Source organism: Anolis sagrei, chromosome 3, assembly GCF_037176765.1.
Source record: "Anolis sagrei isolate rAnoSag1 chromosome 3, rAnoSag1.mat, whole genome shotgun sequence".
Classification (NCBI taxonomy): Eukaryota; Metazoa; Chordata; class Lepidosauria; order Squamata; family Dactyloidae; genus Anolis; species Anolis sagrei.
In genome coordinates this window covers 154,961,596-155,105,202 of record NC_090023.1, presented here as the reverse complement: position 1 = coordinate 155,105,202, position 143,607 = coordinate 154,961,596, and the positions used below count along the sequence as shown (strand labels likewise).

Genomic DNA, 143,607 nt, shown 5'->3' with positions numbered 1-143,607 from the left:
TATTGTTGATGGGGTTCCGAATGCTCTTTGATTGTAGGTGAACTATAAATCCCAGCAACTACAACTCCCAAATATCGAGGTCTATTTTCCCCAAACTTCACCAGTGTTCACATTTGGGCATATTGAGTATTCGTGCCAAGTTTGGTCCAGATCCATCATTGTTGGAGTCTAGAGTGCTTTCTGGATATAGGCGAACTTCAACTCCCAAACTCAAGGTCAATGCCCACCAAACCCTTCCAGTATTTTCTGTTGGTCATGGGAATTCTGTGTACCAACTTTGGTTCAATTCCAAAGTTGATGGGGTTCAAAATGCTCTTTGATTGTAGGTGAACTATAAATCCCAGCAACTACAACTCCCAAATACTGAGGTCTATTTTCCACAAGTGCCACCAGTGTTCACATTTGGGCATATTGAGTATTCATGCCAAGTTTGGTCCAGATCCATCATTGTTCGAGTCCACACAACTCCCTGGATGTAGGAGAACTACAACTCCCAAATTCAAGGTCATTGCCTACCAGATCCTTCTAGTATTTTCTGTTGGTCATGGGAGTTCTGTGTGGCAAGTTTGGTTCAATTCCATCGCTGGTGGAGTCCAGAATGCTCTTTGATTGTAGGTGAACTATAAATTCCAGCAACTACAGCTCCCAAATGATAAAAATCAATCCCCCCAACCCCACCAGTATTCAAATTTGGGCATATCAGGTATTTGTGGCAAATAGGGTCCAGTGAATGAAACTACATCTGGCATATCAGATATTTACATTACAATTCATAGCAAAAATACAGTTATGAAGTAGCAATGAAAATAATGTTATGGTTGGGGGTCACCACAACATGAGGAACTGTATCAAGGAGTCGCGGCATTAAGAAGGTTGAGAAACACTGCTCTACAACATGCTTGTTCCATCATGACACACCTCCTCTTTTTGGTGTTTTTTGGCATTTTGTTTAATGCATACTCATAGTAATAAACAGACATACTGATATACAACCAGAAAATGAAGAAACTCAGAGAAGAAGTGAAGAGAAAGGACAGGAAAGAAGGGAAAGTATATTACTAAATTGGTTTGCTGATTCTCAACAATGGTGGCCCTTCAAGTGCAATTGATTATCCCACTGAGTGATTGCCTTGACTAATGTGAATGGATGAAAATCTTGACACCTATTAAAGTTATATTTTTTGAACTATCAGGACTTTTGGCATTTATATTGAAATATCTATTTATTTCTAAATCTTATTAATTAATTCCACTGAAAGAGAAAATCCATACACTATGAAACCACCCATCACTTTGCACTCACTTTCAAAATAACTGAATTTTGTTTCACATGCATGGATTTCACCACATGTAAGAAAAAGGGATATACAAATCTTTTCTGAAATTATAAGCATTCAGAAGTCTTGAAAATCCTGATCTTCTGGACTCCACATGCCAAGTCTGTGCCAAAAAATTCAATCAATTACGTAATAGGCATTCAATTCTACCATGCTTACACTACTATTTTAAAGATGGCTTTGTGTTAACTTGCTTATCGCAGCTGTCATAAATACCATTATTGTGTAATAACTGTTGACAAATACCTGGAGAGCCTTGATAAAACTACAATCCCAGATGCCACAACCATTACTTTGGTTTAGGTGATATAATTTGTAATTTTTAATGGACGAATGTGTTTAAAATTCACAGACAACAAGACGGTACTGGTTACATTTTTTGTCATTCCAGCCTCCATCGGTGTGCATCTCAACACAGTTTTCTTTCCCCTTCCCATTTGGTTCATACTGACGCCAATTTGTATAATTCACAGGGGTTTCATCGAAATACACAAATTCTCCTGGAATGGGGCTTTCCTTGATTCCCAGGTAGGCATATTGATTTATATTTTTCACAATATCCAAAACAGCATTATTCTCCATTTCATTCATGGGTACTGCAACAAATCCTCCAGAATGGCTGCATATTTGAAGTGTGGATTCAAAATCAACTAATTGTTCATTTGTAGCAAATATTTTGCTCCCAACTTTATGTATTATTCCTTTCAAAGACAGAGCTGTAAAAGAAAAGACAAATCATGATGATCTATTATTTAGTTGTACAGTTCACATTAATACATGGAAATAATTTGCATTTACAGGCTTCAGGTAATGTATATAACTGTAACCAGAGATCTGAGAATCTACTATTTCGATAGGTTTGGTATCTCTTATCTGAAATGTTTTGGAAATGTTTTGGAAGTGTTTGTTTGGACTTTGTCTGAACAGCTGGATCAGGACAGTTTTGGTGCAATTCACTGTCCAGATGGACACCTCCACTATATACTGATTGTTCATTGCCATGTTGCTGCATTTTCTCCCTATCATTCATAGAGCTCCATGCAAGCACTTGGTCATTACCTCCTACATCTGCTGATGTTGGAATGGGGCATCTGTGTGGCCAACAAGGAGGAGGGTATTGATTTAGCTCCTCCTTGATGATCATGTGGGTGTATGTGGGCCTATTACAGGAAAAACCAGCTGATCCCCCAACCCATCTAAAACACTGACATGTGCCTTTCCTCTCAAGAACAGAGAAGCATCCCGAGCTCTGAAGATCACCTGGGAAGGAATCCCACTGGAGCATTGCAGCGCACCCAAATACCTGGGAGTCACTCTGGACCGTGCTCTTACCTACAAGAAGCACTGCCTGAACATCAAGCAAAAAGTGGGTGCTAGAAAAAATATCATATGAAAGCTGACTGGCACAACCTGGGGATCACAACCAGACACAGTGAAGACATCCGCCCTTGCGCTGTGCTACTCTGCTGCTGAGTATGCATGCCCAGTGTGGAGCACATCTCACCACACTAAAACAGGGGATGTGACTCTTAATGAGACATGCCGCATTATCACGGGGAGCCTGCGCCCTACACCACTGGAGAAATTACACTGCACCACCTGACATCCGTCTGGAAGTAGCAGCCAATAGTGAAAGGACCAAGGCAGAGACATCTCCAGCTCATCCTCTGTTTGGGTATCAGCCAGCATGTCAACGACTTAAATCTAGAAATAGTTTTCTAAGATCTACAGAGACACTCGCTGGAACACCTCAGCAAGCGAGAGTCCAAAAGTGGCAGGCTCAAACCCAGAACCTCAACCAATGGCTGATACGAAAATGAGAGACTCCCCACTTGGCACACAGAGGACTGGGCGACTTGGAAGGCGCTGAACAGACTGCGCTCTGGCACCACAAGATGCAGAGCCAAACTTCAGAAATGGGGCTACAAAGTGGAATCCTCGATATGCGAATGTGGAGAGGAGCAAACCACTGACCACCTGCTGCAATGCAACCTGAGCCCTGCCACATGCACCAGGGAGGACCTTCTTGCGGCAACACCAGAGGTACTCCAAGTGGCCAGATACTGGTCAAAGGACATTTAACCAACTACCAAACTCACAAATGTTGTATTTTATCTGTTTGTTTGCTTTGTTCTGTTAGAAATGTAATATAATTGACTGCTTAATCTGACACGACAAATAAATAAATAAATATGCGGGTGTATCATTTTTATATCAGAAGACATGACATATGAGGGCCAAATGCTTGGCCCTGTGGCTGGCAAGGAGCAGTGCAGGAAAATAGAGACAAGAGAATGGGAGGGGCTAGATTGTGTAGGCAGTGGCTCAGGATTCAGCAGACATATGCTGAATCTGGGGAAGCTCTGGTATAGAAATATTGCAGAGTAACTTATCTGGTGTACATAGAATCTTTGGTCAAAGGCAAGAGTGGGTGGATCATGCTCAGGCTCTCTCTACAGAGCGGCCTTGAGTGGCAGTGTTTGTTGGGCTCCTTGTTGGCAATGAGCTCAAGAAAGCAGATCTGACAAGGAGCTCAGTGAGAGGAAAGCAGGGAAAGGAAGAAAGAGGAAGGCTACCATTTATTTGGAGCAGAGCTTTCCAAACTCTTAAAAGGGATGCAGAGCAGCTCTTTTGCAACACCTCTACCCAATAACAAGAGACAAGAGGGGGCAGGGGGAGGCTCAGGCTTACTCTGCATCCTTTGGGGAGTTTGAAAGACTCTATTCCAAAGAGAATGCAGTCTTCCTCTCCTTCTCCCCCTCCTTCTCCTTCTCCTTCTCCCCCCTCTCCTTTTGTCTTTGCCCCATCCCTGAGAAGAGCCCTCCCAAGAATGAGATAGGGGATAAGATGGAAGAGAGGAAGGCTCTCTTCCAAACTTTCCAAAAGGATGGTGCTCTTGGGCTGTGGGTTCATGGAATCAGGTCGGTGGAGGGCAAGAGGAACCACATAGGTGGATGAGTGAGTGTGCAAGAAAATTGGGGGCTCCTTATGGGTTTTGAGGGTGATGTGGGGCACCAGGAATCCCACAGATTGGGTCGTTGTTGGCAGCTGCCATCATGTCCCACCAGCTGACTGGAGAAGTTGGGGATGGTGCAAAGTGCCCAATAGGCACATTACATTTGCCAGCAAATCTCCCCCCCCCCCCCAGGCGTTTGAAAATTGAGGTGAGCATTACAATCAGTGACACACTAGACTTGAGTAAATACGGTATTGTCTCTAGCCAAACTTACTCAAGAGGGGTAAGTACAGTTTCATATGAAGTTTGTATATATTATTTCAAAAGGATTAGAAAGGATAAAGAGCAAAGGAATTCACAAAGTGTTTACCTCCTTCAAGTCTCAAGATTCTTTGATTCAAACTGCGAAGGATTTCCTGCACTTCCGGATCAAGAAAAGCAGGCCGGCCTGCATATTAATAGAAAAAGAGAGTTAATATATTTGGTGTAAATACCATAGGGACAAAGTACAAAGCAAATTCAGCAAAGAATAATTCACATCAGTTTATCAATGATCACTTAATAATCTTTTAGTCCAATTTATCAATGATAATTGGAAATTCATCAATGACCATTTATGGATTCCCAGAACTACATTGCAGCCTAACTTCAAGAGGCTGTTTCAAGAGCTTAATAAACATAAAGCAATTTTTGACATTTCTTAATGTTTTAAGCCAGAAGAAATACCCATGGGACTACCACTTTTTTAATATATTGGAGAGTTTTATATATTGGAGAGTGTATGTGTAGGACTCCACCAATTTCATTTATAACCTGTGATCTCAATGAAGTCTAATCTTCTTTTAAAGGCATTTAAAAGTGTGTATGTAGCAAGAATATTTTGTTAATTGCTGTAAAGTCAGTTGGACTTTTTCACACAATGCAGGGAAACATTTTGTGCATCCCACTGCCAGTCCACCTTTTCTATGCAAGGTGGACTGGCAGTGGTATATGATGGGCAAAACACGTCAATAGCTCACAATTCTACAATATTCCCATCACCTACCTTGTATGATGAATCAATTCCAGTTCTGTGACAGCATGTCAACAGTAAAGTCAATTCACTCTCTCATTCCCTATTCCCTATCAGTGTGCTTTATGTTTATTTAATATTTTACAGACATATTTTCCCTTTCATTATTAATTGCTGAACATGCAGAATTGTTCTAAGTAAATTTCGGAGCACCAGAAGTACAGGAAGGCAAGGATACTATGGTACATAGAAGAGACATTGTAGGGCCACAGACTGGCAAATTGGTGCATTTGTGCAAATGAAGAAAGGTGTAATATCACAGGTGATCTTCCTGATACATATCTATCACATGGCTAATGTGGAATGGTGGCTTTATGTGATCAAGTCCTCAAACCTATGGTGTTCCTATGAAGATGATCCCTCCAAGTCACCCTATCACCATCAGCCTTGTTGGAGTCCCGGTAACTCAGTGCTGTGGCTTTCTTGATTGAGTCTGTCAATTGAAAAAACAGTCTCTCTCTTTTCCTACTACTCAGGCATGTAGACGGGGGGGGGGGGGGGGGGGGGAAGCTTGGGGGCTTCAGCCCCCCCCCCCCAAATTCTCATGGTGGTTCACGAAAAGGCCTTACTGGTGCATTATTTAAACTGTTATGTTTGTTCATATCATGATCTGATTACCCTACTCAATATATCCCATATGCATGGGGGTATTGGGGTAACGATACAAAAGGTTTGCTAGGGTAGACCCTCTTTCACTCGGACTCAGCCCCCCCGAAACAAACTCAGCCCCTCCCCCGAATTGAAATCCTGGCTACGGACCTGCTACTGCCTTTGCATTGCTAAGCATCTTTTGGCTGCATCTACATTGTAGAATTAATGCAGTTTAACACCACTTTAAATGCCATGGCTAAATGCTATGAAATCACGGGAATTGCAGTTTTAGCAGGTCTTGAGCCTTCTGAACCAAAGAGAGCTCGCGTCTTACCAAACTACAAATCCCATCATTTAATAACAATGAGTTTGGTAGTTAATATGGTGTCAAACCATATTAATTCTACAGTGAAGATGCAGTTATTGACTTTTATAATGAGTCATGGGTGAAATCCTCACGCAATAGACATTTGCATGACTTGTTTACAGGACACAGTGATCTTGCTTGTCATGGAGTGAAAGAGTTACATTATTGTATATGAAATATTTAGATATATCAGGTGGAAGACAGCTTTTAGCCAGCTCTGAACTCTTACCATACAGCTGAACACTTCAGAGATAAGGGCCTTTTTCACACTATGTAATTATAGCACTACAATTCGAATGTAGCTGCTATGGCAACATTCTGTAAAATCTCTTTGCCCTGAATCCTGCATTGGCCACATCGTCCCCTCACCTATCCTACCCGGGGGGGGGGGGGGGTATGGGGTGTCGTTACCTGGCTTCCCCCATGTTCATCCTGTTCTTTCCTATGAGAAGATGGGAAGACTCCCATATTCTCTGGACAGCATCCTACGATGCTTGCAGGACGCTAGAAGCACGGAGCCCTGCCGGAAGGAGCTCTATGTCATCTGATGGCTCCGTGCTTCTCATGTCCTCCAAGAGTCCTAGGACACGAAAAAAGATAATCTGATGAGGTCCTATGATGGTGGATAAATTATTCTCTCTGATGGAGTCCATTATTTCATACATATTTTCAGTAAACTGTCTTGTGCTCCACTTTTGGAGATCTACCCGAAGTGCCTTGAATGAGTTGGGTCTTTGCTTAATACAGACCTCATCAGGATTTTCAGAATTCCCCTTTCCAACTTCTCTTGACAGGAACAGTTATCTCAGCAGACAAATGTCATTGGTCCTCCCCCACTCCAATATCCTTTACATATTTTCTCACTAGTAGTTTATTATATAATGCAAACAAGCAGTTGTACAACAGCCTCCATGTTTTACCTTCTGGTCCAGGCTCTCCCTTCTCTCCTGGTTCACCTTTCAATCCTTGTGGGCCAGGAAGTCCATCTCTTCCAGGAGCACCTGTCAGGCCATTAGGGGGGCCCATAGGACCTAAAAGGGGGAAAAACCACAATAGAATTGTAATAAAAATATTCTCCTGAGTAATGATCATAGGAAAAAACTGAGAGGATAAAAATAATCTCAAGAAGGCAGATTACTTTGGAAATTTTAATAGCTGAAATATTCTGCATTGATCTTCTTGGGATAATGAAATGTGAGAGTATTCTACTGGTAGAAATCTCCCCTGAAAATATCAATAGATGATAATGTAGCTTAAAACATAAGCACAACCTACTAAATTGTTGGATACTATTTAATTTGCTGGATACGAAAAACTAACAATATTGTTTATAAGATTTCTCCTAGGCCTGGGTAACAACGGAAAAATTTGTTTCTAAAATCGATTTGTATTTGGGGTTTTTTTTTGTTTCGATATTTAAAATAATTACAAAATTTTCCTTTTAAAAAGTTTGATATTTACGAAATTTCGTAAATGGTAAAAAATTAACGAATCGATTTCCGAAACAATAACGAATCGATTCGTTAATGGCGGACGCGACTGCGAAATATGCTAAAAAACCTCCAAAACCTTCTGAAGCTTCCCTCTCCCTCTGTTGTTGACTGTTGGTGTGATATTATAATTTTTTTTCACTAATTAAACCATAAAACTGGCCCAGACATGCGGAAATAATAACGAAACGACCTCAAAACAATAACGAAACGAATACAATATCGAAATACGAAGCATTTACAAAACATTTTTGAAAATTCGTTTTTTTAATAATTGCTCCAGAATGGTTCGTTATCATTTTGTAATTGAAAAAATTAACGAATTATTAACGAATTACGAATTAACGAAACGAAACCGCCCAGCCCTAATTTCTCCATTAAACAAGCTCTGTAAATCATGTGTGACTAACAAGCATGAACAAAGTTCATTATCTATGAACAGACAGGTTATGAACAAGATAGGTTCTGTAGGTTTGTTCATAAGTTGAATTTGTAAGTAAGTCAGAACAAGTACATTTTAAATGTAACTCCAGCTATAAATAGATAGATAGCTAGATAGAGAGCTTTGGATCGCATGGGGAAGGGTTAATACCCCTCTGACATTTGTTTTGCTGTCTGTGCCCTTGTCCAGAAAATTTCACTTCATATTCTGTTCCTGTGACAATTGAACTTCAAAAAATTTGAGTGGTTGCAGAAAAAAATAACCCTTTCCCTATGATAACTTTTACAGGTGAATTTCCCTTCCAAGGGGTAGGAACTTTCTGTTGTCTCGGGGCAGGAAGCAATATTAAATCTTTCTAATGAGAATAGAGATAGCAGTAAAAATCTCAGAGTGACTCTAATCCTACACCATACTAACCAAAACTAAAATTTGCATTCCGTAACATAATTATTTGTACCTGTTCATGTAAATCCTGAAAAATTTTCAAATACTACAAAAGGACTTCTGGGTCCACCTAGCACCACCACCCATATTTGTAATCAAGAGTCGTATATAAATCAGATGTTTGTAACTCCAGGAATGCCCGTACTGTGCCATTTTAACCATTGTCATTAGGCAGTGAATCCTGGTGATATGTCAATGGATTGCAACATGTCTGGTGGATTACTTTCCTTTCAGTTTGTTTTGTAGTAATCAATATATTACAGGCGAGATATGGGATGCAGAAATAGTCTTTTTGTCACTGCAATAATGTACAAATGAAGGCTCAGATTGGGACAGATATGAGTTTGGGGCAGTCTGCGTGGAAGTGTTATCAATTAAATCTACAACTTTAAATCATGGCCCATAGTTTTTTTTTTAAATAGACAATGCAGATGTCACAAAATACAAAGTTATATTCTCCCCCTTAATTTTTGTAATCCAATTGATCCATAATCAGGTGTCTAGCAGAACATTTAGAGGCAATTTCTAGCACAAACATAAATATTTTATTCCTCTCCCCCTAGAGTAGTGGTTCTCAACCTGTGGGTCCTAGTGTTTTGGCCTACAACTCCCAGTAATTCCAGCCAGTTTACCAGCTGTTAGAATTTCCGGGAGTTGAAGGTCAAAATATCTGGGGGCTACAGGTTGAGAACCGCTGCCCTTAAGACTAGGCTTTTTATTTCATTTTTATTTGTATGGGACACAAAAATAGGGTGCCTAGATTTCTTTTTCCAATTAAATGCCCCTCTTGGTGAGAAGGGAGAGTACAAAGCTTTTACAATTGAACGGTAACATTTTTGGAACGCTGTATCTTATAAAATGGAAGAAGACGTATCTATTCAAAGAAGATATCTAACTTGACCGGTTTTCTTCAGCATTATCAAACATGAATGTTTATCAATCAAACTTCCCACCCAGCTTGCTTCATCATCCCTCCCATCCATGCTGGCTGGAAAGGTCCACGTGGATTGAGAATACTTTTCTAGGAAGTCCTAACTAAACTTTCTCCTGAAAGACATCTTGCCTTTTTTTTTGCAATAGTTTGGATGGGTCCAACTTTAATTTCTTACATTTATATTTTACCCATATACTCTTTCCTGTAGTACTCAAGGAGATTAACCACAATATTATTTATTTATATACATATTTATTTTATAATAATTAATAAACATTCAAACAGGTTACAGTAAAATTAAAACAAATAGATAAAATGAAACAAGATCTTGCATTTTAAACAAATATGGATTCCAAAGACCTATCTGAATAGCAACGTGGAAGTACAGTGTGAGGCTCCATCTATACTGCCATATAATGCAGTTCAGTGCAGCTATATGGCAGTTTAACAGCACTCTGAAATTGCATTATATGGCAGTGTAAATGGGGCCTGAGTGCTAAATTCATTTTGAAATACAAGATTTTGTACATTAAATATTTACCTGGTGGTCCTGGATCACCTTTCATGCCATCCCGTCCATCTCTTCCAGGCACCCCGTTAGCCCCTGGAGTCCCTGGGATTCCTGGAAGTCCAGCACATTTGTCTTCTCCAAGACATGGAGAGCAAAGGGCTATGAACACTGCCACATAAAACAACTGGCGCAACAGCTTCATTTCTGACCAGCTGAAAAAGAATAAATATTTAAGTTGACCAGCATGATTCCTTCATGAGTAATACCCACTGAAATATATCAAAACCGACTAGTTCTTATTTTGGAAAAACAATTGGCTGCACTGACTGAGTTATGCTCAACTGTAACAAGAGCAAAACAGAAATAATAATTTCTAGAACTCAGCAGTGCAAACCGAAACAGTGACAATGCAAGGTGTTCTAAGGAAATATAATAATAGCAGTTCCAGCTGGTAAAGCCGATAGCGAAATGCAAATTGAAGTCATGCTAGTATTTCTGAGATTAGCTTACTCTTCCATTCTGCAATGGCCTGAAAGTAGCATTTCAAATAATTGAATTTATACAGTTTTGGGACATGAGTAGTTTCATAATTAAGTGGAAATTTGATACACACTTCTGAAATGAGATGTAAGTTTGATAAGAGTGGGTTTGAATGAATCTTTGTTTCACTTACGCATTTCTCAGGAAGTACTTCAAATGCTATGAAGGACCCTATGATGATGGTATCTGCCTATTAAAGGAGAAACACAATCATATTTGGAGGGCAAAAGAGTTCTTTCACAAAATGTAATTCTTAGGCTTACCAGAAATCTTCATCAAGTTGGCAGTTATTCATGGTAGGGTACGTGCTGCACTCGCAAGGAACGAGAAAACAAGGCATCACCTGCATATGAGGATTGTCTTGTATCATTTTGTAGACAACCATGAATTCATGGTCAAAATATGAGCACATATTTGAAGAGAATCAGGAGCAAGTGCTAGGATTAAGAAAAAAAATAGCTAGGGAACATATCTACCAACTGTAATGTTGATGGCTTGCAGCTTGTATGTCAGAGTTGCATGTCAAAACTTTTGCCATATAAAGTTCTGAATGTATTTTGGAGATAAGAGTCAGGACCTTGAATGGGCCCCTTACATTTAGACTAAAACCTGGATATGATTCACCTCTCCACTTACTTGGAAAAGGCCGTGCATTTGAACATAATAGTGACCTCATCATCTAGTGGATGGAGCCCAACACTAGAAATCACATGACATTGTATAATATCCGATGGAGGCCCCAGCCGAAACTGGCTTTGAAAGCATAACCGAATGATTTCCCCCTAACATGGGATGTTTCCCGTGTTTTGTTAGCTTTAATGGAGTCAGCATAGGGCATGTCCGTGAGTGTGACGCTTTCCCCATGTGATAGGGAAAGTGTTGTGGAAAGGGAGCTGTGTGTGGGGTGACAGGAGGCTTTGCCTGGGCTTTCTGATGAAGTCTTAGGATGGTAGAGTCATGAGGTAGCAGATTAAACTGTGACCCATATACATTTACAATTGATGCAATAGATACTATCTATAGATTATAACTTATTAATGCATTTCCCTGTGAAATATTTCTGCAATTAATAGTTTATAAAAACCTACCTTCATTGTGATTTATTTCAGGATGCAAAAAGAATGTTTGTCAATGGTGACGTTTTGGGGAGTAATTGTAAATGATTTAGCCACATGCAGTCTGAAAGGGTGCCATTATTTTTTCGACTCTATCTGCTATCATATTTTCCCGTCATACTGAAAAATAAAGTTATAGTTATTTTGAATTTCTTATTCCAAATGTGACCAGAGTGGCATGCAAAACTTAAGACCTGGCTTTTTACACAGGCGTTTGGTGAATAGGAAACTACGAAATGAGACTTTAACGGCTTGGATAACGGACTATGGATTTTGGAAAACGATTTTGGATGTGAGATCATGACTCGGCATTTTATATGGTTTTTAATCTGCTTGATTGATTGATTGATGTGTATTTTAATTGCTTATATGTTTAGTTTGTTTTATATTTTGAGGATATGTGTTTTATTGTTTATCTGTGTGGCATTAAATTTTTGCCAGATTTGTAAACTGCCTTGAGTCCCCTCTGGGATTGAGAAAGGCGGGGTAGGAATGAAGTATATAAATAATAATAAATGCATGGTTATCCCAAGAAAGAACACTTTTCATCACTTTCCAGTCACAAATGAATCAAGCTGATAACTTCAGCTTAAGTAGTTATGACGAAGGCTATGAAAATACATAAGATTTGGTTTTGTGCTGACCACTCCTGTATTTGCACATAGTTTTCTGAGTCACTTGACGTAATCATGTGCCTCAAGGGCCAATTAGCACCTGCACATTTCTCACATAGTGGGGAGATTCAAAGTTCAAGGGTATTGTCAGATTCCAGGGAAGTGATACCTTTGGCTTTGTGTTGAATGAACAGAACAAAGTGTTCACCTGTGCAGAGAGCTCCTTCAGGTGTCTTCCTGTTGGTTCAGACAGAGAAAGAACATGAGATTAACCTTTAGTTGTTGAAGCTCACATTCTCTTGACACAGAAGATTACGTGAAAGTGACTCTTCCAGAAATCCATGAGAACAACAACAGTCTAATTTATTTTATGGTAATCCCCACTTCAGTAAGGAGCAGGTCCTTACCTGGGGCTCTATTTTGAGCCCATGGTGTGGGAGAATAAAAGGTGGGAACAGAGTGGTCTACATTTAGGGGCATCTCTGTCTCTACACAGGCCTCCCTGAGTCCCCCTTGTAGGGAGAAGGGCGGGATAGAAGTGTACGAAATAATAAATGTATATATTTTATACACTGCCAACAGGTCAGCCAGCTGTAGGCCATAGTACTGGACTAGGGATGAGATACATAAATACATAAATAAATGACCACTCTGATTTTTACTTTTACATGAGAGAACATCTATGAAGCTTTAGTTCCTCCCATGCAACTGTATGACAGAAGCTGAAAATCACATTAAAGGGCCTAGAGATTCCTAGAGGAAATCTCTAGGTTTCACTGGAGCCCCCGGTGGCGCAGTGGGTTAAACCCCTGTGCAGGCAGGACTAAAGACCGACAGGTCGCAGATTCAAATCCGAGGAGAGGCGGATGAGCTCCCTCTATTGACTCCAGCTCCTCATGCGAAGACATGAGAGAAGGATGGTAAAAAGGATGATAAAAACATCAAATCATCCTGGCATCCCCTGGGCAACGTCCTTGCAGATGGCCAATTCTCTCACACCAGAAGTGACTTGCAGTTTCTCAAGTTGCTCCTGACACGACCAAAAAACTGGAAGGCTGAAAGATTTATAGAGAGAAAATTTAATTGAATTTGCTGATAAACAAATCTGCAAAAGTCAAACCTGAAAATGTGGAGGTCTGGTTGTATAAAATGTTGCATATCATATAATAGTGAGAGCCTCTGTAAACACAAGATCTTGGAATACCGAGCTGAGAGAATTGCAAACTGAAAAATAGAGGATGAGCAAACTCAGACTACCTGTTGAAGAGCTAGAGAAGATATGATTAAGATCATCAAAAAGAAAATGATATAAATACATGCTATACCTAACCACTTAGAGAGGCATGCAGGTTAGAATTTACACAGTATAAAGATGCTAAAACTCATACATACCACTTTGGAAATACGCTTTAGAAATCTTATGAGTGAACCTGGGCAGGTCAAGTTTAGTTTAGGGCTGTTAGTCTGTCTTACTCCTATATCGCAGGATCCACAGCGGCTGATGAGAAAGTATTTCACTATTATTCTCATTCCATTATTTTATTCAAGCAGGAGAATGCTTCCTCAAACACCAGGGAGGTCATCCAACACGAGGATCATTTTATAACTATCAATGCTCTAACAGCGGTTATCAACAAAATTTGTAGCCATGCTTTACTTCAAGCAAAACACGTCTTTTCCTTATGTCGGTCTTCCTGTTAATCAACTAGTCCTCCCCAAAATGGGTAAATGCATCAAATTTTGATGTTTTTTATGTAGTGTGAAGTCATTTTATATCAATAATAAGCATGGTATTTTTGTTCTGTCAGGGTGTTGTCAAACATGGCACCCACACCCCAATGATTTAAAGACACCCATGGCACAGTAGATGAAATCATTTCCTTTCTCCCACTTTCCATGAAGTCTCCATAGTATCCCATGATGGATCACCGGCAGCAAAAACCCCCAGAAGCCAATTCCCCATTTTATATACTCTCATTTATTTTATTAGTAGTCCGTACACATGATTTGTATTAGCCCATATGTGAACTGGGTCTGCGGCCACATACCTCTTTCAAAAGCGATCAACCTTCTGATACAATGTATACTTCTCCCTGCTACTATGTATCTCCCTCTTAGAACCACTTATTCCCTTACCCCAGGGGTCCTCAAACTAAGGCCCGGGGGCTGGATGCGGCCCTCGCTCAGGGTCAACCTAAGTCTGAAATGACTTAAAAGCACATAACAACAACAACAATCCTATCTCATCAGCCAAAAGCAGGCCCACATTTCCCACTGAGATACTAATAAGTTTATATTTGTTAACATTGTTCCTCTTTTTAATTATTATATTGTTTTTAAGTGTTTATTACACTACAAATAAGATATGTGCAGCATGCACAGGAATTCATGTTTTATTTTTCAAATCATAATCCGGCCCTCCAACAGTTTGAGGGACTGTGACCTGGCCCTCTGCTTAAAAAGTTTGTGGACCCCTGCCTTACCCAATCCCTCCCCATATCACAGGCAATCAAAAGTATATTAACCAAATATGATTTCTGCCTGAGCAAGCCACAGGGGTCTTCAACCCACATTGACTTCCCGGAGGAATTTCCTGGATCTTTGGGATGGGTTATTCCATGAACAAAGAAGGCCATCAAATGTTAATTAATCATAAGTACATCTGTTGATCCGTACACGTGCATGAGTTGGACTCGACTCAGAAAAAAGGACAATGTATAACCTCTTCAATAGAATATAACTAACATGATTTACCTTACTTCCCCTCTCTATCTCTTTTATGAAATATGTTTTATATAATAAGGAAAATCAAGAAAAGGACAAGCTGTATTTCTGCCTGGTTTCCAAGAAGCCAGATTTGGCTGTCCCCAGGAATGTCAAGTTGTTCCTCAATTGGAGAGCACAGCCTGGACAGGAACTATCTGGCCATTATGCTCAGTCCCCTTCCATACAGCTGAACAAAATCCCACATTATCTGCTTTGAACTTAAACATATGGCAGTGTGGACTGAGATATCCCAGTTCAAAGCAGATATTGTGGGATTTTCTGCTTTGATATTCTGGGTTATATGACTGTGTGGAAGGGTCCTCAGGTGCCCAGCTATCGCTGGGCAAGGCTCAAATCAAGGAGACACTCATTGCCCAAGATACATTTTTGGATTTTTCCTTTATTCCACCATTTCTGGGGCTGGACCAGGAAATCATGTCATTTGGACTCTGGTATCCTAGACTCTTCATCTCCATAATCCCATTATTGTTATACCTAGATGACCATTGTCCTAGGATCAAGGACTTAAGCTCTCCAAATATGGACTGGATTTCCTGGAGAACTCCCTCCACCTAGGGTAACTCCTTCAGATGGCTGATTGCGAATCCTGGGCTTCCTTGCCCAGCAAGGAGGAGATCCCTGGCCACATCATCAAGGCTCCTATCAACGAGGGGACAAGCTGATCTAGTTCCTCCTCCTGACCAATCAGGAGCAGAGGCACACCCAACCAGCTCCTGCATTCAGCCAATCACAAACTGGGGCAAGAAAGTTAAACTCAGACAATGTTAGTGAATGAGGTGTTTACTGTATAAAAATGTTTACACACAACAGTATGGTTATGCTTGTAGTTTTGGTATGAGCCTTACATGCGTCCTTTTATGTCCAGATCACAATTAAAAGCCTCTGTTTCTGTCTTCAGATCTGGTGAGTGTGTCATTCAGTCTGAAACTTTCAGCGTTAATGTAAGTATTCACCTGGCAGGACCCTCCTTAACCGCGGTCCATACTTTAAATTCGACACTCTAAGGGGCAATCAGTCATAGATCCGTAAAAAATTATATGGTAGTAGATTACTTTTTAACAAGACAAATGGCCATCCAAAAAGAGAAAATGTCTTTGGAAATACTGAGACTTTCTGGTTTGGTTTGGTTTGACATGAATGGTATACAAGGTCTTTCTTGCCTCCCTTGATCTCTATTGAACCTGGGTTTTAAAAAAAAGTTTCATGGTGGCAGCCATCTAAGTTAGTTCCAGGGCAACATCCACAGAAAGGTAGATTCCATTTTGGAAAACACTGAGGTAATTTCAAATGATCTGAAAAGTACTTGGTAATAAATGGGGATTTCCTGATATTACTTTGGGATAGGGAAATATCCCAGAAGTCTCCAAAATAAAACTTGTTTATACAGGGACCTGTAGCCCCAAATTTAAAGGCTTTCTGATGTACTGAATCCATTAATGTATATGCTTTTAACAGTTTTTAAGTTTATGCATGTATATGTTTTTGTTGATATTTAATGTGTTGTATTTTATATGTGGCACTGAAGTGGCCAATCTATGTCATTCTGAGTCCCCCTCGGGGTAAGAAGAGCAGGGTATAAATAGAGGAAATACATAAATAAATAAATAAATGGATAGTCCTTGAAAGTTCAGACTAAAACTGCCAATATGAGAGTACCAGCCACTCTGGGTGACTGGTTATATTTTTGCTTCCAAAAAGGTGGAGCAGGTTTGCAACATATTCAGTTTCACATGATAATGTAATTTGTCAAGGCTTGAATTCTACATATCTTGGATAGCTTCTGGAGTACCAATATTTTGGATTTCAGAATTCTGGATAAGAGATGCCTAACCTGTATTGTGAAGAAACTCCTGATCTACAACCACATGAACCCGACTGCATATTAAGATTACCCACAGAAGTTTTATTTGTACATCTACAAGCATAACAGAACTTTTCTAAAATCATGTATTATGTAGGATTTTATTTGATTTTACTTTTTTATACTAATATGGATAGTGTCTGGTAGACCTCTCAGGCTATTTCCTTGATTTTATCATGAGCCTTGTAGTTGAAGGAGCAAGCTTCCTAACTATCCAGAGACATAAGAAAAATCAGACTTGATCTCAGTTCTGTTCTGTGCTTTAGCCAAGAGATACACCAGCCATTCTTATATCCCACCGCTCATATTTACAAACTGATTAAACAAAACTTATACAAAAGTTCCATTAGCACCTTGTGTGCAGCCAGTGTATAGTTAATACAAAATTAAATGACCAGCTGGGATTCCTCATAAAGCCTTATGCTTGGGAAAAGAAAACAACATCCAACCTTTGTGTCATTTAAAGATATGTTCAAAGGAAGAGAAAGAGGAAAGGGAGAAGAAAGAACTGTGCTATCAGGCAGCAAAGTGTTCCACACACATCTGAGTCATGCTGATAGCATTCTTGGAAAAAACAGCACATCACCGAATGAATCAAGTGCCCTCTATTATTCCCACCCTGAGATTCTTTAGAAAGAGCAACCTGCCAGCAATTGACAATTAGCAATTTCACCAATTTTACCAGTTATGATTATATTTCTCTTCACAGAGTAATAGGATTTTAGCCTACAGAATGTTGTTACAGGATCCCCGGAGTTCAATATGTTCCCTCCTTGAAGTACATGCAAGATGTTCACTCTGGGCTCGTATACAATGGATACAAAAGCAATACATTTATATGGCTCCGAAAATTCTATCATCTTATTCTGTTCAAACACATGGTCCTTTCCACATTAGTGAGGTAGCAAAACAAACTGGTCCATACTCCAGGAAATAATGCCTGACCGCTCACTGGAGGGAAGGATATTAGAGGGAAAGGTGAAGTACTTTGGCCACATCATGAGAAGACAGGAAAGTTTGGAGAAGAGAATGATGCTTGGGAAAATGGAAGAAAAAAGGAAGCAGGATTGACCAAGGGCAAGATGGATGGATGGTATCCTTGAAGTGACTGGCTTGACCTTGAAGAAGCTGTGGGTGGCCAAAGCCGACAGGGAGCTTTGGCGTGGGCTGGGCCATGAGGTCACCTCTTTGATCATCTGGAGAGGCCCTGCTCACACTCCCATGTCCATCGCAGGAGCAATTGGTGGGGATGAGGGAGAGGGCCTTCTTGGTGGTGGCCTCTCAACTCTGGAATTCACTCCCTAAGGACATCAGACATGCCCCAACGTTGGCAGTGTTTAGGAGGAGCCTGAAAACGTGGTTGTTCCAATGTGCCTTCCCAGAATAAGGAGAATCTCTCAGCAATATGCCCTCATAATGCACTTTAATACTGACTGCGCACCCTCATCTTTCTCCAAAAACCCGATCCTAATTTGCCTTATCTTGTTCATGCCCAGCACTTTTTTAAATTTTAAATTTGAATTTTAAATTTGGCCTGGCCATTGGTTTTTAAATACTGTATGTTTTTGATATTGTTATCGTTTATTGCTAATTGTGTATTTTTTGTTTTTGAGTTTATTTCAACTGTTTTGTATTGATTTATTGTTATTGCTTTTGTTTATTGATGTGTTGTGGGCTTGGCCTCATGTAAGCCGCACCGAGTCCCTTGGGGAGATGGTAGCGGGGTACAAATAAAGTATTATTATTATTATTATTATTATTATTATTATTATTATGAGTGACTGAAAGAATAAACAACAACAAAAAATCTTCAAAACCAATAACTGATGATGTACCTAAATGGTGTTTTCCATATATAGACAGTCCCCAAGTTACCAACAAGATAGGTTCTGTAGGTTTGTTCTTAAGATGAATTTGTTTGAAAGTCAGAATAAGTACATTTTAAAAGTATAATTAATTTCATATAGTTAACACCCCCATGGTGCTTGCTTTGCTTCAAATTCCCCAAGGGACTATTAACACAAAAAATGTCACAGTTCTAGGAATAAGAAATTTTGAATATTTCACTATCTGAAATGCTAGAAATTTGAGGACTGAAGGACACTTTGTGAAGAATTTGTATTTGAGAGGGAAACTGTTCTGTCACGCGCTGGGCCTGTAAAGAATTTCCTTTAGAACAGGACGTGCAACCTTTGCCCAAGGAGAAGTTCTCAGAGGTTTTCCACCACAAATGATCTTTAGATGGCTTGTGAAGTATAGCAAAGTCTTTTATTAATGAACAATCAAACAGGAACTTCTCTTGTCTTCAATAAAGCTAAACAAATGCTTCCAGGCTTTATGCAACTGGTGACTTCCTAATCTTGCCCACGAAGGACAGGCAACTGTCTTCAATAACTTCTTCTTTACTTTAAAGGAAAATCCCCTTTTTAACTTCTCCCAGGCTGACTGTAATCTAACCCTTACTGATGTGGGCTCCGCTACTGGGTCGAACTGCGTCTCAAAGCACCGAGTGGACCTACCAGTAAAGGTTTAGATATTCTCCAGCTGGAGTTCTTTGGTCTTTAGGGCTATTTTCCTGGAAATCTTTGAAGACTCTTAAGACTGTTTCCCCCCGGAAAGTCTTAAGGGTTGAAGCTTTTGTACAGGGGAAGCTTGCACACATCCTGTACATTAGCTTTCCTTGCTGAGACTGACTAAAAAATGGCTCCCTTCCCTTCCCAATTGCCCTGAGCAAGGAGCGGAACCAAAACTTAACGATGATGGACAGGTGACTTGCCCTATGACTGCAACCAAAGGAAGCCACCTTCTGCAGAGTCCTTGAAACCTTGGACTGCAAGCAAACATTTAATACAAAGCAAATAAAGTTGGAGCTCCTGGTACAGCCGTACCAGCACAGAAACAGTCCTCATTTTATCCTGCTGTAGCTAAACCCATTTCTCCCTTTCAGGTGTTTACTTTTTGTGATCCTCTGTTGCAAAAAATCATTGCTAGTCTAGAATTTTAAAGTTATTTTAAATGTCAAATATTACACCAACTACTACTGGTTGGATTTAATTTTTAAAAGACAAAGGACCCAATATTTGTGAGTCAGCTTTGTATTTTTCAGCCAGAGTATAGAAAGACAAGAGCAAGAGCAAATTTAAATAGAATAAGTAGAGCCTGCAATAAAGGTTTACAGTAAGGAAGAAAGACTTCAATTACTACAAAAATTCTGGCAAGGGCTCTGTGAAACTTTTTTTTAAAAAAAAACAATCTAGGCTGCAGGATGTGAGAATGCAAGATAACAATTCAGATGATAACGGGTGTCTCCTGCACAATAGATTTCAGTCCAATTACTGCTCCTAGTTAGAGAGGCTGGAAAGCACATGAGTGATGTTAGAGACAGCAACTTTAGCATGCATGTATTCAGCAGTTATATTTTGTATCTCTCTCAAAGAATTAGGTACAGGTTGAGTCTCTCTCATTCAAAATTCTTGGAACCAAAGTGTCGTCCCCCACCCCGGGGTTTTGGAATAGCTGTATATCCATGTACATAGTAAATGAGGGATGGGAGAAAGAAGGGCTGGTCACATGTCCAGTGCTGCCAAGCCTCTTCCTCAAAGAGTCCCACTCTACCAGAAGCTTAATTTGGGGTAGGGGGAGAAGAGGGAGAAGTGTAGAGAAGTCTATATGCTCAATGCTCAAGGCTCCTGTGAAAAACAGATGTCCCAGAGCCATCCCATACACATAGAAATTCCAATCTCTGACAAGAAAGAAAGAAAAGACACAGAGAAGAAAGCTACTTGCTTTTAAAATATTTTCTGCATCCCTGCCCAGAGGTGGCCCTAGGTAATTTTCAGCGGTAAGCAAACAGTATTTTGGTGCCCCCCCCCCCCCAAACCAATCACTGATATATATTTTCTGTTCGTCGTGGGAGTTCTGTGTTCTATTTTGGTTCAATTCCATCATTGGTGGAGTTCAGAATGCTCTTTGATTGTAGGTGAACTATACATCCCAGTAACTACAACTTGCATATGTCAAGGTCTATTTTCCCCCAATAGTGCCTCAAGAGCGCCCCTGGGCAAAATCAACTATACTGCAAATGCTTACTTTGCATAATGGGTTGAGCCGCCCCGTCCCTGCCCCAAGGTTAGACTGCTACTGCAGCCAAAGGGAGGACTTGGGAGGTGCGTAAGAAACCCAACCCAGAGGTAGGGGGAAGAGAGAGGGAAGAGAGGCAACAGCTGTTGTCGAATGGGGCCCAACAAAGTGATTTTTTCCAATGCTTTTACCTGAAATATAACCTAAACCAAATATTAATTAGCACGAATCCTGCTTAATTTACAAGATCAGACAAGATTTTCCTTGGTGCACTATCCTTCATCCCACTTTAAACATTCATGTAGAATTCTTGGGCTTGTTGTTTAGTGAGGTCCAGGTCTTGTCTGGCTTAGAAGAATAAAAGCTCTTCCCTAAAACTACAAGCTTCAGAATCCTGCAGGAGGCAACCACAGGATTGAAAGCAGGCACTGACCTTAAGGATCTCATCACACAAGGCCTGGACTCTATCCCAGGATGCTTCCTGGATACAGACCGGAGGAGCCCATCACATAACACCAGGCTACTTCCATTGGAAGCATCCTAGGATGGAGCCCTGAGAACACAGGAGGTTTCCCGTGTACTCATTCAGTAAGTAAAAAATACAATATACTACTATAACACAGAAATGTTGGACCATTCTCACAACCACCATGTCAGACTACACAGAGAAGCCATTGAAATCCACAAGCATGTGGACAATTTTAACAGAAAGGAAGAAACCATGAAAATGAACAAAATCTGGCTACCAGTATTAAAAATTACAACAACAAAACAACAGAGAGTAAACAATCAGGCACATCAAATTACTCTCAACAAAAGATTCCCCTCAGGCACTTCCAAGCCATTATATGCTAATCAAGGTGGTCAGTTGAAACATTCACACCTAGCTCCAGCAGACAAAAGTCCTTTGTCCCACCCTGGTCATTCCACAGATATATAAACCCATTTTCCTACTTCCAACAGACCTCACTACCTCTGAGGCCACATAGCCCGGAAAAACCTACAACCCACAATATACAACTACTACTACTACTACTACTACTAATAATAATAATAATAATATGATATTATAATTAAATATTTTATATTAAATGTAACATTACTAATAATATTACAGTATAATGTTATAGTACAATGTAATATATAATATTAATATTGTGCTATGATAATAATATAATATATTGTATTTACTTTTTACTTGTAAGCCACTCTGAGTCCCCTTCGGGATGAGAAAGGTGGCACCCTCCTTCAGGAGGAGGGTGAAGACTTGGTTATGGGACCAGGCCTTTGGGCAACCAGGCAATTAAAGACCAGCAGGATTGACGAAATGGTATTCAAAGCAGATCTATGAGACAGCAAACACTGACAATGTAAGGGAGGAATTAGGTTTGTATTGATTTTATTGATTTTATTGAATTATGCATGAAGCTGTTGGTAATTGTGAATTTATTGTAATTTGTGATGATTGTTGTGATGCAGGCATCTAATCGTGCCTTTACTGTGTAAGCCGCCCTGGGTCCCCTTCGGGGTGAGAAGGGCGGGGTAAAAGAACCCCAAATAAATAAATAAATAAAATATAAATGTCGCAAATAAATAAATAAATAAATGAAAAACTGAGGATAGTGCAGGGGGAAGCAGGGCAGCGATGCTTCCTCCCATGGGATGGGGAGGAATGCTGCACCTTGGAGTGCCTTGTAAGCTGCCCCAAGTCCCCTTGGGAAGATGGTGGTGGGATAAATAAATATTATTATTATTATTATTATTATTATTATTATTATTATTATTACTCATTGCCATGGAATCCTGGGAATTGTAGTTTTATGAACTCTTTAGTCTCCTCTGAGCAAAAATGCTAGTACCTCACCAGACTACAGCTTCCAGGCTTCCATAGCATTGAACCATGGCAGTTAATGTGGTGTTAAACAATCCTAATTCTACAATGTACTATAACCTTGATTTTTAGGAGGGAGGGTAAAAGGAGTTTTAAGGGTGGATTCAGGTTAAGATAACAAGTGGAGCACTGTGTATTACATGAGTAATCCAGATACTCCAGTAACGCACACATCTGTAAACATCTCATTATGGGAGCAGTACATGGAAAGAAAGTTTTGCTGCTCCATAAGAGAAAGAACCAAAATCCAGAGTCAGGCAACAAAAGTGTCAAAAATAATGAGCAAACCTTCAAGGTTACCAGAAATTATACTCAGGTTGGCAGTTCCTCATGGTAGGACAGCTATCTCAGTCTGAAGGAATCATAAAACAAGGCATTGCCAACATGAGGACTGTCTTATTATCTCATTTTGTAGACAGCCATGAATTTATGGGCAAGATGCTAGAAAGAAGAAAAATAGCTAAGGAACAGGTCTCCCAGTTGTAGGGTTGGTGATTATTTTGATGACTAGGTTGTATGTCAGAGACACATGTCATAACTTTAAGGAAGTTCTGAGGCTGAAAGTATATGACTTGCTCACCTAGTGAGTTTCTGTAGCTGAGCAGGCATTAGCATCCTGGTCTCCTAAGTCACATGAATTCGTCACATGGTTGTCGCTTGCAGCACAGCTGTTTTATGGATCCCCACACTGCCCGTCACACAATTCACGGTCACTTCTGGCAGGGCTCCATACAATAACTGTGGCACAAGTGTTCTATGATGTTGTGTCCAGAACACGGGAGGCTTCCCATGTTCCATATGGAACAACAGGGTCAATGCAGGGAGAAACCACATGGTGATGCTTCCCCATGTGATGGGGAAGTATCACTGTGGGAGAGGCGGGGCACTGGGATTGCCCCACTGATTTGACATGGAGGCTGGCAAATCTCTCTGCAGAACCTCATCAATGGGATGAGATCCATAGTCGAATTCTCAAGCCACTATACTGGCTCTCCCTAGTTACATTTAAATTATGGACTTTACGAAGCTGTTCGAAAGCTGGAAGGTATGAGGTCATTCTTCATGCAAAGGGTTAGTCCTCATCCACTCGTGCTAGAGTGCAGGAGTGGCACATTATATCTCAAAGTGACATATAATAATAATAATACTTTATTTATACCCTGCTACCATCTCCCCAAGGGACTTGGTGCGGCTTACATGAGGCTGAGCCCATAATACATCAGTAATAAAAACAATAACAACAGTAATACAAACAATAAAATAAAACTCATAACAAAAAATAAGCAATAAACATTAACAGTAACACAATGATGTTTAAAAAACCTATGGCTGGGCCAAATGTAATAATTAAAATTTTAAAGATAACACTGAGCATGAATAGGTGAAATATGACTAGGATAGAGTTTTCAGAGAGGAATGGGGCATGCAGACAATTCTAGATCATTAATAAAGTGCATTTACGGACATATTGCTGGGAGATTCCTTATTCTGGGAAGGCACACGGGAACAACCATGTTTTCAGGCACCTCCTAAAGACTGCCAGAGTTGGGGCATGCCTGATGTCCTTGGGGAGTGAGTTCCAGAGTCGAGGGGCCACCACCGAGAAAGCCCTCTCCCTCGTCCCCACCAATCGCACCTGCGATGGAGGTGGGAGCGTGAGTAGGGCCTCTCCGGATGATCGAAGAGATCATGTGGGTTCGTACATAGAGATGCGGTCATGCAGGTAGGCGGGTCCCAAACCGTTTATCAAATGATATAACCATTTTGATCTATTTGGTTGCAAGAGTCTTGTACCCGCACAGAATGCATAGAGTTTAACTTAGTCTTTTAGCGCAACACCTAAGTCTTTACAGAAACCAAACTGTTGAGAATAAATACAAAGCTTCTGTAAAAGTTTAAACCCCATGATTGGAATTGTGAAGTCTCCAGGTGCTGAGCTATAATTTCTAATATTCCTAACCATTATTTCTGCAGGAAAGGGCTGATAAGGGATGAACATTTGGAAGGCCACAAAATTTCCAAACCATTTAATAAACATCCTGTGTATGAACACTGGATGCAGATCTTTCTGGATCCAGGCCAGGCCTCTATGGACCCAGCCTATATAAGGCTTTGTTTATAGGATTTTGAAAAGAGTCCCCTGGAATGCCTATAGTGGTATTCCTCCCACAAACTCTCTCAACTCCCTTTAATCATTGCTTAGGTAAAATGAAATTGCAATGCTGCTTCTACAGAATTCAGAAACAAATTAAATGTGGAATAGATTTTTTGAAACACCATGTCGCAATTGGATATACCTAGCAGCCTTATATTTTACAGGTGTTTGTCACAGCTCCATGTAAATATCCAATCAAAGCACCCAGTCAGACATTTGAAGTTGTCTTTTTATACTCTAGAAACACCAATTACTGAATATAAAGACATAATTTCTCATAAGAATTGCAGGGAGAAGTGTGAAGAGAGGCCAGAAAAATGCAATGCGTATCAGAAAATGTGCCATTTGCATTCAGTGAGTGCATGTTATTTTCCACTCCCAGAAATTATATTTCTTCTTGTATATGGTTCACGTTTTGTCCTGATCTGTGCTAAAAGTATGCTATTATCAGAAACTAGATGCTACACAAGATATGGTAAATCAGTAATGTATTAAATGTAGAAGCAGATTATGTTCTTATTCAAATTCTGTACAAGGCACAAAATGTAATAGTGATGTTTAAGAGAAACTTTTAGCAGGCCTTAAAGGCTTATTTGGGATTTTCCAGATATTTCTTGAGGCCCAAGATATTCCACGACTTCATTTCACATATATGGGCTGCCTGCTGAATTGTAATGGAATACCCTACTATATCTAAGAGCTGCAGGGGAGTTTAGCAGTTAAGAATAAGCTGTGGGGCAAACACAATTTTGGCCCCCAGATTAGAAGGAACGCATAGGAGAAAGAACAGTTAGGGGACTGCTTTCGTTGTGGTCGCTTTTGCTTTCTCAGCCACCTGATGCGATTGCTTCACTATGGACTTCTACACACAGAGCTTTTTTCGTCCTGTTCATCAGTTTGTTGATGGGGCCTGCTGAGTGTCATCAGATGATGATTCTGGCTTGCCCCCACCCACATTTCTCCTGATGTGGAGAAGTGTGACAAGATGCTCCCTGCTTCACAATGGAGGGGAAGGTGTTTTTTGGGTAGCTCCGATGGAGCTACCTGCACTTTCCTCTCCATTTCCTCAAATGATGCAGGTAGCTACACACAAAAAAACACACTTTCCTCTCAATTTCCCCAAATGATTGGGAAAATGGTGACTGGGCAACACACTTTGCTGCCTTTTCTACCATATGATGAGGACAGGGAGAGGGCACCATCATGCCTTGTCCTGTCCCCACCATATAATGCCTTCCCTTTTGCCAGTGACTGCCGGCAAAATAGTATGGCCCCATGGGCTATGTGAAGAGGCCCTTAGCCTAATGATGGAGAGATGTAGCTCTTGAATAGGCGAACCTGTGGAACCCGGTTTGCATATGGGTACTGAATTGTCTCCACCATGCATCATTTCTGAAAAGACCTCAGTTCTATCTATTATTATGCAGCAATTATCAATTCTCTGTCATCCCAGTTTATCACTTTTTTAAAAAATGCCAGAACCCTTCCCCTTTTGTCCTCAGCTTGCTTCAGTTACTAGAAATTGAGTTCAAAATGCAAATGTCATTTGCACTCATTTAACTCAGTAGATTGAAAGGAGAAGGTGATTAAAAGTCATTCTTCCTATGAGAAAATGAACATTCTCACAGAAATTTGAGCATGTGTAGTTATATTGTGATGACATGCACAGTGCAATACCTGAAAACCTCTAGAGACATGGAAATGCAGTTGGCAGACACTCAGTTGAATTGCAATCTTGTGCAGGATTCTGTTTACTTTTAAAAATGGTTTTATCATTATTGCTTTTTGTGAATGAGAAGACAATAATGCACATTATAAACCTCTAATACTTTTACAAGTAATTGGAATTAAATCCTGTATCCCTATGTCTAGACTTTTTATCTCTCAAGAAAATATGGGAGGGTGCTTAGTAGCATTTATGTTTATCTCATGGCTTTAGAATGAGTTGTTGTTAAACTATTCATTGGTTTATTTCTTTGTTTCCACTCCCCCCTCCAAAAGGACTCAAAGCAGCTTACAATTTAAAAGAACAATGCAATTTAAGACATCCAAAAAGTAAATACTTAAATATAATTAATGTAATTGCAGTATTAAAACACAGTTTTAAAAGACAATATCAAGTTCAAAGGAAAAAAAGGGTCATTAACAAAGTTAAAAGAACTATTTAAAACAGTTCAGTTTAAAACAATGCAGCATCTCCTGGTCAGGTTTTACAATGTAAAACTCAAACCCAGGATTACATCCTATTAGCAGTGCATGACTCAGGAATATATCTGAGTCATGCACTGCTAATAGGCTGCTATTGGAAATGCTGAGTCATGCTGAGTCATGTATATAGAACTTCATTTGGGGAATGTGTTCTGGCCTAGTCCAGGTGATTGTGAATGATGTAATCCTGGGTTTGAGTTAAGTCAATGAGTTGGGAACCAATCAGAGATTGCGATGTGTAATTGTATAGAATCGTATATAAGGAAGTCATGTACAGTGTATATTTCTCTCCTCGTGCTGTGATGCTGTTCGTCGAAGGCTCTATGTAATTTACTAAAAGAACCTGACTGCTAAGACAAGATATAACTGTGTGCTGTGGTGAGTTTGTAGTGTCATCTAGATTGGAGGGGAAAACAATAGTAAAACTGACAATGGCCGGGCATGTGCTCAAGTGCCTGTAAAGAGTTCCAGAGTGACTGCAGTTTGTGGGAGCAGTTGACTGAAAATATTGTGCAGGAAGAAGCTACTGGAAAGTGCTGAAGTTGTGCAACTGATCTGCTGCTGAATTGTGAGATAAAGCGTGAGATTTTTAAAAACTTTTCTGCTTCAAACTTCTGATAAAATGAAAAGCTTTTAGCATGCCCATAGAAGGACAACATGGAGGAAGTAGTTCTGGCTTCTTGAGTAGGAAGCTCAACATCTATGGCCAAAGAGATGATCCTCCCTTCTTTCCTAACTAACTAGTGATAGTAGTGGGACTGAGGGAAGGGCCTCTCCTAAAGACATGAGAGCCTGATATGCTTCATACAGAGATACAGTCCGCCCAATAGCCTGGACCTGAGCCATATAGAGCTGTATAGGTCATAACCAGCACTTTAACTGTGTCCAGAAACAAACTATTAGCCAGTGGAGCCAGTGGTTTTATAAGAAAATGTCTTAACAGTCTTCAAATAGCATGATTTACATAGTGCAAATGAATTAAATTTAAGGCATGTACACTCATATCCAGATCCGTCATCTCAAGACAGAGGCGCAGTTGGTGCACAAGCTTTAACTCTGCCAAAACACTCATGGCCAGTTCATAAATTGAGCCAGCACAGAAAACAAGGGTGAGATGATGATTACCCTGCCATTCTCTCTATGGGGACTCAAGGCCGCTAACAATCTCACAGCATGAGTAGAGCCACGTACCACTTCAGATAGGCCCACAGTTTTCATGAATGCCATGAGGTCCCAGGTTACTCCTGACATAGTGATCTTGGCATGCTATATCCTAGCATGACTACACATGGAGACTCGAACACCAATCTATAGGATTATGTCTGGTCCAGAGAATGGAATCACAATAGACCACAGCAACTCCACCTTCCTGCTATCCAATTCTCGCTTGGTGTTGCACAGATAATCCTGGCAGGTTTATGCTTGGTTCGTTTGGTGCAGGCTTTCAAAATCAATTGCTTCTGTATGTTTTTTGTAAAAAAGTGTTATTAAACAGTTGACTTCCACTGATTCTGAGCTATTGGATGTAATTATTAAAAGTCTTATGGTAATGTTGATTGCTGTGGAGTTAAAGTGCTGCATTGTAGTAACCTACACCAATTGGATGCATCTAAAGGATCTTTCTTCGGAGAATGTTGTTTTCTGGAATGGCAATCATTTTTGCTAGCTTATAATCAGATAACTTATATGGTTTTCACTTTAGGCACACATCCAGTGGGGAAAGAGATTGTCATTGCCTGTTTTTGTTGAGAGATGAGAAAATATAATGCATGTGCCTGGCAACTATTGTTTTAGTCAAAGAGATGTAGAGCTGAATGTGAATAAAGAATGCCAGGGCTGTGATTTTCAGTGTACAAGTCAAGCATAATCCTTTCTGCATGCATTTTAGCAAGTTAGGTGCTCTTGTCCCGCCTGTTACTTACACTGTTTGCTCTTGATTCCTACATCCATTCACAAACATTGGTTGGAAAATAAAGCACAAAAGATTAAGCATTTTTGTACAAGGAATGCTAATACAAAATCCCTTATTTGTAAATGAAAATATTATTGTCCTTCATGATTTATCGCACCTCTGTCAACTTCATTCATTCCTTTCAAAAGTAACACAGTAATGTCCACAGGCACATGCGTAAATGCTCTGAATATTTCAAACTTAGTTAGAGGCTTGGCTGAGAATTGTGTAAGACTTTTAATACACCTGTTTGTGCCTCTTTAATATGTGTAACTCAATGCCACACAACTGCATTCAGCTCCCCAAGATCTTTCTGACTTCTCTTTTGTGGAGAAACTTCTCTTTAATAATTAGACACAAGTCCTAGTACTTGAACTAAACAAAAAATATTTATTTAAAGATAACTCAGGTTCACACAAACTGGACGGTTACACAGTATTTTCTTGTTGGTGCCACAGTTAGCTCTTAGTCTTTATAGGAACATGAAATTGTTACTATTAACCTTTAAGAATTGCTTTTATTGGTGGCAGTGGTGTGATAATAAGATAAAATCCCTCCTGCCACATGACGGATCTGATTTCGCCTCAACCCCCTTAGTAAAAGCTATCAGAAATTGGAATTTTTAAATTTAATTTTAATTTTTTTTGTCGTGTCAGAAACTGCAAGTTGCTTCTGGTGTGAGAGAATTGGCCATCTGCAAGAAATTGGAATGATAGTAGGGCTTTGCACAATATTTTGGTGTCCCAAATTCCAGGGATTTGGGGGATTCAGCTGTCAAATGCATGGCACTGGCAGTGAGCAGCCTTGGCTGATATAGAACACAGCACATGGATCTTTTTGACTAATGGGGAGGAGTGGCATTCTTCTTGAGCGGTGTGTAGCAGCCTTGTAAATCAGGCAAGCTGTGGCTCCTCCTTTCCTTTCTTTCTCAGCAGTCTCCTCCATCCCTTCCTGAAGGCTCCCCTGCTCCAGCACCCGCTTGAGACAAATGATCACTTTCCTAGCAGCACTTTATGTGATGTGGGTACTGAAGGAGCCTGTGTTCCCTCCTAAGACATGATGGGAGTTGAGATTTCTCTCTGTATGTTTCACTTTTTTCTCAGCCAATCAGAGATCTGGTTGACTATGTCCATTCTCCTCCCCTTTTGTGGCATGTGTTTGAGGCTTCATTTCCCAGAACCCCGTCGTGTTTTTTTTATAAAAAAAAATGTTATGGTTAAAAACTTTTAAAATTTCCCAAAAATCAGTGCACTGGTGAAACATTTTGATAAGCTTGCAGTTATAAATATTGCCTATAAGTGAGACAGGTTTCATGTTTATAGGCCTAATGACAAAGAAATGAATCTCTAATGTTTTCCCATTGGTGCCAATGGACCGAATCTTGCTGGCATGCAAACAGAAACCCCTTCTGAATTTGGGGAGTACCCTGAAAAAGAATGGGGGGATGGGGAAGGAGCCAAAAACTGGGCACCAAAAATGGCACAGGGTTTTCCCAAATTGCACACCCTTAAGTGCGATAGAAATCTCAGATGGAATGCATAACCAGCAAGTACTAAACAGATTCCTTCCTTGTGCAGTGTTTCCTTACAAATCTAATAGCTGCACCCAGAACAGAATTTAAATATATATGGAACACTGTAGGTACTGTAGCAAACACATATTTATATGGTACTACAATGTGAAAACTATCAAATGGTTGCAATGGGATGGGGCAGGCCATTCATATGCAACAGGGTTGCAGTTATATCAGAATAAGATGATGTTCAGATTCATAAAATTCCAGCTTTCATTTTTGAAAAATTACATCTGCCTGGAGAGCACCCCCCCCCCCCCCTTTTTACAGAAGTGATAAACAATGATTAGGCATATTGAGGAAGCTAAATTGTTTTCCACAATTAAAACATATTAGAAAAATATTTACATTCAGTCAAACAGATCTTTGGTTCATTTTGCATTTGACAAGCCACATCTAGATATTATATCTGGAATTTTACTAATTGAACCTAGAGTATGACGGTAGTCATGTACTCTACTATAAGTTGAAGGTGGACTGATAGGAAAATCTGATGTATATATTCTTCCCTATCTCAGTTTAATACAAGTATTTTGTGGTTTTCTGCAATGTTTCAATATTCCAAAAATTTAACCAACAAAAAACAAAAGCTTTTGAAAAACAAACATATTCCTCTTTTCATATGATTTTAACACTGTAAAAATCATCTTCTTTCAAGTAGGGATGGGTAAATCTGTGAGTTTCATTTATTCGTGTATTCAGATTTTGCACATTTACATGTATCTGACTTTTCAATGAACTGAAATGGATTCTCACCAATCTTTAATTGAGACAGAAAATCTACCATTTGCACATTCTTCAGTAGTGCAATTTTGTGACTTTTGGTATTTTCCAACAAAAAATAAAGCTCAGCAAAACCCCATCTGTAGTCTTGATCTCAGAGTAAAAAGTTAATTTCATTTACTAGATGTTCCCAACAACTAGTTTGTGTGCCTCCAGAGTTAGAATTCTTTGTAAATAGATTAAACTTCACAAAATATTGGTGATTTATGTTCACAATTAAAATCATTCCATAACTGATTGTCTAGCACTATAACACAATCTTCATTATTATTGTAATCATTGGGCTCCCCTGACTTCCAGTTGGTATAACGTAGAGATGCTCCACTCAGATCTACAAATGTGCCCTCCGTTTGGATATCATTTATTCCAAGGAAAGCATACTTGTAATTCTTCTTCACCATTTCTGTCAAGGCTCTGTTTTCAGCCTCATTCTTTGGGCTGGCAAGTTTTCCACCTGCACTGGCACACAGATCCCTCCCCTTGAAGAAAGTGTCTTGCTGGCCAGTTGAAACAAAGATTTTCTCACCAACGCTCACTGCCCCCTGCCACAAAAGACCTACAATGTTGAAAAAGTATGAAAACAATTTTCAGAAAACACAGTCATCAGTCCACAATATTCAGTAATACGATTCTGTTAAACACCTTTTACAACTATATGTTCAAAAGACAAAAAGTTGCCAATAAGGCTTGTGCATTTTGGCTGAACCTCAATCCATTTTTGCTGGCCGGATACTGGTAGACACCAGTATCCATGTTTATGCACCTTCCCAAAACAGGCACACAGCCAGATAACTGTTTTCGGACTACAGTGGCAATGGGCAAGATTCCTAGGCTCCCCTTTCCATCATTTATAGGGCTAATGGAATGAAAATCAGCACATTTGGAGGACACATCTACCACTGTTAGCTCACCAAGTTTCATGAAATTTGGGTCATCTCCTGATTTTTAGAATTTTTTTCCTTTTTAGAAATAAAATCTCCTTTAAAAAGTTCCCCAAAAGGCCCCATCCTGTAACTTGAAGAGCAGCAGCAAGCAGAGAGAGCATAGATATATAGAGAGTAGAATTGTGCATTTGATGCAGAAATACCCTTGATTTGCATCTAGTTTGGATGTTTAGAAATTTTGAAACAAGTTCTGACATGCCCCCCCCCCCCCAATATTAAGAATTTGAATCAAAAGGAGCCTTCAATTCTTAAGTCACGGATATGTTCAGATGTAGCTGTGATGGAGCTAAAATTCACAGGGCAACCAATGAGAGGCGAAGCCAAACGTATTGGCATGCTTCTCCAGCCAATCAGGCCTGATGGAGGAGAGAGGGGAGGCAGAGGTGGAGATAGCTAAAAATGTTGTTTCTGTGGATGAATTTCTTTTTGTCATGTCAGGAGCGACTTGAAAAACTACAAGTCGCTTCTGGTGTGAGAGAATTGGCCATCTGCAAGGATGTTGGCCAGGGGATGCCCAGATGATTTGATGTTTTTATCATCCTTGTGGGAGGCTTCTCTAGTGCCCCCGCATGAGGAGATGGAGTTGATAGAGGGAGCTCATCCGTGTCTCCCCTGATTCGAACCTGTGACCTGTCGGTCTTCAGTCCTGCCGGCACAGGGGTTTAATGTGGATGAATGAAACATTATGAAATTTAATAGGCTAAGAGTGGAAAGTGTGTTCTATCATTGTAGCAAGTTTCACCCCAATAGCTTTAAACTGAGGGAGATAGGAGCATCTGAAATTTCCCCATTTATAGTAATTTCAGCCATATGCCAGCACAAAACTACTTTTCCCAGAATGCATTGGATTACATTAGAATCATTAGAATCATGTAGCATTAGAATCAATCTAAAATTGACAGTGCAACCAAGCCCTGCTGAGAGGCAAAGCCAAACCTGTTGACATGCCTCTCAGCCAATCAGAGAGGGAGGGAAAAGCGGAGATCGCTCTTGTAGGTTTTTTTAAAATGTTGTTTTTAAAAACCTCGAAAACTCCCAAAAATTCTGTGGACAAGTGAAAAGGGGAGGAGGAGCCATGATTGGATGCTATGTGATCCCATTACAGATGGGAGACTATGTCGGCTGGGTCCTTGCCGTTATGGTCTCCCAAAGAAGCTGAAGAAGCTGAAGGAAACAGCTAAAAATGCATCCACGGTCAAGCCTATTGCCAATGTGTTTAAAAAAATCATCTTGGATGGATTATGTTGTATACATTTTGTTCTCTTTTGCATTTCAAGTTGTAGTTCCTACTAGTCCTATCCTCCCCTCCACCGTAGTATTGCTCAGAAGAGCAGCATGCATACTGACTCAGTAAGAATATTACAATGTACATAATGGAATGACATAAAGCTAATACAAATTTTAGTGGATATCCATGAGAGCATAGTGTTTGAACTCCCATCCCTGCATCAAATATGTCAGTCCTTCTTTCTGTACTGTGGGTAATGTGCAGTTTCCTTGACATCAGTTTATCACAGAAAGAACTGGAATTGTAAGAAATTTGGACTTGAAGAATGTTCCCTTCGCATGCATTCACAATAGCAAGGTAGGTACACGTATGTAGTGAACAATCTCAAATGATAGATAGGTGGCTCAGTGGCCATTTTCAGCAGGTCTGAATCTTCCCCTGGGCCATCCAAAAATTTAAAAAACAAACATTTTTTTTCAAAAAAAGAAAGAAAGAAGGTTTAGCCACAAAATGCTCTCTAAGGTGCATATAGGAAGCTGAATGGGCATGTAACTGAACCTGTGGGCATTTTTTCATCACGTATATGTGTGTGGGGGTGTGTGTACTATTTCCTCTGAGGTTCTGCAAGTTTCCTAGTAGTTTGCAGAAGATCTATGCAATTGAACTCACAAGAAAAACAGCAATAGAAATCTGGGATTATGCTAAGAACATAATACAAGAGGTATTTCCACCATGATAACTTCAATATCAACCTATTACTCTCACACATGTGCATGCTTTCAAAATGAAACTAAAAACAAAGCACAAAAAAAGTCATGTTCCATCTTACGCTTTCTGGATTTTCTAAGGTCTTCCTGAAGAGTCCGGGTAATCTGTTCTAAAGCTGCAACTTGTCTTTGAATCGCATCAAGAGCTAAGTGATAAAAGGGAGATGGGAGAGGAATATAGATCAGCCTAAACATTTCTATTTAGTATAAATTACTATAGGTCATCCACACTGACACTGGTCCATTGCAATATGCTGGATCTGTAATATGCTGACTTAATTATTTATCTTTAGATGAAAATTATCTTTTATTTATCTTTAGATGACTTCAGAGCAAGTTACATGGGTTCCTTAAATAATGCTGACACTGACCATATTGAGGCATGGGGTACATCTGCCCTGAAAAATTAATGCAGTTTGACCCTAATTGTAGTTTGACCCTAATTGTATTTAATCTTAGGAGTTGTAATTTGGTGAGGCACCAGACCTTTTTGGAAGAGAAAGTTAAAGACCATGTAAAACTGCAGCTTCCATGATTTCATAGCACTGAAGTTAATTCTTCAGCGTAGATGCACCCATGCTTAGCTCCTACATCATGTGCCTTTATACCATATGGCCAGGGGCGGCTAAACCCAAAGTAAGCATTCGCAGTATAGTTGATTTTGCCCAGGGGCGCTCTTGGGGGAAAATAGACCTTGACATATGCGAGTTGTTGTTACTGGGATGTATAGTTCACCTAAAATCAAAGAGCATTCTGAACTCCACCAATGATGGAATTGAACCAAATATGGCACACAGAACTCCTATGATGAACAGAAAATATATATCAATGATTGGTTGGGGGGGGGGGGGCACCAAAATACTGTTTGCTTACCATTGAAAATTACCTAGGGCCACCTCTGCATATGGCACATTGGAAGAGAGTATCTCCTGGTTGGATTGCCTTCTGGCCAGATTAGGTCCCTTTGCGTATGATTACCTATATATTTTGTTGAAGCCAAGTGTGAATCTTTAGCCAGGTTCACAAGGAAATTGCTATGTGTATGAACTGCCCCTTCATATTAATGTCAACACTCATCCCTGTTTCAGAGGGGGCTCAAGTGCTACCTGAAATTTTGGAATTAGGATGAACTAACCATAATGAGGAACTCGTTGACACAAACATTTCCTCATGTGAACCCATTGAAAAACATTTGTGCCCTCCAAAGCATGGGGGGAGCATAAAATATATTACCTGGGCCTACTGTTTGAAAATAGCGCTATGGAAGAAGAATTATTCAAATAGTGTCAAATAGTCTCTCATTGCCAAAAGGGAGGAATGTCTTGTGTTCTGGATGGTTCTAAGCATTGATAGAGCACTAAGGTTTTGAAACAAGAGCAAACAAGCTGTTTAGGATGCTTTAGATTGAAAAAAAATGGGAAGACAGAAGGAGTGCTCAGTTTGTTGGGACAGGGTTATTTATGTTTGCTGTCACACCCAAATATAGCCATGAAAGAATATGTTTCTTACCAGCAGCATCTCCTTTTTGTCCTTTCTGGCCTGGGATCCCTTTAATTCCTGGGATTCCTGGAGTTCCTGGTAATCCAGGAGGCCCAGCTTTCCCAGGAGGACCCTGTGGTCCTCTCACTGAATCTCCTAATGCAAATAAAAGATCACTTTAATGTTAGTAGTTCCCAATGATAACATATAGCAACAGAGAAGCCATCAATTTAACTCTTTCTTATACTTCTTTTATGTGACTTACTCTTCCTCTGGTATGTTGCATATAGAATATTCAACAAGTAGGAAGCAAATGTGATTTTTCCAGTTTCATTGCAAACTTCTGTTGTTGCTTCTATAAAACAGTGCTTACAATTGTACTGTAACATGACCACTTTTGCAATACCTGGGTCTCCCTTCTCTCCTTTTATGCCATCTTTCCCATCTCTTCCAGGTAAACCATTGAGTCCTGGGTTGCCACATGCCATCATGGTGCATGAGTTTGGTTCACATCTGCTTGATTCAGAAACTGCAGACAATGTCAGTGAGGATCCCAGAACTAGGCATCCAAGAAGCTTGAGAACATACATTGCTAACACCTTAGAAAGAGAACAGGGTAAGAGGAGATTATTATCTATTACCAGTTTAAAAAATAGCTATGACCATTATAGAACTATTTACACAAGTTAGGGAGGATTGTATTTCACTTACAGAGTCTATTTGTCCACTATTTGTTGGTTACATCAATCCATTATATTAGTCAAATAAGCCCTGTTCCTCATTGACATTACAGGGAAAGCATTGTCCTTGACCTACTGCACAACAGAATGAATGTGAATAGGACAATTACCAAGATGTCCAAGTTTTAGATTTTTAAATACACTATATTTCTTGGTTTGTATACATACCAAATCTGAAAGCTTTTTGGAAATGAACTACTTCAAGTGAAGTTTCAGTGACTCATTCAGGTATTTTGTATTATATGTGTCCTGTCTGACTACTTTCTGGGCATTCTAGGACTAACAATAATGCACCCTTCTGTCTCATAGAAATGTGTATTGAGTCAAGAGTATTGATTTCACATCTAGCATCTTTAAGGCATTCCCATAGTTTCTTTCAAACCCAAGAAGCTAGAAATTTAAGAGTTCATCACATTTCACATAAGCCATAAGTCATCACATTCTTTGATGTCCAAGAACGAAGACTTCTGGTAGCATGGAGGTGTGAAGACAACTCATGAACTTGCTACTCAGAGACTGTGTGCAAGGTAAATTATTCAGCCAAGTACAGGGACTTTTTCTTTCTGGTCTAAGAGAGAATCAGAGGGGCTTTACACAGATTCATCTAGTTTCTGCATTTCTGCATTTATGACCTATAGCTCCCAATTTGAGGAGTAAACACAGAAATGAGTGAAGACTGGAGAGGCATCCAAGGCTACTACCTTGCTGCCTGTTTTGACAAAAACGTCAACTGTCTTTTTGTTTCTTTTTCAAAGTAAGGTTTCTCTTACAGTCCGTGGACTAGCTAAATCGTAAAGTTCAAAGACTAAAGATACAGACCTTTGATAAGGTAAAGTGAGTAGAAATTTAACTTACCTGGCAAGAAGAGATGAAGATTTGAAGAGACGAGACTTACCGATGCTCTCAAAGCAGGACACGAGGCAGGGTCAAGGGGGAGAAGAGAGGAGATAGAAACCAACTGAACTTTTACTGCCTTACTTCCTCCCTCCCTCCCTCTTGGCTGGTCTGAACTTCAGGCGTCAAGCATTAAGTTTTGGAGCAACTGTGAACAAGATAGTGATTTATTGGTTTATTGGTTTATTACATTAGTCTCAGTTAGGATATCTACCCAGATTGAGGAAATTGGAGAAAGCATAATTATAAAATCATACTGAATGGACAGTATGATTTTATATATCACCTAACATCATTAAATTATTGAACACTATCTAACACCATCAAATAAAAATATAAACTGCTATGAACTGATCAGACTAGGAGACTTCAATGCAGTGGCAGAACAAAATATAGATGGAAAATTCATGCATAAAAACAAAACAAAGGAAGAGAACTCTGACAAAGTTTTTGGAAGTTGACAAATGATCTAGATCAGTGGTTCTCAACCTATGGGCCATGGCCCAGCAGTGAGCTGTAAGAACGAAAATCCAATCCACTAACCTTATTCCCTTTTATTTTATTTTATTTATTTCTGTTCCTTTCCACACAGCTGACCAGCCCCGCACCTTTTGGTACTAATGTTGGAGAGTGGTCCCTGTTTAAGTGGGTCCTGGTCAAAAAAATGTTGGGAACCACTAATCTAGATCATATAGACATATGGCAAATTCATCATGGATCCAAAAAAGGACTTTACATTCCTATCAGACAGACACAATTGACTGCCAAGAATTGATATAATCTGGGACACAAAAAGCCTTACTACACAACAGATCTGGCCGTAGTGGTCCACACTCTTGTTACATCTCGAATAGATTACTGCAACACACTCTATGTGGGGTTGCCTTTGAAGACTGTTCGGAAACTTCAATTAGTCCAGTAGGCGTCGGCCAGATTACTCACCAGAGTGTCATACAGGGAACATACCACCCCTCTGTTATGTCAGCTCCGCTGGTTGCCGATCCAGTTCCGAGCACAATTCAAAGTGCTGGTTTTGACCTACAAAACCCTATACGGCTCCGGCCCAGCGTACCTGTCCGAACGCATCTCCTTCTATGTACCGCCGAGTTTAAGATCTTATGGGGAGGCCCTGCTCTCGGCCCCACCTCGATCACAAGTGAGATTGGTGGGGACGAGGAGTAGGGCCTTCTCGGTGGTGTCCCCTTGCCTGTGGAATTCACTTCCCGGGGAAATCAGATCATCGAGATCCCTCCTCTCTTTCAGAAAGAAACTAAAAACATGGATATGGGACCAGGCCTTTGGGTAATCTGGCAGATAGACAAAGGACAATGACGACTAGAATTGATATGATTTGACAATGTGGAATGAATTTATGGATTCTGAGCTGGCGAACGTTGAACATTAGATTGGTTTTATTGATTGTTTTAACTGTTTTAAGTGTTTTATAATTGCTTTTGATACATGTTTTATTTTATTGTTGTTGGCATCGAATTGTGCCTTTTGTAAGCCGCCCTGAGTCCCCCCTCGGGGGTTGAGAAGGGTGGGGTAGAAATGTGTGAAATAAATAAATAAATAAAATATGAAACTTTGTATTCCACCCAAGGATGGTGTCAGACTATGTCTCCATTTCAATTAAACTAAAAGGACAAGACAGACAATGAATATAGAGGCTTAATGACAATTTACTCAAGAAAGAAGAAATCTTAAAGAAATGTGAAAACTATATTTAGGATTTCTACAATTAAACACAACTCTCTGAATGTCACCATATACATTCTGGAATATGGCAAAGTTTTATAAGGGGTAAATTAATACAACTCAATGTAATAAAAAAAGAAAATAAACTGGGTCAAACTGCACAAAATTCAACTGAAAATTAAAGAAAAGGAACTTGAACATAATAAACAACCAAAAGATAAAATACTAGGTAAAGAACTGAAATTATTAAGAATTCAAGAATTCATCCACTTAGTTTTGGGAAGTGTTTTAAGTTTTTGCCAATAACATTTAAAAAATCCAAAAAAAGGGAGAGAGGGAGGTATCTCCTGGATTTTCTCCACAGTGACTGAACAGGAGTAGGGCATAATTCCTGCCAAGTTTCAGAAAGATCAATTCATCCACTGATAATTAGGAATTTCTTAATTTTTCTCTCTCTCATTCTGAAAGGAGGAGACAACTTGTAGGGAAAAAACAGGGAATTCTGGATCTTGAAGTCCAGGACAATAGAGAGGAAATTCAGCTTGTGTTTGGCTGAGGCTGATCATGTGATGCCCATCAACCTGCTGCTTCTTTAAGTATGGAAAAAGAAGCCATCAGAGTATAAACAAAGCTAATGAACTTTTTCCGGAATTCTGTGTGTGTTCTATTTTGCCCTTCCAGTGTTTTGTTTTGGCAGTTTGTATCCACAAATCTCTGAATTTTGCCACAATCAGAATTGACTGCTGGAAATTTGCACACACCGAGTCATTATCATTATAAAAGCGGACAAGTAAATTCTCTGGTGAGATATAAAGGTTGAAGCAGGTATCAACGAGCATGGAAACTAACTTTTTGAACATGCAGATCTTTCAAATTTGTGATTCTTTTTCTCTTCTCAAGGTAGATTTTGCCCTTCTTAAATGGAAATTATGCAGGGATTCTAACCCAGATCCATAACAGCATAACTATGCCTCGGGTTTTGCAATGTAACCATCTCTGCTTTCAATAATTGTAATGGGGTTGCTGTGAGTTTTTTGGGCTGTATGTCCGTGTTTCAGTAGCATTCTCTCTTGACCTTACACCTGCATCTATGACAAGCATCCTCAGAGGATTTTTCAGGGGTCAGGGGAGAATGCTGCAAATGTCAGGAGAGAATGCTACTGGAAAATGGCCATACAGCCTGAAAAACTCACAGCAATCCAGTGATTCTGGCCATAAAAGCCTTTGACAACACAATAATTGTAATGCTCACCTAATGCCCCTTCTACACTGCCTTATATCTCAGGATTGGATTATCTACTTTAAAATAGATTATATGTGTCTACACTGCCAGATAAGCTGGGATAACAAGATAATCTGGAATCAGTTCCTGAGATATAGGACAGTGTGGAAGGGGCCTTAGTGTGCAAGTTCTAGCTTGATCTGTGCCACAGCACAAATTGAGGGTGGCTTCAAATTCATTATAGTGTCTGTGTAGAAGCACCCAAAGAAAACATGATTACAGTTCATTCAGCTGCATCAAGAGCATGGAGGAAGACCAACTGAATAAAGCAACCACTAAAGGTGGGGGAAATTAAGGTGTAAAGCAGCATTACTTACCAGCTCAATCCAGTTTCAAATAAAATAATTCATTTGATGTGAAAAAAATACAAAGGTGGGAACAAAGAGCAGATTTATCTTCTCTTCAGAATGCTGAGAAAAAACAGGGTAAGGAAAAACCCTCTACACAGGTAAGCATGTTTACTTAATCCCCATGCTTGCACAAATCTATGGATTGCAAAATGGGGCTTTCTATTTCACCATTTATTAGCATGGACTGTGGTGTTTTATGATAAGCTCGTTGCCTATTGACTTACTAGATAACAAGAATACATTTAAAGTTACCTTTTCAGATCACCTCTCCAAAGTTGTTTCTTTCCATCTTGTGGCATTTTATGAATGACAGTCATACAAAAATCCGCAAGACTTGGTACTTTTGAACCATTATCAGGCCTATTATAGTACACATGACTTAACTTCTGGTACGTTCTCTAGGGTGACCTTATAATTCTAATGTCTAGTGAGGTTGAGAAATCTTTAAAACAGGAGGATGGGGGAAAAGAGTAAATATCAGGAAGAATAGAGTTTGTATGCATAGTTGCTCAAACAATACCAAGTTCCCAGAAGGAAGGAAGAGGTGAGTCACATTTGACCTCTCCAAACAGTTAAACAGAGTTCTGAATTGAGGCCACAAAAAGTGGACCATTTTTGGGAGACACTTTGTTCTCTATCAGGTACATACATATTTCTGTGGGATTTCCCCCCCTTGCTGTTACCTCTTGAAAAACCTGACTGATTGGTGTTACTCCAAATGTTAAAGATCCTGTTGTAGTACAGCATGATAGTAACGTTCCTACTACTGGTAGAAGGGAGAAGAGGGCTGCGCAGGTGTTGGAGGAGCAGCAGCAGCGAAAGCGGATTAGAGACATATTCATGGCTCCAACTGATTCCGAGTCCTTCGAGGGTTTCTCAGATTGTGAAATGGGGGAAGGAGAGGAAAGCAGGGGAGTTAAGTGGGCTACTCAAGAATCAGATGAGGAGATCCAAAGGAAGCGTCTTTCAAGACTTAGGTCTTCCCAAGTGTTCCCAGATTGCCATTCCTCTGCAAACCCCTCAAAGTCATCACTGGATGTAGGCTGAGTACAGATGCCCCTAATCTCCTGCATCACTCCCATCACTCCTTTGAAAACCCACAAAGTCTTCATCTTCTGTTGGAGACTTTGTGGGTTTTCAAAGGAGTAATGGGACTGGGAGTGACGATGGGGAGGAGGATGCTTTAGACTGGATCCGTAGCAGGAGATTAGGGGCATCTGTACTCGGCCTACATCCAGTGATGACATTGAGGGGTTTGCAGAGGAATGGCAATCTGGGAACACTTGGGAAGACCTAAGTCTTGAAAGACACTGACAAAGGTGGAGAGATGGGCATCAGTGCTCAGCTGCAGGGAATGGGGCAGCTGAAAGTGATGATGAAAGGGTGGGGAGCAGTTCATCCTCTGGTGAGGAGTTATAGGATATAAGTTGGTTTGAATTCAATGGGTCTTTGCAGAAGGCAAAGTGTCTTATTGGGTTTGGATCTTTGTTACTGTCATTACTCTCAAGTTTGGGCCCTTGGACTACAGATCTCCGTGTTTCCGTGACTTCTGGCTGAAACTCCGTAAGTGTTGACTTCAACCTCCCCTTTGACTCTGGACTGTGTTTTGATGATGACTTTGCTTTTTGGACTGCTTCATCTCATTTTGGATGTGCCTGGACTTTGGACTGCTTTTGGACTTTGATTTTGCATGCTCCCACCTTGTTTTCTTGTGCTTTTTGGACCTTTCAAGTGGATTGCTGTAACTTTTTGTTATCCCAGATTATACTCTGGTATAATCCAGATTATTTTTAAATTGGGTTTTTTGCTTAGCAGTTGCTATAGACTCTTAGTTTGTGCTAGAGGCACCGAGTTAAGTGTCTCTAAGCCTTTTTGTGTTTAATAAACCTTTGTTTGGACCTTTTATACTGTGTTTGTCATTCTTGAGGCTTCTGGGTCTTGACAGATCCACTCTCATTTTACATTGCTAGAATGTGCTTTTTAAAAAAAGCCTACAGTGTTTTATAAAATCAGATATAATAGCTTCTTTTTAGTTTTAACCATCACAAATGAACTCTAGAATAATTTTAGACCATTTATTGTTGTTAAAATTGTTATTATACAAACATGATACAATTTCCAAAAAACAATTTTCTTTGTCCAGATTGTTTTTGAGAAGTGTCTTTATTAAACTCATCATTAACAAAACATTGCAGTTAAAAGTCATTTGGAACATTGAGATCTTGACATCTTTCCAATTAATTAGCCCTCCGTTGGAAGAGAAGGTCCAACAACTTGTATCTACTTTCCACCCTAGTGTTTCTCAACCTTTGGTCTTCCAGGTGTTTTGGACTTCAGCTCCCAGAAATCCCAGGAGCTTATCAGCTGTTAGGAATTATGGAAGCTGAAGTCCAAATATCTGGAGGAGCAGAGTTCGAGAAACATTGCTCCAGCCTGTTAGGGAGTATGAGCTTTTTGGACACAGCAGAGCAGACAGTTATGGAAGATAAAAATACAATGAACATTTCAGAGGAATGGATCAGGTCGCAATGATGCCAGAAATTTGGAGTGGAATATCTAGGTTTGCTAACTGTGGATGGCATGAATCAGGAACCAGGAATCTCACCATTTGGAAGGCAAATGACAAAGACCTTTATTCAATTTGTGCAAAAGGAACACTCATATAGCATGGATGCTCAAAAGGTATAAGCGTAAAAGCATAATCGTAACCAAACATTATTATACTCAAGAATTCTCTTGCATTAACATTACTACATTTAGAAATTCCCTCCCTTTCCCCTGACTGGCCAGTGCCGAGAAGCCAGCCGGCATTCCCCAGGTCTCCAATTGGTGAGGAGGTGGGTCTTGGTCAGTGCCAAGAAGGTTGTGGGGATGGAGGCCATTTCTAGTTCATCTGAACTTCTTTTCTTGGGAAGCTGCAGTTCCCATGGAGGTTGAATTATGTCTTCTTTTTATTAGGGGTAGGGTTGGGAGTCCTCAATAACACCAAGTGCAAGAGGATGACATTTGGAGGACACACAGAAGTAGAAGGACTAGGGATCATTTTTTGAGCTTGAAACTACAGATTTGAATAGAAGCACTCTCTACTAGCAGTGATGATAAGGAATAGCAAGAAGAAAAGCAACAGTGTCTGTCCTCAGGAAATGTGCAGGTGGCACAAGGAATGGCCACTGCCAAGGGGACATATGGTGGTGTTAGGGGGCTCCCTGCTGAGTGCAACAGAAGTGATTTGTAAGCCTGATAGGATGACTTCAAAGTTTTGCTATCTTGCTAAGTGGAAAGAAATCTGTGATGTAACAAAGTGGGTGACAAGGCTTGTTAAGCCAACTGACCTTAGGTTTTGTTCAATATGAGAATCAATCACATTATAAGGTATAGCCTTCAGCATATCACGAGGGATTACATGGCTCTGAGTAGGAAACTAAATGGCCTCAATATACAAATTATCTTTTCATTTTTGCTCCCAGTTGAAGAATATGGCATAGGTAGAGAAAGAAGAATAGTGTATCAGTGGTTCTCAACCTGGGGTCCCCAGATGTAAACTGGCTGGGATTTCTGGGGGTTGTAGGCCAAAAACATCTGGGGACCCCAGGTTGAGAATCATTGGTGTAGATGAACAACTGTCTCAACAGATAGTGCTGCTAGTAATGAGTTTTAGCTTCTTGGACCATGGTATGTACTTTCATGAGGATGGTTGTCTGGCAAGATATGGGTAACATTTCTCAACAGTTGGCAGGAATTTTTTTTGTTGATAAGACACTCACAAATATGACTGGAAGGGCTTGAAAATGAAATTTGTGGGGAAAGGAGTCATTATTCTTGAAGACGGGAGTTCACCAAGTGTTGGAGATAATAGCCTAATGGTTATAGAGAGAACTGGATAAAATATACAACTCACATGTGAGATAGAAAAGCTACTTAAATAAGCAGCTAGGGGAAAATGGCCCATGGGGTCTCTAGTCCAGTGGTTCTCAGTGTACTCCATGGAGACTTTGGGGCTCTGTGAAGCATTCTCAGGCACTCCACCTCCCCTCTAATATTTCCCTCCTCTTTCTTGATCCTCCCCCTCCCTTTCCCCCCAAAGTCTTTTTTTCCTTGCTAAAAGTTGGCCTTTGGGGTTGCTCTTTATTGCTGCTGCTGCTGCTGCTGTTGTTGTTATTATTTACTACTACTACTATTGTTACTACTACAAAGGCTGGATGGCCATCAGTTGAGGTACTTTGATTTTTTTTCCTGCATGGAGAAGGGGATTGAACTGGATAGCCCCTGGGGTCTTCCACTGAAATACTGTTACATTTATGTTGGTTAAAATTGTTCTTCATTTTAAATACTGTATTATTCTTTCTTTCCTTTTTCTTTGCACCACAACAAGATATGTGCAATGTGCGTAAGAATGTGTTCATGTTTTAATTTCAATTAGTTCACACAAACACTGTGTATCTGCCACTGACCTGGCCTATCTGTCAAATTTTAAAAACACAATGTGTCAAAAGGTTTGTCCATGCCTGTGATACACACACACACACACACACACACACACACTCACTCTAGCTTGGAGACCCGGCAATGCCCTGGTTACTTGAGAAAGGCATTGTTTGTTTTGGGAAGTTTGGTAATATCTCTGGTGGCTACAAGATGAATTACAATTTATTTATTTATTTATTTATTTATTTATTTATTTGCTTCATTTATATACCGCTCTTCTCAGCCCTCAGGCGACTCAGAGCGGTTAACAACCGGTTACAACAAGACGATACAAAATCAGTAATCAATTAAAACAGTAATATCAACTAATTAACACCAGAATCAATACAACAGTACAGCAATATAACAATCCATCACGTCTCATCAATAGAATCAGCATCCAATCTCGTTGTCCATTATTCCATTCCAATAATCACTCAATTGTACTGCTTAGTTGAAAGCCTGTTCGAAGAGCCAGGTCTTCACACTCTTCCGGAATGCCAGTAAGGAGGGGGCTGATCTAATGTCTGTAGGAAGGGCGTTCCACAGCCGAGGGGCCACTACTGAGAAGGCCCTGTCTCTCATCCCTGCCAGGCGTGCTTGTGAAGCCGGCGGGACCGAGAGCAGGGCCTCCCCAGACGATCTTAACGTCCTAACTGGTTCATAGGAGGAGATGCGTTCGGACAGATAGGTCGGGCCAGAACCGTTTAGGGCTTTAAAAGCTAAAGCTAGCACTTTGAATTGTGCAAGCCAGCACTTTGAATTGTACAATCCCATGTGGGTGGGTCATTTCCCCCCAAATCCCATTCTCTGTGGCAAGTGTGGTCCAGATCTATTGTTGATTGAGTTCACAGTTCTCTCTATATGTACTACAACTCCTCTAAATCATGGTGAATTCTTCCCAAACCTCTTGTTCAGTTGCTGATCAATTCCTGTTTGCTGTGTGCCATAGGAGTGAGTAGGAAAGGTTCAAGTGAGAAAATTTCTGAAGAATAGGTGAATGCTCCCAGTAGACTAGACTGAATGTTGTCCCTGACTTTTTTTTAAAGGGGGGTGAGGAGATGATCCTATAAAATGGATAAAATATTAGTGCCCAGCCAGCCTGTTATCAGTACTGGGAAAGATTCCAGAGCAAATTATTAAACAGACAATCTGTACTGATTTAGAATGGAATGCCTTGATTACTAAATATGTGTTTCTCAAAATCTAAGCTATATAGAAAACTATTTTGAGACAATGCTGCTTCTAGTGGATTTCTGCAATATGGAATTGAATATGTCATCTCCACCCATAAAGAATAAGTTGTCAGTTTAGTTTTTCAGCACTCCACACTCAAGTTAAAATCATATAGATTTTATTCAGAAATAAATCTATTTAATTGATCAGTTAGTTCCTAAATCTTAGTCAGATGGTTGATCAACGGTATAGTTCAATTGGCTGAAAGTTGTAAATAAAATATATTAAATGCTGTGATCCTTGGAATGACTTCTGACTTAATATTCACAAATTATTAGTTTTTCAAGACTACAAGGGATGTCATTCCATTGTCCAGTTCCAAAAATTTCTACACAATCCTCCCCACCGGCATCATTTGGTTCATTTGTATTCCAATTTGCAAAACCTATTGTTTCTCCATCTGGATACTTAAACGTGCCCTCTGTTTGAATATCATTTATTCCCAGTAGTGCATTCATATTATGTGAATTCACTATTTCCCGCAAAGCACCATTTTCAACAGCATTCCTTGGAGAAGCAAGTACACCACCAGTCTCCGCACATTTGGATTGTGCAATTTCATATGTACCATTGGAACCATCAGCTCGAAATGTTTTCTCACCAACTATTATGCCATTAGGAACATGCTGAACTAAAAAGAAACAGATATGTCACACATTTTATCATATACCTCCAATCCTCCAACCCCATGTGAGGGAGCAGCACCAAATTAAGTTATAAGACCCCAAATATCACCCATCTGTCCGAAAATCACCATGATCACATTTGGTTTTGGTGAGACCCTTGGCACTTCCACTATTCCAGGTTTTGAATATTATTATTTATTTACTGTATTTATATAGTGCCTTTCTCACCCCTAGGGGGACTCAAGGCGGTTTACCACATACTAATGGCAAAAATTCAATGCCAACATACAGTACACAAAGAAATCATAACTAATTACTGCATATAACTATGTAAAACCAATTAAAAACCATTAAACTTAAGGCATACATAAAATTTAAACATTCAAACAAGCATAATTATGCAGAATTAGGCACATGTGTGTGTGTTTTTACACTGAATCATGGACTTTGTTGTCTGTACTTATTCAATACATTACATTATGTAACACAATTATTGTTCCTGGGTTGTAAAGGTCATTTCCTAATTAGTTCTATCATAAAACATGAAAAATGCAGCACATTTTCCTGTAGTTTACCTGTCTGAACGGATTCTCCCCTATGAACCATCAAGGTTGTTAAGATCTTCTGGAGGGGCCCTGCTCTCAGTCCCACCACCCTCGCAATCACGTCTGGTGGGGAAGAGGGACAGGGCTTTTTCGGTGGTGGTCCTCGGCTCTGGAACTTTCTCCCACTGGAGATTAGAACTGCCCCTTCTCTCCTGACTTTTAGAAGGCTGGTGAAAACATGGCTTTGGAATTTAGCATTTGATGAGTAAGTCAATAACTCTTGACCACACGGACGGATGGTGATGAATTGTGATTTCATTCTGACGACTTGGCCTGATGTAATTATATGATTGCATTTTAATGTATTTTATGTATTAGTGTTTTATGAGGTGTGATGTTTTACATTATTGTTTATGAATCTTTTGTTGTGAACCGGCCTGAGCCCCTCTTCGGAGGTCGAGAAGACTGGGTTATAAAAGCGCTAAATAAATAAATAAATAAATAAATAGTTTTTCAATGAAGAGCTGATCGAGCCTCAACCAATTTAACACTTTGTGGTAGTCATAAAAACGACGTTTCTGGAGCATAACAACTACTTTCAAAGAAAGTACCACACAATTAAATGGGAAATAATACTTTCAAACCAGGAACAGAAAATTCTTTCAAATTTTGTTACATAGTGTAATTTTGCCAGTTTCCTGTAAAATATAGCATACAGCACATGATATTCATAGGCAGCCTCTATGGTGCCTTTAGGATACTGAGGCCATACTGCTGTACAATATTAGGGATGTGCAAATCTTCACGAAGTCGGGTTGGGGGGGGGGGCACCCATGCAAAAACTTAAGAATTAAAAATCACCCAATACTTTTTTGTTTGGATACTGAAAAGCTAGGAAGTCAGTTTCATTTTCAGTGTGAGCGAGGTGAGTCCAAAAAGGCTGCCATTCTTTTTAAAATTAAGAAGAGATAGGCCATGAGGAGAGAAAGCAGCAGGGCAGAACAAAGCTGAGTTAGCTGGGAAAGAGACAGAATGAGCACAGAATTCTGGGAAATGTAGTTTTGGAAGGCGAGGAGCCCTATGGCAGAGAATTCAAAGACCCAGAATTCTGGTCAACATCAGAAAGCCCTAATTAGGATGGGAATAAATTTGTCCCTCCCATAGCTGTGAAATGTGGGAGAAAGGAGCCCCTGAAGTTTCCCCGATTATAGTAATTATGTTCAATTACTATAATGAAATAATAACAAAATTTCATTACTCGTGTTATAGTAATTTTCCCTAACTGTATAAACAGTTTAGAAACAAAACACTAGCACCCCCAGTTTTTTCTATATTTTAATTTTATTAGTATATAAAATGAGTCAGTATGATTATGATACATTTATAATACAGTAGATATATAGTTTCCTTTAATATCTACTGTACATTCCACTCTTGTTTATATTTCTATTATTCACCTTAGTGCTCCCTCCCCTGTTTTGTAAGGGCTTTTGAACTATTTTTTGGATCGCACATCCCTAAAAAAGCACAGTCAGAATGCTACTGTATTCGGCATTGCTCTTCTAGTATAGTATAAATTACAGAGTGAAAATTTTAATTGTAGTAGAATAGAGTAGAGTAGAGTTCATCTGTCACAGCGATATGTAGCAATTCACCTTTCTCTTTTTTGATATCTTCTTTCAGAATCTTCATTTCCATTTGTAAATCTTTTACCTGTGTTTCAAGCAGCTCCAGCTCTGAAAAAGAATTTTGTTACTTGTGTAACATTTGCTGAGGTGAAAATAAATCTTATATTAAATGTGCATGCAGCTTTGTGTACTAAGAGAATAGCACTTTCAGTCTTGGTTAATCTGGACTCAGATTGTGGCATAACTGGAGGAGCGGGCAAAGCTTGGAAAGGTGTTTCAAAATTACATAAACCACAGTCACCTAATCCATATGAACAGTGGCCATACTCACAGAGGAATCCTGGGAACCATAGTTCAAAGTTGTAATTTTTCTAAGTATTAGCACATTGGTACCTGACCTCCAGTTCTCCGTCAGGTCTCAGATGTCCAGACAGTGGCCATCACTGCTGTCTACTCTTGGTGAACTTTAATCAAGGACACTTGGTATCCCAAGTAGTGCACCCCTAATATAACATAATCCTTGACCCTTTTAGCAGATTGATTCCTAGACCCAGCTCCACAGAGTTGCTTAGCATGTTCCACTTCTACCCATGAACTCTGCCATGGCTCAAAATGGCAGGGGAAGCAGAAATAACTTGTTCTTGTGGCCTATCTGAATCTGCACCTACAATGACAGCTTAATGTTTTGTTCCCCCTATAACTATTATTTATTTATTTATTTATTTAGACCATTTCTACCCCGCCCTTCTCACCCTCGAGGGGGAACGCAGCGCGGCTAACACAGGCAACCATTCAATGCCAACAGTATCAAAACAACAATATAAAACAGCAATATAAAATCCATTACATAACAATTAAGCAGTGATATTAATTAAAATTACATAACCACATAGAACATATCACAGAATCACAGGTCATAAAGCCATTTCCAATTTTCAAACAATCCTATTGTCCAAGTTCAGTGCCTAAAGTGCTATTGTGCCCAAAACCACGTCTTTAGTTTTTTCCTAAATGTAAGTAAGGAAGGAGGACGCAGATCTAATCTCGCTGGGGAGCGAATTCCATAAGCGGGGTTCATCATCGAGAAGGCCCTGTCCCTCGTCCCCACCAGACGTGTTTGAGACGCTGGTGGGACCGAGAGCAGGGCCTCCCCAGTAGATCTTAAACTACCAATTGAGGTCTTGGAAAAAATGCACTGTTCTTCTTTGCTCTGAAAGGGAACCTGCTGTTTGATACCAAATGTCAACTCAACCCCCCCCCCATGTGCCCTATTTCCCATATTTTGAATATATCTCAAAAAAGAACTTATTTCATCATGTCACCAAGTCTACTTTAGACCCATATCATCTCAAGACTCACCATCAGTGCATTCTATTCTTTCATTTACATTTAAAGCTGGGAGGGTGACTAATAAATCTGGGTCACTTACCTGAATTATCACAACTTCCAGTTGATCCTTTTTCTCCTTTTTCTCCTATGGGTCCAAGATCTCCTTTCTGTGCAGGAGGCCCAACTTTCCCTGGTGGACCCTGGATCCCTCGCAATCCTGGTCATTCCATTAATTGAATAAGGGATTCAAGCAGACAAAAGAGTATGATTAAAGGAACAGTTTTTTTGGCATCAGAAAAACACTTAATTGTCACATTACATAGTTGGGAGAAATAGGCTTTGATAGACTGCATTTTGAAAGAGAGAAGTTCTGACTGTTCATTTTACATAAGGGACATAAGTAAAATGTCCCCACCACCACCACCCCCAGAAAGGAAAGGACAGTTCAGATGATGGCTGCTGAGTGAAGGCTAAGGAAGGGCATTATATGTTTGCAGACAACTCCTTATCTCTGTTAAAAAGGGAAAACGTGACTCCACATGGCTCACAGAGAAAAGTCTCCATATCAGTGGGTGTGTGTGTGTATGCATACATGAAAACATAGCAGGTTTCAATGAAGATTGTAAAAGAGTTGGATGCTATTCCTAAATCATTTTTGCACATTGGACGGCTCCTTCAAAGCCAGCCAAATCCCAGAACAGAGTCACCACCCAGTGACATGGGAGCTACCAGATGCCAAAGCATGGTGTAAGCGGAAAAGAAAATCTCAAATCTTTCCTCCAACATCCTGTTGATAAAGACACCAGGCAGGAAGCATGGAAACAGCTTACTAAGGCAATTGTGTTTTATATTATTTGGTTCTGAAATAATGCTATTGAGAAGTATTTAGCAACACTATTTTGCTTTTTTGTGGAAGTGGTGAAAATAACTAAGATGTCACGCTATCTTTGTTCCCCTTACCTCCTGGATGCCTTCTTTTAAGGACAGTTGTGGTGGCCATATCTTACCCATCTAGAGCCAAAACAGTTTATAGCCTTTATCTTTTGTTTGTTTGTTTTCCTCTCTTAGGCAGCATGGCACTGCACCCCCAACTCCAATAGCATGTGATCTTTGAAAGGTTCCTGCTATTTTTCTCCCTTGATTCCCATGCTTAGAGTGCCTTCACAGAACACAAATTATATTTGTGTGTGAACCTACTCACTTTATAGCTTTCATAATTCTCCACTCAATTGTTTCCCACGATGTATTTGACATCACCTTTTAGGACCCCTTCACATGGCCCTTTTGGTCATGTCATTACGCCAGCAATCCTCAGTGAAAAGGAAAGGGTGTGGGGTGGCTTGTGACAGCCTGTGTGCCCACCCTCCTCCCATCATCACATGAAGGGAACAGGAGAGGGTGCTTGGCACCCTTTCCCTCCCCTCATCAGATGGCAAAAAGGGTGACAATGCGCATTGCCCTACCATCCTTTTGGCCATCACACGGGAATTTGAGGGGGAAAGTGTGGGAGCTCTATCAGAGCAACCTGAACAACCCTTTCCTCCCTGTAGTGAAAGATAAAGCGCCTTTTGGTGCTTTGCCTCCACTTTGGGAGGAAAGTGGGCAGAGCCTTCTATGCATCGTGTGATGGTGCATAGTAGACCCCATCCAACCGAAATAAAGCAGCAAAATGGGGCATTTTTGCCCTGTGTGAAGGGGTTCTTAGTGTGCATCCATATGAGAAGTAATTCTGAACATGTTTCAGTCAGGAACTGAATGTCTTTCCCCAAATATCTTTCCTTGTGACTTTCTTCTTATGAACTAGATGCAAACACAGCTTTTTGAATTAAATGCTACAAAATGTCAAATAATGAGATAATGAAAAATACTCATACTTTCAATTAGGTATGATATAGTGAAGTACAGAAAATGCCTAATAATGGAGAAAATATTATCTTAAAGTAGGGGTTGCAATCTTAATGATTAACTCAATTGAATTATGAATTTTGCATAAACATACTTTAGATTCGTGCTGCCCAATCACAATTATGTCCAAATGGAAATTGTATGAGCAAGGCTCAATTGAATTGGGATTTACTTCTTAGAAGATAGATACGGAGTACGTATTTATGAGTATACATTTCAAAAAGAGTGAGGTTCTTTTAAAAGATCCTTATTTTGTTTGCATTTTCTCTTGACAAGTCCAGCTCTATTCCACCTCATCTCTCTCTGTTTCCAAATGAAGCAGAAATGATTCCTGCAACAGTAAAAAGCTTTCCCACCACTGCGCAGCTGTGGACGGAGAGGAGTTTGCCTCCTCCTTATAAGAGAGAAACCTACTCCGGTTGGAACTATCTGGAAAGGGGTGAGCCAGGCTCTCAGCTCTGGCTGGCCCCCTTCCTCATTCTGAAGTTGAGTATCGACCCACCACTCCCTCCCATTAAACAGCATATTAGGGTTGCCATTAGGGGGCTGGGTAGGATTTTTTTCCCTCTTATGTTCTAAGAGGGTTTTTTGCCTACCCTATACTGTTACAAGGCAAATTGGAATGGTGTGGCATTAAATAGGTGGTCACGATAAACAGTTAGGAAAAACTAAAATTTGGTATATGCCCAAGGCACCCCCTTCAGGGGTGAAGGCCATTAACTAAAACACCTAAGATTCAAGTTGATGAGGTGAGGGGAATTATAATGGCCTAGAAATAGAGAAAATATGGTCTCAGATACACTGAGAGAGACTTCTCTGACACATTTCCTTCAGATGTTGCCTAGATTGGGTGTCCAGGGGACCCGGGTGTTTTGCCCTGACTAGCCAGGGGGTAGGCCGGACAGGGCGGCTATCTCGGCTTTGCCACCAAGTTCAAGATCCATAGATTGAGATCCAGTCAAAGTTAAACAGGTAACAATGAATAAAAGTTGCCCATATTTTAAACCCAAATACTGGTGTGTGTCTCATTATTTCGGGGGTTGGCAGGCAAACACTGATATGCATATAGAACTTTGCAGTGATCATCTCAAGACTGGACTACTGTAACGCCCTCTACATTGGCCTCCCTCTGTCGGTGATTCGGAAGCTCAAGTTGGTACAAAACGCAGCTGCTCGACTTCTTGCGGGAATTCCGATGAGATGCCACATAACACCAATCTTACTACAGCTGCATTGGTTACCAATTGAGCACCGGATCACTTTCAAAGTGATGGTACTCACCTTTAAGGCCTTGCATGGTCTGGGGCCAATGTATCTGAGGGATCGTCTCACCCCCTACCAACCCCAGAGATCCCTCCGTTCTGAGGACCAAGATCTATTGGAAGTCCCCAGTGTCAAGACCTTGCGTCTAACGGCAACCAGACGCAGAGCCTTCACAGCAATGGCGCCATCAGTCTGGAATACTCTGCCACCTGAAGTTCGTGCCCTGTGGGACTTACCAGCTTTCCGCAGGGCATGTAAGACATACCTGTTCCGACAGGCTTTTAATGTTTGATACTGTTGTTTTTAAATTGTTTTAAATTGCTTTTAAACTTTGTTAGATTTTAGCTATTCTTGTAAGCCGCTCCGAGCCCCAGGGGAGTGGCGGCATATAAGTTTAAATAATAAATAAATAAATAAATAAATAAATAAATAAATAAATAAATAAATAAAAATATAAGAGTCTATATGTGATGACTCCTATAATCACAGTCAACAACATCAACCCAGTGTATTACTAGTGTATTAATAGTAGGACAGTACCTTGTTCTCCTTTTTCACCTTTAGGCCCTGGGAACCCATCTCTGCCTGGTAATCCATTGGCACCAGGGATTCCATCACGGATAATGCAAGTATTCATTTTATCTTCACATCTGCTCTGGTCAGGATCAGTTGTCTTTACCATGATTATGCTCAGCAAAACAATGCAAAAAGCTTGCAAGTACATTGCTCAGTAATAGTTCTTCCTAGAAAACAACAGGATAGTGGCACAGTTGACTTCTTAAAATGTGCTGCAGAAGTCAGAGATGTTCCCAGGAACCCCATCAGAATACTTTCTGTGAGAAGAGTAGATAAGGCCAAGGAATGTGTGGAGCCATTAATCAGTTGAAACTGACGGTTAATTTGCAGTACAAATGTACATAAAAGCCTTTGTGTTGTTGTTGTTTTAGGAATGTATTAAGGGGGTCACAGCATTAGAACAGTTGAGGAACACTGCTTTACAGCATTCATCTTCCAGTAGAGAAAGGGATGGAGACAGCATTGGAGGGAGCAGAGCTAGTATTTCTCCCCTCCTCATGGAATTTTTGTTGGATCTACTTGGAAGATGCTTGAAAGAGTTAATTCCACATTCAAACCTGGTTAGTATCTATTTCATTGTAGCTCCTATAATTCACAAATGGCTTGAGAACCAGACAACACTGACAATATTTCTAATGAAGAATATTGCCTGGAAACAAGAGAGAATAAAATTGCTAAGTATTGAGGTTACCCACTTTTGCTACATACCATGTTAAGTGAAGCAAGTAAAGACTTTTCTCATATAGAGACCAGTAAGAGAACAGAAAGGAAGCAAGTAGAGATTTAAGGCACACTGTTCAGGGATTGTATTGCTTGCATTATGAACTAGACCTTTGTCATTTTGCCATCCGACCGTTTCAAGTTTCTTTTGTTTCTGCATTACAGTTAGAGGTAGTGGAAGTGATTTTATTGCCTCAGGAAGAGCAGCAAAAGATGTCCCCAGGTACCCAACTGTTCTGTCGCGCACTGGGCTTGAAACTAATTGCTTTTAAATCAGGACGTGCAACTTTAGCCCAGCGGGAAGCCAGGGGGCCCGAAGAGAAATTCGTAAGGATTTTCGCCATAAACAGTCTCTAGAGGGCTTGTAAACTATAACAAAGTCTTTTATTGGTGAACAATTAACAGAAGCTTCTTTTGTCTTCAAAAGATTAAACAAATGCTTCCAGGCTTTGTGCAACTGGTGGCTTCTAACTGTTGCTTTTACCCTAAAGGAAAATCCCTTTCCAAACTTCTCTCAGGTTAATTGTGATCCTAAACCTAACTGATGTGAATCCACTACGGGCTGAACTGCGTCTCAAAACCGAATGGACCTACCAGTAGGCCTGTAGTCACTTAGCTGGAGTTCTTGATGTTTAAAGCTGTTATTCCCTCTGAAATTCCTCGGGGCTGTAAGGCTGTTTCCCTGGGAACTTTTGGGAATCTTTAGATGCTCTTAAGACTGTTCTCTCCCAGGAGGTCTTAAGGGTTGAAGCCTTTGTACAGGAGAAAGTCTGTACACATCCTGTACATTGACTTCCTTTGCTGAGACTAACTAAAAAATGGCTCCCTTCCCTTCCCAATTGTCCTGAACAGGGGGCGGAACCAAACTTAACGATGATGGACAGGGGGCCTGCCCTATAACCGCAAACTTTAACAGGAAGCCACCCTTCTGTAGAATCCCAAGCCCTGGGCTGCAAGCAAACACTTAATACAAGGCAAATAAAGTGGGAGCTTCTGGTACAGCTGTACCAGCACACCAACTCAAGAAGTTATGCAAAGCCTGCCAGGTTCTTTTGGTATACTAGGGAAAAAAAATTGCAAGCACTTTCCACAATCCTGGTAGTAAAATTATATTAACAAGACACCAAATAACCAAGAATTTGCTGTACTTTAGGATATTCCAACTCTGTTGCCTGAAATGATGTTATGTCAGCTAATGAGAGAGCCAGGTTTTTTAGGAAACCCACTACATATCTCACTTGGCTTTCAGTCTTTATATCATAATATCTAGCCTGTCTATAACGTTTCACATCTCGGCTCCTTCAGACTATCGAGCAAAGGGCACAGTAGCAATGCACTTCCTCCAGAAAATGTTGGTGAAGTAAATGTACATCCTTGCTATTTCTCTGTAATAATTGTCACAGTTACAAAGACGCTTTGAGATCTTATCTACAAAGTCTGTTTGCTTTCTCATCAAAATACAATAGATGCTCTGTTAACAAAGTTCGTGTGTTAGAGTACTGTTTCAGGAATACATTGAAGCAGGTTCTGGAAGAAGGAAACTTTGAGTTTTCTAAAGAAATGCAGGGATTCTTTCTTCTTTTCTCGGATCTCTCTGCTTTTGTTTGCCTCTCTGGAGATCTTCCTTCTTGCTTTGCCTTGTCCCTCCGGAAAAGTTCCTTGTGTGTTTTCCCCTCTGCCTAGATTTCTTCCTATTTCTAATTTCAATCTTGTTCTATGGGTAAAAGGAAAAATCTCTACGTGCTTGAAGTGATGAGTGTAGAAAAAGGTTCTTTGTGCAAAGGGCAGATAGGGACATGACCTTTGTTTGTTACTGCTTTGTCTTCTAATAACTCTTGATTGGTCCTCTGCGCATACAGTGGAGTTGCCACATGGGACAAAGCCAATCAAATGCAGACAAGTACCAGTGTACCCATCTTTGCCAAATTCAAAAGATCTCCCATTTATCAGGAGTAAACAAGATCTTTAAGCGTGGGTTGCTGTTTTGACTGCAACAAGATCATTTCCTTCCCTTTCAGGAAATGGGTGGGATGGGGGACATTTCATATAAAAGTTCCAGTTTTTACTTTTAAAAAGAAGACCTGTCTTCCCCCAAGATGGGAGAACATTCCTTCTACCTGGCCTGTTATTTGGACTATGGCAGAAGGGACCTCTCTACCTAAAAGTATAGTAGGAAGTCATATTTATTGAGCATAGCTCGTGTTCTGTCGTGCGCTGGGCCTGTAACAGCTGTCTTTTCTATAGGACGTATACTTTAAGCCCAGCGAGAAGCCAGGAGGCCTCAAAGAGAGATTCTCAGGGATTTTTCTGAAGTGATGGTCTTTAATGATACAACAAAGTCTTTATTATAGAACAAACAACAAATCTTCAATGGTTCAAACAACACTTCAAGGCTTTCTTAGTCTAGTCCTCAATGGACTGGTACCTGACTTTGATTAACTGTACTTTCTCTGTAAGAAAAAAACCCTATTTAACCTCTCCCAGGCTGTTTACTATCTATGCCTCATCGGTGTGGGTCCTATTACCGATTCCAAATGCATCTGGGTATCGAGTAGACCTACTTGTAGATATTTCAGCTGGAGTTCAGTGGATCTGTAATGCTGCCCTCCCTCCGAGAATTCTTTGAAAACTTCAGGGCTGTTTTCCCTCTGATTGCTGCGAGGCTGAGAGGCTGTGAGCTTTCAGCCAGAGCCTTGGGACCTTTTCTCTGAAATTTCTGTTTCTGTTTCCCTGGATGTTCTTGAGAAAAGAAGCTTTTCTATGAGACGAGCTGGTCTACATCCTATAGTTTAGTTTCCTTATGTGAGACTGCCCAAAAAATGGCTCCTTTCCCTGCCAGAGCCCTGAACAAGGGGCAGAACCAAAGCTTAATTATGATGGACAGGTGGCCTGCCCTATGACTGCAAACAGATAACAGAAAGAAAATAAAGTTGGAGCTCCTGGTACAGCCGTACCAGCACAGCTCGTATCAGTATAATATAACGTTCTTTTCATTCTTAACACTCAACATAGCAATTCTTTCAGCCAGAAAATAGAAGAATTTATACATTAAAGAGTTTTTAATTTACCATAGATCCTTTTGTGCTTGTCTTCAGAAATCCTACTAGCCCATAGTGCTGTCGAACACAGCACCCCCCACCCCAAAAGATTTATAGTTTGCCTGGGAATGCGAACAGTCTGCAGCAGAAAATCTCATGCACAGCATGCTCAATCTTTTTTTCTTTGATAAACGTATCATTTCCACACCAGCTTGTCCATTTTTATATACTTTTATCCCATGCCCTCTATTTTCTCATATGTTTTCTCTCATATATCTATACTTATATGCCTATCCATATCTGAATAAATATGTGCACACTAACGGAGCATTAGCTATCGCCCCTTGCTAACCTAACAGGAATTTTCTGAGACATCTGGGATGGGCAAGTCCCCAGACAAAAGTGGCAATAAAGATCCATTGTGTTCACATGCTGGATAACAGGCAGCTTCCTTTGCCAGATCAGATAACAGCCCATACTCGCCAAGCTTATCGCTTCCATTGAGCTGACCATGGAAGCCGGAACTCCAAGTGTACATACATACCAAATGCCTTTGTCTGGCACCCAAAGCTTGATTGAAGCAAATAATGATCTTTTGTCTCATGGCACCTCACTGTCACCTGCCCCAGGAAACTTCTTCCTCAACCAACATTAGGGCAATTAAAACAATATTGCCAGTTTGGACTGGCTTATTACTTGTTGACTATTTTTCCCATTACCTATTGGATTTTGCCTTTCTTATTTCTTATGGTGACTTTTCCTTTTTATATGTAGTTTTCTTATTAAACTGTTTTATTGCCACTTTTGGGATTCCTGGGTGGTCTTGAGTGCAAGGTGAATTCTGGTTGGAGTGCAACATCAATCACCTTCCCTCATCCAGGGAATTCCCACCCAGAGATGGCAACATCATCAAAACAGCACCCAATGGGAGTGCAGATCAAAGCTAGCCCTCCTTCTGGCCAATCAGGGGAGCTAGCAGAGTGGGAAGTTTGAATAGCTGTCAAGTGTATAAAATCTTACACTTCTGTATTCATCTTATGTATGTATTTTTGGTGCTAGCCTTACATGTATCCCTTCTGGCCAGATTGTGAATAAATATCTGTTGCTGCTTTCAACCTTTTCAAAAGGGGAAAATCGGATTTAGCACAATTCTTGCTGGGAAGGACCCTCCACTACAGCAGCCCTTACTCAAGAGGGCCTGTGGTGTTTTCTAAATTTTCTCCTAAATTTGGTTTTTTCCTATTAAAGATCACGATTCCCTCCCATCCATCCTTAGTCTTAGTAGGTAAAGGTAAAAGTTTTCCCCTGACATTAAGTCCAGGCGTGTCCGACTCTGGGGGTTGGTGCTCATCTCCATTTCTAAGCCAAAGAATCGGCGTTATCCATAGACACCTCCAAGGTCATGTGGTTGGCATGACTGCATGGCGTGCTGTGACCTTCCCACCGGAGTGCTACCTATTGATGTACTCACATTTGCATGGTTTAGTATTATGTTTTAGAAGTCTTAGTACTTCTTGCATAGTTCAATTCCTTTTTTTATCCCCTAGCCTCTTTCACCTCCAAAAAGGAAGTCATAGGAACACTGTATCTACAATGCCTAAATATCTCAAAGGCACTTGATCCTGTCTGATCTCTGAAAATTAGCCCTGGCTAGAACTTAAATGAGAGATTAACAACAAATATCAAGACTATAGGCTATATTTCAGAAAAAAGAACTGCAAAAGCACCTATGACGAGTATTTACCTAAGAAAACACTAGAAAATCCATGAGGTTGCCAGAAATCAACAGGTGATTGAAAGAGACATACACATAATGTATCTGTCACTACAGCTGAATTTTAAGAAAAATTGGAGTTTTGGAGAATTCCTAGGAAAAAAGGAATGAGAAGTAATTCCATTATAAGCAAAATACAACATAAATATCAGTTTATAGCTACCCTTGAACATAACGATTTAAAGCATGTCAATATTTTGAAATAGTCAAGGTGTCTTAATCATGACTTACCTGTAATTGCTTTTGTTTGATCAGATTCAGATGTTATAAGTCCCTCACAATATTTTGTGTTCTAGAGTTTGACCCAAATAAACTGTTAAAAGGCTGCCCTTTGCTATTTATGCTACTATTTACTTCTGTGTCATGTGATGCTGAGTGTCACTTTTTCTCTCTGCCTGGGATGTCAGCCACATTATGGAGCAACAGGGTGAAAGTTAATTCTTGACTCCCTTGTTCCTGGATGAGTTTTTTAAATACTATATTATGGCCCTAGTAATTAAAAACAATCCAGATAAAGACACTTATAAAGATTTATACACCACTTTCTACACCACTTTTCTTTTAGAAAAAGAGATAAATTTGGTTCATTCATACAACCAAGAGTCGATCATGGATAACTATCTCTCTTAGGCCTTTGGTTTATATCAATGGCAACAAGAGTTTGGGATTGCAAACTAAAAAAAGACACTTATAAATATGTATACACCACTTTTTGCCTCATTCAAATTTAACATTGGATTGACCTTAACACCAACTTAAAGACAATCTTGTTTAGATTTTTTCAAAAGTCTCAGAAAGATCCTGATGAAAGTACCACCCTATTTATTCCCACACCTGATATTTGTAGATATATTACATCTGAAAATAAGTATCTTATTCCGAGCTGTCATTCCTTTCGCCAGGTTGAACAGACACATCATCACAGCTAATCCATTGTGACTGTCTTCCAGAGGTACAATCTTGACAGTGGGTCTGCAAGTGACTGTAGACCTATTCTGCGTCCACATAGTCTATTACAATGGGGACATGAATTTCCAGACGGAAGGCAGAACCAAAAAGGGTTTACGTCATGTGCTTTCTTCTTGACACATTTCTCCCATTTGCCCTTTCTTTGTGCCTCTTCGAAATCCAGTTAGAGCACTTGAGGGCCAGGGATTACCAGTTTTTGGTGTTTATGCCACATTTTTGAAGATTCGCTTTAAGTCCATTTCTAAGGACCTTATCACAATTAGGTTCTCAAGCAGGGTTACAGTGGGGACAGTGGGCAGCAAGTCAAATCCAGTGGACTGCATGGGAAACCATCAACCCATGCCACGCATCACCTGCACCGATGCTCTCCTCATCCCACAGAGGGAAGCATCACTGTTCAGCTTCCCTCCATGCTGGTCCCGTCCTATGGAATAACAACATGGGAAGCCTCCCACCAGAAGTAGCCCTGTAACATGTGATGGGCTCTAACTGGCTCCATCCTGGCTCTGTCCTGGAAGTGTCCTAGAATGGAGCCAAAGATAAATGTGATGAGGTGGTTAATCTCTTTTGCTGTCCACCAACATCCCATTTTCCATTCTTGAGCTGAGAATAATGTAACTGTCGAAGGCTTTCATGGCTGGAATCACTAGGTTCTTGTGGGTTTTTTCGGGCTATAGGGCCATGTTCTAGAGGCATTTCTCCTGACGTTTCGCCTGCATCTATGGCAAGCATCCTCAGAGGTAGTGAGGTCTGACTACCTCTGAGGATGCTTGCCATAGATGCAGGCGAAACATCAGGAGAAATGCCTCTAGAACATGGCCCTATAGCCCGAAAAAACCCACAAGAACCTAATAATGTAACTGTTCTGGGAGACAGTGTTTGGGCATTTGGACAATGTCACCAGTCCAACGAAGTTGATGGAAGATGATCATTGCTTCAATGCTGGTGGTCTTTGCATCTTCCAGAATGCTGATGTTTGTTTGTCTTTATGTCTTCCCAAAAAATTTCCTGGATTTTTCGAAGGCAATGCTGATGGAATTGTTCCAGAGAATGAGAATGACATTTGTAGGCAGTCCATGTTTTGCAGACAAACAACAGAGAAGGAAGTTCAATAGTTTTACAAACAAGCATCCTGGTATACAATGAGTAGTGTGTGTATCACTGCCAGCATTGTGCCTGCCTTCTGAACAGCTCCTTTCCCACAGTGTTCACATGGCAGCACCTTCTTTGGAAACTGGATGTGACTCTTTGGAAGCTGGGTTGGCAATCCCTTGCCTTTTATCACCTCCTGAAGATGGGACTGCCGCGTGAATGTTCTCATGAATAATCAAAGTTGTGAGTGTGGAACCTTGAAAATGAGGAGTGTTGTCTGTACTGCAAATCAATTGTAGTAATAGGTTCAACATTCATGAAAAATGAAGAATTGCTCTCCACTTGTTTTCCATACAAAACAGTATTTTATTAGCCTTTGTAGGGATGTTTTGTTTTTCATGCTAGAGACAATTTATAAAATGGCACTTCCACTCTCATTTTTTGCCACTTCCATCTTGTAGTTGAATCATTCTTCAACACTCGGAACAGGATAATACTCTCCATTATAACTGCACACACACATTGTTCCACATGGTGGGATGAAGGATGGCCCAGTCTTGTATCACACAGGCTGCTGCTGATGCTACCAATAAACTCTGGAGATCTGTGGGTTTGAAACACTGTTAGGGAACACTTTTTTGTCATGTCAGGAGCGACTTGAGAAACTACAAGTATCTTCTGGTTTGAGAGAATTGGCCATCTGCAAGGATGTTGCCCAGGGGACGCCCAGAAGATTTGATGTTTTTATCATCCTTGTGGGAGGCTTCTTTCATGCCCCCGCATGAGGAGCTAGAGTTGATAGAGGGAGCTCATCCGTCTCTCCCTGGATTCAAACCTGCAACATGTTGGTCTTCAGTCCTGCCGGCACAGGGGTTTATTTATTATTTATTTGCATTATTTCTATCCCACCCATTTCAGCCCGAAGGCAGCTCAGGGCGGTATACACAATCGGCACAATTTGATGCCGAAACAAAATACATACATTGATAAAGCAAAAACATCAAGTGCAATTAAACATAAATGACAGTGCATAATAAACAAGCCGGAGGGGCCACCACAGCCGGGGGGCCACCACAGAGAAGGCGCACTGCCCCACCGGGGGCTCCTAGGGAACACTGATAGATCCCCAAAGTGTGTGTTACAAGAGATCCTGATTGTATGCATTGAAAATCAAGGCAACATGTTGAATGTTGCTGCTATTACTTACTTTCAAGTTGACTGATTTATAGTGACCCTAATGCAGGGTTTTCTTGGCAAGATTTATTCAAAGGAGATGTACCACTGCCCTTTTCAAGGCTGAGAGAATGTGACTTGCCCAAAGTCACCCAATGGGTTTTCATGACTGAATGGAAATTCAAAGCCTGATAGCTTTATTATTTATGAATCACCATTTTCCCCAGGATGTGATCCCAACCAACACTAAGACCAACAAACCATGCTCATGTCAAATGACCCCATCATTTTATTATCCAGTATGGCAGTTATATTTTGACAGTTAGGGATAGTCTGTTGGAAGGAAGCAGAGGGGTAGAAAGTGCACAGGAATTCACATCATTTTGGAGTTATATATATAGTAAAAGAATATAGATAGTAAAGTAATTGTAGTCACAAATGTTATTATTGTTATTACCCCACTTTTTTCTCTCTATAAGCGGACTCAAAGTGCCTTAGAATGAGGAAAAACATGTCAACAAAACATAAGCAATCAAGCAAGCAAGCACATTTGCACCTTTATGTCTGAACAAAGGAGAGAGAGAGAAAACTCAGGAGAAAATATTTGGTAGAATATCCTGCAAATGTGAGAAGGATACTTAGTGATAGTTGTGGGAATGTATGCAATTATTTGTGTGAATAAGAAAAAAGTTGCTTTCATATTTAATATGCAAAAAATTAATTCGGAATATTTTTACTCCAGTAACTAAAGATGACTGAAATATTTAAGTAGATTATTCAAAGCATTGACCTATTAGTATTATTAAAAATAAATTCGATGCTTAATTAGCCCTGATTTGGAGGTTACATCACAAATATTTTTGTTCACCTGTGGTCTTGTGGTTCAACAATTCATAAAAGCTAGTTCAAAGGGGTAAGTGAAAAAAAAACTTGAAAAAATGTAATTTTTTACAAAGCAGCAGGAAAAGTGGGATGACAGAGGATTAATCAGCTTTATTCTTGCCAAATGAGGACAATTTACAGGGAATCAGGTTTTCTTTATAGTGGATCATTTCCAGTTAGCTGCCTTTAAGAATATATTGCATTGTAGTTTATGAAAAGCTGAAACCCAAGGACGTGAAGAAAAAAACAATAACAATGCACTTCACTAGTATTTAAGCTTCAGAAAATTTAAGTTTCAGAAAAAACATCTATTTCTGTTTCATTGACTATTCTAAAGCCTTTGGAAGGTAAAAGGAAGAGGGGCCGACCAAGGGAAAGATGGATGGATCGCATCCTTGAAGTGACTGGACTGACCTTGAAGGAGCTGGGGGTGGTGACGGCCGACAGGGAGCTCTGGCGTGGGCTGGTCCATGAGGTCACGAAGAGTCGGAGACGACTGAACAAATGAACAACAACAAGTATTTAAGCAGAGAACAGGATTTTTTAAAAAATAGCTTGCAGTCAGGATCTTTTGTATCGAGTGATGGTCTCTCTACTCCATTGTCAGATGAATTGTGTCCTTCTGTAGCTGTCTCAAAGTTTTCAATGCTCAAGTGAATGCATTTAAAAAGCTATAGGACTGGAATAATGAGAACTGGGTAACAATATAAAAACAATAAGCAAGAGATGTTGATCAGAATGCTATCAATTTATCTATACCTCATCAGTGTCAACTTCTGTATTCAGAGAAAACCTACTATATAGATGCTGGAAGCATGTGTTTAACTTACTCAAAATATAATCAAAATAAACTGCATCTTCCTGAGAAAACTTATATAAGCAAAACAAATTGTACGTTTCTATAATCTTCTTTTTCTTTTCTTTTTGTGAAAAGACAAAATCAAGTTTTCAGAATTCACAGATGACTAACCACTCAAGTGCACAACCTCTATCATGCCACTTGCCATCCGGATGCATTTCTGCACAGTCTTCATTGCCAACATCATTTGGTTCTCCTGGTGCCCAATTTGAGTATTCAATGACTTGGCCATTGAGATCCTCAAACTTGCCTTCTGTTGCCCTGTCGCTGATTCCAAGAACTGCTCTTGCGTTATGCCATGTCACTATTTGCTGGAGGGCGCTGTTCTCTGCAGCATTCCTTGGCACAGCCAGAGTCCCACCCATGTGCACACAGTGGGCTTGTGCAGCATCAAAATCACCCCTGGAGCCGTCTGTTTTGAATATTTTTTCAGCCACAATCACACCATTGGGGGCAAGGATAGCTAGGAGAAAACAGATTTGCAGAGCTTTAAAATCATATGCATTGCTTATACATGCAGTGAGGAGAATGGTAGGATTTTGGATTTCAGTGGTAAGGGGAAAGGATCTCAGTAAGTAAACTTTAAGGGGTCTTTATGGCAGAACTGCACTGAAAAAATAAACAGGACAAGGTTAATCCATTTATGGACATTTATTTTGATTATTGTCTTAGAACAATTCTATCAAGGTAGAATTCTCTTTTAGGCCCCTTACACTGCCATATAAAATTCAGATTATCTGTTTTCAACTGGATTATATGGCAGTGTAGACTCATATAATCCTGTTCAAAGCAGATAATCTGGACACTATCTCTCTCTCTGTGTGTGAATCATATCTATCTATCTATAACTATGGCTGGATGGCTCTTTGTCAGGAGGGCTTTGATTACGTTCTCTTGCCCTGGACTGGATGGCCTTAAGTATTTTCTGTTGGTCATGGGGGTTCTGAGTGGGAAGTTTGCCCCAATATTGTAGTTTGTGGGATTCAGAATGCTCTTTGATTGTATGTGAACTATAAATCCCAGCAACTACAACTCCCAATACTCAAGATTTATTTTCCCCAAACTACAACTCCCAATGAGACAAACACACACATTTCCTTGTTAGTTCATAAATATTAGGTGATTGAGGTTATTTTGGGCCATTTGTCAATAGTCTCTTTCACACAATACAGTTGCTGTGCTTTGATACCACTTTAACCACCATGAGTGAAGTTCCTGGGGACCCTTCCACACAGCCATATAACCTAGAATATCAAGACAGAAAATCCCACAATATCTATCTTAAACTAAGTTATCTGAGTCCACACTGCCATATATTCCAATTCAAAGCAGAAAATGTGAGATTTTATTTAACAGTGTGGAAGGGGCCTGGGATAGGTAGCTTGTAGTGCCACTAAAAGTCACCAAAAAGAATTCTTGATTGTGAGAAACTTTTCAAACTATGTTCTGTTCTTGTGAACATGGCGAGGATTGAAAATGCTTATAGCTGCCAATGCCTAAATTTCTTATATTTTTTGTTTAATCAAAATGTTCTTTTTGTTTTTATTAAACTGCCAAATGTAATTGGGTATAAACAAGTGACTTTGAAACTAAACCAAAATTTAATGATGTAAGACACTTTGGACCAAATAAAACCATACTTTGTCCTTCTTACCTTTCTGAGTTTTAGTGATGGTAGCTTTTAAAATATCCAGTTGTATCTGCAAATTCTTCATTTCTGTTTTAAGAGACTCAAGTTCTGAACGAGAAAAAGTTACATCACATTTTCAGATCTAATGAAATTCTTTAAGCAACTTAAAAAAAATCACCATAGCTAACAATGTCTAGGAAATGTGTTTTATAGTTAATGGAACACACTGTTCCAGTTCCAGTGCACCTACCCACAGCATCCAGTGATGAGCTGTCCTTTTTTAAAAAAAAAACCAACAAAAATATGGAAATATCATTTTCCCTTTTTTATTTTCAAAATTACTGTGAATAGTACTACACAAAATTTTACAAACATTCAAAACATTTTGCATTAGTAACACATGTTACATTATTTCTCCTCTTTCTCTCTCCCCTCCCCAGGAACAGTTTACATTTTTTTGCTGTAGTTATTACAATTATTTGATCATGAGGATAATCTTGTTTAATTCCTTATATTTATTTTCCACCCTTATTCTGTAAATAAAGGCTTTCCATTTTGCCTCCCATGACTTTCTGATTTGGCCTATCCTGTAGTAACTTTTGTTAATGTAGTTTTGGAGGAGGTAGTCAGCTAAATATTTATACCATGTTTTTGTGTCCTATTTCTTTTTAAAAAATATCTTTATTGAAAGATTACATAAAAAAATCAATGGGGGAAAAAGAGGGGAATGTAATGGGGGGGGGGAGGTAACAGTAGTGGGTTGAAGGTTGTGGGGTGGAAAAGGGAGGTTAATAAAAAGGGGTAGTTCAAAAAAAAGGAGTAGATGGTAACAGGGGAAGGATGATGGGGGTTGGGGAGTGGGGGGGGGGAGGGGGTATGGCTTTGTCTTCCTGTCTTTTCATTTCTGGGTTGTGTCTTCTCCAGTTCACACTTCTTGTATACTTAATCCTCTTCTTATTCAAGGTTTATGGGGAGGAAATCTATTCTCCCCATAACATTCATATCCAAATTTCCATTTTTTTCTTCCATAAATTTAGTTAACGAACTCCAATCTACTATTATTTTACTTTGTTTATGTCTAAGTTGTTGTGTCAAGCTATCTAAATGACTTATTTCTATCATTTTGTTTAGCCATTCTATTCAACTAGGGGTTTCTTTTCCTCTCCAATAATGTGCATAAACTATTCTAGTTGCTGATATTAGATAATTGAATAGCGCCTCTTTATTTCTGTCCCAGCCTAGATCTATTATGCCCAAAAGGAAATCTTTTGATTTGAATTGAAATTTTGTTTTTAGAATTGTTTGGGTTGGATTGTGTAACTCCTTCCAATACTTTTTAGCTATTTCACAGCTCCACCACATATGGTGGAACGTCCCTTTTTCTTTCTCGCATTTCCAACATTTTCCATTAGTATTTTTATAACATTTTGAGAGTTTACCAGTGGAAGAACCAGCGGAAGAACATTTTATACCAGTTTTCCTGGATGTCATACAAATAAATAAGCTTTATTTTCCTTGTCCACATTTTTCCCAGTTGTCCAAGCTAATTGTGTGGCCAAAATTGGCCGCCCATTTTACCATACAGTCCTTTATCCTTTCTTTTTCGGTCTCCCATTCTAATACTTTTTTATAAATTTTTGTAATAAATTTGTTTTGAGTCTGTAATGTTTTGTCCCAGGGCTGTTCCATTTCTTTTGGTCCTTTCAGCCTAAAGCAAATGAGGCTTTGATTGCATATAACATGTAATTTATGAATCCCTCTCATTCTTTAGATTCCCCTTTGCCTTCATTTTTATGGGGGAAAATGTGTCTTCTTCCAATATATTTTTATCTCTAATAGTTCCTCCATTTCCTTTTATGAAACATTTGTATTTTTCACAATCTCATCACATGTGAGTGTATATTCCAGTTTTCCCACAGTTTTGGGGTCTGGCTATGTGAGCTAGATACGGAAATATCATAAGAATCACTTCAGCCATTACAAACAGCCAAATGTCTTTACTATTTTACATTTTGGTTGTTATGTTAAATATACTGCCTTTGTACAAAACTACACTGTGAAATTATTATATCAGTTTAAGGGTACTGATGATATACTGGAGATGATTTTTATTCTAAAGTTCATATGAATGTATATGTGATAAATCTAAATAATAAAGTGGTCCAGCTATTTGTGTGACAGAATGAGGGCATGCTTTCATAATATTTTCATTCATTCCCTTAAATTTCTAGAATTGCAGTAACTTAAATTTTCAATTCAGCACCAAGGAAAAATAAACACAGCAAAAGTAAAAGTTCTGATTGAGAGTGAGTCTCAATGTCTCACCCTCTGCAATGCTAGAAATATGGCTAATGAAATAAATTGATATTTGGTTGGCCTCAATCCTTATTTGGAGAGAGCAATGTCCTTGTCGCTACCTGTGAACTAATGTAACAGCTAACCAATTCAGTAGTTTGTTTGTAAGATCCAGTTAACTCAGATCTCTAAACAGTGTTCCCAGGTAACACACGTGCACACCTCCAAACGTCCAAATTTGGAATTGATTATTTCAACTAATCCCTTTCCATTGCGCTTTTTCTGTTGCATTTATAATGTCCCAGTCTCCCCCTTCTTCTCCCCTTTCCCTCCTTCTCTTCAGGTTACATCAGTTGCTGCAATTTGAGTTCCAAATGAACAGCAGTTGGCATGGAATCAACTCAGCATTCTACTTGACTCAGCCTGGAAAGACAAGAGCAGGAAGAGCAGGCACAGCCAGGCTCACGAAAGACAGACAGGCACTCTAGCCCCTCCATTTGGTATGTAATGCATTTGTTCCTGCTTTCTCTCACTCACATTACGAGGTTGGGATATCTGGCATTATGTGGATATATGACACATTTTTATTGTACAGAACAAGGAAATTTTTATTGTACATAACAAGCAAAGTAAACATTCTCTTGCTGAGACAGAAGGGTATTTCAGAGCTGAAACAATAGATGTTCTGTCCTGTGGTCTTTCTGTCAAGAAAAGCTGGTTAAGCAAGGTTTACCTTGTGGATAAAAGGAATGTTTGATCTTATTGTTCTTGGCCAGTCCACTGTTGCATAAAGCAAATGTTGATTTTTTCCAATGCTGAATTAAAGTAATTCTCACATTGTTTGGAAATGGAACTAAAGCAGTCTTGTAATTGTATTTTATAAATATTACATGTCCTGCAACATTTTACAAATGGGGCCATGTATCTGTAGGGGCAAAGAAACCAAAATATTTCCCAAAAAGGCAGAAGCCCCCTTTCTAATAGGGAGGGCAAGGATGGACACCATAAAAGTTGAATCTTTTAAATTGCAAAAAAACCTATTTATTGCATGGCCATAGCAATAACAACAAACAAGCATACAGGGATGCAATCAAAGGGTTTGTCGCAACCCCCAATGGGGCTGCAGAGCATTTATAGTAAATGGAATTTACTATTTGTCTTGTCCCAAAGACAAATCATTTCATTGGTCTAAGCTAGCTATGTAGTTGTTCATTAGTTGTTTATGATTTTGATTGACATTATAGCACACGCGGGATCCTAGCAATGGCACAACTATGGTCTATTGTTCTCTGCCCATGACTGTATCTTATCTGTTAGTCTGTTGCAAACATGGCTCCAGAGTGACTCGGAAACTTGGGGGTTCTATCTAGCCAACAGCTAGCTGGTTTTGTCCGGATATAGTTATTCTTGAATAGTAACTTCTTTTTTGGAGCACTGATTTCTCAAACAATCAGCATTTTCTGTAAACATAGGCCTACTGCAGAAATAGGCCGATATGGTAGTAACTCTTGATATATGGGCATTGGGAACATCTCTGAAAATTCCCTTTTTTAAACCAAGTCCCCTCTATAGCCAAGTAAAATCAGAGTGTGGTCAAGATGGAAATAGTAGGTCCAGTTGATGCCCTTTGTTGGGAAGTGAGGCTGGGTTTATATTGCCTTATATCCCAGGATCTGATTACAGATTATCTGCTTTGAATTGGATTATATAAATCTACAATGTCAGATAATCTGGGATAATCAGATAATCTGGGATCAAATCCTAGGATATAGGGCTGCGTAGATCCAGTCTAACTATCTCATTAGATGGTGTGATTTTAACATCCTGGAATGCATTAACCTCATGGAGGCCGATGCTGGACATCACATAACATTGTGTGACTACTAGCATAGACCACCACCACCCGCAACAGCAACATGGCAGGTCTCCCTGCAATGGTGACACTTTCCCCATATGATGAGGAAAACATCACAGAAAGGGAGCTGTGTGAGGGGTGACAGATTCTCCTTGCTTCTCCCTCATTCCTCCCCAGACACTTGGGAAAGCGGAGCTTTATGATAAGGTCGTAACAGTACTGAACTTTTTTTCTAATTGGGTTAAAATGGCATCTGCTTAACTTACCATCTCAAAGGTTTTGTCACTACTGGGCAAGTTTACTGGAGTCTTTGCTTACTTTTAAATGATTTTCTCTTTTCAGAATTCCTTTATTAGCAAAAAAAAAATTCAACAAGGACCTGTTTCACATAAAAACTCTCAAAATTGCAAACACAGAGACTGTTTCACTACTACGGTTTATAGCTTTTTAAACAAAGTCAAATGTGAGACAAATTTCAAATATTTTTACATCCCTGCTGCTATGTTGCTTTTCTAGCTAAGTTGAAATATTTCTATCTGGGCAGCTGCCATCTTGTGTGTTGTGTTGTGTTCTGTGGAGAACTAAAATTTTCTGTTGTTAGTCTAATTCATTAGTAATGACTTTATTGGGAAAGATGGATGAGATCCAGATGGGAAATACCTACAAGTGCATCCCAGATACGTGACAACCTTACTTATTTGTATATAATAAAAAGAAATAAGATGTTAAGACTCACTCCTCATTAGCTCTGACATCTGTGGCCATATGAATTTATCTTTTGTGCAATGCCTAGCAATATCACTGCTACTATTATTACTTCTACTATTGCTACTAGATCAATGATGATAGTGTATACTTGCCTGGAAGATTATCATCTCCTTTTGATCCTGGTTTGGAGGGTGGTGCTGGTGGACCCCACAGTTCTTGGATTCTTGGTAATTCTAAGAGAGGGGGGAAATACTCCTATAGAGATGAACATATTTTATCAAAAATGTCTGGTCAAACATGTGAGATTTCTTATGCTGTAATACTTTAAATCCTTCCATCAAAATGCTGTCTCTATGTCCCAATAGAAATTTTTTAAAAGAACAATAGCTACATGTACTTTTAAAACATTTTAAATATTTCTTTTCAAGAAATGTAGCTCAAAGTTCTTTGGAAATATTCCTAATGGGTATGTTTGCATCCCCCTCCCTGAAGCCAGACCAGTGGTCAGGTATTATTCACCCAAGGTCCCTTGACACTCAGGTTGCTCCCACTTGCATTTATAATTACTCTTGGATCCTTGACATGTGAGAAACCAGGTATTCAATAAACTCCCAGGTTAACAGGGCCAATATGTGGGTGCCACTAACCTTGAGTCAAGGAAAGAGATAGAATCAGCTTCAGTTTCTATTTCAATACATTTATTATATTCAATCAGGAAAAAGTTCAGAAACATAGTTCATTGTCTTATAGCTCGGTACACTGTTATATGTACATCCCGAGAAATTTGTACAGACAGTAAGGGGTCATTGGCATTCAAATATTTCTGAATATACATACATTCTGTGGGTATATTCAGGAATAAATCTATAGTGGGACTTAGTCCCCTTCTATGCTGCCCTATATCCGAGGATATGAAACAAGAATATCTGGTAGTGGAGATTCATATCATCCAGTTCAAACAGACAACTTTGATCAGATCCTGTGATATAAGGTGAGTGTACTAGGATGACTTCATGACAGAGCCCTGAGAACATGGGTCTATCTCCATTATAGATGATGCCATCTTTCTTACAGATCTTGCCCTTGAAAAATGTAGGTTGTTCTGGCTCTAGGATCAGTTATGGAAGACCAGGGTGGACCAAGATAATACAAAGCTTGCCAATTCTCACCCTAGTAAACAGAGAAGTAGGAGTCAACAGACTCCTTGAAAAGTTTAGTACCTTGCTTTCCATCTTTGGAGTCTCTCTCTGGTGGAGCACATATAACTAATGTACAAGCATTTGGAAACCATCCTGGAAGAACACGGTGTGCAGGTGAGCTTGTGGGTTTTTGTGCTGGTACAACTAGGACCAGCGAAGAAAGAATTAGAAGTATCATGATGGTTTAGATGTATGATCTGGATCAAAATAAAGGAACATAAAAAATTAGACGAGCCCTCACACTGGAGATGTGTCTTGCAACTGATGTTGTCAGTAGAAAATAAAAACCCCATACAGTTAATTTCTACCCTAATTAGCAAGTTATAATTAGTGTATCTCCATAAAAGGTCTCTGAGGCCCCCTAATACACTGCCATATAAAATCCAGATTATTTGAACTGAATTATATGGCAATGTAGACTCACATCATCCAGTTCAAGTAGATAATGTGGATAATCCACTGATAATCTGGATTATATGGCAGTGTAGAAAGAACCTGAGTGTATACATGCTCTTCTTTCAGTGAGTGAATACTATTGCCAATTTGTACATATGATTTATTTTCTAGGAACACTTAAGTTAATGCAGGAATGCTGTCTCTATACCAGGACTAGCTTGCAATCTTAGGCCCCTTGTATACTGCCATAAAATCCAGTTTCCAATCTCAGATTATTTATTTATTTAAAACATTTATATTCCACTCTTCTCACCCCACAGGGGACTCAGGGTGGAGCACAACATATATATGGTAAACATTGCTTTGAACTGGATTATATGACAGTATAGTCTCCTATAATGTAGGGCGATTCCTGATAGCCCTTGATCCCACAAACATTTGCGTTAAAAATGCGGATGTTTGTGGGGGGGGGGGGTGTCCACACCCAAACCAGAAAGAGCATGCTTTCTTGCGTGGGTGTCCAGATGCTCTCTTGGGACTATCCCAAGAGTATGTCCAGAGGCCCTCCCTCCCCCCCAAGCCCCCAGACCTCTTAGAAAAGTAGTAAAAATTTACCTATCCTACATTAGAAGCCTTGGCAAGCTTTCCTGGTGCATAGAAATGACGTGCCAGGAGAGCGAGTGGGGGGAAGCGATTTTCCTTCCTCTCCTCCCCTCTCCCGGTGCATCATTTCTATGCGCCGGGAGAGCTTGCCGAGGTTTTTAATGGAGGATAGGTAAGTTTTTACTACTTTTCTAAGGGGTAATCCCACAGTTTACCAGTCTTATTTAGCCTGGTAAATTGTGGGAATGGTGTCTGGACTGCAGTATTCTGCAGTCCAGACCCAGAAGTACTGGATTTACCAAATTAAGGCACAGAATAAATCTACTAACAAATTAAGTCGACACAAACCAGGGTTTTCCTGGCTTGTGCCTAATTAATGCAGGACTGCCCAAAACGTCATCTAGAAAGGCCCCTTTTTTATTGTGGAAGTTTCCGAAATAAAGGGGCTGTCTGGACGGGCCCTAAGTTCAAAGCAGATAATCTGGGATCAGATACTGGATTTTATGGCAGTGTGTATCCAGCCTTAGAAGGGAAGTAGAAATATTGAACAGTGTACAGTAAGAGGCATTTATGAGTGAGTCTACTGATTCATTATGCTGTGTACATGGTAGTACTGAAAGAGCATAAAGAGCAAGAAATACTCTCAGTCTCCTATAATGTGGAGAATTCTCTTCTACTTCCCTTTACAGCCATTACATTAATCAATCAAAATAAGCCAATGTTGTTCTAGACAATTTATTTATACTCAAAAATAATTATTATCCTACATATATAATGTATATAAAACATTTCTACCTGCTGAAGTTCTTTCCAGGATCCAGTCGTCTTGTTACAGTTGGTCACTGTTTCCAATGTTCCACAGAAGTCTGAAGGAAATAATTAGCAAATATATTCCACTTGCCATTTATAAGCTTTAGATTATGTAAACAGAACTGAAGTTTGTTTAAAGATAAATATTCTGGTCATAATTCTCCTGAGCAAGTCTATTGCTTTCCAGTAAAACTTTTCAACAAGACTGTGGCATCCGGGTTACTGCCTTAGAATATACCTGGCTGATGAGACAAACCTAAACACAAAGAAACAATTGTGTGGGTGGGAAGCTAAGAGCATTCAAGCTTTTCACTTTTCATTGAAAGCATATACTTATTGACTTATCACAGTACAAAGACTGTATTTATATAATATCATTTAAGTTTTAAAAATACCATGCATGTTTATTCCCTAAATAGCATAATATTCTTTGGGGAAAGAAATCCATAAGATACAAACAAAGCCAATGTGTAAATTTGTATTGTAGATATATTTTAATGTTGGAACAGTAGCACTGCATTCTATATTTCACAGTTTTACTGTAAGTACAGTTCTATTTAAGAAGGAAGAGGGGTCGACCAAGGGCAAGATGGATGGATGGCATCCTTGAAGTGACTAGATTGACCTTGAAGGAGCTGGGGGTGGTGACGATCAACAGGGAGCTTTGGCGTGGGCTCATTCATGAGGTCCCAAAGAATCGGAAGCGACGGAACAAATGAACAACAAACATTTATTGGAAGCAAGCCCTACTGAGTACAATGAACACCCTCCCTTCCTAGACAGATGGCAATTACAGTCATAAAGATGTATGTAACTAAATCACCTTAAGTTAAATGGGTAGTAGTTAATAATTGTAAGCCATGAGCCTTTTTCATGATAATTTCTAGCACTAAAGCTTGATACTCCCTTCTCTCTCTGACATCATCAAAATATTTAAATAGCCAATCCAAATAATATTATTTAATCCTTCCTCCTGGTTAAATTTACCCAAAGCATTAGCTTTTATTATCTTTATCGCTCTACTTTCCTTTCCTTTCCAGTTTTGCAGTTTCTTATTTGTTTTTTTTTAAGAATCTGAAGCTTAGGAACCAGTTTTAATTCTTGTCAGGGCCCTTCCAGAGAGGCTCAAAAAGGAGGGTCCTGTCACTCTTTTAACTGATGTGCCCAAACAATACCTCTGGCAAAAGCAAATTAATTTGGTTTCCCTACTTTGTTGCAAATTAATTAGATATTCCCATTAGATCCAGACCTTCTGAAAAGCCTGGATCTAATGGGGTATTGGACCTGTGGGGACTCACCCCCATTGTCATCTCACACCTTCTGGGCTCCTGGAGCCCAAAGTTGAGAGATGGAGCCCACTCTCTCTTCCCAAGCACCAAAAACTATCCTTAATTTTTTTAAAAAACTTACCAGACTGCTTTTAAGGTGGTCCTGGAGCCCCCCCTGGTGCATGAAAATGAAATGCCAGGGGATTTGGTGTGTGTGTGTGTGTGGGGGGGGGGTTAATCCATTGAACCACTGCAGCTCCCACATTGCCCAGGGGATGCCTGGATGTGTTACTGTCTCGTAGGAGGCTTCCCTCATGTCCCTGCATGGGAAGCTGGGGCTGACAGATAGTACCTCACCCCATCTCGCAGATTTGAACCGCCGATCTTCAGGTCTTCAGGTCAGCAGTTCAGCCAGCACAAGGGTTTAACTCATTGCACCACTGTGGCTCCCATGTCATCAAGGTAATGTAAAATTAGGTTTAGAGTTTCCTAATTTTCAAACAATTATGTTGGGGAGGGGAAGAGTCTCAAAACATTACTTTGAAAAAGGGGGCCATCTAGTTATGAATTTATAGCAGGTTGGGAATAATGCAGCTTTCCAGATATTGGTATTTGTCATCATTTGACTAAGCTGACGCAGGCTTCTGGGACTTGAAGTCCATGAACATTTGGAAGTCTGCATTATTCCCAGTGCGTGTCTCTTTCTATGGTTAAACATAAGTGCCACTGATAGACTCACATATTGGAAACATCTTGCAAGAAGGAAGGTGAAGATTTAAATAACAAGAGGTCTCAAAGGAATTCAAATATGAACACCTGCTGAGTAAAGTTCCGGGTGTATCTTTGGCTAGAGGTAATAGTATAACAATAAACAATAGGAGATGGATAAGTACTTTGCTCAAACAGGAACCATTCTGCATGATGTGGGGAAATCATCAGATGTGTATTTGATCCAGATATAAAATATTGAACAAAATGTTCCAAAAGGTGACTGGTTGTAATCTAAACTTTCTGAATGAGTTGGGGAAATGAAATATTCATTCTTAGTAGCTTAACACTCAGGAAGGAAAAACATGTTATCTCTTTCCACTTGGCAACATATAAAAAGATGTGGAAAACCATAACAATGTGTTGTCTGAACCTTTAGTTTTGCTCTAGTGCTTCTTAATCTGGAGTGTGAAGTCTTTGTTTTTGTATAGTGGGCACTTGAAGAATATCCAGTGATGATTGTGATAAGTTATGAAATGTCATCCTTCATTTGTTTCCCCAATACCAAGCAGATCTTATCGTAAGATGAATGAGCCTTGCTATCATGAGCCTTCTTCAGGATGGACTTATCTTAAGATGGATGGAAGTTCTTGCTATCAGCAGACATTCTGGTGCTATGAGTTACAGGATAGTACACTAATAAGCAGTAGACATGGTTAGGTTCAGTCGGAATGTTCTTAATTCGGAATAAATTCAAAAAGATTTGCTTTTTGAAGCGATTTCGAACTTTTTAAGGAAACCGGAAGTCCCTTTGCCCTTCTGAAGCTTTTTCCGCCATTTCTTTAATGAAGCGGTAAGTGAGTCGGAAAATGATTCAGTGTTTTAAAACCCAGTGGGTGCCTTTGCTCTCCCCTTTCTCCCTTGGAGCCTGCATAGCATTTTAAAATCCAATGGGTGCCTTTGCTCCCCTCATTTCCCCTTTGGAGCCTACATAGGATTTTTAAACCCAGTAGGTGCCTTTGCTCCCTTTATTCCCCCCCCCCTTTTTCTGGTGTAAAACAACTATTTTCAAAGTAAAGACCACCCAATGAAACAGGAAATAACACTTTCAAACCATTAAGGAAGGATTCGGAAGTCTTGGAAGTTTCAAAAGGTTTTGAACTTTTTTTCCTGTGAAAATTGGAATTGACTTTAGAATCGAATCCGAAATGAGTTTGGAACCTATTTTTTTTTATCAAACAAGCCTAATAAGCAGCTCTTTAGATAAAGGTGCTTAATGGAAAATTAAAGGTGTTGAAGTTAAAATATGCTATTGAATATGGAATTTTGTGATGCATATTGAGATGCTTGTATGATGCATGCAAATTATTTTAAAGAGTATATAAACTAAGGCAATTCTTTTGTTCAGCACTCTGTTTTTTGGAATGCCAGCAGGGTCCATATCCAGTTGGCACCAACAGAGAATAAACCGTGCTTTTACATACCTCAGGTACTCTCTTTGGTCTCTTTTCCTCAAACCTTCTCCCTGCTATTTCACTTCTTCCTATATTCCGTGTTGCACCAGTCTGTGCCATTACATGGGACCTACCTGTTCCCCTTGCTTGACCTGATGTCAGCTGGGATATTGAGGAGCATTGGGAAAGGAGGGAACATTTACTCTTTTCCCTACTCTTCTCTCCATCAGTGTCTCCTTACTCTGGCTGATGACAGGGCAAGCAAAGAGAAAAAGGTAAGTCCTAGGTCACAGTCAGAGCCCACTGTGAAGTGGAGGGTTAGGGTGGCTGTTCTCTGGTGCCAAATCATTTTCAACACTGCTGGGTGATTGGAGCTCCCTCACACCTCTGCACCAACTGGGGGAGACCCTGTGGGGACACATATTTGGGCCAATCGAGCATTGCGAGTGTTGGAGCAGCCCAAATTAAGTGTCAGTGTCAATGTGTCATAGGTGATATCCACAAGTAGGCCTCATTGAAGAGAAAATGTGGTTATTTTCTTTTTTATTCATTAGTAGAATTGACATATGCAACAGAGGATGGGGTTCCCGTTTTTTTAATAAAAAAAAGAAAAAAGCAACAGTTATAGCAATTCCAATTTTACTTAATGGGTACAAAAGCTCTCTCCTCCCTTGCATCTGGCCATCCTTTTGTTTGTAAAGGTAAGATTATTTAAGTATAACGGTATCAAAAGAGAAATGTATTTGTCATAATTAATTCCTACAAGAGCTTCTTTCCAATTAAAATCATAATCCCTAAATCATATCAAAAGACATTGTCTGAAGATGATTACATAAGATAGCAATGCCGGTAGAGAAAGGCAGGATCACTAGGTTGTGGAGAGGCAATCAGATGATATCAATTGAAAATAGTGTACGCTGATTTAATGTCAACCAAAGATAGCTTCGTCAATAAAATATTCTTAAGCATAGATAATCTATATTTACAGCATTCATGTTCTAGCCAATTATTCAGAATGCAGCACTGATGTACATGAGTGTGTTACTGAAGATACTTGAATTTTGAAGATTCCAATTTTGCAGTTGCCATCAAAAGTGACCCTAGGGGACCTCATCACACTAGAGAATGAATCCACTTTAAATACGGTTTCTGCCTCCTGCAAAATTATGGGGTTTGAGGTTTAGGGAGAAGTCTTTAACAACCTCACTAAACTACAAATCCCAGAATTCTATAGGAGGCAGAAACCAGATTTAAAGTGGATTCATTCTCTAGTGTGAAGAAGGAGCCTGCGGTATTAAATTCTACTAATTGGTCCAACATATGTTGAATCATATGAGTTTTTCACAATCATGGTGACATTTTTAAATTTTGCTCTTTTTTGGATCTCAGTATGGAAGGGATCTTAGCCAGGATACTGAATTAAATATGTCCTGAAAACATAATTCCTTATTTAGTAGCTCCATGAACCCTGTCAGTTTAGATTTAGAAATACTCTTAAGGACAAGTCAGATTAAAATTCACACATTATTAGCCGATGCTTATCACAGGTATTATCATTCCACTTGGCATTCAAATACATCTCAATGCAGTCTTCATGTTCCCCGTTGGGTTCTCCTTTTGCCCAGTTTGAATATTCCATGGGATCACCATTTAGATGCTTAAAAATTCCTTCAGTCTCCTGGTCATTCATGCCAAGAAATGCATGTTTGTCAAACATTGTTGCAAGTTTTAATACGGCATTGTTTTCTTCTTCGTTCCTTGGAGAAGCAATTTGGCCACCAAATTGTTCACACATCTCTTTTGCAGTCTGAAAGTCAGCTTCGGCTCCATTTGTTGCAAATGTTTTGGCTCCAACATTTGTACTGTTTGGAAAGATATAGCCAAGAAAGGCTGGTAGAAAATGGAATCCAAGTTAGCACTTCAGACACCAGTTTGATTATAAATACCCAATATAGTGATTTGAATATGGTTCAATTTATTTGCTCACACATGTGATATTATCACATGAGCAGTGTGTATTATCAGGGAATACATTCTTGGAACTTTATTGCATGACTCATGTAAACTGGCATTAAAGCTGGACTGTCATTGATGATTGCCATCACAATATGATGTACACATCCCACTGATAATAATAATAATAATAATAATAATAATAATAATAATAATAATCATTTATTTGTACCCCGCTACCATCTCCCGAAGGACTCGGTGCGGCTTACAAGAGGCCGAGCCCAAATACAATAGTAAAAACAATAACAACAACAATAGCAAAATAACTAAAAAAACTAAGCAATAACATTAACAACACACAATGATGCAATTAAAATCAATGGCAGGGCCAAAAGTAATAATTAAAGTTTAAAAGTGCTGGGCGTGACCAGGTGAAGTGTTTGGAGGGGGATGGACATGCAGATATCCTAGATCTCTGATAAAGTGCTAGGAGTTTCCTTATTCTGGGAAGGCACACTGGAACAACTACGTTTTCAAGCTCCTCCTAAAGATTGCTAGTGACGGGGCCTGCCTGATGTCCTTAGGGAGAGAGTTCCAGAGTCGAGGGGCCACCACCGAGAAGGCCCTGTCCCTCGTCCCCACAAATCGCGCTTGCGATGCAGGTGGGATCGTGAGCAGGGCCTCTCCAGATGAACGAAGAGATTGTGTGGGTTTGTACACAGAGATGGGGTCATGCAGGTAGGCGGGTCCCAAACCGTTTAGGGCTTTGTAGGTAAGCACCTGCACCTTGAATTGGGGAAATGAATGGCAGCCAGTGGAGTTCCTTAAACAGGAGGATTAATCTTTCCCTGTAAGGAGCACCAGTTAAGAACCTGGCCGCCGCCCGTTGGACCAATTGAAATTTCTATGCCGTTTTCAAGGACAGCCCCACGTAGAGCGCATTACAGTAGTCCAATCTGGAAGTGACTAAGGCATGGACCACTAATCTGCCTCCTCCCCACGATTAACCCACCCTTATTATGGATAACTGAAAACCGTTAATGTAATCCTGTAATGTTCCAATCATTTATCTTGTGTAATGGGTCCATTCTGTTTCTATGGCAGTATGCCAGCAGTAACGTGACATCAGGGGATATGATTCTTTCTCTCTCACTATTCACAATTGTCTGTTTTTTGTTTATTTATTATAATTGATGTATATCTATTTACTTTTTAAATACTGTAAAATCATTAAAAAAATTAAAAAAATGCATAATTCAGTGGAATTGCAGAGTTAAAAGGGAATGCAGAAGTATGATAATGGGACTACAAATTGGTCAATCAGCAAAACTGCCTGAATGAAAGGAAGTGTGATCTTAAAGGTACTCATCCCGGTAAACGTATTCCCATATATCTGTATCAATGATAATACAGCTACCGTGTATTAGTGGCTTCATGTGATAAAGTCCTTGGAAACCTATGTAACTGTTATCAAAGGTACACAGACAGCTTCCTCTCTTACCTCTATGAGTTTTACGTGTAGACATTTGCAGAGCTTTCAGTTGTGCTTCTAAAACACTAACATGAGTCCTAAGAACTTCAAGTTCTGAAAGGTAAAAAAGCACAATTATTCTTGTTGGTATTAAAATCAGAGCTTGGAAAATCAGCAGTTTGGAGAAGTTAATTGGCAGAAACATTCCAAAAACCATTGTCCAAAGGATTGACTTTTCATAGTTTTAGTTCAAACACTAAAGATTTTAGAATGAAAGAAACGAGGATCAATTGCAAGCAAGACACTCCTTTTTTTTATCCATCCTGGATTTTGTCGTTTCTTGCAGTGAAACCAAAAACCGAGGTTGAAATCTTCTGCTCAGTCACAAGCACATACATTGTAGTTATTCATCCATGACTATTCCGTTTTGGCCCTAAGAACATGGGTGTCTACTAGAAGTGTACATTTTTGTTAGTTTTCATAAGTTCTATCAAATATATTAAATTCGTACTTACGAGGTGATATCTGACACATGTTTATGGCCCACACCAAAAACTTAAGGAACAAAATTTACCCAATACTTTTTATTCAAATTTTGTAAATCTCTGAAGCCTCCCAAAGTCAATTTTATTTTCAGCACAAGAAAGCAAAACAAAGATTAATGGTCTCTTGCCTTTAGGAGAGGGAAAGCAGGGAGCAGAGTTCGCCGGGAAAGAAAGCACAGAACTCTGGGAAATGTAGTTTGGGAATATGAGGAACCCTATAGCAGAGAATGCAAAAGGCCCTGCCCTAAACTACATTTCTCAGAACTCTGCACACATCAGAAAGCCACAATCAGGATAGGGGAGAGATTCGTCCCTTTGTAACAGCAGGAAGCCTCTGCAAAGAGGAGGATTGACTGATACTTTTAGTAAGTAAATTTCTGTGCTGGGCTGGGAAGAAATCCCTAAATGGATGGCCCTTGGGGTTCCCTTCCAATTCAGTAGGGGAGTTTAGAGGTTAGATGACCATATGTCAGGAGAGTTTTGATGGCGTCCTTCTGCTTTGAAGATGGCCCTTGGGGGTCCTCTCAAACTCTAGGATTCTATGAAAATGTAGAATTGGTTAATATTGGTTCCGGTTGGTTAACATGATAGACATTCAATGAGATAGCTGTTTATGGCTTTTTAAAAAAAGTTTCTGTCAAAACTTTAATACTGGCAAAATCCCTAAACTCAGTAGATATAAGAACATTTCTGAAAGTTGGGGGGAATGATCCCCTTTTATCTTGTGTCATTGGATAGAAAATTCAAGGAGATAGGTCCTATAGTTTTTTTAAAACAATGGTGTTTATGAAAACTTTAGAATTCCCCAAAAATCCATGGATAAGTGAAATGTTCTGAAACTTGATGAGATAACAGTGGTAAATGTGTCCTACCATTTTAGCAAGTTTCACCCCAATAGCTGTAAAAATGTGGGGAAAAGGAGCCTCTGAAGTTTCTCCAATTATAGTAATTATGCGCAATTACTATAACATAAAAGTAAGGCATTTTTGTTACTCTTGTTTTAGTAAGGGAATTTTCACTAACTATACTTAAGAAACACTTGAAAAATGAAACACTAGCACCCACTATTTTTGTAATGACTTTTGATTTTTTTAATTGAACGCACATGCCTAGTGGCCACCCATGTTCTCATAGCCTTTCACTGGACCAGTGCAGAGAGGAGCCTGGCGGTGATGCTTTCCCCCATATGATGGAAAAGTCAATGATGCAGGGTGCAGTATGGTGGTTTCCCCTGCTGTCCCATGGATTTTCCACACTGCCCTATGATTTCCCCCACTGTCGCCCATGTTAGGGACCTCAATGTGATGAGCCCCTTTAATAATGTGTGAAGGTGAAGTTTCAGGCTATGTGCAATGTGTGGTGTAACTGTTTTGCCACTGTCAGTCCCATTGAATTCTATAATGATACGTGCTGAGGATGGGAAGGGGTTCCTCATTTTTTTGTAAGGACAAAGAGCACTAATATTTTCATATAACTATGCACTGATCGACGGAACAAATGAACAACAACATGCACTGATCTTTGGTGTGTATTCTGATAGGAAAAGCTGCTTTTTGGTGGGGAAGCATGTTACTTTAATTAATTACATCATACCAACATTGTACATATACTCCATATTGGAAAAATTCTTACTTTTGATTGGGGTAGTTAACCTGGTAAAACTCCCATAAGCCCAATGTAGAATATTCAATGGGAAGGATATGATGGGAGCTGCAGTCCAAAAGCACCTTTAATGCCATCAGGTTATTTATCTTGATTATAGATTATGCTATCTTTCGTACAAATCTTGTCCTTAAGAAATGCAGGTTGTTCTAGTTCTAGGATCAGTTATGGAAGACCAGGGTGAACCAAGCTAATACAATACAATTCTCACCCTAGTACACAGAGAAGTATGAGCCAACTGACTCCTTGAAAAGTTTAGTATCTTGCTTTTTACCTTTGGGGTCTCTCTCCGGTGGATCACATATAACTAAGGTACAAGCATTTGGAAACCATCCTGGAAGAATGCGTTGTGCAGGTGAGCTTGTGGGTTTTTGTGCTGGTACAACTAGGACCAGTGAAGAAAGAATTAGAAGTATCATGATGGTTTAGATGTATGATCTGGATCAAAAGAAAGGAACATTAAAAAAAATCCATTAGATGAGCTCTCATACTGGAGATGGGTCTTGTAACTGATGTTGTCTGTAGAAAATAAAAACCCCACACAGTTAATTTCTACCCTAATTAACAAGTTGTAATTAGTGTCTCTCCTTAAAAGGTCTCTGAGGCCCTTAATACACTGCCATATAAAATCCAGATTATACAATTTGGACTGAATTATATGGCAGTGTAGACTCACATCATCCAGTTCAAGCAGATAAGGTGGGTGAATAACTCAGGACTATGTTCTTGTTTTATTGTATTTCAAAGTTAATTGTTTTTTTTTTAATCTACTGCTGTAAACCGGTCCGAGCCAAATTGGGAGTAGCGGTATACAAGTCAAATAAATAAATAAATAAATAAATAAATAATGTGGATTATCCACTGATAATCTGGATTATATGGCAGTGTATACATACACTTTCAGTATAAGTGAGTGAGTACTATTGTCAAAAGGTACATATGATGTATTTTCTAAGAACACTAAAGTTAATGCAGGAATATTGTCTCTATACCAGGACTAGCTTGCAATCTTGGGCCCTTACTACACTGCCATATAATACAGTTTCCAATCTCAGATTATTTGCTTTGAACTGGATTATATGGCAGTTTTGCCATATAATCCAGTTCTACTGGTAAATCAGTAGAATTGCATGAATGAAAGGAAAGGAAGTGTGATCTTAAAGGTACTCATATAATTAAGTTCAAAGCAGATAATCAGGGATCAGAAACTGGATTATATGGAAGTGTATATTCAGCCTTAGAAGGGAAGTGGAAATACTTAACAATGCACAGTAAGAGATATTTATGAGTGAGTCTACTGATTCATTATGCTGTGTACATGGTTGTACTGAAAGAGCGTATAGAAACAAGAAATACTCTCAGTCTCCTGTAATGTGGAGAATTATCTTCTACTTCCCTACATCCATTTACATCCAGTACATTAATCAATCAAAATAAGCCAACGTTGTTCTAGACAACTTGTTTATACTCAAAATAATAATTATTCCACATATATAATGTATATAAAACATGTCTACCTACTGAATTTCTTTCCAGGATCCAGTTGCCTTGTTACAGTTGGTCACTGTTTCCAATGTTCCACAGAAGTCTGAAGGAAAATAACTGGCAAATATATTCCACTTGCCATTTATAAGCTTTAGATTATGTAACCAGAACTGAAGTTTGTTTAAAGATAAATATTTTGGGCCACAATTCTCATGAGGAAATCTATTGCTTTCCAGTAAGACTTTTCAACAAGACTGTGGCATCCGGGTTACTGCCTTAAAATATGCGTGGCTGATGAGACAACCCTAAACACAAAGAAACAATTGTGTGGGTGGGAAGCTAAGAGCATTCAAGCTTTTCACTTCTCAATGAAAGAATATACCGTATGTTCCGGGATACTAGACGACTTTCTAAGCCAAGAAAATCATCTCAAAAATGTGTGGGGGGGGGGAGGGGATCGTCTTAAATCCAAGTATATCAGCATCACAGTCTGTCGGGTCGCCATTTGCCACTCCATCAATTGAATCTGCCGACAGTCCCCCCTAACCTTGCATCCCAGGCGGCACCTCACCCTTCACCAGGATGTTGTAGCCCTCATTGTTCCCTCGCCTCCCTCTCTCTCGGCATCCCCGAGAGGCGCAGCCTGAGAAACGCGAAGAGTGAGGCAAGCTCCTCATAAGGAAACCTGATAGGAAAACGGGCGACAAGGAGAGAGATAAGGAGATCTCCAGGAAGAAATAAAAGGAGGTAAAAGGAAGCCATGAAGAAGCGAGCCGAAGGAAGAGATGACCAAACAAGTAAAAGATAAATAAAAATGCCCCAAATCCTTAAAGCCCCCACAACATAAACTTTTAAAACTTTTAAAAAACTACAAGACAGGGCAGAAGCAAAGCAGAAGAAAGGCAAAGGACAGAACAGCACGCAAGGCAAAGGAGGGCAAGTGAGGAAATTGAAGTGAGGGTGGAAATAGGGCAAAATATAAAAGATTTTTTTAAAGGAGAAGACACTGACTCCTAGTAGCACTGGGTGACGGCGTGCCTTGGATGTGCTCCCAGAGGCATGCTGGGAGCAGTAGGATTCAGGGAACTACTGCTCCCAGCATACCTCTGGGAGCAAATCCAAGGCAAGCCATCGCCCAGCGCTGCTTGGAGTCGGCGTCTGGAGGCCCAAGGAAGTGTCTCCGGACGCTGACTCCAAGCAGCGCTGTGTGATGGGGTGCCTTGGATCTGGTGCCTATAGAATTCAGTAGGATTCAGGGAACTACTTCCTTTGGCCTAGGCAAGGAAGGTAAGCAGTGAGGGTGAGGAGGTCCTTGAACAGTGAGCAACAGGGGTCACGGGGGCATAGTCTTCAAAGAGGGGAGTAGTCTTAAATGCCGAGTATATCCCTAACTCTGTATTTTATCATCAAAAGTTTGGGGGTCATCTTATACCCCCCCCCCCGGTTGCCTTGTATTCTGGAATATACGGTACTTATTGACTTGTCACAGTACAGAGTCTGTATTTGAGCTTATTGTTGATTTAACATGCAATATTACTTAGGTCCATCAATAAAGAGATATCATTTTTAGTTTAAAAACTACCATGCTATTTTTTGCCCCTAAATAGCAAAATATTCTTTGGGGAAATAAATCCATAAGATACAAACAAACACACACAAAGCCAATGCCTAAATTTGTATTGTAGATATATTTTAATGTTGGAACAGTAGCAACCCATTCTATATTTCACAGTTCTACTTTAAGTACAGTTCTACTTTAAGAAGGAAGAGGGGTCGACCAAGCGCAAGATGGATGGATGGCATCCTTGAAGTGACCGGATTGACCTTGAAGGAGCTGGGGCTGGTGACGACCGGCAGGGAGCTTTGGCGTGGGCTTGTTCATGAGGTCCCGAAGAGTCGGAAGCAACTGAACAATTGAACAACAAACATTTATTGGAAGCAAGCCCTACTGAGTACAATGGACACCCTACCTTCCTAAACAGATGGCAACTACAGTCTTAAAGATGCATGTAACTAAATCATCTTAAGTTAAATGGGTAGTAGGTAATAATTGTAAGCCATGGGCCTTTTTTGTGATAATTTCTAGCACTAAAGCTTGACACTCCCTTCTCTCTGTGACATCATCAAAATATTTAAATAGGAAAAGAAAGTGATATCCAATATTTACAATATATTACTCACTTGTCTAACCGAAAAAGAACAGGTTTAAAATTGCATGATAAAATGGGCTCAAAACTTAAGAAGATCAATTCAAATGAAAGAATGGGAGCAAATGTGGAATAAAAAACTGAAATATACATATGCAATGGATTTAAAAGAAAATTGGTTAAAAATATTCCACACATGGTATACCACACCTAAACAATTAGCCAAAATGTATAAAACAGCTTCAGATAAGTGTTGGAAATGCCATGAGCAACTTGGATCCTTTTTCCATATGTGGTGGACATGTAAAGTAGCATCCAAGTTTTGGACAGAAATACACGAAGAAGTACAGAAGATTTTAAAAATAAAGTTCACAAAAAAAACCGGAGTACTATTTACTTGGGTTTACAGATTTAGACCTACAACTAAATGAACAAGAAGATAAGCTTTTTACATTTATCACAACTGCCGCCAGAATTGTCTTTGCAAGAGAATGGAAGCAAGAATTAAATCCACCTATAGAAGAGTGGATAGGAAAAATTATGGAAATTATGGACATGGAGGAATTGACTATTTTGTTGAAAAAAAATATGGATAATACGTTAAAAAGAACAAATTGGGACCCCCTCCACAGCTACCTGGAGAAATTGCGAAAATAGAAGACACGATAGACATTTACTTTTTTAGGGAATATTTTTTAATAATAAAAAGACATTAACCAAGAAGATGGAATGGAAGTCTATTTTCTTTTTTATCTTTTTTCTTTTTGTACCTTTTTGTGTTTTTTTTTTCATTTTTCACTCCCCGTCCCCTTATATACGTCTATCTTTTTCTCTCTTTCTATATTGTTATTGTTCCCACTCTTTTGTTGTATTATTAAACAAAATATTAAATAGCCAATACAAATAACATTTCTTAATCCTTCCTCCTGGTTAAATTTACCCAAAACATTAGCTTTTATTATCTTTATCGCTCTGTTTTTCTTTCCTTTACAGTTTTGCGGTTTCTTTGTCTTAAAAGAATCTGAAGCTTAGGAACCAGTTTTAATTCTTGTCAGGGCCCTTCCAGAGAGGCTCAAAAATGAGGGGCCGGTCGGGCTTTTAACTGAGGTGTCTATTCAACACCTCAGCTAAAAGCAAATTAATTTGGAACAAAGCAGGGTTCCCCCCTTTGTTGTCAATTAATTAGATATCCCATTAGATTCAGGCCTTGTGAAAGACATGGGTCAAATGGGTGTTGGACCTGTAGGGACTCACCCCCATTGTCATCTCACACCTTCTGGGCTCCTGGAGTCCAAAGTTGTGAGATGGAGCCCTCTCTCTCTCCCCAAGCACCAAAAACTACTCTTAAAATTTAAAAACTTATCACACTGTCTTCAAGGTGGTCCTGAAGTCCTCCTGGTGAATAGAAATGAAGTGCCAGGAATTTATTTTTTTGTGGGGGGGGGGAAGGAGGAGCAATCCCCCCAATCTCCCGACACATCATTTCTATGCAACTGGAACACTCCAGGACTACCTTAATGGAGGCCCTGTAAGTTTAAAGAAGTTTTTAGGGCTTATTTGTGGGGTTTTGGGGTGTCTGGGGGCTATCCTGGTAGTTACTGGGACAGGATAGCCCCCAGCCATGCCTTTTGGTTAGATGTAAGCAGGAAAGATTATATATCATTTTCCTCATGCCACTAAGTAGGTGAGCAAAAAAACAATACCCGCATTTCACCTTGATCTGAAAACAGCCGTATTAGCCAAAATGTCCTTACCAAACAGGAAAATATATTTCCTCCTCCCCCCCCCCTCTATATTTACAGCATTAATGTTCTAGCCCAGTGGTTCTCAACCTGGGGGTCGGGACCCCTGAAGGGGTCGCGAGGGAGTGTCAGAGGGGTCACCAAAGACCATCACAGACAGTATTTTCTGTTGGTTTTGGGAGTTCTGTGTGGGAAGTTTGGCGTAATTCTATTGTTGGTGGGCTTCAGAATGCTCTTTGGTAGTATTTGAACTATAAATCCCAGCGACTACAACTCCCAAATGTCAAGGTCTATTTTCCCCAAACTTCACCAGTGTTCACATTTGGGCATATTGAGTATTCGTGCCAAGTTTGGTCCAGATCCATCATTGTTTGAATCCACAGTGCTCTCTGGATGTAGGCGAACTACAACTCTAAAACCCAAGGTCAATGCCCACCAAACCCTTCTAGTATTTTCTGTTGGTCATGGTAGTTCTGTGTGCCAAGTTTGGTTCAAGTCCATTGTTGGTGTAGTTCAGAATGCTCTTTGAATGTAGGTGAACTATAAATCCCAGCAACTACAACTCCCAAATGACAAAATCAATCCTCCCATCCCAACCCCACCAGTATTCAAATTTGGGCATATTGGGTATTTGTGCCAAATTTGGTCCAGTGAATGAGAATACATCCAGCATATCAGATATTTACATAACGATTCATAACAGTAGCAAAATTACAATTATGAAGTAGCAACTAAAATAATTTAATGGCTGGGGGTCACCACAACATGAGGAACTGTATTAAGGGGTCACGGCATTAGGAATGTTGAGAACCACTGTAGCCAATTATTCTGAACGCAGCACTGATGTACATGAGTATGTTACTGAAGACACTTGAATTTTGAAGATTCCAATTTTGCAGTTGCTATCAAAAGTGACCCTAGGGGACCTCACCACACTAGAGAATGAATCCACTTTAAATCAGGTTTTTGCCTCCTGCAAAATTCTGGGATTTGAACTTTAGGGAGTAGCCTTTAACAACCTCACTAAACTACAAACCCCAGAATTCTGCAGGAGGCAGAAGCCAGATTTAAAGTAGATTCATTATCTAGTGTGAAGAAGTAGCCTGCGGTATTAAATTCTATGAATTGGTCCAACATATGTCGAATTATTTGAGTTTTGCACAATCATGGTGACATTTTAAAATTTTGCTCTTTCTTGAATCTCAATATGGAAGGGATCTTTGCCAGGATACTGAGTTACATATGTCTCGAAAACATAATTCTTTATTTAGTAACTCCATAAACTCTGTCGGTTTAGATTTAGAAATACTCTTAAAGACAAGTCAGATTAAAATTCACACATTATTAGCCGATGCTTATCACAGGAATTATCATTCCACTTGGCATTTAAATACATCTCAATGCAGTCTTCATGTTCCCCGTTGGGTTCTCCTTCTGCCCAGTTTGAATATTCCATGGGATCACCATTTAGATGCTTAAAAATTCCTTCAGTCTCTTGGTCATTCATGCCAAGAAATGCATGTTTTCCAAACATTGTTGCAAGTTTTAATACGGCATTGTTTTCTTCTTCATTCCTTGGAGAAGCAATCTGGCCACCAAATTGATCACACATCTCTTTTGAAGTCTGAAAGTCAGCTTCGGCTCCATTTGTTGCAAATATTTTGGCTCCAACATTTGTACTGTTTGGAAAAATATAGCCAAGAAAGGCTGGCAGAAAATGGAATCAAAGTTAGCACTTCAGACACCAGTTTTGATTACAAATACCAAATATAGCAATTTGGATATGGTTCAGAGTTCAATTTAGTTGCTCACACATGTGACTTTATCACATGAGCAGTGTGTATTATTAGGGAATACATTTTTGGGATTTTATTGCATGACTCATGCGAACTGGCATTAAAAAGCTGGACTGTCACTGTTGTTGATGGTCGCCATCACAATATGGTGTACACATCCCACTGCCAATCTGTCTCCTCCCCACGATTAACCCATCCTCATTATTGATAACCAAAAACCATTAATAACTCACAATCCTGTAATGTTCCAATCACTTATCTTGTGTGATGGGTCCATTCTGCTTCTATGGCACTATGTCAGCAGTAACATGATATCAGGGGATATTATTCTTTCTCTCTCACTATTCCCAATTGTCTGTTTTGTGTTTACTTATTATAATTGATGTATATTTATTTACTTTTTATATACTGTAAAATGATTCAAAAAATAAAAATGTGTAGATCACTGGAATTGCAGAGGTAAAAGGGTATGCAGAAGTATGATAATGGGACTACAAATTGGTAAATGAACTGCCTGAATGAAAGGAAGTGTGATCTTAAAGGTACTCATCCTGATAAACGTATTCTTATATATCTGTATCAATGATAGTAGCTTCATGTGATACAATCATTGGAAACCTGTGTAACTGTTATCAAAGGTACACAGACAGCTTCCTCTCTTACCTCTATGATTTTTACGTGTAGACATCTGCAGAGCTTTCAGTTCTGCTTCTAAAACACTAACATGAGTCCTAAGAACTTCAAGTTCTGAAATGTAAAAAAACCCACAATTATTCTTGTTGGTATTAAAATCAGATCTTGGAAAATCAGCAGTTTGGAGATGTTAATTTATTTATTTTATTATTTATTAACTTTATTTGTACCCCGCTACCATCTCCCCAAGGGACTCGGTGTGGCTTACATGAGGCCAAGCCCGAACACAACAATACAAGCAATAAAATCACAATACAAGCAATTAAAAAACATAAACATAAACAATAAGATAAACAACATTATCAATAAACAACACACAATTAAAAACAGAGGGGAGGCCAAATGTAAAGTTAAAATTGGAAATATGCTGGGACATGAACGGAGGATGGTGCAGGTGTTTATAGAAGGGCATACGAGCAGACCCAGAAAATATAAAGAACAAAGTGCTATGGGATCATTATTCCGGGAAGGCACACTGGAACAGCCACGTCTTCAAGTTCCTCCTGAAGACTGCCAAGGTTGGAGCCTGTCTGATGATTGGCAGAAACATTCCAAAAATCATTGTCCAAAGGATTAACTTTTTTTTAGTTTTAGTTAAAATATAGAAGACTTTAGAATGACAGCAAGAAGGATCAATTGCAAGCAAGACACTGCTTTTTTATTCATCCTGGATTTTGTCATTTCTTGCAGTGCAACCAAAAACCGAGGTTGAAATCTTCTGTCACAGTCACAAACGCACAAATTGTAGTTACTCGTCCATGACTATTCTGTCTTTGCGGTCTTGACTTAGCACAGAATTTAGGGGCTATATAATGACTGTGATTGATGCGGGTTTATTCCCCTATGATCTGGGATCCAGATGTGCATCTGAACATTCCTATGAATTTTGGGGCATTTTTCCAGTAGGGTTACACATATAATATTACACATGAAAACTAAGCAAAGTTAATAAAATCTATGTGTCTCTGTATTTTTACTATGTCTTACCTGTGCCATCCCAATCACCCTTTTCACCCTTTTCACCCTGATCTCCTTTGGAACCTGGAGGTCCTGCTTTTCCAGGGGGGCCCTGGGTTCCCCGTAGACCTGTAAATTAATAGAATGGACAGAAAGAGCAAATGAATGAGGAAATAAAATTATTTGTTCAGAAGAAATTTGAGTAAGAAAATGGCAATGAGATTTCCATTGCATTGTTTTGAATTGCTTTTATTGGTGTGGTATGGTGGTTTCAGCATTGGAACCAACAGTTGGATTTAGGCTATTGACAATAATCTTGAGAGTCCCTCAGCCAGCATAGTCCATGATGTCTGAGAGCATCTTGGGACTATATTCTTCAAAGTAACTTATTGAACAATGGCTCTTCGCCTAATGCCCATGTTGTGCATTTGTCATAGAAATGGATGGTATTGTACCTTGGTCTCCTTTTTCACCTTGTGCACCATCCTTGCCATCTCTTCCTGGTAGACCAGGACTTCCAGGAGTGCCTGGCAATCCATTACTCCCAGCAACAACCATGCACGTGTTTACTTTTTCATCACATCTGCATAGCTCAGGGTCCAGTGGTGTTGCCAGTGTTACTCCCAACACAAGGATACAAAAACAACGAAGCTGCATATCTCAAGATCTTAGGAAAGAAAGCAACAGTATCACATGTATTTTTGGACCGTAGACTGTTTCACTTAACACTGAAGAAGAAAGAGGATGATAATTGAATCAATCCTCCCTTCATAAAACAACGTATAGCCTGAACATGGCACATCAAATACCAAACAGATGTCCTCCAGTCTATGAAGCACTCAAGTCACATAGAAAACAAGCATGTCAATGTAGTATATTAATTCCCTCTCTAACACCTCAGTTTTCAGTGTATCAGAAGGACAGAAATAATGTATTATCTGGATGCTATTGGAAGGCATTTTCCAACTTCTTTCACCAGCATTGCCAATAGTGATGAATGCTACAAATTGTCTTCCAACAACTTCTGGAAAGATGCAAATATGTCAGTTTTGAACTCACAGGTAATAGCAGTTTTACTACTTTACCTCTCACTGCAATAAAGCCATCAAAAACTTTGTTATTGAAAACTATTTGTTCTTGAGTTTTTATGTGATGATAAACCTTGATATGGCATTTTCTTTTCTCTACAGAAAACAGCAATTCAAATAACACTTTTGTGCAGAAAGCAGGTTTCCTGTGAAGAGAGCAGCATTTTTTCTCCTCTGTAAAATAAGCAATACAATTAAATAATGTATTGGTAACACAGTGTTCTCTTGCGCCCCCTGATGTCACACATCATTCTTAAATGTGGAAAGACTTTTCTCCACTTACAAGAAGTGAAAACTTGTTTGCCTTTTCCATCAGAGAGAGATTAAAGTCCAAAAAGATAGGGATAGATCTAGATAGCAAATTAGGTCAGCAGTTGCTAAACATGTTAATAACCCATTCCATTCCTGGAAACAGTTTGGAGTGGGTTTCCCCTGTTTTTTTAAATGTTTGTCAGATCATTGTAGAGCTAGAGAACATGTGCTAATGTATTTTTCGTATTATATTCATGAGGAAAAATGAATTTCTGAGACAGTTTAGAAAAGAGAAATTATAATTCCTATAGGCAAGTTTATTGTATAATGTATATTAAACTTTATGAACAAAAGAAAACGGCACACCAGCAAGATGTTAACTTCATAAAGCTCCCTTAAATTCTGGCATGGATCTGCAATGCTAAATAACAAAGGAGTTTTTTTATCATACAAAGCTGCTATCCCACAACAGTTATTCAAACACTGATAGCAGCAACATACTGGGGTAAACATGCTCTCTATTTCAGTTCTCTGCATTCATGCAGCTGCGATGATCCCCCAGTCCTTAGCCCCATAGCCATATTTCACTCTCCCACAATTCAGCTGCTCTGTCGTGTGACATTTGGTAGAGACCCCACCCACAACCAGGGTGAAAGCATCACCAGAGGCTTCTCCCATAATACAGAAGCTTGCCATGCTGTGCTGGCTCTGATGGAACCAGCACAGAACGTCCTCAGAAGGGTGAAACTTCCTCTGTGTGATGGGGAAAATGTCACCAAGAGGGAGATGCACATGAGGTGACAGGTTTGCCCTGCTGACCCTCTCTTTTCTCCACTAAGCCAGGTGAATTGGCAAGCTTCACCTGGCCTTTGTGATGAGGCCCTTACTGCGAAATAGCTATCTCAAATTAATTTAGTGGCGGATCAAAGACATGTGAAACAAATTAACTTGAATTCCTATGACAAAATCATTACTGAATTACTGAAGGAGATTCTACCTGAACATTAGGAATAACTTTGTGGCCATGAAAGCTGTTCAATAGTGGAATTCTCTGCTTCCGAGTGTGATGGAAGCATATTCCTTGGAGGCTTTTAAACAGAGCCTGGATGGCCATCTTTCTGGTTGCTTTGATTGTGCTTTTTCTACATGGCAGGGGGTTGGATTAGAAGGGCCATGTGGTCTCTTCCAACTCTATACTTCTATGTTGTTGAAATGTTTAATGAATTAGAAGTAATTAGGTAGGCTATCACACTATAGGCTAATTCACCTTGGAGGCTCCCTGGACATGAATAAAAACACAATTTACTCTGCAATGTCATTTTAATCTCATCCCAAACCAAGGTTGAAGTAATACTCAAAGTTGAAGCTAATGAACACACTTAGGAATCCTCTTTTGGCTTCTGATTCTCCTTCAGTCTCACTTTATTAACAAACTGAGGTTCTGTAACAGGGAATGAGGGGGTTGTGAAGTCCATTATGCTTCTGGGCACCAAACCAAAAATTAACCCTTTCCTTCCACCTGCAAAGACAAAACTAGACCCTTTTTCTCCCTTGGCAACCCTTTAACCGCCATGGTTCAATGTTATGGAATCCGTATAGTCTTTAGCCTTCTCTGCCATTGGTGAGGCACCATCACTCTTTGGCACAGATGGCTAAAGACCTTGTGAAACTACCACTGGCAGAATTCCATAGCATTGAGTACTGGCAGTTAAAGGGGGTGTCAAACTGCTCATTCCATTGACATCTGATTTTGATTTCAGTTTTGACTTTAGTATAAGTATAATATGCTAACATCTGGCTTCTATGTTTTGAATAAAGAGGTAGCCCAATATATATTGGTAGCCCATTATACAGTGCATTGCAAAAGTCCAACCTTGAGATTACCAAGGTTTGACCTTTGTATCTTTAGGTTTTCCAATTTTAGGAAAGGGCACAGCTGGTGTATCAGCGGAAGCTGGTAGTAAGCACTCCTGACTATCACATCTATCTGGGCTGCCATTTGGAGAAATGGATCCAGGAGCACTCTCAGGCATGTAGCCAGTTTGGGGGGGGGGGGTTGAGGGGCTTCAGCCCCCCCCCCCCCCGAAATTCTCATGGTGGTTTGCAAAAAGGCCTTACTGGTGTATTATTTAAACTGTTATGTTTATTAATATCATGATCTGATCATCATACTCAATATATCCCATATGCATGGGGGTATTGGGGGTAACGATACAAAAGGTTTGCTAGGGCAGACCCTCTTTCACTCAGACTCAGCCCCCCCCCCCCCCCCCGAATTGAAATCCTGGCTACGGGCCTGAGCACTCTTAAGCTAAGAATACAGTCTTTCAGGGAGAATGCAACCATCCAAAACTGAAAGACAAACCTGCAACCCTAGGTTAGGACCTTTAATAGTAAGCATCCCTGTTTTATCTGGATTCAGCTTCATTTTTTTCTTCTTCAACCATTCCATTACCTTCTCCAAGTATTCATACTATCCTTAGCTAAAGCTATTTCTGAAGGTACAGAGAAATATATTTGGCTGTCATCACTGTATTGATAGCACCCAGCCCCATGCTTCCAGATGACCTCTCCCAGTAGTTTCATGTAAATGTTAAAAAGCACTGGAGATAAAATGGCCCCTTGCAGAATGCCACATAACAGCAGCAGATATTCAGATATATGTGCAATGACTACATAATGTCTTTGGACTATGATTATGTGTGGCATGATTTGTATTGAATGTAATGTTTTTAAATGTTTAAATGCTTTATATGTATTAATTTTAACTTAATTTTAATGTTAATGTTCCTGGCATTGAATAATTGCCTATATGTACGCCGCCTCGAGTCCCCTTCGTGGTAGAGAAAGATGGGGGTATAAATAGAGTAAATAAATAAATATTCCCAAACACCAACATCTGGAACCTCCCTGAGAGGTATGTCTGGAAGCACTGCAACAGTGTAACTGATTCCCAAACCCCAGAGTCATTCCAGAAGATAGCACAATCAGTGGAATCGATCACAACTGAAAGATATAAAAACTCTAACAGGGACACACTTCCTCTGTAAGTGTTAAGCTGGAGATCACGGACTAAGGCAATGATAGCAGTCTCAACTCTGTATCTTGCTCTAAAGCTCATTTGAAATGGGTAAAAGAAGTTTGTGTCATGCAAGACTACCTGGAGTTATGCTGCCTACACAGAGGCGGCCCTAGGTAAATTCCAACGGTAAGCAAACAGTATTTTGGCACACCCCCCTCCCCCCAACCAATCACTGATCTATATTTTCTGTTCGTTGTGAGAGTTCTGTGTGTCATACTTGGTTCAATTCCATCATTGGTGGAGTTCAGAATGCTCTTTGATTGTAGGTGAACTATACATCCTAGTAACTACAACTCGCATATCTCAAGGTCTATTTTCCTCCCAGAGCGCCTCAAGAGCGCCCCTGGGCAAAATCAACTCTACTGCAAATGCTTACTTTGCATAATAGTTGAGCCACCCCTGTGCCTACAGAGGTTCCTATCCAATAACATTGCAAGTGAATTATTCCCAATTGCAGCTGTGACTGAGGCACGTCTTTGTTTCCATCCTGTGTTTCTGTGTCCTCGTTTCTGCAACTGGCACTTATCTTGACACTGAGTCAACAAGTCCATCCCCTTTAAACATATTTTGCCAAAAAAATAAAACAAAAACTCAAACTCATAAGCTGGAAAAGATGCAAATGCAAACAACAATAACAGTTAATAGAAATCTAAAACTTTCTACTACTTAAATGCAATGTACTACACTCTGTCAGTAGTATATGTTTGTTTAAGTATAACTTCTGATGTGCCTTAGTATGCTGTGATATGCCCTGAGACCCCATGTTCAACTATCAGGATTTGCTTCCTTGTCACGTGAGTCCTGTGCCTCTCATTTAACTTGGTCAAATAAATGTAAGGCTATTTGGCACCAATGGAACATAAAAAGGATTTTAAAAAGCCCCCTTCTAATTGAAACACACAGACAAAAAAAATTGCTACTTAAAGAGCTTTGAAATTAAAGTCACCCACTTACCTTTCACAGCTTCTATGTCTGTATAATTTAGCAACTCCCAATTATCTGATAATTCCTGATCTTTAAAAAAAGAAAGTATTGCCTACTTGCTTCACTGACTCTTTACATGCCAGTGTGAGTCCCAGTGGAAGCCATTTCCTTGACACAGTCTTATCCTTAAATTACCCAGCAATGACTCAGTGATGAAGAAATGGACAGATGAAGCAAGACTGGAGAAAACCAAAGGTATTTATTAAAGCAGAACAAACATTTTTTTAAAAGGGATTGCAAAACAGCCAGCCATAGCACTTTTATTTGAGCTCTTAGCCATTACAGGTACCTCTGCCGATATCAGAACAGGCATGACAAGGGTATTTTTGAATGCCTAGGTGCAAAAATAGCACAAGGATAGCCAGGGAGATGAAGGAGAAACAGCACCCCTTCACATCCCTGACCATTTCTCCTTCTGTCTTCTAGTTTTGAACTTTTCTCCCCAAACATACAATTAAATTTGAGACCACTGAAAAGATCTGGGGAGAATTGTAGCCACCGATGGACTAGATCTGGAAAAAAATGACTGGATTTTTTTAAAACAACATTTTCGACACCTATTTATCTTGGGCGAGGTGGGGAAACTCGGTCTCTGAGCATTATCCTACCATTACTAACTTGTGGGTGACTATTATATTGTTGTGAAGTGCCTTCAAGTTTACTCTGACTTATTGTAACTATGATATACATATCATAGTGCTTTCTGGACAAGATTTCTCTGATGGGGCAGCATGCTTGCCTTTGTCTTCCTCTAATGCTTAGAGTGTGACTTGTCCAAGGTCAATCAGAGGAGTTCCATGGCTGATTGGATACAGTGATACTTTGACTAATGAGTTAAAGTTGTTTTGTGACTGAGCTCTTAACTCAAATTGATCTTATCTCAAAGCAAATTTTCCCATTGCTATGCATTGAAATGCTATTAATCCATTCTATTCTATTCATCCAGGGATATCCGGCATGCCCCAACATTGGCACTCTTTAGGAGGAGCCTGAAAACATAGTTGTTCCAGTGTGCCTTCCCGGAATAAGGAAATAATTCCCAGCAAAATGCACTTTAACTATTTGTTGGATTGCGCTCCCCTCACTTCTTTTAAAACCCTCCTACCAGATATACCCTACCTTGTTCATAACCAGCGTTAATTTTTAATTTTAAACTATTACATTTGGCCCGCCATAGGTTTTTAAATCCTTGTGTGTTAATGTTTAAATGTGATTTATATTAATTGTATTGTTTTTTTATTGCTTTCTTGTTTTATTGATGTGTTGTTGGGCTTGACCTCATGTAAGCTGCCCCGAGTCCCTTGGGGAGATGGTGGCAGGGTGTAAATAAAGTTTTATTATTATTATTATTATTATTATTATTATTATTATTATTATTATTATAGCCTCTCCTGCCTTTTAAATAGCTCCTGACTTACTATTTCATTTCTAAACATACTTTCTTGTCTCCAGGATAGCGTTAGAATTGATTGGTAATGCCATGGAATATTGACCCATAAATTCACCACTCACCAGCATCCCTACCTCCTCTTCAGCTCTGTCAGAGGCCAGTATATGTTGGAAGGCAATATAGAGACCTCCTTGTGGCACCTCACATAGGAGACCCCATAGGACTTGGTGCTGTTCTCCTCCATTGGCTGCTCCACTGAAGGCCATGAGCTGTGGTTGCTCTGCCTCAGCACCAGCTTTTCCCTAATTCTTGCCATCCTACTGCACCTAACCCATGAGCTGTGGGCTCTGGGGCACGTGCCAGCATCCGGTGGGGCTTGTCCATGTTGGGGAGATTGGGGTAGGTGATGAGAGGCAAGGAGGCTACCCTGCCCCCCATCCTCCTCTTTTGAAGAAGAAGTCAAGCACCTAGTCACTGATGCTTGCCAGGCTGCAGCTCAGTGACTCAGCATTTAACTCCTTTCAGTTGAAGACTCAACAGGGGAAGCCTGTACGGCAGTGGCACATCAGACCCATTCAGCTAAGTACTGAGCCTCGCTGGGGTTGAGGGAGCCGAGGCAAGCCCTGTCCTCTTCGGAGCCCCACATCACCATCTGGGCAGGAAGGCTGGCAGGTAAGAGGGCGCCTTCTTGGTCATGTTGGGGAGACCGGGACATCCAAGGAGGCCACCCCTCCTTCTCTGTCTCCTTTGCAGAATGAGGGATCTCGCCACTGGGTGTGACGTCACCTGATCCTGCAACTCATAATTCAGATCTGGCTCACATCTCAATTTTTTTTTATAAAGGATAAGCAATGGTTCACATCTCAAAAAAAAAACTCACAAGTTGGGTTGATCGTAAGTTGAGGTATCTCTGTATTTGAACCTTGGTCTCAAAACCACTAATCAAACATATCAACTCTTATGTCATTAACATAATATATATAAAAGGAAAAATCCTTGCAGGCTCTGAGAAATAGTCCATCTTGAGATGGCAGGTACCAATTCCTTGTTCAGTGTTAGCTTTATGAATTCCCAATTTTAAGAACTTATACTACGTTTTATTTGTATGTAGGACAACAGTTACAGAGATATTAAAATTCACAGACAATTAGCCGTCTTTCAGTGCAGGACCTGTCATTCCACTTGCCATCCAGGTAAATTTCAATACAGTCCTCTTTTCCTCCGGCGTTGTTTGGTTCTTCGGTTGCCCAGTTTGTGTATATTACCTCATCACCGTTCAAATGTTTATATGTTCCTTCTGACTGCAAGTCATTCATTCCCAGGTATGCTGCCTTGTTATGCCGAGCTACTATTTGTTGGATGGCCGAGTTCTCAGCAAGTGTCTTTGGGGAGGCCAACTGACCTCCAGCCTGCAAACAAGTCGCTTTGGAAGACTCAAAGCTGCCTTGGGAGCCATCGGTTTTGAAGAGCTTTCTGAGAACACTTTTTCCATTTGGGAATAAGTGAGCTAAGAACACAAAGAACAAGTAACATGTTTATTAAATTTAGATCTCGTCATTTTAAGTTTGTTAAGCTTGATATGCAGTGTTTAAGGAAAAATGTTTTCCTAGTTTGGTGTTGAAAGTTTGTGTATCTGAGTAAAGAAATGTACAGTCAAAGAGAAATTGCTAAACTACACAGCTCCCTATTTTAAAATTAGGAATTTTAAAGCCACAAAAGGAAAGACTAGAAATATAACACAAGAATCTGACTAATATCAGATGAGACCACATCCTGGGAAAAGTACTTTTTAGATTAAAATTTGCATACAGCCCATGTGCTAAACCAGTACAGGAAAGAAAAAAGTAATTTAATATAGTTTCAAGTTTGAGCTATAGATAGCTCGTACTAATCAATTAACAGGAAGCACAGTGAATGTTGTCACATTTGCTGTTGAGCACAAGTTGTACTCATCCTACCTCATCACACAATAAGACAACTATCTCTTCCATTCTAAGACACCATTGATTATCACACAAACACTAATTTCAGGACCAACAACTGAAAAATCAAGCTTTATTTTTATGTATAAAAAGTACTTGTGATCCAAAGGCCTGTTTTAAGAGATCTCTATATGGAAAAATGTGTCTAAGAATTGAAAAAAGGCAGTATTTTTAAACACAAAGCTGAGTGAGTTTGGAATGAGTATTAATGTTTTTAATGTGGAAAAGAATCTTAATGTGTTTTGTAGCTCTTTTGGATGGAGAGTTGGAGACATTTGTAGATGATGGGAACTATTGTTGATAAAACAACTGCTAAACCTGCTGTTAGTTTTGAGATGGTCAACCATGCATTTGTAGAGAAGACCTTAATCTTAACTGAAAATAACTAGCTTCAATTTGTTAGTGTTGAATTAATCCAGAGACTTGGGGATGTAAAGTACAATGTGGAAGGTAATAGTTGTACCACTGATGACACATCTTAGACACCTATATGACTTTTTTAAAAAAGAACAATAAGTGCAGGGAAGGGGAATGGAAATAGTGTCCCATGTGGATAGCAGACTGGTTTGAATCAGATCTGATCCTGTTCATATTGCAGAGAAACTATAGGGATTTCACACAATCTCCAATTTTTCCTAATGCAGAGCTAAATTGAATCTCATCTCAACCTATCAAAGACTGAGCTGCAACATGAAAACATCCAAGATTATTATTATTATTATTATTATTATTATTATTGTATTGTCGAAGGCTTTCATGGCTGGAATCACTAGGTTCTTGTGGGTTTTTTCGGGCTATAGAGCCATGTTCTAGAGGCATTTCTCCTGACGTTTCGCCTGCATCTATGGCAAGCATCCTCAGAGGTTGTGAGGTCTGTTGGAAGTAGGAAAAATGGGTTTATATATCTGTGGAATGGCTGGGGTGGGGCAAGGAGCTCTTCCCTGCTGCAGTTAGGTGTGAATGTTTAGCTGATCACCTTCATTAGCATTTGAAGGCCTGCCTGAGCCTGGGAAAATCTGTTGCTAGGAGGTGTTAATCTGTGCCTGGTTTTTTCCTCTCTGTTGTTTAGCTGTTATAATTTTAGAGTTTTTTAATACTGGTAGCCAGATTTTGTTCATTTTCATGGTCTCTTCCTTTCTTTCCTCTTCCACCCAGAGGAAAAGTGTTCCTGCCATACATCAAGGGAAACACTGATCACATAGGGAAGCTGATGAGGAAACACAACATACAAACAATCTACAAACCCACCAAGAAAATTCAACAAATGCTACGTTCAGCAAAGGTCAAGAGGGATCCGCTCACCTCTGCAGGAGTCTACCGTATACCATGCAGCCGTGGACAAGTCTACATAGGGACCACCAAACGCAGCGCCCAGACACGCATCAAGGAACATGAAAGGCACTGCAGACTACTTCAACCAGAGAAGTCAGCCATAGCAGAGCACCTGATGAACCAGCCTGGACACAGCATATTATTTGAGAACACAGAAATGCTGGATTACACCAACAACTACCATATCAGACTACACAGAGAAGCCATTGAAATCCACAAGCATGTGGACAATTTCAACAGAAAGGAAGAGACCATGAAAATGAACAAAATCTGGCTACCAGTATTAAAAAACTCTAAAATTATAACAGCTAAACAACAGAGAGGAAAAAACCAGGCACAGATTAACACCTCCCAGCAACAGATTTTCCCAGGCTCAGGCAGGCCTTCAAATGCTAATGAAGGTGATCAGCTAAACATTCACACCTAACTGCAGCAGGGAAGAGCTCCTTGCCCCACCCCAGCCATTCCACAGATATATAAACCCATTTTTCCTACTTCCAACAGACCTCACAACCTCTGAGGATGCTTGCCATAGATGCAGGCGAAACGTCAGGAGAAATGCCTCTAGAACATGGCTCTATAGCCCGAAAAAACCCACAAGAACCTTATTATTATTATTATTATTATTATTATTATTATTATTACTTTATTTGTACCCCGCTAGCATCTCCCGGAGGATTCGATGCGGCTTACAATAGGCCGAAGCCCAACACAATACAACAATATAACATCTAGCAAATAAGATTGTACATCCAGGATTGAACAAATGGTACCTATGCATTATTAGGTCAATGTAGACAAGCAGATCCATAAAACAGATCCATTGACTTTGAATCCATTCAATCCAGTTGTCAGTCCCAAATAAAATAGACCCATTTAATCAATGGGAACTTAATAAGTCAACTTATACGTTAGTTCCACTGATTAATGAGATAAAAATTAGCTTTTTGTCCTGTGTTTATCAAACTTTATTTAATAAGTTAACTCAGACGATTAACAGAAACTCACTAAGAATTTTCAACTTTGAAGTAAGATAAAGAAATCAGAAAGATTTATTTCCCATACTGCCCACACTGTCTAGCAACCTCATCAGTGAAATCAACATCCTAGGATGCTTTCATCACATCTGGAGGATGAGGCCATGCTGGACATAAAGCTATGTTGTGTGACTTCCGGCACAGGCCCTGCCCCTAACCGGGGCGAAAGCATCACTGGATGCTTTCACCCCAACATGGGAGCTTCCCACGTTGTACTGGCTCGCAAGGGTAATGCTTTCCCCATGTGATGGGGAAAGTGTCACAGACAGGGAGCTGCATGTGGGGTGACAGATTTGCTTCGCTGCTCCCTCTTTCCTTGTGGAGTAACTTTTCTTGGCTGTCAAAAAAGTAACACATATGGACTTAGGTACTTATTTTGGTGCAATAGAGATGCAACAGCACAAACTTACCTACAAGACTCAGCATCGCTTTCTGAAATTACTATACCTTCCTACCTGACATGACATCTTCCCATATGCAAGGATAGTTTGTTATTGTTGTCGTTTTTGGTGAAATGGTACCCTGTGCCTTCAGTTTCAAGAATTCTTAAAACATTTTACCACAATCTATCATTTGGATAAAATTAGCCTTTAGAGTTTTACATTATAGATCTAGAAATGCATGCATTCTGAATTTATTATTGTATTTTATTTATTTTATTTACTATATTTTTACCCCACTCTGTCTCAACCCCAGAGAGGACTCAGAGCGTTTCCAAATGGGCAATATTCAATTCTGCATTAAACATAAAAAAATTTCCAAATGCAAAATACATGCATTAAACTCATTTAAAAAATCATAAAAACAATAGCATATAAATACATTAAGTAAGCTGTTAAACACTGCACGTAGACCCAAAATCATAATCCAGAAGCCATTCCAATTATATTCCATTCCATTCCATTCACTTCCTACCTGCATCCTGTACTATTCTCCAAACGCTTTGCTCCATAGCAAGGTTTTAACTTTATTTCTAAAGGACAGGAGGGAGGAAATTGATCTGAATTCACTAGGAAGGGAGATCCATAGCTGAGGGCCCCCATTGAGAAGGCCCTGTGCCTCATCCCCACCAGTCCCATCTGCGAGGTGGGACCGAGAGCAGGTCTTCCTCAGAAAATCTTAGAATCCGAACCCAGGTCTCATTCAAACCTGTCTACTCAATTTTCTCACCATTTTGATTTCTAAGGACAGCATTTCTCAAATCTTCCAGTTGTTCCTTCAAAATGTTTACTTCATGTTGAAGGCCCCGAATTTCTAAATGAGAAAAGAATAAGACATTTATATCAAAACTGCCAGATATTTTAAAAAGTATCCTAGATGAAGGTACTATTTCACCACACTAAAACCTGCAGGTATGACTTGACCTATAACTGGTCTTCCCTTCAGAATTGTCAGGAAAGTGTTTTAGTACTACTTGTAATGCAGCTGAACACTTAGCACAACAGATGATAGAACAAATGAATTGTCACAATTCACTAACAAAATACAAGCTATATGATTTTGTATATAGTATACCTTTTAAAAAGCAAACAGCACTAATGGGGGGAGAGACTGGTCCCTATGAAGATAAATAATACTAAATTTTCCTTCCCGAGATGGGAAAAGGTGTTCTGATACATAAAAGCTTCCAAAGAAGGAGCCTCCACCACACTCCGGGGTAGAGAGTTCCACTGCTGAACGGCTCTCACAGTCAGGAAGTTCTTCCTCAGATTCCATCTGAACATGAGGAAGAACTTCCTGACTGTGAGAGCCGTTCAGCAGTGGAACTCTCTGCCCCAGAGTGTGGTGGAGGCTCCTTCTTTGGAAACTTTTAAACAGAGGCTGGATGGCCATCCGTCAGGGGTGATTTGAATGCAATATTCCTGCTTCTTGGCAGGGGGTTGGACTGGATGGCCCATGAGGTCTCTTCCAACTCTTTGATTTGATTCTATGATTCTAAGAGGACTCATCAACTATCGCAAGCTTCATTTTAAATTTTTTTTGTATTTCATAGTTTCTTTTATGAAATTTGGGGTTGCCCCAGAACACTGGGTTTTCAAAGCAAGATGCTATACAGTGCACACTGCTTTTCAAGAAGAAGTTTTTGCACAAGTGATTTTTGAAGCAAAAACTTGAAACACTCAAAAGATAAAAAATATCATTGTGAAAAGAAATTCCCATAATCTCACCTGCCAGGAAGATAACATCCTCAAGCATTGATTCTTACATGAGAGAAGCAAACAAGTGAAGGCTTACATTGGCACTGATGACTTAATTTGTGGGTCTCACTCTTGATTAGAAAGTGGCTCTTAAGCTTTCTGAAAAGGGACATGTGTGTAGACTGCCCCAGCTGCTCTGAGTATACTCTGGCACCATCTATACTGACCATTCAATGCAGTTTCAAACTGCAGTGACCAGACCACAAATCCATACAAAAGCTCTGTAATTTGTGTAATTATCATCTGGGTCTCAAACTGGTTCCAGGATTTCCTGTGTAATCATCTGCACAGTGAAAAAACTTTCTTCAATACCGTTGTGAAACTGCATTAAATGGTCAGTGATAGGGCCTCTGTTGGAGTGAGACAATGGTGACAAAGGATCCAGTTGATGAAGAAGTAACCACAAGGAGGCAATAATTATACTATTTTATGTGACTTAAGGTATTCAGTCACAAATGTGGAGGCCATGACAGACTTTGTATTTCTAGGTGCAAAGATTACTGCAGATGCAGACTGTGGCCAGGAAATCAGAAGACGCTTACTTCTTGGGAGGAGAGCAATGTCCAGTCTCAATAAAATAGTAAAGAGACATCAGACTGGCAACAAAGATCCGCCTAGTCAAAGCCATGGTATTCCCTGTAGTAATCTACGGATGTGAGAGCTGGACCATAGGGAAGGCTGAGCGAAGGAAGATAGATGCTTTTGAGCTGTTGTGTTGGAGGAAAGTTCTGAGAGTGTCTTGGTCTGTGAGAAGATCCAACCAGTCCATCCTCCAGGAAATAAAGCCCGGCTGCTCATTGGAGGGAAGGATACTAGAGAAAAAGTTGAAGTACTTTGGCCACATCATGAGGAGACAGCGAAGCCTAGAGAAGACAATTATGCTGGGGAAAGTAGAAGGTAAAAGGAAGAGGGGCCGACCAAGGGCAAGATGGATGGATGGCATCCTTGAAGTAACTGGACTGACCTTGAAGGAGCTGGGGGTGGTGACAGACGACAGGGAGCTCTGGCGTGGGCTGGTCCATGAGGTCACAAAGAGTCGGAGACGACTGAACGAATGAACAACAACAACAACAAAGGTATTCATATTACTAGTACATCACAAACAAAATAGTTGTTGTAGTAATACCTGTCATAGATGTCATCATCATATTTATCATCATGTAACATAATCAAATATTAATAAAACTTTATTTATACCCCGCCACCATCTCCCCAAAGGGTGGCTAACATGAGGCCAAACCCAACAATTACCACGAGGCAAAATAATACATACAATAATACATGAAATAAAATACAATAAAATAAAACAAAAGAAAATAATACAAGGTAAAAACAGGATATAATATAAAATATCAAAAATTTGAGCAAAAGTGGGCAGGGCCAATTACAAAGGATAAAATTTTAAAACCTTGGGTGAGATGGATGAGTAGGGAAAAACTGGTGGGAAAAGCTTCAGGTGAATAGAAAAGCTTCAGGTGAATAAGGGAGGGGAAAGAAAAAACACTAAAGCTTGACCCTTGGTGATTATGTCTTCATGACAACCAAACAAACTCAAAGTTAATGTCATTGATACCCAGTATGGTTTGATATGAAATGGATTTCCTTAGTATTGAAAATTCCTTACAATAATAGTACTGAACTAGATTCCTTGAAGATTATTTCATTTGAGTACTTTGCATAGAAAGTACTTTCATTTGTTTTGAGCAGGAAAACATTTCTGTGTAGAAAACATTGTCTTTTATATACAGAAAGAACATTTCTATGCAGAAAAATGTGTCTTCTGCAAGGGGAATGATGTTCCCACTTCCATATAGAAAATAAATCAATGTGGATTTTCATTAATCTTGATTTGTTAACAGTCCTGCAAATTGCAGCTTTTCAGGACTTTACTGCACCAATGGCAAAAATACTTCCCATTATTTTTTTCCCTTTCATAAATAACATTGATGAATGATTACATCCTTGTTTGACACCATGACCATCAATGGACCCTTCCAAATCCCAGAATATCAAGGCAGAAAATCCCATAATATCTGCTTTGAACTGGGTTATCTGAGTCCACACTCAGATAATGTGGGATTTTCTGCCTTGATATTCTTGGATATAGGGCTGAGTGGAAGGGCCCAATGAAGCACAAGTGAAATGCTTCATATCCGACCTTCTGCTCCATGGTCTCCCTTAGGTCCTCTTTCACCGACTGGTCCCTGGTCTCCTTTAATGCCTGCAGGTCCAGCTTTGCCCGGCGGTCCTTGGAGTCCTTGTAAATCAGGGATTAGATAGAGGACAAGAACCAAGACACATGAAAACTCAGAATAGGAACTAGCATCCAAAGTTTATAAGTCATCATTTGAAATCCATCTATCCATCTATCAACCTACTTTAGATAAATAAATCCAGATCTCCACGAGTTAGGGAAAATATTTTGCTATCACATATATCTGATTAATTCCTGCAAATAGGTTGTCTCTGTCCATTGAGCTAGCTGTCTCTGGGTGGGCATGAATGTAAAATTATCACAACTTCTTTGCATAAAAAACTATGACATGGATTGGGATTACAGGTCCATGGACATCAAGTGGGTTTTATGACTCATATATCTAGTTGTACCCATAAATTTAGGTGGAATTGGACAATTGCAGAATCAATATTATTTGTGTTTTTAGTTGGCAAATCTGAGGCTGTCAGACAGTAAAATATCAATTTAATGAAAGAAATGAAAATCAAATGATTTTGCTGTTTTATACAAATATAATCTAAGGTTGATTTTGAATTATCAATTAATCTTGCAATTACTGGACCAGGTTAAAATACAAAGGGTGTCCATGGGCCAGTTTTGGTTCTCCAGTCAATCCTTGCAGGCCATCCCCTCCTCCTAAATTCTCTCATTTGAATGCCATATCTTCAAAAGTATTGAGAAAGGGAGGAATTTATTACACTTAAAAGGAAAATTGCAGTGCTTCTGATGTTCTGGTGGCGCAGAGTATCATTTAGGGCATTTGGGAACAGAGATAGTTGGAGAGCAATGGGGTTTAAAGCTGGGAGGCCGCATGTAACTGTCAAGGCATATTTTCTTCTTTAAAATCTTAAATAAGGGTCAGATTACTTGAAAGATTGCTTTGTGCTATACAAATTATCCAAATGAAGTGTGGTGGTCTTGGGGGATTAGCTGAATGGAATGACCTTCCTAGTACAATATAAAATGATGAAAAAAAGTAAAACTAAACACGATTAAATATAGATAAATAAAAATTGAGTTTTTTCTTTTACTTAAAATGGATATGGCAAATGGATAGTATATTTTTTCATTTCTCATAATAATTGACTAATGTGTTATTTGCAGGTTTTTTTTTTAAAAAATGGAATGAATAATAACAGGACTTCCCCACTCCTGCGCAGCTGGGGCGAGGAAGGAAATTTGCCTCCTCCCCCAAGAAGGAGGCTTTGAAAGTAGATCCAGCCAGATCTGCTTTCCAGAGGGGGCAGAGCCATTAACTGGCTTCCACCCCCTCTGCCTTCGGTCTGAAAGAAGACATCGACCCACCTGCCCGCCTCTAACAGTATAATTCACGTCGCCAACAGGGGCCGGGTAGGAACACCCCCCCCCATGTTCTAGGGTTTTTTTTCACCTGCCCTATGTTGTTAAAAGGCAAATTGGGATTGTTGGGTGTTAAATAGGCAATGGTGAAATTAGAAAAGAAACAACATTTTGGTGTACATCAATACAACCTTGGCTTAGGTCATGGACAGAAACCCTCACTGATAGCTCTTATAGCCAGGTGGGGGCATATGCAAATGACCAAAATGAGATATTCTGACCTCAAATTCCTTGAAGGAGAATGGTAGTTATGTTGTTATGTAAGGTCATCCAGGATTGTTCCATCTGGAGGCGGTGTTTTGCCCATTTGCAGCCGAGGGGTAGGGCGGGAAGGAACACTACCTTGGATTTATTCCATACCAAATTCTTAGGTCACTTCAGTTAGTTGAGATTCAATTTTAAATAGGTAACATTGAGGTTTTAAATTGGTAACATTCAATAAAGTTGCCCTAGTTTACTCCATTCTGTTGTCTGTGTCTCTTATTTCGGGGGTTGGCAGGCAAAAGATTATTTAATGCTGTGTCATAAAGCTCTTCTTCCTACACCTTATCTCACTTTCTTTCTCTTTTTATATCTTTCTACATCCCTCCCCTCTTTCTCTGCTTCCCGCCCCTTCCCATCCTCTAGTTTTTCCTTTATTCCTTCTTCAAGTTTTCCTTCTATATTTCACCCTATCCTATCTTATTTTAATAATTGTACAATATGAAAACTTCAGTAAAGAATTTTTTTTTTTAAAAAAAAAGCTCTTCTAGGGACCCTTCCATACAACGGAATAAAATCCCACATTTTCTGCTTTGAGCTGGGATATATAACAGTGTGAACTCAGATAACCCAATTCAAAGAAGATATTGTGGGATTTTCTGCCTTGATATTCTGGGTTATATGCCCGTGTGGAAGAGCCCTAGGATTCCTTAAAGATTGGCAACAGGTCCTTGTCAGTTCAGCTCATAACCCAGAGGTAAAAAAAGGTACTTGGGAAGAATGGGTAGTATCAGAACAAAGGTCGATTGAACTCTTGTTTACTAGTTTTGGAGGGTGGGGATAGTTACAGATTCCCAAATGTCTTCATTGCCTCATCAGAATGGACTTCCAGTAAATTTAGTCCCTGATCAGTGACCTTACTACATGCATTGCCCAAGTTTTTAACAGACAATATCTCAATGACCCCAGTGTGGCTGTACCTTGATCACCTTTCTGTCCTGTTGGGCCTGGTAACCCAGCCATTCCCGGAATGAAAGGACATGCATTTGCTTTCTGTTCACATCTGCAATTATCTTGCCTTGCAGTTTGTGACGATGCCACTCCAAGGAGAAGATATATAAAACCACAACGGAATTTCATTTTTGAAAATCTGCTTGTGAAAGAATGTTTATACAGGTTTAAAACAATTCAGTGAAACAATCATACCATGAAAACTCCGACAGGTGAACTTTAGGATCACTACAAATTGAAAGCAACACACACAACAACTACAAAAGTTCTTTCACATCTTGTACAGTTTCAGATTCAGTAAATAATGAAATAATTAAAGTGCCAATGGTATATCAGAATGGGTAAAAATCAGGATGGGTTCTGTTTTTAATTAAAAAGAAAATTGAAAATTTGTCATGTATTAATGAAGGTGAAAGAAAGAAATTTTAAAAAACACAATGAAATGTATGAGAAGATGAAATCATCAGGGTTATCATCCCCGTGGAGGGTCTTCGATCTTATAGGTCTTTATCTAAATATGTAAATAGGCATTCATGTTTATATTGCTGAATTGCAGTTGTTGTTATGATATACAATACATTAAGTATATAAGCCAAGATCCTATATCATGAGACATAACTGTAACTCAGAAGCTACACCTTCTGATGTTATCTCCACACCAAAGGTTATGTTTTAATCAGTTTAGCCTGCAATGCAAGTGTTTACATGTTTTAGAGAAAAGTTTATCCAGTTATTTTTCTGTAGGTGTCTACAAGGACTGCCAGTAGACCTCAATAGATCTCTGCAAATTGCATCTTTGCAGTACATCCAGGTACAGCAAAACATCTGGATTTCTCCTTCCTTGTACCCCTGCCCTCCAACAATACAAAAATGACTTGGTAGAGATGACCGTGGTGCTTTCAAGGTAGTTTTGGGAAGGAGGATTTTAGTCATTGAATGGTCTAAACAGAATTTCAACTTTTACAGTGACCAAAAAAGTGAGCTATGATGATCCAACTGATAGTACTGTAATTCACCAGTGTGAGTTTGAACTGATTGATGAATATGTTTAAATATTAGGGATTGTACATATTTTAGTGTAGACTCAAAGTGTATGTGCAAATTGATAGCATCAAGATAGGATTTATCACATAACGTAATTCATAAGGCTAATAAGCATAGTCTCCTTTTAAAAAAAACACATTTTATTATGTTATAAACCCAACCACAGTATATTTCTACTCCTCAACCACAGTATATTTCTACTAATCTTGCAGATCCAGCCACTGGTAGAGTCTTTGTATTTTTTTTTCTTTTATATGATCGTTGGCTCCTCCATTTTTCACCCAGTTGAAGTAGACCTTCCATCTATTTGTAATGATTTCTTCTTTGTCCATTCTTGGTGCTTGCTTAGTCATAATTCCCCTTATATCTAACAGTACTTGGTCATACATATAATCATTCCAATTACTTTAAGTCCATTTCGATTTGTCTTTCCATCCTCTAGCAATCACTGCATAGGCTGCTCTTATTGTTACCTTAAATAACTCCTGGCAATTAGTTTTTATACTTGGATGATCCAACACTCCCCATAGTAGCAAATCATTATTAATTTGAATTTTTATCTGGAATATCTCCTGAATTTTTCCTTGTATCATTTGCAGAATTTTTTTTATTTCAGAACACTCCCATCACATATGTGAATAAGTACATTTTTCTTTATTTCAATGCCAACACTTCAAATTCTTTCCTTTTACCATATAAGCCAATTGTTCAGGAGTTCTATACCATCTTAATATCATCTTTTTTCTAATACATTATATTTTTCCACTTTTATTTTATTCATGTTCCTAATTATTTCCTCTATTTCTTGTGTCTGTAATGATTTAACTCCATTCCATTTGTTACTTATTGCTCTAATCACAAACTCTTTATATTCTACTATTGTTATATATATTTTGCCACTGTTCCTTTACTTGTTTTATCTCTTGCATTTAGCAATTTATCTACCTTTAGTTCTTCAGTGGGTTGTGCACCCTTTCTGTTTTTTTTACTTTTTCCCAAAACCCTCTTAATTTTAATCAATCCCCCCCCCCTTTTCCAAAATCTCTGGCCATTAATTATCTCTCCATTTTGTTTCCAGTTATTAATCCTTAATCCCTTTTCTTCTAAGTTATTTGCTAACCTTTCGGGGAGTCCCACATAAGCATAGTCTCCTTATAACCTTCGTATGTTACATGTACAATATGCAAAATTGCAGGATGGTAATGAGTGTGTTAGACATTTGGTGTCTATTATTTCAGTGATGGATTTATGATACTGCCATTTGAAACACTACTCTATTTATCCTATTGACTACCTGTAGGATCAAACTACATGAGATACTATTCATGTAAGCACAGATAGCATTAGTAGTTCAATTACAGGTGGTGATGAAACATTTTAACGGGACCCTCAAATGGAAATTTGAGTAATTTAAAACTTCTACTCTGTTACTTTTAGAACAAGGGGCAATGGGATTATTGTCAAAAACAAATGGATTTACAGCAGATAGTCATTATTTGAAGACTTTCTACTACCTAGAATTTTTTATTTAATAATATTAATGTCATTTCATACACATGCATTTTAAAAAGTAATTTATATAAATACACTGTGAACAGGCACGTAGCCAAGATTTTGTTTCGGGGGGGGGGGGGGTAAAATTTTTTCAGGGGGGGTTTCGGGGGGGGCTGAGTTTTGGGGGGGCCTGAGTCTGAGTGAAAGAGGATCTAGCCTAGCAAACCTTTTGTATCGTTACCCCAATAGCCCCATGCATATGGGATATATTGAATATGGTGATCAGATCATGATATGAATAAACATAACAGTTTAAATAATGCACCAGTAAGGCCTTTTCACGAACCACCATGAGAATTTCCGGGGGGGGGGGGGGGGGCTACATGCTTGACTGTGAATAATATCTTGTCTAAAGGCTGAAAAAGTTAAAGATTGGAGTATAGCTCCAAAAATCCCCCAGCCAGATATTCCTAACTTCTGGAGGCTGTAGTCTAACTTCTCTCCTATTCTGTTTTGGTTCTAACTTACAGCTATTTGGTAAGTTTTAAAGCTGAAATATTTCCTACATTAGAAATGTAGTCTTGCCAGGTCAGGGTAATCATATGCCTTGAGATTTCAGGGTCAAGATTTTTGTGATGTTTTTAAGCATAACACATTAACACGGTTGTACAGTCTGCCTTGCAAGTAAATTAGGAAATCTTCTCCCTTATTTTCTGTGGACTGAAGAAGAAAGGTTAAACTCTGAGATCTTATAACTCTCCATATGTAGCATGTGCAGCTGGACAGTCTCTTCCTTAGTATTGAGGTCATCATTTATAGGCTTGATCCAAGCCAGGATCACAGCACATGTATAGGAGAGGAGTAAGTATTTAGCTGTTTCCCCTTATTTTGCCCTCCTTCTAGTGAAAGACACCCCTCCTGCTTAATTTTGCTCCATTGCCAATCTTTCTACACATATGGATTGATCCTAATCTCTATTAAGCCCTTGTGTGCTAGTTTTAGAGTAAGACTTGTTTTGAACTTGTTTGTTGAAGAACTGCATTTTACCTGAAAAACCAGGAGACTGAGAAATGAAAGACTGAACTTATGTATGTATTCATCAGGGCTTGCACTCAATCCAACAAACCTTCATTGTATGGGTCACCAATCTGACACCAAGCTATTTCAAACTAACCCACTGAGATAAACAGAACTGAGCAATAATGTTTCAGTTTCAGTATGTGTGCATGTTTTGTGATTGACACCTGTCTGCTGGAAATGTAAACGTAAAATTCTTACATTTATGTTAATAAAAACATTACATTGATTTAATAATAAAAATTACTTACGTTCCTCCTAATAGAGCGCAGATCACACGAAAGGTTGCTCTTTACAGACTTAATATTCTTGTAGGAATCCAGTTAAAAATAACCACCTTTGAGTGACTTTTTATTTTTCTGCTCTTAAAAAAGAATAATTTTTGATTGTGGACTGACCCACAATCTATTAGTAGCAAGTCTCTGGGGCAAAGCTCACATCGCAACCCCACTCACTGTTCTCTCCTCCCTTCCAAAAACAAATAATGCAGAAACTCTTCAGTGTCAAGTCATCACATAGGGCACCTTTTGTTGACTTGTCCAGAGGAACTGAGCAATGTGTTTTAATAGAAGAACCAAATTGAAGGAATGGCCTCAAGTACACAAAAATCATTTTGGACCATCTCAGAATACAATTCAGTTTTCATCTGCATTTTATTGAAAAACAATGTCTCAAAGACATTAGAACAGGCTATGACTCTATCAAACAAGAACATTAATTACAACATACAAAGGGAATGGTGTTTTATATAGAATAATAGAAAAGGAGCTGCTATTTTCCAACTATTCTTTCATACAATTGTTTTTATTGTTTACACAAACCAAGTATTATATAGTTCTTTTGATTATAAATATTATCACAAATACAGTTATCTCAAGAACAGATAAGTATCATTCTGGCGAACTTTAGAAAATGTATTTTGAACTATACATCTCAGAGTCTTCCTGCACAGTTTTTTTTACTGTATGTTCTCCTTTACTGAGAGCAGTGCAGAATGTGGATAGTAAATACCCAAAAGGTACCACATTCTATTTGATCCTAGAAGCTAACCAAGGCCAGTAATTGTTAATTTTGGATTGGAGATCACCAACATATATTAGGCGTAGGATACATTTTAGAAGAACAATCTGGCAAAAACTGGCAAAACTATTTCTGAGTATTCCTTGCCTAACAAACCATATGAAATTATTCCAGACAGTAAAATAAGCATATGCTGTAAAGTAGAGGAAAATGAGCTATATTTCCCTCAACATTCAAGCATCAAGTTTGAGATGCCAACACAGGCCCACCTTTACCACTAGGCACCTTGGATCCCATCCCAGGAGAAAGATGGGGGTATACATTGAATAAATAATAAACAAATAAATAAAAAAATTAAAAATGATTCAAGCAGGAGAATCTAAGTGTCACAAAAGGGTGGCAACTTCTTAGTAATTTGCTTTATTATTGTTGTATTTTTACTGCCTATAATGGGATGAGCTGCACCTGGCATTTTATGTATCACATGGTAAAATAACTTAGCACAAGTTGGCCTCTGGAGAGATTCTGCAAATGTACAATGATTTGCTCATTTCTAATAAGCTGTATTAGTCTATTGGTAATAAAGTATAAAGCTATTGTAATTCGGTCTCAGTGTTCTTTCATCTAAAGTAGACATAGACCGAATTCAGTTTTAGTCCCATGTAAAATAGACAAATTTAACCGATGAAACTGACATAAGCATTCACATATCATGTCATTATGCAAGAGAACTACTTCAGTTAGGACTAACAATTGGATTTATGCTTGATAACTATGCCTTGCAATTTCTCAAGAGTAAAACAATGGGAATGTGTTATAATGATTTTGGATTGTGTATATATATTTATTTTGAAAACATTACAGAAGTATACTTTATGAGATATATAGACATTTCATGAAATGTATGCAAGCATACCATTAAATGTTCACATACATTTAACTAACGACACTAACAATTTTTTAAAAGGCAACTTCACACTTTCTAGGAGGATTGAGTTAAATTTCCACTGTTACTTTATTTATTTATTGGCTATGATTTTATGCCGCTCTCTCTCACCCCCAAGGGGTCTCAGAGCGGCTTCCAAATTGTCAAAATTCAATGCCATACAAACATAAGCATATAAATACAGTAAACATATACATTAAAATAATTAAATTAAAAATCAAAGCATTTCCATTCATTAAAATCAACTATTAAAACCACACAAAATCTGGTTGCAATCCAGGAGCCATTCAAATTGTGTTACAATTACTTCATAGCTGGCTATTGCACTAAATGTTCTACAAAAGCTTGGTCAATAGCCAAGTTTTTAGTTTCTTTCTAAAGGTCAGGAGGGAGGGGGTTGATCCGATTTCACTGGGGAGGGAGTTCCATAGCTGAGGGGCCACCACTGATAAGGCCCTGTCTTTCATATTCACCAGTTGCACCTGTGAAGGAGGTGGGATTGATAGCAGGTTCTCCTCAGAAGATTTTGACTTCCGAGGTGGTTCATAGAGGGAAATACATTCGAACAGGTAAGCTGGGCCAGAACTGTTTAGGGCTTTATAGACTAAAGCCAGCACTTTGAATTGTCCTCGGTAGCAGACTAGCAGCAAGTGGAGCGGCCGTAGCGGGGGTGTTGTGCACTCCCTGTACTTCAATCCAGGGAGCAATCTGGCTGCTGCCCATTGGACTACTTGAAGTTTCCAAACAGTATTCAAAGGCAGCCCCATGTAGAGCACATTGCAGTAGTCTGGTGATACTTAACATTCCAGATTGTTATAGTAACTTTTTTAATTGTTTAATTTCAATTGTTTTTTTAAAAAAATGTGTTTGCAAGCATTATATTTTTCTCTGTTCTCATATTAAAAATTGATTTAAAGTTCCCAATCTTATATAAAGCCTTTCATTGCTTTTCTTCTCAACAACATGGTTAGCTTATCCATTTCTGAAAGCTCAAATGTTTTAATTACTCAATTTTCCATTTTGATTAGCTTATCCATTTTATTTTTCCAGATTTGTCCATAGATGAGTACTGCTACTGTTGTTAGTCCTCAATGTCTACATTAATCATGTACACATGCCAACATCCTACCTCACTGAAATTGTGTGAAAATAAATGATATGGTAATCATTTTATTTTAATTCTTACTAATAAAATTAACATGTATGGGTCAATTGTAAATAGATTGGACATATTAAGATCAATGGCCTAAAATTCACAGATCATTAGGGTCTTATCCGTACAAGGTATGTCATTCCATTTGCCATCCAAACGAATTTCAACACAATCCTCGTTATTTCTATAATTACTGGGTTCTCCTGTAATCCAGTTGGAGTAAACAATGGTCTCACTGTTCAAGTATTTAAATGTCCCCTCTGTTTGAATGTCGGTTATCCCAAGAAATGCTTTCATTTTATATAGAATAGTAATCTGTTGGATTGCTGTATTTTCAGCAGCATTTCTTGGGGAAGCCAGCTGGCCGCCTGCTTGCTGACACGTCCACTTCAGATCATGAAAGTTGCCTTCATAGCCACTGGTTGCAAAGACTTTATTGCCAACAATTTGGCCAACTGGGTATGCTGCAACTGAAACAAAAAAGTGGGAGTGTCTATGTCAGGAGGGATGATCAGTCTTTGTTTGGGTGTGTACGTGATAGTAAACCTGGTTGTGCTTCATAGAATTCTGGTTTATTGTTATGTTTGAACATCTCCCTGCTCATTAATTCCAATTTATTGTAAACTCTTTTAATTACATTTAGATAATTAATTTCATTTTTACTTATCTGTAGCTTACCTATATGCATTTTAATTTTAGAAAATATAGTAACAACAAACAATAAAAGCAATTTGAAAAACAGAACTTGAGTAAGTGGTCAGCTTGAGAAGACTGATATGACTGTTAGCTTGGAATAGATAAAAGTACGAAATAAAGACATCAGTATCTCTTTGAAAAAATGCTCTGTAGTAATATATTGATTCTGAAATATATCCACCAAGGAGAAGGAAGAGATGCAAAACTGAGTTCAGAGGTTTGCAAACCGCTTCATAGCTGTGGCTACAAATAGCATGGATGTGGCTAGTTCCTGATGTAGTCACTGTATTTTTGGGAGGTGGGGATGATAACAAAACATTGTCTGAGAATCACCGTTACCACTGGGCAACACACATTTGGCCTGCTGGTTCCAAACATGGCATCAGTTGTCCCCTATCAGCTCTAGTTTTTGAGATACAGACTGTATGTCATTTATATCACCCAGCCGATGCAGTCAATCTAATACCATTTTCTGAATCAGTGTCCCAAACTAATATACCAAGACAATATTTTCTGTTGGGCTGTATATTCTTTTGAAACATTGGGAAACCCTGGGGTTGCCAATGGAGCTCTCTGGTTAGCTTCATGTATGTATGTATGTATGTATGTGTGTGTGTGTGTGTGTGTGTAATTGAGAAAGAGAAGATGGTAAGGTATTTGGGAAATGTGATTTTCCTGGACATTGTTCTGGTTGAACTTTTGGTTTTTGGCAGGCTAGACAGGCCCTTGAATGACAGTATAATTATGGAGCCCTATGGCCTGCTCCAGGACATCTAGAGAATGTCCAGGGACTTCCATTTTTACCCCACCATGAAAATTTGAGGACTGTACCAGAGTTTCAGCAAAGCTCTAGACAGCAAAGCTCCAGAGTTTCAGCAAAGCTCCAAAGCTCCACACTGCACTCTTGAGTTGGTGTCAACAGCTAGACTCTAGTGTGAACCGGTCTGCTGTCCTTATGGCCCAGTAGCATCATGCCCCTTCCCCTGCAGTCTGCAAATTGGGGCTCTGTCATATATGTCACAGTGGCAGCTGGCTGGAGAATTTTTGAGAGCTCATGGCTATTGGCAGGCACCTTTACCGATACCAGCAAGGCACATGCATGACCAAGGAGAAAGGGTGGGTGCTTTTATTGATGTCAGCAAAGATGTCACGTAAAAGCCAGGCATTTTCTGGAGCTCTCTGGTTAGCTTCATTGCTGACAAGGACAACTAGCCAGGTAAAGGTGAACATCCAGAAGAGCCAAATTGGTTTTGTCTCACTGGATGTTATAGAACAGTGATAAGCAGTGTATCCACCTCTGAAGTCAGGCTGTAGTATTGCTGCTCCAGACCAGTCTCAGAGTAAGGACCTCATCGCATGGACAATCTGCCACCCTCCTTGGTGAATCAGTAGGACAGTGGGGAAATCCCAGTGGCCCACATCTCGCTTCACCCACATCTGACAATTCCCCATCCCACATGCGGAACAATTGTCGTGTGTCTCCCCCTCCCACCACCTGCGATGCCCCCATGGCTCTCCAAGGAAAGCACCCTGCCATGCTGTCAGGGTGCTTCCTCCATGGAGCCCTGCCAGAAGTAGCCATACGTTGCATAATGGGCAGCATGAGACCCAAGGAAGACACATCCTGACAGCATCCTGGCATGCTAAAATCACCTTATGTGATATGGTGGTGGCTAGTGCAGATGGGCCCATAGACTCATAGACTTATTTTCTCCTTCTAACTGAAATGTGAAGTAATTAGGTTTTTCCAACCTTATTGATAATTACATTAATGCGGTAACCCTATTCTACTAATACTCTCATTTCCATTCCACTATTAGTTTAATACTTTACCTTTTTGATACTTGGAGAAACTGGCTTGCAGCGCGTTTAGCTGTCCCTCAAGGGCAATCACTCGGTTTTTCAATAGATTGACCTCTGAGGAAGGATAGAGTAATCAACATCTGGAAGAAATAGTACTGTAGCATCCTGAGGTGGTAAATATATTTTTCACATTGCTGCCTCAACATATTTTTGTTTGTTTAAATTGCAACATTCTTACACTCACAATACATATATCAATCTAGGCGTATATTCCAACCCATCTTTACAGGCAAAATGTACCAGCAAATTAAACAATTTTCTGCCTGTTTTCCAATGGTAGGGCTCGTCATTCTTGAACATCTATGTGTTTGCTATCTTTCAAATAAAACTTTTGTATCTTGGAGATACACAGTATCCATGATTCCAGATATTGAAGCAATGTCTTCTCTGGGATCTATAATTTTACTGTTGAGGGTGTACATAAGTGTATTATCAGTGGAATTGAATTGTTTCTTTAAAAAAAAAGAGTTAGGTCTTGCAGAGAATATAAATTACAACTTGTAAGTCAATCTCTTTCATTCAAATTCTGTAAAGCACCTGAGTTTCAAAGGGCCAATATTTAATCTTCCCCAGGTATTTTCCTTCGATGTTAAAGATATCCCACTTAATCTTACCTGAGAGACCACTGTCACCCTTTGTCCCCCTTTCTCCTGTGTAACCTTTATCTCCTTTTGATCCAGGAGGGCCTCTCCTCCCCTCCAGTCCTTGTGGCCCTGTTGCTCCTTGTAACCCTGTTTAAGAATTTTAAAAATTAGACAGAAGTTGGTATTTATTGGAATGAAGAAATCAGAAAAACACTCACGGGAAGTCAAAATTATTGCATAATCCTATATGGTCACTTTCAAAATGATAATCAGGAGTGATATGGCATCACTTTCTGGGCATGTCTCCCTTGGCCACAAAATCCAAATTGGGTCAGATGTCACTTCTGGATGTCCACACATGTTCAGAGATGTCTGGCTCCTAACACAAGGTAAAACTGGTTAATTGACTATTATCCTGCATTAGCAGAAATCAGGGAACTCTGGAACAACCACACATTTTGGGGTTAATGTGAACAAATGGACTGGTCTTAATTTGAACCAGTCCAGGCATTCACATTGGTCAGTGCTGTCATTTCATTTTCCCTATGCTCTGTAGTGCAGGAAAAAGGGATGACACTTACCTTTTCTATTGGTTTTTTCTTCCTACTGCAACAATAGCCACAAAGCTTGGGAGAGCTTGTGACTGTCACTGCGAGCCTTTGTTGATGTCAGCAAATACACTCCTGTGACCTGGAGAAAGGAGGAGCGGGGTTGCCTTCCTCCTCTCCTTTGCCAGGTTGTGCGGGTGCCTTTGCTGACATAAACAAAGGCCCCTTGTGAGCTTTCCAGAGTTCTGTGGCCATTACTGTGGTGACAAGCAGTAACAAACATAAAGGTAACCATCCAGCAAGGCCAAACTAGGTTTGGCCCAACTGGAGAGTTGAGACTCAACTCCCACTGCTGCCATGATTTGGAAGTGAAGCTTGTAAACATCTCGGTGGGATTCAAGGCCAGTCCAAAATTATTTATATCAGATTAAGGCCCCTTTCATGCTACATAGTTATAGGACCATGATTCCTTTTTAACTGCCATAGCAGCATCCCATGGGTTTCTTTCTATGGTTAGTAGTTTGGTTTGTTACAAGTTCTCCCTAGACTTCAAATCTCATAATTCCATAGATCTGAACTTCTGGATTATCAGGTTCAGCATTTGGAGATCTTGTGTTCAATTTGAAGCAGTTGCAAGAGGAGCAATGATAAAATCAAGAGTGGTAACTGCCATACATTGTAACTTTAATGTACAATATCATGAGCAAATTCATTTGGTTGAAGACACTTCTTACCCATGTTTCCAACATCTCCTTTTGCTCCTGTCATTCCTGCTGGTCCAGCTGGGCCCATTTTTCCTGGAGGACCGAGTATCCCTTTTGGTCCTTGCAGTCCTGGTGTTTGATAAAAAATAATAATATTTGGATTAGTAAACTAAACTCTCAGCAAAGAGAAATACAAAGCCCATTAAACTTTGTAACCCATTGCAAGAAAGTTGAACATTACACCCCACCTTCGGTTTAAGAATATAAACATTAAAGTCAAAGTATAATGATCAATGGTATCTCTCATGGTCACCAATATTGTTAAATCAATGGACATCTACAGCAGGCACAGACAAACTTCCAGGTGTTTTGGACTTCAACTCTCAGAAATCCCAGTGAGCTTACCAGATGTTAGGAATTGTGGAAGTTGAAGTCCAAAACACCTGAAGGGACAAAGTTTGTCCATGCCTGACTTATATGGTCCTTTCTTTCCTTTGTCTGCATATGTCAATTTGACTAAAATAATTCTGGCTATTTCAATTATAGGATTTTATCACACAAGACAGGCTAACTGGTCGGCAGCTACTGATGGCTCCAAATGAATCATGATCTGTACTGGTCGTTGTGATTATCCCATCCTCAGCTATTGACATCTACTAATCCCATAATGTTCCTGACACCTAATTTAAGGTGATGGCTCCCTTCAGCTTCTATATTCCAGTATTCTGACAGTCAAATGATGTCAGGATGCAGAATTCTCCTCACCTCCCCACTCCCCAAGCTCTCTATTTTCTATTTATTTTATACTAGCTTATTTACCCTACATTGCCCAGGTATGCATTTCTATGGCTTTCTTTCATTCTTTCTTTTTCTTTAATGTGCCTTCTCCCTCCCTCCTTTCTTTCTTTCCTTTCTTTTTGAATTGCTTTCCCTCACACACCTCTCAACTTCTTTCTTTCATTTTTTTTGCTTCTTTCCCCTCATACCTCTCCCCTTTTCTTTTTGCTCCCCCTCCCTTTTTTGTTTTCTTGTTTCCTTCTCCCTTTGTTTTCTCTTCCCTTCTTTTTCCTTCCTTCCTCTTTTTATTTCCCTTCTTTTTCTATTCATTTGGCTCTTTCCTTCTCTGTTCTTTTCTCTCGTCATCTTGTCTTTTGTTTTTTCTCTCTTTCTTCTTTTTTCATTCCTCCCCTCATAACCCTTTTCTCTTTTCTTTCTTCCCCAAATTTTAGGATTACAGAGAAATAAACATTGAAAATGAGTCAGACCTCTATTTTTCAGTGTTCACATTCCCTGAATGACTTTGCCCACTCTATTTCTTTGAATGCCTAAACTCTATTTGGAAGCGCATATCCAAAATTTTGTTAGGCTAAACACTTCAGGACCCAATCAACATTTCATGAGGAAGGGGAAAAATTTTATTTAGGAGGGGCAATGTTCTCATGCACCTTCTATGGATGCATACTTGGCCAGAGAATAGGAAGAAAGTGGAGCCAGAGAAGAGGAAGAATACATAAGCCAGGGAAAGGAGCTTAGAAAAGACACACTGTAGGTAGCCCTCCATGGTCTCTGGAATTAGCAGTCAAAGGCCCATACAAATGTGAAAGAACAAAAGAACACTCCTATAGAAATCATTAGATTCCCCAATATGATTCTATGGTCAACTTCTACAGGAAGTCAATGTACTGGAAAATCCAAAATTTCTTAGAGAAGTGTTTTTTTTTTAGGTATCCCTAGATACTCCAGTGTGATTCTTTGATCAACTTCTGGCAGGTCATGGAGTTGTACTGGAGGGCATAAAGAAGATTTTAGTTTTGTTTAACTCACAAATTTAGGTGAGTTATTTTGGGTGACTCTGTGACCTGCCAGAAGTTGATCAAAAGTATTATAAAAATGTCATCATCATTTTTATAATACTTTTATTTTATGAAGAATTTAATTAATTTTTACTGAAAAAAATAATGTTAATTAATACAATTAATTAATTTTAATCAATTCAAAAATGTTCAACACTTCAATTAATAAAAAGAAAAATTAAAAACCTGGAAATGACCTTCAACCTCACCATCATTGCTTTCCTAGTATAGACTCTTACAAAGTTATGTTTTCCACACCTTGTTCTCCCTTTTCTCCTTTTGGTCCTTGCAGTCCATCTCTTCCATCTCTTCCTGGTAACCCTCTCTCAGCTGGTCCACACACAACTAGTGAACAGGCTTTTGGGTCACAGGTTTGAACAACTTGCTGTGGTACCACGGTTGTTTCTGGCAATACGCAGAGGACTAAAGCACAAAGCGTTACAAGCAACAGCATTGTTTATTGGTTCAGTCTGTGAAAAGAATTTAAGGAAGAGAAATGAAAGAATCAGTGCATGCAAAGTGTTTTCCATTGTGCTGCAATAAAATGAAAATTATTAACTGACTTGCATTGACTTTCTAGGGTTTAAATAAAATCTCTTAATCTTACCTTGAAAGAATACTTAGAAAAGTTGCTTTTTTGATCTATATTTCACAGTATTCCTTATAAGTGACTATATCCTCTGAAGAATTCAAGCAAATGTAAAAAGTAATGAGTGTTAAAGAAATTAAGAGAATAAGAAATTATACTATTGTTGAACAAAAATCAACTAAATCATTAAAGCTGGAAGAAATTAGAAGAGAAGCAAAGAAGAATGTGAACATCAGATACAGTAAGCACTTAATAATCAAAAGATATCTTATCAATGAAGACTGAATTGGTAATCAAGAAGATCTACCCTGTTTTCAATTAATGAAATGTGTTGAGCACAATGCAAGATGACAAGTTTTTACACAGAACTGGTAGCAATTTTTCTTAGGCTGGACCTACACTTCCCTATATCACAGGATCTGGTGCCATATTATTTGCTCATCCCAGATTATCTGGCAGTGTAGATTCATATAATCCAATTCCAAGCAGATAATTTGAGATCAGATCCTGGATATAGGACAATGTAGATCCAGCCTCAGACACCCATCATTCAAAGATCAGTTTAAAATCCACTCACTTGCTTCACAATTTCAGGCACTCTATGAAGCCAGGGATAAGATACTAGGAGTTTAGTCCTCCTTATATAGGCTATGTGTTACATAATTAGGCTTTACTTTTCTAAATCACATGATTTACCAGAAATTCAACAATGAATCTTGAACATGGACAAATAATATAAGCTAAAAGACAACCTGGACCCCCTCTGCAGTTGTGATTGAGGCATATCTTCATGTCCAACCTGTGTTTCTATGCCTTCTTCCAGTTTAATTGAGTTAAATGTAAGGTTCTTTGGCACCACAGGAACATAAAAATGATTTTTTAAAAAATACTTCCAATTGAATTAAATTGACAGCAGTGAATTGAATTGAAAGCATTGAAAGAAAAGACACCACTTGGCATTCACAGTTTCTCTTTAGCAAAGACTAGACTTTATTTGTAAAAAAGGAAATTGTTGCCAACTTGCATTATTGACTCTTTACTTGCCAATGTCAATTCCAGTGGAGGCCATTTCCTGGTCACAGTCTTATCTCTAAAATTACTCAGCAATGATTTGCTGAAGAAATGGGCAGATGAAACAAGACTGGAGAAAACCCAAAATGTTGTTTATTAAAACAGAACAAACTTTTAAAAAGAAAGGATTACAAAATAGTGTTTCAACAAAATGGTACATGATACAATGGTTGTGAAGGGGGAAGAACCCTGCAACAGATTATGCCACTGAATGGGATCCTCATTCTGTGAAGTGTTAATTATGGCACTGAAATGGACCCTCATTCTGTGAAGACTGTGTGTTGATTGGCTGTATATTGACCTACACACATAAATCAATTTCATGCACAGTTGTCTTCCAAGAAAAATAAAACAAAACCAATAAAAGCACCATGACAATCAATGAGTGGCAACGGGGCAGGACTATGAAATCTGGAAGCTCCTAGCCACAAACTGGCACATGAGTGATGGATATTAGGGCTGGGCGGTTTCGTTTCGTTAATTCGTAATTCGTTAAAAATTCATTATTTTTTATAACGAAGCGATAACGAACCATTCTGGAGCAACTTAAAAACGAAACGAATTTTTAAATTCGTTTCGTAAATGCTTCGGATTTGTTATGTATTCGTTTCGTTATCGGTTTGAAGTCATTTCGTTATTATTTCCGCATGTCTGGGGCAAGTTTTATAGTTGTTTTTTGTTTAATTAGTGAAAAAAAATTATAATATCACACCAACAGTCAACAACAGAGGGAGAGGGAAGCTTCAGAAGTTCCCCCTGTCCCATTTGGAGGTTTTTTAGCGTATTGCGTGGTCGCGTCCACCATTAACGAATCGATTCGTTATTGTTTCGTATTTGTTTCGTTAATGTTTCGTAATTTTTTTAACATTTACGAAATTTCGTAAATATCGAACTTTTTAAAAGAAAAATTTCAGAATTCTTTTAAATATCGAAACGCAAAACCCCCCAAAAAACGAATCGATTTTAGAAACAAATTTTTCCGTTGTTACCCAGGCCTAATGGATATGGGTTCAGTTGTTCTACCTCAAGGTCTGAGGCAGTAGAGTAGTCTGGCAGCTGTAGCCAAGACTGAACAACCCTTTGTAGGACCCATTTTGCTCACCTAATATGGGAGGGGTCTAGAAAAGGTGCTCTAAACATAGTCTGCCTCACTTATCTCTGACTGGACTGCCTCATCTAGCGGGGGTCACCACCTTGCAGCCAAAAACATGGAACGTACAGACACTGTTGGAGACCACAGACAGCGAACACTCTGAACGGAGGACTGCTATTATTGCAAGGCAGCTGAGATGCTTCAACATTGACATAGCAGCACTTCAAGAGACCTGAAGAGCAGGAGAAGGACATCCGAAGGAAGAAAAAGGAGTCTACATCTTCTTCTGGAAGAGACTGCCAGAATAAGAATGAAGAATATACAGAATCAGCTTTACTATCTGAAATTACCTGGTGAAGCATCTGTCCAAAGTACCCATTGGCATTAATGAACAACTAAGGAGGCTGTCGAGGTCCTGAACCGGTGCCTGGCCGCTGTAATGGTCTGGATGAGGGCGAACAAACTGAAATTAAATCCAGACAAGACAGAGGTACTCCTGGTAAGTCGCAAGGCCGAACTGGGTATAGGGTTACAGCCTGTGCTGGATGGGGTCGCACTCCCCTTGAAGGCGTAGGTTCGCAGCTTGGGTGTGATCCTGGACTCATCGTTGAGCCTGGATCCCCAGGTTTCAGCGGTGACCAGGGGAGCATTTGCACAGCTTAGGCTCGTGCGCCAGCTGCGCCCGTACCTCGGGAAGTCTGACTTGGCCACGGTGGTACACGCTCTGGTCACATCCCGCCTTGACTACTGCAACGCTCTCTACGTGGGGCTGCCCTTGAAGACGGCCCGGAAACTTCAGCTAGTCCAGCGCGCGGCAGCCATGTTACTAACTGGAGCGGGACGCAGGGAGCACACAACGCCCTTGTTGTTCCAGCTCCACTGGCTGCCGATCTGCTACCGGGCCCAATTTAAGGTGCTGGTGTTGGCCTACAAAGCCCTAAACGGTTCCGGCCCAAAATACCTTTCGGACCGCATCTTGGCCTATGAGCCCACACGGGCCTTGAGATCGTCTGGGGAGGCCCTTCTCTTGATCCCGCCTGCCTCACAGGCACGCCTGGCGGGGACGAGAGAGAAGGCCTTCTCGGTGGTGGCCCCCCGGCTGTGGAACACTCTCCCTGTAGACATCAGACAGGCGCCCTCCCTTATGTCTTTCCGCAAAAGCCTAAAGACATGGCTATTTGAGAAGGCATTTAATTGCTACAATAATTTGGTAAAGACGACTGGAACGGAATATGGATTATGAGATTGGTTACGATCCTACTATGAGACGGAGCGGATTATTTAGTGTAATTATATAACTGTTGTATTGTGGATATGTTGTTTTTGTTATTGCCTTTTGTAAATTGCCTTTTATATGTTGTACACCGCCATGAGTCGCCCCAGGGCTGAGAACGGCGGTCAACAAATGCAGCAAATAAATAAATAAATAAATAAACAACTCTCAACCTTCTGAATCAACCTTGTCAAAAACCAACAGGCAACTATTGTAAGTGCCTACGCACCAACACTAGATGCTGACAAAGACATCAAGGAAAAATTTATTGTCACCATCCTGTCGGAGAGACCTGAGGAGAACTCAAGAATATCTGGTGGACAAAAAAGGCCCAAGAGATCCAACACTTTGCAGATGTCCATGACATACTGTGATTATTTAACACCACAAAGGCCATCTATGGCCTGGCTCACTCATTCTCAGCTTAATGTTTTGGCTTGGCTTCTGGCTTGGCCTCTCTAAAATCTTTTTTATTTTTCTTTATTTTCTTTAATTTTTTATTTAGTGAGACTGGCTGGGAGTTGGGAATGTGTGGGATGGGTGAGTGGGGTGCATGCACATGATTGCGGGCTTGGAGAGTCACTCTTTTCACTTCTTTTTCTCCTCCCCTCCTCTCCTTCAGAAAATATACTTCTAAATAATAATAATAATAATAATAATAATAATAATAATAATAAATCTCAGCAAACAAAAAGAAAAGCCTAATTCTCAGAAAACTACTACCACCTAGTTACTCTTGTCTAGAGTAGAAAGTAGAATCAACTTTAAGGAAGCATTAAACCCAAAGCAGAAAGGAGATTAAAGTGTAAGGGGGCAAAAGGCAATACTCCAGGTGTGGGAAAGAAAGGGATTTTTAAGGGAAGTCTAAGGTAGGATAGCTCCAGGTGGATCACTCTTCCTTCCCTAGGAAGGGAAAGCCTCTTTAAAATGCCTTGGAAAGCTGAGTGCATGGTATGTGCTTCAGGGTGAGAGCACGCGTCTGCAGCACCTGCAGCGCCTTTAGCACCTGTAGTGCCTATCTCCTCTAGAGTAAAAAAATTAGAAACTGTTTAAGGAAGCATTAAACCTATAACAGAAAGGAGATTGAATTGTGAGGGGGAAAAGGCACCACTCCAGGCAGGGCCCTGCAAATCAAGAGGAAAAAAGGGGGCTTTTTAAAGGAACTCCAAGGTAGGATAATGGGCCGGATAAAAAACAAATCTTTCGGCTTCCCAGGTTAAAAACAGATTTCTTTCCTTCCAAATTCGAGAGTCTCATGAAAAATGTATTGGGCCCCCCACAAATATCTGGGACATCAAAACAGATCATGGTTTATCCAGATTGCACAAGACTAGTGAAGAGATAGACTTGCAGCAGTCCCTATGGCTGACATTTGGGCCTTGCATCCCAGTGGCCACTATTGAAGGGGGAGGCAAGAGAGGCCTGTGTTGGCATGGTTTGTATCAATTTATGTTTGTATCGGTGAGAGGGCTTCTTCCTGATGTTCTGGTGTTCCACTTGAGTGGAAACTACCTGAGAGGCAGGAAAGGCCCCCATTGGTATGGACTGTGTCTGTTCCTCTTGGCATTGGGGAGAGGGCTTCCTCCTGATGTGCTTGTGATCTGCCTGGGTGGAAATGACATGAGAGGCAATAGAGGCCTCCAACGGTTGGTACCCATTTCCATTTACATCAGGGAGTGTGCTCCCTCCTGTTGTGCTTGTGATCCACTTGGATGGAAATGACATGAGAGGCAAGAGAGGCCTACATTGGCATGGTTGGTACACATTGCCGTTTGCATTGGGGAAGTGCTGCCCCCAATATGCTTCTGATCCACTTGGGTGGAGACAGCCTGGGAGGCAGGGGAGGCCTCCATTGGCACAGTTTGTACCCATTGCTGTTTGCATTGGGGAGAGTGCTTCCTCCCGATGTGTTTGTGATCCACCTGAGTGGAAATGACCTGGGTCTGTCTAAAGGCGAAGCCGTGGTTATCCAGGCTTTGATCAATTTCAGAAGATCAAGGAAGCATGACCTCTCACACACAGCATGGCATTAATAAATTTGACATAATGAGAAAGAGAGTCAAATGGGCTGTTCACAAGGTGCTGGATGAAGGTATGAGCTCATATATTCTTCACAATGACATCACACACTTTAGGCCCGATTTCTTCTGAGGTAATGGCATCCATCCCTTGGATGTTGGCAATCACCAATTCTAAGTTGACTTGAAAAGGGGCATTAAGGCTGCTCTGGGGAGCCTAGTAGGGGATAGTAGGCCTGGGTAACAACACAAAAATTTGTTTCTAAAATCGATTTGTATTTGGGGGGTTTTTTTGTTTCGATATTTAAAATAATTACAAAATTTTCCTTTTAAAAAGTTCGATATTTACGAAATTTCGTAAATGGTAAAAAATTAACGAATCGATTTCCGAAACAATAACGAATCGATTCGTTAATGGCGGACGCGACCGCGAAATACGCTAAAAAACCTCCAAAAACTTCTGAAGCTTCCCTCTCCCTCTGATCTTGACTGTTGGTGTGATATTATAATTTTTTTTCACTAATTAAACCATAAAACTGGCCCAGACATGCGGAAATAATAATGAAACGACCTCAGAACAATAACGAAACGAATACAATAACGAAATACGAAGCATTTACAAAACGTGTTTAAAAATTCGGTTTTTTTAATGATTGCTCCAGAATGGTTCGTTATCGTTTTGTAACTGGAAAAATTAACGAATTATTAAAGAATTACGAATTAACGAAACGAAACCGCCCAGGCCTAGGGGATAGGGGTAGAGTATCCCTAATCTGTGGCAGAAAGCAGCCATAGATTTATATGTGGTGTACTCCTAAGGCACTCCTTTGTGGTGTTGGCCAGGAACAGAAAACCTCACCTGTGTTTATGTAACTGAGGTGAGAACGAATGGAAATGGCCTTGAAACAGGGAGAGTTCTGGCCTCCATAAAATTCTTTGGACTTGGGGCAGAATTCTTTGTACATGTTCCTGAGGGATCACCCTGGAAACAGTAAAATGTACTATATCCAGGGACCCAGGTGTTTCACCCAACTTAGTTGAGGGGTAGGTCATGGAGGACCACTACCTCAGTTTAAATCCACACCAGGTTCATGCTCCTTTAGTTAGATGCTGCAAGCCACAAAGTTAATTCAGGTAACATTTAAGTAAAAATTGCCCATGTTTCAATCCACAATCTTGTCTGGTCTCTTCTTTCAGTGGTGGGATGGTAGTTGTATTTTACCTGAGAAACCAGGAGTTTGAGAAATGAAAGAGTGAATTTGTATATTCATTGGAGCTATCACCCAACCAAAAAAACCCCCAACTTCATTGTATGGGTTTTAATAGATCAATAATTTAATACCACATACATTTGTAAATGCATTTTTAAATATTGTAAGAAAAGGTGAATTCCTTATAATATGACAAATACATGGAGGTATGTAATTTCAATTGTATTGAGTGATCAATGCTTTGTGGGTGTTTGTACAAAAAAAACCCCATATTTTGAATGTGTCTATCTGTTTGTTCTTGCATTTCTTGATCTGTGCAATCTAATAGTTCAGCTAGAATTTCTATCACTTTGTTAGGGCTGGGCGGTTTCGTTCGTTAATTTCGTAATTCGTTATTAATTCGTTATTTTTTTTGAACCATTCAGGAGCAACTAAAAATCGAAACGAATTTTTCAATTCGTTTCGTAATCGTTTCGAAATTGTTTCGAAATCGTTTTGTTATTATTTCCGCATGTCTGGTGCAAGTTTTATAGTTGTTGTTTGTTTTATCAGTGAAAAAAATAATAATTATCACACCAACAGTCAACAACAGAGGGAGAGGGAAGCTTCAGAAGTTCCCCCTGTCCCATTTGGAGGTTTTTTTAGCGTATTGCGCGGTCGCGTCCGCCATTAACGAATCGATTCGTAATTGTTTCGTAATTGTTTCGTAATTTCCGAAATTTCGTAAATTTTGAACTTTTTTAAAGAAAAATTTCGGAATTCTTTTAAAAATCAAAACGCAATACCCTCCAAAAAACGAATCGAGTTTAGAAACAAATTTTTCTGTGGTTGCCCAGCCCTACACTTTGTCTCTTATATTTTCCTCTGCGTCCTCTTGTATATTTCTCAATCTTAGTTGATATTCAAGTTCTCTTGGTTTTATTACTTCATACTTCTCTTCTAGACTTCTTTTTTAGTTCCAGATTTTTCATTCTTGACTGTAGTATTTTTTGGGCTTTCTTTATCTCTTTCTTTTCTGTTTTCAGTTCCTTTAACTCATAAAAATATTTTTATTGTGCTTTTATAATATTTACAGTGAAAGTAGGGGAAAACATAAAACTGCAGGGATAGTGAGAGAATAGAGAGAGAATGAATAAGACTAAAAGATGGAAATACAGTGTAAAAAAAGAAAAAGAAAAGGATACCGGGGGTGATTGACTTCCCAAAGTCTTTGAGAATATAGCTTTTTGGTCATTGATTGCATTTTCTTCATTGGTGTATGCCAGTTCGGCTTCTTTTGTGTCTTTTTCTCAAATGTTGAATATCATTCGTGTAATTTTTCTGTTTAAAATAAAGTCCTTAAATCCAGACCAATTCGTTTTCTTTTGTGTCTCTTTCAGTCTTTGGGACAGGCTGTCCATTTGGATTATATAAAATACTTTCAAAATCCATTCTTCAGTATTTGGTATTTTATTTTACTTCCATACTTTAGCTAGGGTTAATCTGGCCGCAGTGCTCAATAAGAACATTTTGTCCTGGTTTTCATTTAGTTTTATGCTTGAGATTCCAAGAAGATACATCTCTGGTGTCTGAGGGAAGTCTGTTTTTAATATTTTTTGGGTTAGAAAGTGTATTTCATTCCAAAACTTTTTGATTCTTTTAGAAGCGCACCATTGGTGGAAGAAGGTCCCTATTTCCTTTCCGCATTTCCAACAGGTGTTTGAGGTACCTTTATTGAATTTGGCTAATTTTTCAGGGGTATAATACCATTGGAATTGCATTTTGTACCAGTTCTCTCTTATTTCTATGGCTATCGTGTATTTTATTTTGGTGTTCCAAATTTCTTCCCATTGTTTCAGAAGAATATTATGTCCTAAAAATATTATCTTCCTTTAACTCCTGTTGCTTTAAAGTCAATTCTTTTTTTACTCCACCAATTTCTTCTTTTAAGTCTTTTTTCAGGTCCGCCATTTGTTCTTGTGAAATTCTTTGAGCAAAGTCTATCCTTTATTTCTTTGGAATCCTCCTAACTTCTATCTTCTATCTTTTTTGTCTGTTTGTATAGGCTGCTATTGGCTGCTGTTTCTTTAAGCTGCTATGTTTCTTCTTTTTTGTGTCTAGTCACTTTCAGGATTTGTCTGAATATATCTTAATGTGTCTTTTTCCTTTTTCTCTTCTTTAATTCTTATTTTTCTTTTCTTTTCTTAATTTCTCTTTTTCTTTTTTTATTTCATTATAGGAGGAGGTTGTGAGACCCCTTTTTCTTCCAATCCCCTTATTTTTCTTTATATTTCTTTAAATTTCTTTATTTCTTTATTTTATTTATTACTGTGCTTATATACCGCCGTTTCTCAGCCTAAATCGGCGACTCAACGCGGTTTACAACACAACGACAAGCAGCAATATTCCATTAAAAAGCATAAAAACACATACACAATACACAATATTATTGGGCCACCAATAATAATCCAATGCATCTCTTAATTGTAGTCGCAATCCAATTTCGTCGTCTGTGATTAACCAATCCTTGTTCATCAGTTTCGTTGCACCAGATTAATCGAATGCTTGTTTAAACATCCATGTCTTCAACCTTTTTCGAAATACCATCAGCGAAGGGGCTGATCTCACCTCTATGGGGAGGGCATTCTTTATATTTATATATTCTTTATATTTCAACACTTTCTCTGAACTTCCGGACTTGACCTCTCTTCCTCCCACTCTCCTTTCTTTCCTTCCTTTCTTTTTTTGGATTTCTATGGTCTTTGCCCTTTGCTTCACCTTCTTTCTTTCAATGGTCCAGATTGTTATAGTAACTTTTTTCAATTGTTTAATTTAATGTGTTTGCAAGCATTATTTTTTCTCTGTTCTCATATTAAAAATTGATTTAAAGTTCCCAATCTTACATAAAGCCTTTCATTGTTTTTCTTCTCATCAACATGGTTATCTTATCGGTAGAACATTCATTTTAATTGTGGCTATTTTCCCTAGCAGGGAAAGGTTTTCCTATGATTTCAATTTTCCCTTAATTTCTGACCATTTTTTTTGTAGTTATTTCTCATTAAGTGAGAGTTACTGGCTGAGATTGTTATCCCTAAATATTTCATCTTGGGTCATATGTTCTCCAGTTGATGGTTGGTGACGGAAGGGTTAATGTATTAGTTCTAGAGGGTTTGATAATCTGTAAGTGGGAGTTCATGGGTGAAAGCAATTAGGGGTGGAGGTGTCCAGGAGATGGGTTGCAGCTGGGTGTTACTGGATTTAGGGAGCTAACCTTGAGACTGATTTTTGGGAGAAAAGTATCTGTTGCATTTTGGTGGTGGAATGCTGCTGGTTTTTCCCCCCAGGTCTGTTGGATTTTCGGTGTTCTGGCCTGTCTCCTGTGATCTTGGAACCCTGGAAATTTGAACATTTGGATTGGCTTTTGACTACGGTATAGACTCTTGATCCCTGGACTCTGTTATTGAACTCTCAGCATTTGGCCACTGGACTGGACCCTTTTGACTAAGAAGTTATTTTTTGCTTTCAGTTTTTGTTTATTCTGTAGCTGAGTGCTATCTTTGTGTTTTATATTTTGGTCTATTAAAACAGACAGTAAATAAGTGCTTTTTTAATTAAACTGTTTGATAAAACTGGGAGTTTGATTCATCTCTACCTAAATAAGGCAGAACTCTGGCAACATGACATCTTGGTGACTATGTTAATTCCTGTCTTTTCTTGAAGTTCTCTCTTTGTCCATATTTTTGGTGATAACTTGAGTTTTTTCTTTATTTTAAATCTGCTACATTGCCAAATTTGTTGATTTCTTGTAACCATTTATTTGTATCATCTAGTGGGTCTTCTATAATACAGACTACATCATCCGCAAAAGCACGCATTTTGTATGTATGTTTTTTTGTTCTTAGTCCTTTTAGTTCATTATTATTTCTTATACTAGTTAATAGAATTTCTAAACTTAAAGAGTAGTGGGGAAAGCGGACATCCCTGTCTAGTTCCCTTTTGAATGGGGATACTTGCTGATTGTTGTCCATTTATGGAGATTTTGGTAGTTTGATGTGAATATATTGATTTGATAGCATTCATATAGTGATACCCTACATCCATCTCTTTTAAAACTGAGGTGATAAAGCTCCAATTCACATTATCAAATGCCTTTTTGGCATCTAAAAATAACAATGCTACCTCTTTCTGGTTGTTGTTGTTTTTTTTGTAATATTCAATGACATTTATTATCGTTCTTACGTTTTCTCTTAACTGGCATTTGGGAAGGAAGCCTACTTGTTCTACCAGATATGCTCTACCTGTTCCAGTCCCTTCTGATAATAAGATCTAAAACAATATTTCAGAAATGGCAGAAGGAATTAGGAAAATTTATATGGAAAGGCAAAAATAACAGAATCTATTTTAAAAACTTGACAGATTATAAAAAAAGGGAGGCCTAAGCCTATCAGACCTACAGTTGTACTACGAAGCCTCTGCCTTGACATGGATAAGAGATTGGTCTTCTTTAGAAAAAAAGTCAATATTGGCCCTAGAAGGCTATGACCTGATACAAGGATGGCATAGCTATCTATGGAGGGTGAGAGCAAAGAAGGAAAAAAACTTTAAAAATCATTTTATGAGAGCCGCCCTCATTCAAGTATGGAACGAATATAAAGATAGGCTATATACAAAGACAGCACTATGGTTCTCGCCTAATGAGGCCATGCACAAGTTGCCTAGAGAAAATGGTTGCCATATAGACAATGACTAAAAATAAACTCCCAAGGAGTAAAGCTCAAAACAATAGAGGAACTAAAACAAATTGACCCGTCTCTCTCGTGGTTCCAATACTGGCAAATTAAAGAAAGTTTTAACATAGATAATAAAATAGGCTTTGAAATAAAAGATACATTCTGGGACAAGATGTTAACAAAGATACAAAACTAATAAGAAAGTTCTACCAACAACTACTAATTTGGTCTACAGAAACTGAGCAGGTGAAAGAAAATATGATAAAATGGTCTGCAGATATAAATCGCTTGATAACAATGTCAGAATGGGAAGAGATATAGAAAAAGAAACTGAAATACTCATATTCAACAGAACTTAAGGGGAACTGGTACAAATCATCCTATAGATGGTATTTGAAACCAGAAAAATTGTCAAGATTCAGCAAGGGCAAAATAAAAGACAGGTGTTAGAAATGTGGAAAACATATAGGCAATTATATACACATGTGGTGGAAATGGAAGAAGGTTAAGAAATTCTGGCATCAAATCCATAAAAAAATATAATCAATCCTACAACGAAATCTTGATATCAAACCAGAATATTTTCTTTTAGATTCGAGGACTTCCGGTGAGGGAAAATGGCGACAGGACGGTCCCTCTGAGAGCTCCTCCGAGGGAGAATCGCGTTGAGAGGCTGGTAGAGCGGTAGCTCCCCACCTTCGAGCGGATCGAGACTCGAAGGTGTGCAAAGACCCCTCAGGCAAGTCTGAGGTCCCGAATCCCCCCACCCCTCAAGGGAGGAGGGAGAGAGGATCCGGACAGACCGGGGGCAGCAAGCCACTCCGCGAGAAGCTGCCGAAAGGCAGCAATAACTGTCGCTGCCCATCACATTTAATTACAAGAAGAAACAACAAGAAATTCCGTATTGGAACAAGAGAAACGTAAGTTTCCTAAGAAGAAATTTTGGGGAATAAGTTGCATAAGCCTCTCCCCGATAGCCACAAGGGACAAGGGGAGAAGAAAACACAAGTTAAGAAGGCAGTTCTAACCGATTAGAACTAAGTTAAACAAGCTAAACAAGGATACATCGTGAAGATGTGCCAATAAGAAAAGGATCACTATATACATATATTGATTAGATAAGGGACGCCTGGAACTTATATATTGGAATATAAAGAGAGCTTTAATTACCTATAAAAATTACTTATAAAAACGGGGGGGGGGAGGAGGCAGCGGATAGCAAACCCTCTCACCCCGGACCGCAAGAGAAAAAGACGAAATAGACAGTAACAGAAATCAGAAATCAAAAAAGGAAAGGCACCCCTGACCTTGACGCCATGATGTTTAGTCTGCGAGGAACATCTTCATAAACATACAGATAGAATCCGGAAGAGGCGGGGCAAGGAAGAGACCGCGCGAAAGCTCGGGACGGACAAGAAGGTGGATCGCCACTCCGGATCTGATGCAAGACGCAGACGCACGGGCGGAAGAAGGAGGACGTGCCAAAGGGCGGAAGTAAAGTAATAGGGACGACGGAAACTGCGTAGCTGACGGAAACAACAGCTGCGCAGTTTACGCAGTCTACGCAGCTTAAGCAGTTCGCGGAAGCTACGGACCTCTGAAAAACCTGCGCCTTGAGAAAACACGGAGTGGAGTATCGACGGCGGAGCGGAGCGGAGCCGGTGGTTCGTCGGGAGGCAAGAGTTCTGAGAAGAGGAATAGGAGAGTGGCGGAGTGGAGAGGAGAGAAGGAGTGAAGCGGAGCAACAGGACGTCGGGAGGCAAGAGAGCTGGAGTGCCGAAGAGGAGAAGCTCGTCGGGAGGCAAGAGTTCCGAGGAGGAGAGGAGGAGAGGAGTCGCAGCGGAGAGAGGCAACGAAGCGGAGGAGAGAAACAGGGCCTTAGGAAACAAGAGAGAGGGAGTGCTGAGGAGAAGAGAAGAAGGAAATAATACCAAACTAATTTAAATCAATTTAAATCTTAAATAATTAAAAAATTTCAAAAATGAATTCAATAAATAAATAAAGAATTAAAATAATTAAAATAATAATTAAGAAGAAGACATTATAGGAGTAATCAAAGTATAATAATAAATAAAATTATAATAAGAATCAAATAATATATATATTAAAAAAAAAAGAGGGGGAGAAACGGCTCCCAAGATCCCTATTTTGAATTTATAACGTATATTATATAAGAGAACGGAAAATTGACCTAATGAATTAGCTCTCTGATGAATTTGATGACTTAGTACTGATTCTTTCCTCCTTAGATAGAAATAGAAGACACAGAAACTCAACTCCTAAGAATAAAATGGAAAAAGATAAAGATTTAAAATTTACTATAGCGGCAAGGAGAGGCTCCCAAGGCTCAGAAGAAGGGGTAAAATTGAAAGACATACTGAAGGAGATTCAAAAGATATCTAAAACACAAGATTCAATGCAGGAGGAAATCAAGGCGATAGCAGCGAAACAAGAGGCTAACTATAATGCGATGCAAACAGAATGGAAAGAGATGAAGAAAGAACTCAAAGAAGAATATGGTATAATAAAGAAAGATGTAAAACAATTAAAAGAGGAAACTAGAGAACTGAAAAAAGACAAGGAAAAAATAGAAGACAACCAAACCAAACTGCAGAAAAAGGTAAAGGAGTTAGACAGGAAACAAATAAAATATGAGAGAGAACAAGAAAAGTTACAACAGACGGAACTTGACTTTCAATTAAGACTAAGGAATATGTGGGAAGACCCGAAAGAGGATTTGAAACGAGAAGTGATCAAAATGTTAGCGTCATGTATGGAGATCTCGGAACAGGAGATGGCCAAAGAGGTGGACAAGATATATAGAATTACAACTAATTATTCGAAAACAAATAATACTCCAAGAGATGTAATAGTTCAGCTGACAAAACGTAGACTGAGAGATGAAATCCTATACAAAAACAACAGAAAAGCAACAATATTTAAAGGAACAAAAGTTGTAATGTTGAAAGAATACCCGCAAACGGTGATAAATAGAAGAAGAAAATATTACTTCTTAACAGAAGAATTAAAGAAAAGACAGATCAGGTTCCGCTGGGAACGCAACGAAGGGATAATGACGACATACAAGGATGAGAAATATTGGATTACCACAGAAGATAAAGCTAAAGCCTTTTATGACAAATTAATGAAAGAGAAAAAGGGTCCCTCCCCTAGGGGAGGGAAACAGAAGAAAAGACCAAGGCCAGAATCGTTAGAAATGGAAGATCGAGGTGAAACTACGGAACAGGGAGCCTCATCGTTAAGCAATGTGGACGAGGACAGAGACGACACAGGAAGTGAGCCAGATAAAGCAACAACTGATGACAATGAATAATCAACAAATAAAATGTTACAATAATAATGTGAATGGTCTTAATTCACCAAAAAAACGCAAAAAATTATTTACCAAATTAAGCAGAGAAAAATATGATATTATTACCCTACAAGAAACACACATATCCCAAAGACATATACCCCATCTTGTAAACAATAAATTAGGGAAACTATATTGCTCGTCAATGGAGAAGAAAAAAAGAGGGGTGGCAACATATATTAAGGACACATTAGACTCAAGATTAGAATTTAAGGACCAAGAGGGTAGAATTCTTGGAGTTATGATCTCCTCGGGAGATTTAAAAATACTCATATGTAATGTTTACGCCCCGAATGGCCCTAAAAAAGCATTTGTAAAAACTCTTAAAGAAAAACTGTTGAATACCGTATTCGATGAATTGATACTTGTAGGCGATTTTAATGGAGTACTAAATAGTGAGGAAGATAAATCCAAGAAACAGAAAAATAAAAAGTCAAAGGATGGATACACTACTTTACCACAAAATCTAATTCAAATGAAAAAGGAAATGGAGTTAGTGGATGTGTGGAGAGCGAAAAATGAAGGGAAAAAGGACTTCACCTTTTATTCAAATAGACACGGCACTTGGTCGAGGATCGACATGGTTTGGTCATCTAAAACCCTTTTTACACGAACAGACGAGATAAATATCCTCCCGAGGGATATTTTGGACCATTGTCCAATAGTACTGATCATCAACAAAGAAATAAGAACTAGAAAGTGGAGACTTAATGAAAATCTAATTAAAAAGGAGCAAGATATAAAGAAATACAAAGAAATAGTTAAAGACTATCTAAATATAAATCAAATAGAGGAAACTAAGCCCCAAATTGTATGGGACGCTATGAAAGCGGTCCTGAGAGGACATCTAATTCAACAAAATGCAAACATTAATAGGATGAAAAACCTAGAGATGAAAGAGATAGAAAAACAAATACTTCTTAACGAAAAAGATCTGAAACTAAACCCCCAAAAAACGTCACTAATTAAATTACTGGCGGAGCTTAAACAAAAGAAAAATCACTTAGAATTAGAACATCAAGCAAAACAAATCAAATTTCTAAAACAATCACACTTTGAAAACGCTAACAAGCCCGGGAGGTGGCTAGCCAGACAAGTACAAAAAAAGAAACAAAAATTTCAAATAACGAAATTGAAAATAGGAGACAAAACGATTACAAAAAATGAAGATATTTTGGAGGAATTTCAGAACTTCTATAAAAACTTATACAGAAAAGACAATATTTCAAAAGAAGATATAGTAACATACATAAGCAAAATGAGATTAGATAAAATAAATGAGGCACAAAGAGAAAAACTAAATAGAGAAATTACATTAGAGGAAATAGATAAAGCAATAAACAGAATGGATCCTAGTAAAGCCCCTGGCCCGGATGGATACACGGCGGGTATTTACAAGGTCCTAAAACAGGAGTTAAGTCCGCTACTACAAAAAATTATGAATGAGGCACTTCAATTGCAAATAATACCAGACTCTTGGAAACTTGCAGAGATAACTCTAATCCACAAAGAAGGAACGGATCCCACTGATACCAGGAATTATAGACCAATATCCCTCCTGAATACTGACTATAAAATTTTTACAAATATACTAGCCTCACGGCTTAAAGATTTCTTGAAAGATTGGATTGGTGAAGAACAGGTGGGATTCCTGCCAAACCGACATATGAAAAGCAACATTAGAACTGTTTTGGACCTGATTGAACACTATGAACTAAATCATCAAAAAGAAGTAGCTTTTTTGGCAATTGATGCCGAAAAAGCGTTCGACAACCTCAATTGGGACTTTTTTAAAGTCTTAATCCAGGAATTAGATATGGGGTATGGTTTCGGCAATGCTCTAAATTCGATTTATAACACACAGAAAGCCAAAATTTCAGTCAATGGCAAGATGGGGGAAGAATTTACAATACACAAAGGGACACGACAGGGATGCCCCCTTTCCCCACTAATTTTCATTATGGCATTGGAAATTCTGATTAAAGGGATAAAAGAAGACAAAGAAATCAAAGGAGCAAAGTTAGGAAAATATGAATTTAAAATTAGGGCATATGCCGATGACGTGATTGGTATTATTGAGGATCCAGCGGAACACTTAGCACGATGGATAAACAAAATTATGGATTATGGGAATTTAGCGGGCTTTAAATTGAACAAAAGCAAAACGATGATATTAACAAAGAATGTAGATAAAAAGAAACAAGAGTTAATTTCGAAACAGACAGGTTTAAGTATAACAAAAAAGCTGAAGTATCTGGGAATCTGGATCACAGCAAAAAATAATCAATTGCTTAAGAACAATTATGAGTCTCTTTGGAAAGAGATAAACATGGATTTGGACAGATGGAAACACTTAAATCTCTCCCTTTTAGGACGTGTGGCCCTTGTAAAAATGAATGTTCTTCCTAAATTGACATTTCTTTTCCAGAACATTCCTATCATAAGGAATATAGAAACATTTAAGAAATGGAATAAGGACCTACTGAAGTTCATCTGGGGTAACAAAAGACCAAGGGTAAAATATACTGTTTTAATAGACAAAAAAAAACAGGGGAGGCTTAGCCTTCCCTGACCTAAAACTATATCATGAAGCAAATGTGCTAGCATGGACAATGGAATGGATGAAACTCTCGGATGAAAAATTACTCTCGCTGGAAGGTTGGGAACTGAGAAAAGGCTGGCATGCCTATATTTGGTATGACCAAGAAAAGAAAGAAAAGGGGTTTGGTAATCACTTCATAAGGTCGGTATTATTAAGAACCTGGTCAAAATATAAAAGGAACTTCTACTCTAAAACTCCTCTTTGGGTGTCTCCCATTGAGGCAAATCAAAGACGATTGCTAGGATGGCAAAAATGGCCAAGATATAAAGATCTGTTGATTAAAAATACGGAGACGTTGAAACCACATGATGATTTGAAAAAAGATTTTGGAAATATATCATGGTTAAACTATATGCAATTATGCAGTTACTACAAACAAGATAAGAAAATAGGTTTTTGTTTAGAAGAGAGTGAATGGGAGAAACTACTAAACACAGAGAAAAAATTGACATCTAAGATTTATAGTAAACTACTGGACTGGGCAACGGAAACAGAAACGGTCAAAAATTGTATGGTTAGATGGGCCCAAAATGTGAGAAGGCCAATCCTTTTAAGGGAGTGGGACACACTTTGGAATAAAAAAATTAAGTACACATACGCCACAAATTTGAAAGAAAACCTATGGAAGATGGTACATAGGTGGTATATTACACCAAAAAAAATAAGTATAATGTATAAGAGTAGAGAAAATAAATGTTGGAAATGCAAAGAAGAGGAAGGCAGTTACTACCACGTGTGGTGGTCCTGCAAAAAAGCGCAGGAATTTTGGAAAAAAATACATACGGAATCACAGAAAATTTTAGAAATCACATACTTAAAAAAGCCTGAGTACTACTTATTAAACATTACGGATTTGGCTATTAATTTAGACCAGAATAAGGATATATTATTGACATATTTATCGACTGCGGCAAGAATTACTTATGCTAAATATTGGAAATTGGGAGAAATCCCAGATATGGAGAGTTGGCTAACTAAAATACTAGAAATAAAGGACATGGACAGACTAACTTTTTTGTTAAGGAAGAATTCAGGAAACCCTATTCGAGAGACAGATTGGTCTCTCTTGGAAAAATATATTGATGAGAAGAAGAAAGAAGATAACTAAGGAAGAAAATAAAAAGAAGGTTGGAAAGCAACATACCCCCAGAATGGAAGTCAACAATTTTATTTTATTTTTTTTCTTTTTATATTTTTACTATTATTATTATTATTATTATTATTATTATTATTATTATTATTATTATTTTTGCTCTTTTCTCTCTCTCCCTATCTCTATCTTTCAAATTTTCTCACTTTATACTATCTCGATATTGTTCTCACTCTTTCCCTGTAACCCTATAACATTGGAAACTCTAATAAAAAATGAAGTTAAAAAAAAAAGAAATAGGATTCCACAACCTGGGGAGTCCTGGGAGTTCTTTTCATCCCTCTACCCCCCCCCCCCCCCCCCCGTTTTTTCTTTTTTCTTAATCTTTTTATCACGTTTGCCAGGTTTTCCAGTGAAATTTCCAACTTTACTAAACACATTGTTCCCACTCTTTTTAGGTAATAAGACAAAATATGTACTATTACTCCAAGTCTACTGGAAGCTCCTTTCTTTAGGGAGCAATCTTTTACTTGCAATAAAAACAATTTAAAAAGCATGGTTAGCTTATCCATTTCTGAAAGCTCAAATGTTTTAATTACTCGATTTTCCATTTTGGTTAGCTTATCCATTTAATTTTTCCAGATTTGTGCATAGATGAGTACTGCTACTGTTGTTAGTCCTCAATGTCTACATTAATCATGTACACACACTAACATCATATCTCACTGAAAGATAAATAATATGGTAATCATTTTATTTTGATTCCTACCAATAAAATTAACATTTATGGGTCAACTGTAAATAGATTGGCCTAAAATTCACAGATGATTAGGGCCTTATCCGTACAAGGTAAGTCATTCCATTTGCCATCCAAACGAATTTCAACACAATGCTCGTTATTATT

At 39.2% G+C, this 143,607-nt stretch overlaps 7 protein-coding genes and 1 long non-coding RNA gene across 14 annotated transcripts; 1 reads left to right on the top strand and 7 right to left on the bottom strand.

Annotated features, from left to right (window-relative positions):
• Window positions 1-939: 939 nt before the first annotated feature.
• LOC132771262 (pulmonary surfactant-associated protein A-like) lies at window positions 940-11,316 on the bottom strand. The gene is made up of 5 exons (XM_060769020.2): window positions 10,948-11,316; window positions 10,175-10,356; window positions 7,244-7,354; window positions 4,664-4,741; window positions 940-2,053 (listed from the first exon to the last, which is right to left on the bottom strand). The coding sequence occupies exons 1-5, from the start codon at window positions 11,094-11,096 to the stop codon at window positions 1,677-1,679; spliced, it is 897 nt and encodes a 298-aa protein (XP_060625003.2). The 5' UTR covers window positions 11,097-11,316; the 3' UTR covers window positions 940-1,676.
• Window positions 11,317-30,551: 19,235 nt separating this feature from the next.
• MBL2 (mannose binding lectin 2) lies at window positions 30,552-41,482 on the bottom strand. Of its 6 annotated transcripts, XM_060769039.2 has the most exons (7): window positions 41,052-41,205; window positions 37,716-37,902; window positions 36,832-36,935; window positions 36,527-36,719; window positions 36,151-36,276; window positions 34,704-34,787; window positions 30,552-32,258 (listed from the first exon to the last, which is right to left on the bottom strand). In XM_060769039.2, the coding sequence occupies exons 4-7, from the start codon at window positions 36,708-36,710 to the stop codon at window positions 31,882-31,884; spliced, it is 771 nt and encodes a 256-aa protein (XP_060625022.2). In that variant the 5' UTR covers window positions 36,711-36,719; window positions 36,832-36,935; window positions 37,716-37,902; window positions 41,052-41,205; the 3' UTR covers window positions 30,552-31,881. The 6 variants fall into 6 exon arrangements, with proteins under 6 accessions (XP_060625022.2, XP_060625020.2, XP_060625021.2 ...); XM_060769037.2 differs by lacking the exons at window positions 36,832-36,935; window positions 41,052-41,205 and adding an exon at window positions 41,337-41,479; XM_060769038.2 differs by lacking the exon at window positions 36,832-36,935 and having other exon boundaries at window positions 37,756-37,902; window positions 41,052-41,203.
• LOC137096748 (uncharacterized) lies at window positions 36,651-37,814 on the top strand. Its single transcript, XR_010909712.1, has 2 exons — window positions 36,651-36,736; window positions 36,914-37,814. It is a non-coding gene; the product is annotated as an uncharacterized lncRNA (long non-coding RNA).
• A 1,663-nt stretch (window positions 41,483-43,145) lies between the features above and the next one.
• Window positions 43,146-98,030, bottom strand: LOC132771266 (uncharacterized). Its single transcript, XM_067466252.1, has 9 exons — window positions 97,917-98,030; window positions 92,996-93,207; window positions 92,571-92,669; window positions 91,554-91,637; window positions 90,424-90,801; window positions 54,621-54,806; window positions 51,013-51,129; window positions 49,611-49,691; window positions 43,146-47,415 (listed from the first exon to the last, which is right to left on the bottom strand). The coding sequence occupies exons 2-9, from the start codon at window positions 93,195-93,197 to the stop codon at window positions 47,042-47,044; spliced, it is 1,521 nt and encodes a 506-aa protein (XP_067322353.1). The 5' UTR covers window positions 93,198-93,207; window positions 97,917-98,030; the 3' UTR covers window positions 43,146-47,041.
• LOC132771272 (pulmonary surfactant-associated protein D-like) lies at window positions 63,689-74,922 on the bottom strand. Its single transcript, XM_067466977.1, has 5 exons — window positions 74,645-74,922; window positions 72,872-73,047; window positions 71,804-71,884; window positions 66,818-66,901; window positions 63,689-65,626 (listed from the first exon to the last, which is right to left on the bottom strand). Exons 2-5 carry the CDS (start codon window positions 73,026-73,028, stop codon window positions 65,253-65,255), a joined length of 696 nt encoding a protein of 231 aa, XP_067323078.1. The 5' UTR covers window positions 73,029-73,047; window positions 74,645-74,922; the 3' UTR covers window positions 63,689-65,252.
• On the bottom strand, window positions 79,595-85,441 carry LOC137094747 (pulmonary surfactant-associated protein D-like). Of its 2 annotated transcripts, none has more exons than XM_067466979.1 (4): window positions 85,238-85,441; window positions 83,995-84,158; window positions 81,544-81,627; window positions 79,595-79,979 (listed from the first exon to the last, which is right to left on the bottom strand). In XM_067466979.1, the coding sequence occupies exons 2-4, from the start codon at window positions 84,137-84,139 to the stop codon at window positions 79,600-79,602; spliced, it is 609 nt and encodes a 202-aa protein (XP_067323080.1). In that variant the 5' UTR covers window positions 84,140-84,158; window positions 85,238-85,441; the 3' UTR covers window positions 79,595-79,599. The 2 variants fall into 2 exon arrangements, with proteins under 2 accessions (XP_067323080.1, XP_067323079.1); XM_067466978.1 differs by having other exon boundaries at window positions 85,242-85,440.
• A 96-nt stretch (window positions 98,031-98,126) lies between the features above and the next one.
• LOC132771263 (pulmonary surfactant-associated protein D-like) lies at window positions 98,127-114,792 on the bottom strand. Its single transcript, XM_060769024.2, has 5 exons — window positions 114,559-114,792; window positions 110,662-110,831; window positions 108,044-108,142; window positions 104,858-104,941; window positions 98,127-100,843 (listed from the first exon to the last, which is right to left on the bottom strand). Exons 2-5 carry the CDS (start codon window positions 110,819-110,821, stop codon window positions 100,467-100,469), a joined length of 720 nt encoding a protein of 239 aa, XP_060625007.2. The 5' UTR covers window positions 110,822-110,831; window positions 114,559-114,792; the 3' UTR covers window positions 98,127-100,466.
• A 2,339-nt stretch (window positions 114,793-117,131) lies between these two features.
• Window positions 117,132-124,920, bottom strand: LOC132771270 (pulmonary surfactant-associated protein D-like). The gene is made up of 6 exons (XM_067466974.1): window positions 124,841-124,920; window positions 123,933-124,144; window positions 121,852-121,950; window positions 120,600-120,716; window positions 119,956-120,039; window positions 117,132-117,896 (listed from the first exon to the last, which is right to left on the bottom strand). The coding sequence occupies exons 2-6, from the start codon at window positions 124,126-124,128 to the stop codon at window positions 117,520-117,522; spliced, it is 873 nt and encodes a 290-aa protein (XP_067323075.1). The 5' UTR covers window positions 124,129-124,144; window positions 124,841-124,920; the 3' UTR covers window positions 117,132-117,519.
• Window positions 124,921-143,607: the final 18,687 nt, after the last annotated feature.

What these genes read in the sequence shown, in the direction of transcription:
- LOC132771262 (XM_060769020.2), bottom strand. Translation starts at nt 11,096, where the DNA reads ATGTGCTCATATTTTGACCATGAATTCATGGTTGTCTACAAAATGATA. An exon ending in AGGTGATCCAGGACCACCAG is followed by an intron (nt 7,355 to 10,174) that starts GTAAATATTTAA and finishes TCCCCCTTTTAG; the next exon opens with GTCCTATGGGCCCCCCTAAT. An exon ending in AATCTTGAGACTTGAAGGAG is followed by an intron (nt 2,054 to 4,663) that starts GTAAACACTTTG and finishes TTTCTTTTACAG; the next exon opens with CTCTGTCTTTGAAAGGAATA.
- MBL2 (XM_060769041.2), bottom strand. Translation starts at nt 36,710, where the DNA reads ATGTATGTTCTCAAGCTTCTTGGATGCCTAGTTCTGGGATCCTCACTG. An exon ending in ACAAAAAGGAGATGCTGCTG is followed by an intron (nt 34,788 to 36,150) that starts GTAAGAAACATA and finishes TTTATCACTTAG; the next exon opens with CTCTTGATGCGATTCAAAGA. An exon ending in CCTTAGAAAATCCAGAAAGC is followed by an intron (nt 32,259 to 34,703) that starts GTAAGATGGAAC and finishes TCAACATTGTAG; the next exon opens with GTCTTTTGTGGCAGGGGGCA.
- LOC132771272 (XM_067466977.1), bottom strand. Translation starts at nt 73,028, where the DNA reads ATGATACTTCTAATTCTTTCTTCGCTGGTCCTAGTTGTACCAGCACAA. An exon ending in CTCCAAAGATGGAAAGCAAG is followed by an intron (nt 71,885 to 72,871) that starts GTACTAAACTTT and finishes CCCCTCTCTTAG; the next exon opens with AATTACCAAGAATCCAAGAA. An exon ending in AGGAGATGATAATCTTCCAG is followed by an intron (nt 66,902 to 71,803) that starts GCAAGTATACAC and finishes TTTCTCGTTCAG; the next exon opens with AACTTGAGTCTCTTAAAACA.
- LOC137094747 (XM_067466979.1), bottom strand. Translation starts at nt 84,139, where the DNA reads ATGATACTTCTAATTCTTTCTTCACTGGTCCTAGTTGTACCAGCACAA. An exon ending in ACCGGAGAGAGACCCCAAAG is followed by an intron (nt 81,628 to 83,994) that starts GTAAAAAGCAAG and finishes TTTACCTTTCAG; the next exon opens with AACTTGAAGTTCTTAGGACT. An exon ending in TACACGTAAAACTCATAGAG is followed by an intron (nt 79,980 to 81,543) that starts GTAAGAGAGGAA and finishes ATTTTCTACCAG; the next exon opens with CCTTTCTTGGCTATATCTTT.
- LOC132771266 (XM_067466252.1), bottom strand. Translation starts at nt 93,197, where the DNA reads ATGCAGCTTCGTTGTTTTTGTATCCTTGTGTTGGGAGTAACACTGGCA. An exon ending in AGGTGAAAAAGGAGACCAAG is followed by an intron (nt 92,670 to 92,995) that starts GTACAATACCAT and finishes ATTAATTTACAG; the next exon opens with GTCTACGGGGAACCCAGGGC. An exon ending in TGGAAGTTGTGATAATTCAG is followed by an intron (nt 49,692 to 51,012) that starts GTAAGTGACCCA and finishes ATTCTTTTTCAG; the next exon opens with AGCTGGAGCTGCTTGAAACA.
- LOC132771263 (XM_060769024.2), bottom strand. Translation starts at nt 110,821, where the DNA reads ATGAAATTCCGTTGTGGTTTTATATATCTTCTCCTTGGAGTGGCATCG. An exon ending in AGGACAGAAAGGTGATCAAG is followed by an intron (nt 108,143 to 110,661) that starts GTACAGCCACAC and finishes CTGATTTACAAG; the next exon opens with GACTCCAAGGACCGCCGGGC. An exon ending in TGTCCTTAGAAATCAAAATG is followed by an intron (nt 100,844 to 104,857) that starts GTGAGAAAATTG and finishes TTGTGTTCTTAG; the next exon opens with CTCACTTATTCCCAAATGGA.
- LOC132771270 (XM_067466974.1), bottom strand. Translation starts at nt 124,128, where the DNA reads ATGCTGTTGCTTGTAACGCTTTGTGCTTTAGTCCTCTGCGTATTGCCA. An exon ending in AGGAGATGTTGGAAACATGG is followed by an intron (nt 120,717 to 121,851) that starts GTAAGAAGTGTC and finishes ATTCTTAAACAG; the next exon opens with GGTTACAAGGAGCAACAGGG. An exon ending in GGGTGACAGTGGTCTCTCAG is followed by an intron (nt 120,040 to 120,599) that starts GTAAGATTAAGT and finishes ATCCTTCCTCAG; the next exon opens with AGGTCAATCTATTGAAAAAC.